At 46.4% G+C, this 109492-nt stretch overlaps 1 protein-coding gene across 1 annotated transcript; it reads right to left on the minus strand.

Moving 5' to 3' along the window:
* Positions 1-12806: 12806 nt before the first annotated feature.
* DENND2A (DENN domain containing 2A) lies at positions 12807-102393 on the minus strand. The gene is made up of 20 exons (XM_065883592.1): positions 102320-102393; positions 88746-88847; positions 84381-85544; positions 67920-68047; positions 66160-66281; positions 54494-54694; positions 48462-48555; positions 47947-47997; positions 46557-46744; positions 41626-41735; positions 40607-40676; positions 39429-39506; positions 35656-35796; positions 34133-34281; positions 21345-21522; positions 19688-19729; positions 16095-16212; positions 15453-15698; positions 13739-13825; positions 12807-12838 (listed from the first exon to the last, which is right to left on the minus strand). Exons 1-20 carry the CDS (start codon positions 102391-102393, stop codon positions 12807-12809), a joined length of 3375 nt encoding a protein of 1124 aa, XP_065739664.1.
* Between the last annotated feature and the right edge of the window lie 7099 nt (positions 102394-109492).

Below are 109492 nucleotides of genomic sequence, written 5' to 3' on the forward strand. Positions count from 1 at the left end.
GTGAGGGAGTGGGACTTCCTGGTGGTGTAGTGGTTAAGGCTCTGCCCTCCCGATGCAGGGGGCCCTGGCCAGGGAACTAGATCCCACATGCATGCCGCAACTAAGGAGCCTGCCAGTTGTAACTAAGACTTGGTGCAACCAAATGAATTAAAAAAAAAAACAACAACGAGGGTGACGACTTTTCTTTCTGGTGTGTGTGTGTGTGCGCGCGCACGCACATGCATGCAAACAGAAGAGTGTGTAAAAACAACGTGCATAGTTCGAACTGAAGGAGAACAGTCTATGCTACCCCAAAATGTGCCATTCTGGAATGAAGATTATTTTGAGCTGAAGGCAATTGAGAATCAACAGATGCAGGAAGGGTTCTCTGTCCTTCTGCCCCTTTTCCACCTAAAAGCAGGACATATATTTCCCTTGTGAAGGTACCAGAAAGAGGATTGCAACTCTTATTACAGAGGTGGAGGCGCCAGCATTGGGGTGAGTCTGCACAACCAAATCTTACTAACATAACCCTTATCTGTCATTAGCTTCCCCCATATATTTCCTAGTCCCTTCTCCACAGTTTATCGTCCTTTGAAACCCAAACCATGTTTCCTTTGTTAAAATGGTATATGAGCCCCTGAGTCCAACCATTTCTTTGATTTTCACTTATTTTCTGTCAACTCCCATGCACATAAATATTGATAAAAACTGTGTACATTTTATCCTGACTGTCTTTTGTTAGTCTAATTCACAGACCCTAAGAGCTCAGAGGAAGTTTTCCTCCAACAAAACACACCCAGGCACCTATCACCCATATCACGAAGTAGAATATTATCATATCCTAGAAGTCCTGCCCTGTGAGCCTCTTCTTCCTTTTTTATTTTTATTTTTATTGGAGTATAGTTGATTTACACTGTTGTGTTAGTTTCTGCTGTACAGCAAAGTGAATCAGTTTTACATACACATATACCCACTCTTGTTTAGATTCCTTTCCCATGTAGGTCATTACAGAGTATTGAGTAGAGTTCCCTGGGCTATACAGCAGCTTCTTATTAGCTACCTGTTTTATATATAGTAGCGTGTATATGTCAATGCCAATCTCCCAATTTATCCCTCCCCCCTTCCCCGCCATGTGCCTCTTCGGTAGCACATCCTGGTCCCAAGTAAGCCATTGTCCTACACTTTGAGTCTTTCCTTTGGTTTTCTAAACAGCACATTATTAGGTTTGCGTGCTTTAAAATTCGATTTAAGTGCAATCTTACTCATATCCTCTGTTTCTTGCTGCTTTAGCTTACGTTTGTGAGATTAACCTATATTGGTGCATATGACGTAGGTTATAGATTTTTCACTGTTGCATAGTGTTCCACTGTATGGTTATCCCACACCTGATTTACACATTTTACTGTTGATGAATATTCCATTACCTCCAGTTTCTGGCTATTACAAATGATGCTGCTCTGAATACTCCTGTACGTGTCTTTTGATTCACACAGGCATGCATTTTGTTGGGTGTATGCTTAGGAGTGGGATTACTGGGTCATTGGTAATCAATTGCTTTACTTGGTAATGTCGGTTTTCCAGCGGCTATACCATTTACTTGTCATATCCTGTTGCTCCCGATTCCTACATTTTTTTTTTTTTTTTCACCAGTACACGGACCTCTCACTGCTGTGGCCTCTCCCGTTGCGGAGCACAGGCTCCAGACGCACAGGCTCAGCGGCCATGGCTCACGGGCCCAGCCACTCCGCAGCATGTGGGATCTTCCCGGAACGGGGCACGAACCCGTGTCCCCTGCATCGGCAGACGGACTCTCAACCACTGCGCCACCAGGGAAGCCCCCCGATTCCTATATTTTAAACTGTACACCCAGCAGGACCTGAACGTTCCCAAGCCCCTGCTCTTCCAACTGCAGGCCGAGGCCAACGCCGCTGCCCACAGCAGTTTGAAAAAGATGTAATCTTTCTCAAGTGATGAAAGTGTTCTGCAGTTAAACAGTGGTTATAGTTGCACAACTTTGTGACTGTGCTAAAAGCCACCAAACTCTGCACGTGAAAAGGGTAAATGTTACGGTATGTGAAGTGTTATATTTCAATTTAAAAAATTGTCTGACTTTAATTTTTGATCATGTGGGAGGTTTGAAATGGTAACACGTAGTGGTTTCAATGTGCATTTTTCTATCAATATTGTATTTGAAGATACTTTCGTCTGTTTATAGATCATTTGTACTTCCTCTTCTATGAAATTACTATACTCTAAATAAAGTATAATTGATCTTTTCTTTTTGTTTATTTGACTGCATTGGGTCTTCGTTGCTGTGCACAGGCTTTCTCTAGTTGTGCCGAGCAGGAGCTACTCTTCGTTGCGATGCGCGGGCTTCTCACTGCGGTGGCTTCTCTTGTTGTGGAGCACGGGTTCTAGGTGCGTGGGCTTCAGTAGTTGCAGCATGCGGGCCCTAGAGTGCCCAGGCTTCAGTAATTGCAGCCCTTGGGCTCAGCAGTTGTGACTCACGGACTCTAGAGTGCAGGCTCAGTAGTTGTGGCGCACGGGCTTAGTTGCTCCGCAGCATGTGGGATCTTCCTGTATCAGGTATCAAACCCTCGTCCCCTGCATTGGCAGGCGGATTCTTAACCACTGTTCCACCAGGGAAGTCCCACTATACATTTCTTTTGCCTATTTATCTGTTGGATTGTCTTTTCTTGTTGTCTTTTCTTATTGTTATAAGCCCCCTTATAGCCTAGGGGCTATTTACATATATTTAGGTCCTAATCCTTTGTTGGTTCTATATGTTACAAATATCTTCCCACAGGTGTGGCTTATCTTTTTACTCTACAAAATGGTATCCTTTGATGAAGTAGAGATTTTTTTCCACCGTGCTTCTTTTTTTAAATTGCATTTAAAAAACTGAAATAAATTTACAGACAGTAACATGCACAAGGACTTCCCTGGTGGCGCAGTGGTTAAGAATCTGCCTGCCAATGCAGGGGACATGGGTTCAAGCCCTGGTCTGGGAAGATCCCACATACCGCGGAGCAACTAAGCCCGTACACCACGACTACTGAGCCTGCGCTCTAGAGCCCGTGTGCCACATCTACTGAAGCCCATGTGCCTAGAGCCCGTGCTCTGCAACAAGAGAAGCCACCACAATGAGAAGCACGCATACTGCAACGAAGAGTAGCCCCTGCTCTCCGCAACTAGAGAAAGCCCGCGCGCAGCAATGAAGGCCCAACACAGCCAAAAATAAATAAATTTATATAAAAAATAACATACACAGAATAAAATAAATTTATATAAAAAAATAACATGCACAGAACTTAATTGTTGTTCAGTGAATTTTGACAATTGTGTACACCCATGTGATCACCACCCAAATCAAGATATAGAAGATTCCCACCACCCTGGATTGTCCGTTGTTCTTTCTCCCTTTTAGTCAATTCTCTCATCCCAGCACCACAATCACTTTCTGAATTTTATTATCACAGATGAGTTTTGCCTTTTTTCGGATTTTTATATGAAGAGAATAATGCCGTGTGCATTATTCTCTTTCTGGCTTCTTTTACTCCACACACTGGGAGGTTCATTGTCTGGGTCAACAGTCTATGTCTCCTCCTTGATAAGCAGTGTTCCATTGTATGAATACACCATGATTTATCCATCTTTCTCCCTCTATGATGTTATTTTTACTATATTAAAGCTTTTCAGTCTTTTGCTTTATAATTTGCACTTTTTATGTCTTGTCAAAACAATTCTTCCTCGCCCTGAGGTCAGATAGGCATTTTCCCATATTGTCGGTTTTTTTTTTTTTGGCTGCACCACGCAGCACATGGGATGTTAGTTCCTCTGACCAGGGATAGAACCTGCTCCCCCTGCACTGGAAGGCGGAGTCTTAACCTCTGGACCGCAGGGGAAGTCCCCCATATTGTCTTCTAAAAGTGTTGGAAGACACTCGTTCCCCTTGTCCCCCAATGGCTGGTCTTGTCTTTTATTTTTATTTTTGGCCATGCAGCATGTGGGATGTTAGTTCCTCTGACCAGGGATAGAACCTGCTCCCCCTGCACTGGAAGGCGGAGTCTTAACCTCTGGACCGCAGGGGAAGTCCCCCATATTGTCTTCTAAAAGTGTTGGAAGACACTCGTTCCCCTTGTCCCCCAATAGCTGGTCTTGTCTTTTATTTTTATTTTTGGCCATGCAGCATGTGGGATGTTAGTTCCTCTGACCAGGGATAGAACCTGCTCCCCCTGCACTGGAAGGCGGAGTCTTAACCTCTGGACCGCAGGGGAAGTCCCCCATATTGTCTTCTAAAAGTGTTGGAAGACACTCGTTCCCCTTGTCCCCCAATGGCTGGTCTTGTCTTTTATTTTTATTTTTGGCCATGCAGCATGTGGGATGTTAGTTCCTCTGACCAGGGATAGAACCTGCTCCCCCTGCACTGGAAGGCGGAGTCTTAACCTCTGGACCGCAGGGGAAGTCCCCCATATTGTCTTCTAAAAGTGTTGGAAGACACTCGTTCCCCTTGTCCCCCAATGGCTGGTCTTGTCTTTTATTTTTATTTTTGGCCATGCAGCATGTGGGATGTTAGTTCCCTGACCAGGGATCAAACCCACAGCCCCTGCAGTGGAAATGTGGAGTCACAACCACTGGACGGCGAGGGAAGCCCCCTTGTCTTTTTAAAGGAGCATTTATTTATTTATTTTTGGCTGCATTGGGTCTTCGTTGCGGTGCGCAGGCTTCTCACTGCGGTGGCTTCTCTTGTTGCAGTGCACGGGCTCTAGCCTCATGGGCTCTAGAGCACAGGCTCAGTAGTTGTGGTGCATGGGCTTAGTTGCTCCGCGGCATGTGGGATCTTCCCAGACCAGGGCTCGAACCCATGCCCCCTACACTGGCAGGCGGATTCTTAACCACTGCGCCACCAGGGAAGTCCCCTTCCCACCCCCGTCTTTTATTTTATCTTTTTAAAAAAATTATTTACTTAGCTGTGCCAGGTCTTAGTTGCGGTATGCGGGATCTTTAGTTGTGGTATGTGAACTCTTAGTGGTGGCATGTGGGATCTAGTCCCCTGACCAGGGATTGAACCTGGGCCCCTGCTTTGGGAGCGTGGAGTCTTAGCCACTGGACCACCAGGGAAGTCTCTTGTCTTTTATATTTTTAAATTATTTTTATTATTTTTTTGGCGGTACGCGGGCCTCTCACTGTTGTGGCCTCTCTCCTTGCGGAGCACAGGCTCCAGACACGCAGGCTCAGCGGCCATGGCTCACGGGCCCAGCCGCTCCGCGGCATGTGGGATCTTCCCTGACTGGGGCACAAACCCGTGTCCCCTGCATCGGCAGGTGGACCCTCAACCACTGCGCCACCAGGGAAGCACTCTTGTCTTTTACTTTAATTGAAATATAATTCACATACTACAAAAGTTCACCCTTTTAAAGTGTGCAATCTGGTGGGTTTTAGTATAGTCGAAAAGTTGTCGTGTAACCATCACCACTAATTCCAGAACATTCTCATCACTTCAAAAAGATCTCGCCTCTTTTCAGCTGCTGTGGGCAGCAGCTTGGGCGATGTTGCAGTGGAGGAGCAGGGTTTCAGGAGGGCTCAGATCCCTTCCCACACTTGGCTGAGAGCGAGGAGGTTTCAGTGCTCCCCTGAAGGTCATCAGTGTCTGTAGGGGGCACCCAGGCAAGTCGTGCTGCCTCAGACGTGGGCGGGCTTGGGTGCTAGGGAAGCTGCTTGGCCGGGCAGGCACAATGGAGACAGGGGCGGGACGGCAAGTCCAGGGGGAACATTCAGGACAGGCCCCACCCAAATGATATCTCCCCTAAGCGCCAGTCTTAGCGCTGCAATCCACACTTTTGGGGCTACAGCTCAAGAGTCAGCAGTTGAACCGGAAATGCCTTGCAGGGGTGACTCCCTAAACGGTTATCACCACAGCCTTTCTCTGAGGGAGCTTATCTCAGAGGCCGGAGGGAACACTGAGCTCTGGGGCTGAGAAAGGAAGGAGGAGGGGCTGACTTAGAGAAAGGAGAGGCAAGTGGGAAGACCAAGTTTTAGCAAAATTCTGTCAGGCCAACCACAATGCACATTGCTTTGTCCTAAGGCTCCGTTTGTCATCCCCAAGCCTCTGAGGAAGGCATTAAGGAGCTCCTTCACAGTTCCCTGGACCAGTCCTGCAATAGTAAGAGCCCAAAGTATTAAGAGGAATATATATAACTTTACCAAGTGGACTTAGTAGGAAGTGCTCTTAGGATAAATGCCTGTGGAATGGAAGAAAACAATGGCACAGAGGAAGAAGTTGGCATTTATCCTGTAGAAATACATGTGTGAATGATATATGCCCAAGGCTGACGTAATTGCACAGAATATAAATGCACTGCAACATTACTCCTATGGTTGTTGTTTGTGTTTGTGGCCTTAGGCACGTGACATAACATTTGCCAATTTGACCATTACGTTTACAGTTCAGTGGCACTAAGTACATTCACATTGTTGTGCAACCATCACCTGCTTTTTTTTAAAGAGCAATATTTTGACGTGGCTGGAAAGTGCAGGACAGTGACTGTCCCCCTCAGTGTAGCAGGGCCCTTGCCCTACATATCTCCTAGAGGGCAAATGCCCCCATCTCGAGATGGGGGGCAGCTTTCGGCATCTCTCTGCTTCCACAGCCCCATCTCCGCATAGAGCAGGGCTTTACTAGCCTCGAGGGGCCATCTGGCTGGTGGGAACCAAGGGCGTGGAGCCAGTGGACCCCATGCCTCTGGGAAGGCACTGACCCCCTCGCCCTGTGAATCACCCTAGCACAGCTGATCCTGGCTTGGCCTTGGCAGGGCTGCTGTGCCACCTCAGTTTCTGCCCAGAGCTTCCCAGATCCACCAGGCCAGGGATAAACCAGGGCGGGGAGGGGAGAAAAGCGGCCTCGGCCCCGGGACCCGAGCGGAATGCAGCGGGGCTCCGGTCTGCTAGGCTCGTTGCCGGCCAGCCAGGCCCTCCGCTCTGCTGGACTCTTGGCCTGCCGCCTCCCAGCTTGTCAGGTCCGGCTGCCACCCACAGTCTCGTTGGATAAGCCCTTTCACACCTGTCCAGGGGCCTGGCAAGAGTTAAGGGTGGGTCCACATGAATCTGCCAGAAAAAACAACTCAGCCCGCATTCCGCCTGGGGGGATAAGGGATGAGCTCTGTCGTAGGGAGGACAACCTGTGGTGAGGTTCAGTAGCGGGGCTTAACCCGGGCTCTTAGGATTAGGGTTGGGAGGGGGAGGGGTGAAGGCTGTAGGCAGGAGAGTAAGAGGGGCAGGTAGGGAGCCCTGATCAAAGGTGAGACGCTCCCTGGCCCATTGTCAGGGAAACTGGCTCCAGGCCTCTGTTAATTGTAGCCCGAAGGAAGTTGCAGGCTGGCAGCTGAACCCCATGCAGGAGCTGGGTAGGGGCGAGGTGTGGTCACTGGACAAGCCAGGGAGTGAAGTTAATTGGCCTTAACAGGTGCCAGCAGCTAAGTGGCCCCTCTCACCTGCCTTTTGCTTTTCTTACTAACCTTTGCTCAGCCAGGAATCTCCCCTTCCTCCTCTACCTGTTTCAGCCCCTCCCAAACACCCAAGTCAGGCTCTGAACTCAGCTCACATCAAGCCCCCCTGAAGTCTGAGCGGAGCCTCCAGCTCCGGCCCGCCTTGCCCTCCTCTGAGTTCACGCCCACAGCGATCTCTCCTCAGGATTTTGGGGAGCCTAGCCTGTACTGCCTTGGGCTGGCTTTTAAGCCAACTTTTTAAAAAGTCTTTTTAAAAAAAACATACAAACAAACCTGAATTCACCAAGTCTGTGGGCTCTTGCAAGCTTTCATCAATGCTTTTATTCTCTAAAGCACTTTAGAAGCTCTTATGTAATGCTGAACTCAGGCCATGCGTGCAAAAGTCTTACCTCCAAAACTTGGCGCTAAGATTACTCTCTGTCAGTGAAACTCAAGGGAGAATTTGTATATAAGGGAGGAGATGGGTCACCTGAAGAAGTGAGACACCTAAGACAGAGACCTGTACATATTTGAAGATACTTGGGGGACTCCCAACCAATCAAGGGTTCTAGGGCCTTAGCCCCAGGTAAGTCAAGGTGGATCCCCGGCATCTGCATTTTAAACTAGTACCCCAGGCAGATTTGATGCAGGTGGTGTCAATCACCCCTGAGAAACTTTGAGAGGTATGGCTGGAAGGTGAAGGATATAACTAAGAAAGCCGGAATCTCTCTGAAGAAAGGAAGGGAGCATAGGAAAGGGGGCACCCCTCACACATTGTGGGCAGGAGTATAAAATGGTGCAGCCTCTGTGGAAAACAGTTTGATGGCTCCTCAAAAATGTAAATGTGGTAATTACCATATGACTCAGCAATCCTCGCCTAGGTATATACCCAAAGAAATTGAAAACAGGTACTTAAATACATGCATACACATATTTGTTGCAGCGCTATTCACAATAGCCAAAAGGTGGAAACAACCCCGGTGTCCATCGATGGATGAATGGACTTTTATGTTATGTGAATTTCCCCCCAATAAAATAAAGAGGAAAAAAAAAAAGAAATGTAGGGCAGGGGGCGGGGGCAGGGGAAGTGCCAAGGATCAAGGAGTCAGCAGGGCAGGGCAGATGGAGCACTGCCCAGGGAAACAGACCCTCGGTGAGATGGGAAGGTCTGTTGGGCTCCCCTCCCCTCCTGGGGAGACGTCCCTCCAGACTCTCCAACACCCTTTGCTCTGACTTCCTACTCACCAAGCAACCTCCTGATTATTAATGTGGTCTCCTAGGGGCTTGGTGCTTGTGCTGCAAACAAGCTATCTGAGACGCCAGGAATGGCTGTTACGGTCAGCAGCAGGCTGCCTCCCCTTGATGAAGTACTCCTTTGGCTTTGTGGGGTATGCATCCATCTCTACTGAACTTGCTGCCTGCGATAGAGACAGTATAGTACCAGTTTTATTTTTTATATTTTTAAATTTTTTATCCGTATATTTTATTTTTTATATCTTTATTGGAGTATAATTGCTTTACAATGTTGTGTTAGTTTCTGCTGTAAAACAAAATGAGTCAGCTATACGTATACATATACACCCATATCCCCTCCCTCTTGCATCTCCCTCCCACCCTCCCTATCCCACCCCTCTAGGTGGTCACAAAGCACAGAGCTGATCTCCCTGTGCTATGCGGCTGCTTCCCACTATCTATTTTACATTTGGTAGTGTACAGATGTCCATGCCACTCTCTCACTTCGTCCCAGCTTACCCTTCCCCTCCCCGTGTCCTCAAGTCCATTCTCTAACGTCTGTGTCTTTGTTCCTGCCCTGCCACTAGGTTCATCAGTACCATTTTTTTAGATTCCATATATGTGCGTTAGCATCCGAGTACCACTTTTAGTACTGTTGTGGGAATTGTTTCTTTGGTCAGCAAACATTTACTGAGAGACGAGTCTGTGCCAGGCGCTGGTTTTAGGCTCTGGGAATTCAGCAGTGAACGGGATGGACATAGTCCCTGCCCTCATGGAGCTTACATTCTTGTGATCAAATAACACATGTGATTAATTCAGCATAGTAATGGGCAAAAAGAAGTGCTCAATAGAGGGCAGATCTTATCACTATTCTTGGTCTGAGTGAGAAGAGGTTTGTGTGGTAATTCCTAAGAATTCCTTCTCCCTCGTCTCAGCAGTGGTGACAGCTGCATTCTCGCTCAGATTTGCTCTCTCCGGCCTCTTCCTGAGACATGCCAGCTGCACCTGCTCCCACTCACCCCTTCCCTTGCCCACCAGTGTCTCTGATATTCCATAGCAATAAAATCCACCCAACAAGCCTGCTCCAACTGTTTTTCGTGGCCAGGTAACTGACCATGAATTGAAACACAATAATGGAATGCTTCTAAACACATATTCTTTATGGAAACTGTATGAGTTTTACTGGAATTAGAGGACTTGGTTCTTGGACAGATGGTTGGTGTGAGGCAAGAACCAAAGGTTAAGTGGTTGTGATCTGGGCTAACACACCCATGCTTTATGGCCATGCTTTGTTTCTAAACCCAAATAGCGTGATCCATCCAGATCTACACTAGACTGAGCAGAGATCACAAACCTACTTTTCCCTTTTGTCTCTGATCCTCCCCAGCCCAATTTACCACTTTGCAAAATGTAGACAACTTGTTGATTTAGTTTCAACTTAGAGTAGGATGGGAGGGATGTTGGGAAGCTGAACCGTGTACAATGATGTTCTGCTTCTTGATATGGGTGCTGGTTACACAGATGTGATCATTTGTGAAAGTTTGTCAGGCTGTGTATATTTCATAATCTGTGCACTTTTCTGTATGTATATTTTACTTCAAGCAAAAATGAAAATGAAAATAGGGCCAATGGACTAAGATACTATTTCTTTTGGCTGCGCCGCGTGGCTTGTAGGATCTTAGTTCCACGACCAGGGATTGAACCCATGCCCCCTGCGGTGGAAGCACAGAGTCCTAACCATTGGACTGCCAGGGAAGTCCCTGTACTAAGATACTTTTACGAAGATGCTTTTCTCAGTGCTCCTTATGATATTAAAAATTGGAAATACACTGCATGCATGAGAGGATTGGTAAAATAACTTTTAGTATATCTATAAAATAGAATATTATGTGACCATTAGAGGTGTTGAAAAGATGTATATTCACTTGGAGGTTGTAAACAATATAATATGAAAAAGTTAGAAAAGAAGGTAGATTATAAAATATTAAAAGGGATCATCTCTGGGCAGAATATTGGTATTAATAGAGTTAACTAATCTGAGGAGCTTGTTAGTTACAAATTCCTGAGTCCAAACACTCAGAGAGTCTCTTTCAGTCTTCCCCCAACCCCCAACCACACATATCTACCCAGGTTAATTGTTATGCATAGTCTCATTCTTACCCTTATGGGGGGCCTTGGACCCCTTTGAGAATCTGATGTAAACTATGGATCCTCTCTTCTCAAAAACGAATGGACACACCAAATCTCGGATACAATTTGGGGGGTCCATGACTTTAGTTAAGAACCCCTAATGTAGAATGAGAGGTCAACCTCTCCTTATTTTCCTCTTGTTCTCATTTTTCCTCATAAGACCCCTTGCTCCCAACTCCCTAAAGGTCAAGAACCTCTGCCAGGGGGAAGCTTCCCTGGTGGCGCAGTGGTTAAGAATCCGCCTGCCAATGCAGGGGACATGGGTTTGATCTCTGGTCCGGGAAGATCCCACATGCCACAGAGCAACTAAGCCCGCGAGCCACAACTACTGAGCCTGCACTCTAGAGCCCGTGAGCCACAACTACTGAGCCTGTGTGCCACAACTACTGAAGCCCGCGTGCCTAGAGCCCGTGCTCCGCAACAAGAGAAGCCACCGCAATGAGAAGTCTGCACACTGCAACAAAGAGTAGCTCCCGCTCACCGCAGCTAGAGAAAGCCCGCATGCAGCAACGAAGACCCAACGCAGCCAAAAAATTAAAAACAAACAAACAAAACCTCTGCCAGGCAGCACAGGCCCCTGGGCCATTGCCAAGGTCAGAGCACATCCCTTTCGTGTGTTCTTGCAGGGTTCCTGGGAACCCAGAGGGAATCCACCAGTGGGATGTGCAGGCAGTGGGTTGGCCGGGGGGTGGCCCGGAGGCCTGCTTTGAGAACGTGCCTGTGCTGCCGACTGTTCTCTTCCTGCCGCCCTGCCTCAGGCCTTGCAGGAAGGCGCCCCCCCGGAATGCAGCCTTCTCCTGCACCCCCGCTTCCTCCCCTCTGGCCGCACAAGTCTGAGGAAGCTGTCCCCAAAGTTTTGATGCGCCTTGATAACATCAACAACAGAAGTCCCTGCATTCATCCTGAACATGTACTAGTTCATGTACGCTGCTCTGGGTCCCGATACTGAGACGTGAAAATTTCATATAGTATAAATAGGAATGGGCTCAAAGCAGTGGCTCACATGTTTTAAGATGGGCTCTAGGCAGCATCATAAACTTTAGGACCCTAAGAATATTTTATTAACAGATCTTACGAGGAGATTTCCTCTTTTTGTGTGTACCTCTAAAAGTCATGGGCTGCTTGGGCAGGGGACGGCTCTATGGCTTCTAAGAGGAAAGAGGCCGTCCAGAAAAGTCAGGTTCATTTGGGACCAGAGGAATCAGTGGCATGACAGCAAGTGGCCTCGGCCACCAGGTGGCATCACCAGCCAGCCTGAGAGCGCAGCTCATCCCAGGAACCCAAATCCTTTTACGGTTGTTCTCTTTCTTCCTTTTCAGCACAGATTTGACTCCACTCCACTACCTGCCAGTCCTTTCCCCAAGAGGACTCCCGTCCCGACACCTGTGGTGTGGTGTCTGTAGTGTCTGTAGGCGTCGCCACAGTGCTCCCCTCTTCACCCCGCACTTGTCCCCAGTTCTGCCCAGAGGAGCACCTGGGGGCTGCCCCTTCCCATCTCCTCCTCTTGGCTCCAGAGCACAACTGCCAAGCAGGATGAACCAGGGAGAGGTGACACAGGGCAGGACAGTTGTCTTAGCCTTGGCATAATAAAAGGAAAACCCAAACACTTTTCTTTTTTTTTTTAATATCTAAGATTAAAAAAATTAAAAAAACCCAAAACCAACAACCAAAGCAATCCGTTTGAATGTGCCTGGTCTCAGGTCCCATTTCCAGTGCTGTTCTAAAGAAGCGGCACCTTCCGGTGGCTCGGGGGGTCCCGGGTCCTGGGGAGAGCCCAGTGGTGGCCGGAAATCATCCCGGCCTTTATCCCAGCCCCTGGGACAACCAAGGACCCAACATTTCAGAAAGACCACCAGGACTGTTTTTAAGACACGCGGTTGCCCTAGGAAAAGTTCTCCCTGGAGGCTGGACTGAGGGCTATTTCTTGTGGAGAAACTTCATTTTATTGCCTAAAAAAAGAAAGTGAGAACATTTCACCAGGCAGACAAAGGGGCTGAGTTAAATCCTGCCCTTTTCACCCCAGAGGCAGTGCAGACAAGTGTGGCCTCCCCCCCCCCCGCCCAGAGCTTCACCCCAGAGCTCAGGAGAAGTTGGGGGACTTCGCCCTGCCTGGCTGCCCTCCTCGTGCCTCCCCGTGAAAAGGGGTCTTCCTCAGACTTGGGGAGTTTTGAAAGGAAGCATGTCAGAGCTGTAGATGTTGCTTCTGAAACGGTGATACAGGAAGCACTGACTGTAACACATCCCTGAGAGCCAAGTGAGGAGAAAACTCCCAGCAGCACGGGAGGTAGGCGGTCCCTTCCCAGGCAGCTGGCCATCCTGGCCGAGGCACCGGCACGGCCCCTGCAAGTCCTCCGTGGGGTCCTCCTCACTGCAGTTCTTCCTTACTGGGGCCTGCTTCCTCCTTCATCTTTTTCTCTTTCTTCTCCTCCTCTCTTTCCTAGTAAGGGCCTTTATCCTGATTAAACTGCAGTCCTTATTAAAATTCTTACATTTCCACTTTTTGGGGGCATCATCTGGAGGCTGGTCCAGGTCTTTACTGCCAGACACCTTTCTCTGGTTCCATTCATCATGCTTCTAAGCCCAATACCCCAGAAGGTTTAAGAGTGTGGGAGATAATAGTGAAAGAACAGCAAGGCAGCCAGGGGCCCAGGAAAGCAGGGAGGGGGCCATTTGTGTCCTTTGCTTACGATCTGGGGACAGATTAGAACAGGTGGGTAAAATGCTGACTTGGCCCACTCGGTGCAGGCCTCAGAGCTCTGTATTATTAGGCCCCGGCTCTAGGGGAGGGAACTGGCCAAGACCCCATGGCTCGGAGGCTGTTGATAGGAACCGAGACCCCTAGGCCTCACCTAGTCCCTTCAGGAACTTGTTGACACCACTGTGTTCTCCACTGGGGAGTGTTTCCAGGTACTCTTGGGCTCGGACCTCAAAAAGACCTGTTGATAAGAGAAATCCCAGCCATTTTAGTTCCTTCTCTTCGTGCTTCTAGACATATCCATTTCCTTACTGCCACAGGAAAGAGAAACCTTGCTTCTGAGATGAAGTTGCTCCTATAAACATGCTCTGAATCATGAGATTTATAAGGGCTTGTACTGCCCTTATGATTGTCCAACCTGTGCAATAAGTGTCTTTGGAAAGCTGTAAAGCTAGCTCGTATGTGAAATCCTATCTTTACTGGACAAACGCCTTGCAAGCATGTACACTGTGCCAGGCCCGCGGTTTCAAAGATGAACCAGACGGCCTTGGCTCGGGAGCTCCTGAGGGCTCCCTTTTCCTCGCATTCTCCCATAAGAGGGCCCCTGGCCAAGTGGTTTGGCCTCCTGGGAACCCGGCTGCCATCTGCAGACTCAGGAGGGCGGACAGGCCACCTCTGAGGGCCCTTCAGTTCTCACCCGGGACTGGAGCCTCAGGCATGCTGTCTTCATCTCTTACTGATCTTCCACAGACGGGGCTCCTTCTGTGCTACTTTTAAGCCTTATGTCTCGCTCTCTCTATCAAATAGTGATCTGTGTACCCAGCAGGTCTTCTATTAAAAGGAATCCTTTCATCAGGAGTTGTGGGACTCATACTCGCTAATCCATTTTCTTTTGTCTCTTCAGATAGCACTCATCAGAACACCTGAAGTGTGACAGACTCCCTTTCTGCCTTGCGAAGAGCTCTGGGAATTTAGAGCTTTGGTTCCTCAGATCAGTCTCTGCAATCGCAGCCCCAGAGGACACCAAGGCCTGGGCCAGCTGCTTCCCTGGCCCCCACCCCTGGCCACTGTGAGGCATCTCCTCAGTGTTGAGCATCTTTCCCCTTCTCGGGTCTAGCTCCCATCTGGGATAGCCTTTACTGACACTTCTAATTTTTAGATTCCCACAAGGACTTAAAATGATGTAAGAAAGAGATGGGAACGGTTTCATCCTCCTGGTGCACACTCCCTGCTCCTCCATCACTAGAAGCGTGATGGAGTCCAGCAACAGGGACAGGGAGGCTAGGAGAGACAGGGGAACCTCACAGAGCGAGGGCTGGGGCGGGGCTGGGCGGTCTCGTGGAGCGATGACCCACAAACCCCGCAGGTTGGGGCAGTCTCTGCCGTCCTGCCTCCCCCATGGCCAGCCCGCTGGGCTCAGTGGCACCACGTACAGCGGAGGGCGTGGGGCTGTCCTCCCCTCCTCTATCCGATCCCCAGGTCCCGGAGGAGAGGCTGAGGAAGCAGGGCAGAGGGAACCAGAGGAGGCCTGAGGAAAAGGAGAAGAGGCGCCACAGAGAGGGGAAGGGAAGGATGTCCTTGAGACTTTCGCTGAGCTGGGGAGAATAGAACAGGAGGGAACTTGCCACCAGAACCTGCAGTGTGGTTCTGGGAATGGGAAGCAGAGGAGAAGCGACGCCTGAGGAGACGGCAGGACACAGGGGCAGTTTCCCCAGCTCAGAGGTGGTGAGAATGAACGTCCTCCAGAGAAGGCTGCATGCTGTTCCCATCCGTGCCCTGGCCCATGACCTTCCGCCCTGCTCAACACCCACCCGGGGTCTGGGCATCTCTGGCTGCCTCAGCCCCCCACAGGGAACATGCCTCCTGACCTTTGGCATCCTGCCGGCGCCGCTCCCGCTCCTGGATGAAGCCCCGGAACGTCTGGGTCTCCATGAAGACCTCCAGGAACCGGCGGAGGCTCTTGGAGGAGACGGCTTTGCGGAAGGCCTCTCGCTGCAGGGTCCTCTCCTCTCGCTCGCCTGCCGTCAGGAACAACGAGTAGTGGCCCACGATCTCCACGAAGAAGCGGACAAAGGCTTCGGATACCACTTCGTTCAAGGGGCTGGACTCGGGGCCTGAGCAAAATGGGGAAGGACCAGGACCGCTGAGGGCGGAGGGCTGAGGCAGAGCCTTTGGGACAAGCCAGGCACTAAGACAAGGATGCTAGCTCCCTGGATGGCAAACTGCAATGATCCACAAAAAGATTACCCACAGTGAGCATTCATTTCTTCCCCACCTTTAAACAGATATTTTAGGGCCAAAATGGGGTGGGAAAAGTCTTCCCCACAGCTTATTGTTAGAAAGAGGTCCTGATAAAGGGGACGAGCGCCCAGCCTCTCTCCCTGTATACCTCTCTTGCCTATTTTCCTGCTTAACCCAGTGCCAAGTGGGACAGATGCCCATAGTCCATTTGCTCCCTGACTCCAATGATGGAAGAGGGGGTGAGGTCTGGGAGGTGGATGAGCATTTACCACGCTTGCAGTCTGGGGACCTGTCATCCTGGTCACTAGCCAGGTCATTCCTCTGTTCCAGAATGTGTTCCAGGGCTACCTGAAGCTTCCGGGGCAGAATGGAATCCTCGTCATCCATCTGTAAAGCAGAAAAAACAGGTGGGCCATCGCCCCAGTGCTTCTGGGGATGGTGGCTGCATCCTGGCCAGCAGGACACATTGGACACTGCAGGGCAGGCCTGGCAGGGTTCCTGGTTTAGTGGAAAGAACACAACTTAGAACTAGAGGTCTGAGGTTTGAATCTTGATTCCACTTTTTACAAGCTATGTGAGCCTCAGTTTCCCCACCTGTAAAATGGGCTACCAATCAGCATCTACCTCACCGTGAAGATTAAATGCACCATATAAGACGGTGATGAAAGAAACTGAAGAAGATATAAATTAATGGAAAGATATTCTGTGCCCATGGATTGAACGAATAAACACTGTTAAAATGTCCATACTACTTAAAGCCATCTATAGATTCAATGCAATCCTTATGAAAATTCCAATGACATTTTTCACAGAAATAGAAAAAACAATCGTAAAATTTGTATGGAACCACAAAAGACCTTGAATAGCCAAAACAATCTTGGGGAAGAAGAACAAAGCTGGAGGCATCATAATTCCTGATTTCAAACTTTATCACAAAGCTACCGTAATCAAGATAGTATGGTACTGGCAAAAAAACAGACATATAGACGAACAGAACAAAATTGAGAGCCCAGAAATAAACCCGTACATATATGGTCAGCTAATATTTGACAAGGGAGCTGAATATTTAATGGGGAAAGGATGGTTTCTTTCTTTTTTTAAAAAAAAATAAATTTATTTATTTATTTATCTTTGGCTGCACTGGGTCTTCATTGCTGTGTGTGGGCTTTCTCTAGTTGCGGCGAGTGGGGGCTACTCTTCCTTGCGGTGTGCAGGCTTCTCATTGCGGTGGCTTCTCTTGTTGCAGAGCACGGGCTCTAGGTGCATGGGCTTCAGTAATTGTGACATGGGGGCTCAGTAGCTGTGGCTCATGGGCTCTAGAGCACAGGCTCAGTAGTTGTGGTACATGGGCTTAGTTGCTCCGCGGCACGTGGGATCTTCCCGGACCAGGGATCGAACCCATGTCCCCTGCACTGGCAGGCGGATTCTTAATCACTGTGCCACCAGGGAAGTCTGAAAGGATGGTTTCTTAAATAAATGGTGTTGGGAAAACTGGACATCCACATACGAAGGAATGAAATTGGACCCCTGTCTTATACGAATGAAATTGGACCCCATCTTATATGACTCACAAAAATTATGTGGATTAAAAAGAATTGGATTAAAGAGTTAAATGTAAGAACAGAAACTGTAAAACTACTAGAAGAAAATATAGGTGAAAAGCTCCTTGATATCGATCTTAGCAACAGTTTTTTGGGATCTGATACCAAAAGCACAAGTAACAAAAGCAAAAGTAAACAAGTGAGAGTACATCACACTAAAAAGCTTCTGCACAATAAAACAAACAATCAGCAAAATGAAAAGGCAACTACAGAATGGGAGAATATATTTGTAAAGCATATGTCTGATAAGGGGTTACTATCCAAAATACATAAGGCACTCATACAACTCAATAGAAAAAAAGATGTGCAAAGGACATGAATAGACGTTTTTATAGATGTGTATGTACGTGTATATACATGTGTATGTGTATATATACACATAGATACACATACGCACAATGGAATATTATTCAGCCATAAAAAAGAAAGAAATACTGGGCTTCCCTGGTGGCGCAGTGTTTGAGAGTCTGCCTGCCGATGCAGGGGACACGGGTTCATGTCCGGGTCCGGGAAGATCCCACAGGCCGCGGAGCGGCTGGGCCCGTGAGCCATAGCCACTGAGCCTGCGCGTCCGGAGCCTGTGCTCCGCAACAGGAGAGGCCACAACAGTGAGAGGCCCGCGTACCGCAAAAAAAAAAAAGAAATACTGACTTTTGTGATAACATGGATAGACTAATACTAAGTGAAGTAGATAAGACAGCAAAAGGTAATACTGTATGTTCTCACTTATACGTGGAATCTAAAAAAACTGAACTCTGGGTATTTGCTGCTCGTCCAGTGGTCAGGACTCAGTGCTCTCACTGCCAGGGTCCCGGGTTCAATCCCTGGTCAGGGAACTAAGATCCTGCAAGCCCCGTAGTGCAGCCAAAAAAAAAAAAAGTTATATATATATATATGAACTGAACTCATAAAAATAAGAGAGTAGAATGGTGGCTACTAGGGGCTGAAGGGTGAGGGAAATGGGGAAATGTTGGTCAAAGGGTACAAACTTCCCGCTATAAAATGAATAAATTCTGGGGAATCTAATGTACAGTTTGGTGACCATAGTTAACATATACTTGAAAGTTGTTAAGAGAGTAGATCTTAAATGTTATCACTACACAAAAAAGGTAATTATGTGAGGCAATGGGGGGTTAACAAACCATATTGTGGTTATAATTTCTCAGCGTGTATGTACATCAAATCATCATGTTGTACATTTTAAACTTACATATGATATGTGTCAATAATATCTCAATAAAGCTGGGGGGGAGATTAAATGCAACACAATTAATTTGTGAAAGTGCTTGGCACCTATTGGCTCCTCAATCAATGTTTCCCACTGTCCCCTACCTCCCACCCCATGGGGTGGCTAGTTCTAATCCGGGGACTCGGGTCAGGGCAGATGACCAGTATTTTTTAAAGCTGGCTTTATGATCTGGGTCTCAAAGCAGGAAGGCCTTGGGATGGGCCTACCCAGAGGGGCTCTGGGAAGTGAAAGTAGACGGAACTAATGATAAAAAAAAGGCATTAACACATATAACTTTTCAGTGGCCATTCCAAGTGTAAAAGCAGTCCTTCAGAATGCCCAGAAAGCCTTTATATAATGATTCTTTGCAAGATCTGATAGGAGTCAGGCCTTTCTGGCAAGTGATAACAAGAAACTAACTGTGTATTACTTTCTCTGATAATGAAAGTAGTTTATAATCATTATAGAAAATATATGAAAGTATCAAAACAATTAAAAATCACTCATAATCTGTCTCCTTTTCAGTCTCCCATCCCAAGACAACCAGAATTAATGTTTTGGTGAGTTTTCCTTCCAATCTTTTTTAGAGTTTTATATATATATATATATTTTTTCTTTCTTGTTTCTATTCTTTTTTAAAAAAACAAGGTCAGCAAAATAGTGCATACAATTTTGCATCCTGATTTTTCCACTTCATATTATATCATGAAATTTGTTATCAAATATTATTGAAAAGCATGTTGAAAAAAGACAAGTGTCCATAGTTATAACCTACACAAAGATTCTAATTGTCAGTAAACCGTTTTATGACAGAACACGTGGGAATCAATCCTTTGTCCAAAGCCCTCCTCTTTGGCCCCGTCTTCTGTCCTATCTTCAGTCAAGCCCTGGCCAGGGACTGCCCAAGCCCCTTGACCTGTTGTGCAATTTCAGGCACACAAGGGAGCCTTTCCGCAGCTGGAAAGCTGAGCTCCAAATAACAAAGAGCTGAAAACAGAGCAAGCAGTGGGTTGAAGCTGCACTTCTTACTCACCTGTCTGAGGAACCGATTGTTGACAAGGTCGACCACAAGGACCTATGAGATAAGGAAAAGGGACTATTATTGTTACCAGGGCTTCTGGGATACAGAGATGGACTCTTAGCCTTCTTCCTTCTTGGCACCCAGAGTGGCAGCAGGGCTGGGGGTGGAGGGGGCCATTTGTGGTTTCCTGACATTGCCACTGTAGCCACAAACGATGAAGAGGGGAGGTGGGGCAAAGGGCTTTCCAGAAACACACACTTTCAACACTGTAACTGCAGGCTGGGACATGTGTGGGCCACAGGCTGGACTCCCTGCCCTGTTCTCAGACTGGCTGAGGCAAAGCTGCTGTTTTTTAGCGTGTGGGTCACTGAGGAGGCGCCAGAGGCCACAGCCCCCCATCGTTCCCATTCCACTCGGTTCTGCCACCTCCCCACCCCCCAGGCCTCCCTCCTCCTACCTCCCAGTGACACACTTAGCCCTGTCATTTGTTTTAATGGGGTAGGAGGGGAGAGACCCAGAGGACTGGACCCAATGGGAGAGTAAGTCAAGCTACAGGTGCTGGGCTTCCATGAGTCAAGGCTTTCAGGCTAAAGCACCTCCCTCCTCCCTTCTCAGAGTGAGGCTGAGACCCAGAGCCACAACTAGGGTGAAGCAAGTGAAGGGCCTAGGGCACGAAACTTAAGGAGGCGCTCACTCATAGGATCAGGCAAGTGGCCGAGCCCCAGGCCTCAGCGTGGGCCACTGGCTCTGATGGAGGATGAGCAGGGGGCCTGGATGGCCACCATGATTGCACCAGCAGCGGGAATCATGGGCTCTGACACATGGCCCAGGAGTTAAGGGAGCGCTCTCCTTCCTTCTCACACCTTCTCCTGGGGTAGAACTGAGCCATTTGCGGGATTGAGGGTACCCAGGCAAACTCTTTGCAGTTCACAAACCCACACTCAAAGACCTGAGTCTGATGGTTAATATTTAACGGGACTTGGACTCTCTGGGCAATTAGAGGAGCTGCATCTGGGGACACGGGGAGGATTTCAGGCCCAGGGGTCCCCTGGGGGTTCAGGACTGCGCAGCGTCATTCAGTCCCCACGGTTCTGCTCTGACTGCTGGAGTTCTCAGTACACGGGGACAGACTATTTAGAGGAAGGGGCTGGGACTAAATAATCACAGAAATGCCAAGGGCTTTCCTCACTTGGATGCTAACTTGAAAATCCAGAACTCGATCATTAAAAACATTTTGGTTGTGGTCTTTTTAATTGATATGGAAAAGGACCTCCTTGTAGGAGCACAGTCTTTGTCAAGACTTCGTTATTAGCCCAAAGATAGTTTCCAGTTATTGTTAGCTCTTTGTGTGCTGTCTTCCCCCGGTGCTGCAGGGTGGAGAAGGGAAGGATAGGGCGGATGGCTATTTACGGATTAGGTGTATTAAAATCTGGGTAACTTGTTGATTGCTGCCCTTCTCAATGGGTATACATGGCAGTAGGCTCATTTAGAGGGGAAACCGAGTCTGCAGTCACTGAGGGTCTACTGAAGCCGACTTGGGACGGCTAACTCCCAGACAAAGCTGTGGGGTCCCCCTGCTCCCTGACCCTGCCTGCTGGCAGAGCGACAGCCAGCACCTCCCCTCTGCCCCGCCCCACAGGCAGGGCACAGGGGACCTCCCTGAGCTCACCTCTTCCAGCGGCAGCTCCCTGAGCAGTGGCAGTGAGCTGGTGAGCAGCCCAATGAGGAAGGGGGTTGGCGAGCACACGATGTCGATCATGGCAGGTGGCAGCACGGGAATGTAGGTGTGCTGCCAGGTGAAGGGGTAGATGACTGCCACCATCGCGTGGCAGCACGTGGACAGGGTGCTGCAGTGGGGAGAGAGGGGAGAAAGGGCCGATTTAGGGGAGGTGGGCAGCCTCCACGGGGAAGCCAGAGAGAGCTGTTCACACTCCAGCTCCCATTCATTCCCTCTCCCTCCCAAAACACACCCAAACAACAAAAGCCTCTTTTCTCATGGGTACTCCTTCTCTTATTGAAGATGCTTTGTATGCAAACACACAGTCTCTCCGCCAAGCATGAAAGCCTAGGTGTGATCAAGGGAAAACAGGGTAAGTCCTTCAGTATTCATGGGCAGCCGTCCGCTCCAAATGGCTCGGTTTGTGTAAAAGCGAAACTCACATACAGTTGCTTCTTGCCCAGAATCCAAAACACAGAAAAATAACAACATTCAGAGAAATAGTCTCTCTTAAAGCAGAATGATCATAATGTAGCCTTTTAAATATATATATATATATTTATTTATTTAGGCTGTGCTGGGTCTTAGTTGTGGCACATGGGATCTTTAGTTGCAGCATGCATGTGGGATCTAGTTCCCTGACCAGGGATCGATCCCAGGCCCCCTGCATTGGGAGCGTGGAGTGTTACCCACTGGACCACCAGGGAAGTCCCATAATGTAGCCTTTTATTGGCAAACGCTGGGCCTTATGAATCGTGCGTGATCCACAGCGCTTTGCTCAGTGCCTGGATTCAAACTCAGTTTGTTGAATGAAGGGTGGATTATTTGGGATTATCACTTTGCTATCAGTTCTGCGGAGCGGAGCCGCGGCGCAGTCATGACTGGCGGCCTTCCGAGATGAGTGAGAGCAGACTTTCTCTTCTTCCTTGCAGTCGTTTCTTATCGCTACTGAGCCTGCTCACAGCAGCTCCCCTCTCCTCTCATTCTAATATGCTGTTTCTAAAATGCTATGGGATTGGAAACTTCAGAAGCTTGTTAGAAATGTCTAAGGTAAGAATAAAACAAAAGTGAGGGCCCAGTGGATTCGTCTGTGAGTATACCAAGTCATCTTCAGGGCCATGTAACCAGCATTTCATTTGTTAGGACATCTTTTGAACATTTGCCCTGGTTCTCAGCTGTGCTCTGTTTACGTAACGTTGCAGGGAAGCTGAGTTCTAGATAAATGAATTCTCCTTTACTAGGTTCCCATGATGTCAGGCACCTATAATCTCATTGTCATAAAACTTTCCTGAGGCCGTTTAAAAAAATCACTTAGCTCTGGTTTACTTAAGGAAAAAGGAGGTAGATTAAAAGATATTGGCTAAGGACTTCCCTGGTGGTCCAGTGGTAAAGAATCCGCCTTACAATACAGGGGATGTGGGTTTGGTCCCTGGTCGGGGAACTAACATCCACATGCTGCGGGGCAACTAAGACCATGCGCCACAACTACTGAGCTCCCACACCTCAACTAGAGAGCCCGTGTGCCATAAAGTAGAGAGCGCAAGCGCCACAACTAGAGCGAAGTCCACGCCCCCCCAACAAAGAGCCTGCAATGCCTCAAAGAAGATCCTGCGTCTTAGCCACAGCTAAGACCAACACAGCCTAAAAAATAAATAAATAAAATAAATATTTTTAAAAAATGAATTAAGCCAGGCAGAAAGAGACAAATATTGTTTGATTCCACTTATATGAGGGACTTAGGATAGGCAAATCCATAGAGACAGAGTAGAATAGAGGTTAGCAGGGGCTGGCGGAAGGGAGAGTGTTGCATTGTTGCTTAAAGGGTACAGAGTCATAGCTGAGATGATGAAAAAGCTCTGGAAAGGGATAGTAGTGATGGTTGCAAACACCGTGAATGTACTTAATGCCACTGAATCGTACACTTAAAAATGATTTAAATGGTAAATTTTATGGTTATGTATATTTTACTGCAATAAAAAAAGCAGGGCTTCCCTGGTGGCACATTGGTTAAGAATCTGCTTGCCACTGCAGGGGACACGAGTTCCAGTCCTGGTCCGAGAAGATCCCACATGCCAAATCGAACCCGCGTCCCCTGCATTGGAAGGCGGATTCTCTACCACTGGACCACCAGGGAAGCCCCTAAAATGTATTTCTTATTGGGGACTACAGTAAAAAGGCTTGGAAGCCAATGATTTGGACGAGAGAACTGGTGGGGGCGGGGGGTGGAGACAGGTAGACAGTGATGGTTGAGTTGGAATTTTGACATTTACGTGTTTTACTAGGATGTTGGTTTTCATTTCCAAGTGACTAGAGGGAGTCCCTTAAAAGAGACCCTAAGAAGGAATTCCCTGAAGGAAGCCTTGTGCATGAAATCCACCTCTTTTTATAGCACATTTGTTGTTAAGTTCCTAAATATTACTTGGAGAAAGAGTGGATCATGCGATGGTCCAGTCCACAGACGCTGTCATCCATGGTCTCTTCAGCAAGTCTTTGAAACTCTCACTTTAGTCAATTCACTAAAGGAGAATAAAAATGCAGCACTCATGTTTAACAGTCCGTTTACAGGGGACTTCCCTGGTGGTCCAGTGGTTGAGAGTCTGCCTTCCAATGCAGGGGACGTGGGTCCGATCCCTGTCGGGGAACTAAGATCCCACATGCTGTGGGGCAACTAAGCCCATGTGCCGCAACTACGGAGCCCACACCACAACTAGAGAGCCTGCACCTAACTGGAGAGAAGCCCATGAGCTGCAACGAAAGATCTTGCATGCCGCAACTAAGACTCGATGCAGCCAAAAATAAATAAATACGTAAATACATAAATAAATATTAAAAAAAGAGTCCGTTTACATTTCAGAGGTGTGATTTAAGCATTTTTGACTCCAGGGAAGTTATAGAATCACAAAATTTTAGTCCTGGAAGTGATTTTAGAGATGGAGTGCATCGTCTTTTGAATTTTATACTAACAAGCCCGAGGCTAAAAGAGGTTAAAGTAGGGACTTCCCTGGCAGCGCAGTGGTTAAGAATCCACCTGCCAATGCAGGGGACACGAGTTCCAGCCCTGGTCCGGGAAGATCCCACATGCCACGGAGCAACTAAGCCCATGCACCACAACTACTGAGCCTGCGCTCTAGAGCCCGCGAGCCACAACTACTGGAGCCTGTGCACCTAGAGCCCGTGCTCCACAACAGGAGAAGCCACTGCAATGAGAAGCCCATGCATCACAACGAGGAGTAGCCCCCGCTCGCCACAACTAGAGAAAGCCCGTGCACAGCAACGAAGACCCAACGCAGCCAATAAACAAATAAACAAATAAATAAAATTAAAATAATAATAAATAAATTAAATAAAAGAGGTTAAAGTAACCTCTGCATTCAGGATGCGGGGAGGGTGGGGACAGAGGAGTCCTGCAGACTTGGGGTGGTAAAGAGATACACACTGAGGAATGGAGGTACGAAGAGGCACGGCCAGAAGCCTCTGGGTTTTTCTCAGTCGCTGCAATAGAAAAATACAACTGTTTTTTTCCCAACTCAAAGAAAAGGCCTCCCGCCCTTCTGCTTTCTTTTGGCCTCATCCCTAGAAGGAGTAAGTCTAATGGGTTCTCCCTTCTCTGTGCTGCTGCAGCGCTTTGTGTCTCCTGGCTGAAGCCCTGCAGGGCCGGGGTTGGGGGACAGGGTGTGCCTGGCTTAGGTGCAGTGAGCGTGAACCAGCTGGACTGGGAAGGTGTTGGAACAAGTTGAGAAGATAATGATGAGCAACGCCGGAGCTAGATACATCGGGCCGGTGAATAAATGTCACGAAAAGAAAGAAGAAAGTCATTCATTTAACTGGAACGCAGGGAGCTAAAGGACAACTGTGCTCAGTTTGATGACAACTCACTGCAATGGCCTGTTGGCCATGTAGCCAGGTGCTGCCACTGTTTGTGATTTCTCCTAACAAGTGGTTTCTGTTTGTTTGTTTTTTGAATAGCCTGATTCGCTGCTGCAGCTGGGTCCCAATGTTCCACACCTGGTTCCCACTGCCACCTCGTTAGCTGGCACCTGTGGAACCCAGAGTGTCAGGAGCCACATGGCAGGTGGGCAGTGCTGGCAGCGTCACATCCCTCTTGCTTTCCAGCTCCACCAATATTCTAAACAAAAGTTCTGCCTCTTGAAATACTATAAGGAAAGGTCAGATTCTGTAAATAATACAGCTAGTGGCAGCTCTTCCCCCAAAATAAATGGTGGAAGAGCAAAGAAGGGGTTATTCTGAGTGTAGCCTGTCGAAATTTTATTCCCTGACTCATGAAGGCAGGAGGAGCCTTCCATGGGGGTGGGTCCTGCTGGGATTGGTGGTTTCTTAGGAACATGCAGAGAACAGTCTATGGTTCTGGGGATGCTAAGGATGACTCTTCAAGTTCGCTTGCCCCTTAATGTGTAGCCTTACTGAGCATCTGCTGGTTGGAGGACAGGCAGTGTTTCTGAAGGACGTCCTAGGAAGAGGGCCCTGGAAGCTGGCTTGCATTACAGTGGGGGTGGAGGATGGGAACATCAGGGCCTGCAGCTGTGATCAATTCCTACAAAAGCGAGGCGGGGGAGGAGATGCCCCAGTGGGAGGTTGCCTGGGCCACAAGGTTAAAAGATGGGCACAGGGGAGAAGGGTCAGGTCTCAGAATGCTTTGCCATTCTGTGGTGTTTCCTGAGGGTCAAAGCATCAGTCCAGAGACATCAGGATACACTTGTGACTGCTTAAGCTCTCCTGGAGAAGACACTATGGTTCCGGTTGCTACAAAGCCCTTGTGCCCTACTTGGGGTTACTGTGCTGGGCAGCCTCCCAACTCTCCTAGCAACCAGTAAGAATCAAGCACAGAGCTTTCTCTAAGATGCTACCAGAAAAGTAAATGATGAGTTTCCAGAGTTGGACAGACCCCAGGAATTTGAAGGATGAGCCCATCAGCATCCCTTAGCATATTCCAAGCGAAGCGTTTCTCCTACTGTGCATCGATCCCAGGGACGTGAGTGAAAGGTAACTCGGATCTAGTCTGGGGCCTGGCGAGACCCCGGGAGGAGGTGGCTGCCGTACTTCCATTACTATACTTTCAAACCCTGGAGTAATGTGTCAGAGTTAAAAAGAACACAGCCTGGGCCTCAAGAAAACTGGGTCTGCTACTCTCTGTGTGATCTCAGGTAAAGCCCTTCTCCAGGCTTAGCTTCCTCATCTTTGACATGAGGAAAGTGGACGTTCCAGCTTTAACATCTACAAACTATGAACTATAAGAGAGAGAGAGGGCTTCCCTGGTGGTGCAGTGGTTAGGAATCCACCTACCAATGCAGGCGACACAGGTTCGAGCCCTGGTCTGGGAGGATCCCATATGCCGCAGAGCAACTAAGCCCGTGCGCCACAACTACTGAGCCTGTGCTCTAGACCCCGCAAGCCACAACTACTGAGCCCATGTGCCACCACTACTGAAGCCCGCACGCCTAGAGCCTGTGCTCCACAACAAGAGAAGCCACCGCAATGAGAAACTCGTGCACCGCAATGAAGAGTAGCCCCCGCTCACCGCAACTAGAGAAAGCCCGCGTGCAGCAATGAAGACCTAACACAGCCAAAAAATGAAAGGAAGGAAGGAAGGAAGGAAGAAAAGAAAAAGGAAAGAAAGAGAAAGGAAGGAAGGAAGGAAGGAAAGAAAGAAAGGGAAGGAAGGAAGGAAGGGAGAAAGGGAGGGAGGGAGGGAAGGAGGGAGGGAGGGAAGGAGGGAGGGAGGGAGGGAGGGAAGGAGGGAGGGAGGGAGGGAGGGAGGGAGGGAGGGAGGAAGGGAGGAAGGAAGGAAGGAGAGAAAGCCAGGAAGTGGAAATAGGAGCCAGGAGCTGGAAATAGCGACATTGAAAAGAACCAAGGCCTGTCATCGGAGGGTAATTCTATAGCTCATTAGCAGAGACAGGACAGACGAGCAATGGCAACACCTCACTCTGAGCAACTAATGGATACAAGTGTTGGAGAGTTTTTAAACTGCTGCAGTAAGGCCCCAAAAGACTACACACAAAACCAGCACAGCCTGGGAGGGATCTGAATCCGAGGGAAGAACTGGAGTACGCTTCCAGCCCGAGAATCTGTCAGTGATGGGTTTGGAGTAGAAGACAATTTGTGGCTATGCTACTGTCTAAATGTTGCTTCAAATGCTATCTTCTTGGTGTTTGTAGGCAAAAATAGGTAGTTAATATATAGTCAGTCTGATGGCATTGTGCTATTAAAGTTGCATTTTTCATAGCACTCTGCTGAATTAAATGTAGGTATCTCCCTGTCAGCCACTCTGAGGACCTCTGAAATAGTATTCTGGGTGCCAGACCACCAAGATGGCAGCTACTCACACTTTTGGGTAGGCCTTGGCAAGCTCACCTGCCTGGAGGGGGCAGGCCACAAACCCAACCTTTTTCTGAGATGGCAAACATTGCTGGTGCAACTGATTCCAGACAAGATAGGGGACCCCATTTAAGCTTACAGAAACTGATTAAAAATGAACCAAAAGGAACACACAACAAGATGAAGGTGCACAGCTACACATGGACTTACTTGCTTAGTTATCCCATGTCAAGGCCAAGGTTCAAACTCTAAATTTGTCAAGATTCGACCACCTAATCCTACTTATCATTAGCTAGAAGTCTGTCATTTGGCTTCTGGTCTTAATGCACTACAGAAAGATAAGAAGTAAATTTCTTGAATATTAAAAACTTCATCCTGGGACTTCTCTGGTGGCGCAGTGGTTGAGAATCGCCTGCCAATGCAGGGGACATGGGTCTGAGCCCTGGTCCGGGAAGTTCCCACATGCTGCGGAGCAACTAAGCCCGTGCGCCACAACTACTGAGCCTGTGCTCTAGAGCCCATGAACCACAACTACTGAGCCTGTGTGCTGCAACTATTGAAGCCCGCATGTCTAGAACCTGTGCTCCGCAACAAAGAGAAGTCACCGCAACGAGAAGCCCGCGCACCACAATGAAGACCCAATGCAGCCAGAAAATAAATAAATAAATAAATAAATAAATAAATAAATAAATAAAAACTTCAACCTGTCTACAGCTTTTGTACAAATTGTTTATGTGCAGCTCTGACTTTATTATTCAGCCCAGTTGTAGATTTGGCCAAAACTTTGGGAACTGAAATTAATAAACTAAAAAACAAAATGTTTATCATCAGAGAAATGAAGAAAGGGGTATAGGGAAATATTTATTTGGGTTGTTATGACAACAGAACAAGCCATCACAACAACATTCTTTCCTTTTCATCTGCTAAACTTTGGCTTGACAGAGCCTTAAGAAACACTCAGTGTCCACCCTAGAGATGAAACGGAGCAGAAATGTTATTCTAAATTCGATAGATTTTTGGCTCAACTTAAAACCCTTCTGTAACTCACACGGTGTTTGCCACGGCTCCCAGCTCTTCCCTCTTGCAGTGGGCAGCCGCAGCCGCGGTGCTGAGCAGATGAGTCGTGCGATGCGGAGGGTGCTGGTGGCAGTGACTACAGGCCTCAAGCAGGCTAACGTCCGCCCCGCGATGTCACGGGGCCACTCTCTGAGTTTGCAGCATGCCCTGTTCTCATGCCCTGCTCTGTGGTCTTAAGAAGACTGGGGCTACGGATGGCATTCGGGAGAGGCCTGCTTCTCGCTAAGCAGGGCTGGAACTCAGTGCATGTGCAGCCTGTAGAGAGTGGTGCCAGCTGATGAGGATGAAAGTACCGGCGGAACTCAGGCTGAAGGCTTTCTTCATAGACTTTCCCAGGTCAGACAGCTTGCGGCCAGCTACTTGTTTGTCATGGCCTGGCTGAAAAACACTTCAATCCCCTCTAGCTATTTTCCCATAAATCAGAACTAGACTGAGGTTGAGGCCTCCCAGAGGAGTACCCTTAGGCGGAGCGGAGGAGAGAAGGAGGGTTCTGGCTTTCTCCCTCAGTGACGTCACACCCACCATGCTTTTTGGTGGCGTTTCTGTGCTTCAATCATTAGCTAGGTCTCTGCCTCCCAGGTGAGGCAGACTTCTGTGCGCGCTCCCTGTTAGGGGAGGGGGCGCATCTGCGGGTCAGAGAGGCCCAAAAAGAGAAGGCCGTGCTGAGGCCCCCTCAGAAGAGGGCAGTTAAAGCTGCAAGAGGAGGTGCAGAGGGTACCCCCAGCTGCTGAACACAGGCTAGAGCAGAGGCCTGGGAATCCCATGAGAGCAGATCCACAACATGGTGTATATTTATCTTTAACTCACATAAGGTGAGGAGGGCCATTAGCGGAGCAATCACAGTGAGTTACCTCAGCATCTCACCGCCCTGAAGTGCCCACAATCAGAATCCCTCTAAGGGAAATGCTATTTAGATGGTTTCTACTGAACCAGATCCCTGGGGAGAGAAGTGGGCCTCCGTGAGGGTGGGGAGGGGCAGATGTCTGGTTATAGGGCTGACTTTCCCTCAGTAGCGCCTTCATAGAATCCCAGAGCATTTGAGCTAGAGGGGTCCCACTGGAATTACACAGTCTACTCCCCCACTTCACAGCTGGGCAGATGAGGTGGTTGTCCCCTGGGGCACTTTTTTAAAAAAAATTTATTTTATTTATTAATTTTTGGCTGCATTGGGTCTTCATTGCTGCACGCGGGCTTTCTCTAGTTGTGGAGAGCAGGGGCTACTCTTCATTGTGGTGCACGGGCTTCTCATTGTGGTGGCTTCTCTTGTGGCGGAGCACAGGCTCTCAGCGCACAGGCTTCAGTAGTTGTGGAGCTCAGGCTCAGTAGTTGTGGCTCGCGGGCTCTAGAGCGCAGGTTCAGTAGCTGTGGCGCATGGGCTTAGCTGCTCTGTGGCATGTGGGATCTTCCCGGACCAGGGATCGAACCCGTGCCCCCTGCACTGGCAGGCAGATTCTTAACCACTGCGCCACCAGAGAAGCCCTTTTTTTTTTGGTTTTTAAAAATATTTATTTATTTGGCTGCGCAGGGTCTTAGTTGCGGCATGTGGGCTCTTAGTTGCGGCACGTGGGATCTTTAGTTGCAGCAATGTGAGCTGTAAGTTGCAGCATGCATGTGGGATGTAGTGCCCTGACTACGGATCAAACACGGGCCCCCTGCCTTGGGAGCGCAGAGTCTTAACCACTGGACCACCAGGGAAGTCCCCCCTGGGGCGCTTTGGAAATCACAGGATGCCTGAGGGGGGATGAGTTCTGGGTCAGGAATTGAGGTGGGGGGACCTTAGTAAGTCCTGGAGTAAGATCGCTGGGAGGGCAGACACCAAGGAGCACAGTGCCAGGAGGCCTGGGGCACCCTGGTCCACAAAGTCAGAGAATATCATAGCTGGGAGAGACTTTGGAGGTCACCCAGTCCACCTGCCTCACTGGGGTCCCGGCTGGAAGGCTGAAGGCTGTAAGGGAGGGTGGGCCCTGGGGAGAAAAGCACAGATGTCTTAGCATCTTCAGGAGACAATTCTGGCCTGACTGCCAAGCACCAAGGGGGTCCTAATGGCATGTTTTTAAAAAGACTGTAGACGGACAGTCTCACAGACACTACCTCCCCGCCCCCCCACCCCAGACCACTGAGGCCTGCTCCACTTCCTCCTTTGCCCTGGAGCCAGCAGACCTTGTCTGAATCCCGGCCCTCCCACTGACCCCTCCCTCCCTTGAGCAAAGTGACTTAACCTCTGTGTGCTTTTTAGCTTCCTACTAATAGAACCTAACTGACTGAGTTGTCAAGAGCCTGAGAGAATACAGGCCCAACCCTTAGAGGAAGGAGCCTGGCCCAGGGCAGCTTCCAGCGTTCCCTGCTCTCATGGTTGCGCTGTTGTTATTCTCATCAGGTTCACTCACGCTGTGTTTCATTCTCTTCCTGCCTCAGAGCTCTCAAGGCCTTTCTTTCTTTATTTCCCCACCTCTTCAGGTCCACATGGAACTAGTGTTGGGTGGAAAGATAATTTATTGGGCAAGAGAGAGAACACTGAGCCATTTGTAACAGGACAATCATGGGCTGCTTCTGCGGACCATGAGACGACACTGAAGTCCCAGCAAGTCAGCGCTCCGAGGCGCTGGTCCCAGGCAAACCCTTGTTTCCTAAATGAGGAGACCTGGGGCCAACAGCTGAGGATGTTCAGGCCTCCTCCCGATCCGGGAAGACCCCTCTTGTGTGATGAGAGATGGACGTGCAAGCCTGAATGTTGTAAAGGGTCTAAACATGTAACTCAGGTGTTTTGTACGCACATGCATGCACGGGCACACACTGATTAGTGCACCATGGCCTGGCTCCGGACCCAAAGAAGGCGCCAGAATTATCCATGTCCCTGCCCCCGCCTCCTCCCCTACAAAAACCCCGTCTCCTCAGTGCCCCACGCCTGGCAGCTGCCGCAGAAGGAAACAGCCAGTGGGCAGTAAGGGTCTATGGCGAGAACGGCGCGCAGCAGCTACAGCTGGTATTTCACGCTCTCGTGGGTGTCTGCTGCTTGAAGAGACTAAATCTCTCAGGGCAGAGTGCCAGGCACCATAGCAGGTGGGGTGATGAGAGAAACAACCAAGTCCCTGTAATCAGAACACCGCGGTGACTTGTCTCCTGCCAGAGCAGGAGGGGAGGGGGCTGGGAGGACCGACCAAGACCCAGGGCAGGGCAGGCTCCATTCTCAGGGATGGGGTCCCTTCACCGTCCATTGTCTCTCACTACAGCAGCTCCGTGTGAGGGGATGCCCAGAGTTCAACCTGTCAACCCAGAAATCTGTCCAGGGACAAGGTAGAGGTGGCCAAGTCCCTTCCCAGACATCTCTGTCCTAAGTACTTCCCGGTGTCTTGGTGCCCTGAGCCTCTGACACATGCCCTCTGTTGCCCTGCAGGGATGCACTGGTCCTTGATGAGGCTCCCCTCCCTTTCTGTTCCCAGCTTCTCTTTCATTGTACCTTCATGAGAAAGACAGGTGATACTTTCTGTTCTCCTTCCCCCTGAAGAAAGCCTGGATTAGGGCCGGGGCCACAGGCCCTGGTGGCCACTCCTCTAGAGGCACGCCCACCTTCTCAGACATTTTCTCAGGCTGGACCCTTCCCGAGCCTAACATCTTTAAACCAGAAGCAAGCGCCTCAAGGGACTGTTTGCCCCATCTCCACTCCTGGTAATAAGCCTTCTACTCCTTGCCTAGGTCTTTCTGAGATCCATCATTTTCCCCTCCCCCAAAGGAAAGCCTGAGAATTCTACAACTAAAGACCGTGGGGGAGTGGGGGATGGTAGGGCTTCCAGAGAATATAGACAGTTACTCGAGTGCTGGTGAAATCCCATCCTGGTCACGGAAGGGTTATTTCTCAGCCTTAGCTTCCAGAGCCCTAACCCAGAGAACTCTCTGGTCCGAATTCCCCAGTGCCCAGGGAGCTTGGAGAGCTGCCTGGCGCCCAGCACCAGCTGCAGGCTATAGGCAGGGCCTGCTTCCTGAGCTGACAAAAGTACACAGGGAGTACAATAACTATGACATTAAAAGTGAATAGCTAGCTCAAAGGCAGGGTGGGAGCAGCCTGGGAGCAGCCAAGTGGCTGCCGTCCAAAGGGTAGCATCATCAAGATGACCAGATGGGCTGCGGCGGAGAGAGGGCTGGATTCCATTTCCCACCACGCCTCCTGAGGGACCCCACATTCATACACCTTGTCCTTTCCATTCTTCTTTCCCTTTTCGTCTTCCTCCCTTTTGTTTTCTAGAGTGGAGAGTCATATTTCCTCTCCAAACCACAGTTCTCCAAGTTTTGTGTTTTGGTATTTCTTCTTTCCAGATGGACTCTCAGCTGGCCTCCCTGCCTCTCCTGGTCGGTTGGCCCACCTCTAGCTGGGCCCCATATCTCAGCCCTTCCTGGAATTGCAGCCACCACTTGTGCAACTATGTCCTCAGTTCCAAAGCGAGGAAGGCTCTGATTCAGTATTTTGAAATGATGAAAATGCCAGGAATTTTTCTTTTTTAAAGTTCAGAATTAACCCAAATCCCTACTTGCATCTCCTTCAGGATCTTCTTTGATTTGTGGCCTGGGCTTTGCAAATCACTTATGTGACCACGAGGATGTGGGCGCATCCTACTGGGCAGTGAGTGTGTGTGTGTGATTTACGTTAGTACTGAGAGGAAGGGATGCCTTCGGCTGTGTCTTTGCTCTCCATCACGGTCCTGCAGCCCTCCAAGAACCAGGCCTTGCCCATCTCTGCCAGTTCCTGGCTTTCCTCTGGGCTTTCCTCTCTGCTCAGCTACACTGAGCTGCTTTGCAAGTTCCTGAAGGCGATGCTCTTGGCCTCCCGTCTCCCTGCCTTTGTTCAGAGAGCTCCTTTTGCCCGGAATGTGCTTTCTACTTGCTCTTCATCTTAGGACACAGGGAGCTCGCCTCCACTGGGAATGAGCACCCTCCTCGGTCTCCGGAACGCTCTGCCTCTAGTCAGCCTTTACAACATGCTGCTGGGTGGTCTGTTTACCTCTCCATCCCCCGCCTTGGACTGAGGCCTCTTTGAGGACAGCTCTGTGTCTTTAATGCCTCTTTCCTTAGCACATGGAAGGGTGCCCAGCACAAAGCAGAATGAGTGAAAAGTAGACCAAGTACCAGAAGAGTAGTGCACAGAAGTGTGGGCTCACCTCACTTTACACAACTGGTGTGCCTCACAAACCTCCGGCCTTAGTTGTCCACTGACTCACTCCCCTTCTTCAGAGGAGCTGCCTCTGCAATCCCAGGCAGTCCCTACCCCACAGATTCCAGACAGTGTGAGACGCCCGCCGCTCAAACACCTTAGCAGGAGTAGCCACGGGTGGTACCTGAGTTTGTCTGCGATGAAGATGACCCTCCTTTCCAGAAGCAGGGAGGCAAAAACACAGAGCAGGTGTCGGACGCTGAGACAGGAAAAGAGAGACTCAAAGTCCACGTGTTCGAGCCGGGAGTCCAGAGGGCGGCACAGTTCAATCACCTGCCAGGAAACAGGAGCAGCATGAGGGGGGCTGGGCCTCTCACACGCAGTGCAGACCTGGGGCTCTGCGATCTGCAGCAGGGGTGGCCCACTGCCAGTGGAAAAGGGAAAGAGAAAAAAAAGGAAAACAAAAGGGACTGGGAAAAGAAAGATCGCAGGAGATTGGGGAAGGAGGTGTGTTTGGTAGGGACTCAGTCTCACAGCTGCGTGTGAGGACAGTTTGGACGCAGGTGGGAAGAGAGGACTGCAGAACAAGAGGCCCTCGGCCCAGGATGGTTGGAGACCCTCCTTGTCGATAACATATCTGGAGCCCACACAGGGAGTTCTATGACTGTTGAGGTCCTGTCCCTTGCAGTCCCACAGCAAAGTGTCTCCATCTCACATGGGAATCACAGGCTCACGCAGAAGGACCAGCAGATCCAAGCGCCTCTTTCAAGACTCACCTCCTCTAGAAGGTGACTCGTAATGAACTCAACCCCATCCCGGCCCCTTCCCAGTGATGGCTCTTCCAGCTTGTATGCTTAGTGTGCGTACCTTCTCACTCCGTACTTGCTGAAATGTTCCTGAGTCCAAGTCATTACTCACGTGCTGGATTTTCTTTTTAAATAGCTGACTCCTTGGTGAGCAGAGACTGGCTTCTACTCTCAGCACGGCACCTGCCTGGTGCTGCCCAGACAGTGGGGCTCACTAAGGTTGACACCCCCATGGCCAAGCCACCTGCGTCTGTAGGGGTAGTCTAGGATTCTCCAGCAACAGGGGGAATGCTCCTCTCTGTGCTGGGAAGTTGGGTTGTTCCAGAATATCCCAGACACATCCTCATCCTTCCCCTGTCCCCAGAGGTGACCTGCTCTTCCGAGGGCCTTTAGAACTGGAGACTCAAGGCTGAATGGGATCTGCTCTCTGATATCCACAGAGTCACACACAGGGAATGGGAAGGATGAAAACAAGCTCTGGCGTCAAATCCCAGCCCAGCCAAGGAAAGGGACGTGCTTCAAAGTCTAGGATGAATAAAAAGTAGTACCTGAGCTTATCTTCCCTGAAAAGAATCTGCTTTACACTATAAAGTGGTAGAGGTGATGCAGACCAAAAACCTGAATAGGTTTAAATACGATTTATGAAGGCAGTAGCCTAATAAGAGAAGCTAAAGATGTTCACTGCCCTGGCACAGTTCTGAGCCAGAATCCTGGGCTGGATGGACTGGACTTAGGGTGGAATTTATGATACTCTTAGAAATGGGTGATCTGGGGCAGCCTGAGGAGCAAGAGGACATCGCTGAATATGACAGCCCACTGGAAGCCAGCCCCTGGGATCACTGGGACTTGGCCACAGTCTGGGCTACTCCCCCCAGGACAGGAAAGGACTCTGATGGCTTACCTCAGTTCCTGATCCTGGCAAGAAGTTCTTGACAACAATGGTTTTGCCCAGGGCTGGGAAAGGGGCTTCCATGACGCTCCTCATGAGAGGCTGGACCAGGGCGGGAGAGATGCCTCGTCGTTTTTCCACCTCATCCAAGATCTGCAAGGGGCAGAAAAGCAGCTCAGCTATCCTGAAGTCAGGTCATCAAGGTGTAGCTCTGTTCCAGATGAAGTGGGCCTGCCACAGAGGCTGAGGAATTGTGGGGAAGCCCGTTGTCCTCATCAGGCCAAATAAAGTCTCTTTCACCTTGTGTGTTAGGGCCCCAATTCTCTCCTCTATGCAGCCCCTCTTTTTCCATGTGACTCTGTAATTTCTCCCACTAAAGGGGTGAAGTATAGTTTCTTGCCCCCTTGACTTTGAAAACTGTCCTGTTTGTCACACAGGTATGGCCATGTGACTTACTGGATTGATATATGCATTCTCAATGGGAAGAATAGCACCCCCAAAGAGGTAAAAATTGGTTTGGGGGTTGGTGGTGAAAAACTTAGATATTGTGAGGGTTTATAGCCTTCTAAGGTGCCATAGTACATAAACAGATATGCGATATATCTATGGAATTAAAATTTCTCTGGGGGGGGCACTTCCCTGGTGGCACAGTGGTTTAAGAATCTGCCTGCCAATGCAGGGGACACGAGTTTGAGCCCTGCTCCAGGAAGATCCCACATGTCACGGAGCAACTAAGCCCATGCGCCACAACTACTGAGCCTGTGCTCTAGAGCTCACAAGCCACAACTACTGAGCCCATGTGCCACAACTACTGAAGCCCGTGCGCCTAGAGCCCGTGCTCCATAACAAGAGAAGCCACCGCAATGAGAAGCCCGCGCACTGCAACAAAGAGTAGCCCCCGTTCGCCACAACTAGAAAAAGCCCGCGCACAGCAACAAAGACCCAATGCAGCCAAATAAATAAATAAATAAAATAAATTAAAAAAAAAGTTTCCCTGGGGGGTAGCCATTTGGGCAACACAAACCAAAACCAATGAGATACCACTTCATACCCATTAAGATGGCTGAAATAAAACACAGGTAACAGGTATTGGTGAGGAAGTGCAGAAATTGGGACCCTCATACACTACTGGTGGGAATGTAAACTAGTGAAGTTTTTCTTTTGAAAACAGTCTGGCAGCTCCTCAGAAAGTTAAACATAGAGTTACTATATGACCCAGCAATTCCACTCCTAGGAATTTAACAAAGAGAAATGAGGACATGTTCACATGAAAACTTGTACACGAATGTTCATAGGGCATTATTCATAGTAGTCAAAAAATGGAAATAACCTGAATGTCCATCAACTGATGAATGACAAACGAAATGAGATATTCATATAGTGGGATATCATTCAGCCTTAAGCAGGAATAAAATACTGGTACGTGCTACAACATGGATGAACCTTGAAAACACTGTGCTAAGTGAGATAAGCCAGACACAAAGGGACAAATAGTGTATAATTCCACTTACATGAGATCCTAGAGTCGAATTCATAAAAGAGACAGAAAGTAGAGTAGAGTGGTGGTTGCCAGGGGCTGGGGGAGGAGGGAACAGAGAGTTAGTGTTTAATGGGTACTGAGTTTTAGTTTGAGGAGATGAAAAAGTTCTCGAGAGGATGGTGGTGACAGCTGCACAGCAATGCGAATAAACAAAATGTCAATCAATTGTGCACTTAACAATGGCTAAAATGGTACATTTTATGTTATGTATATTTTAGCACAATAAAAAGACAAAAAATTAAAAATAATTCCATGGGGAGGGGAGGCAATTGAGAAAAAAATATCTAAAAAGGCTGCTTAGGGGATCAATAATGAGAAAAAGGTTGAGGACGACTGTGCCAGCAGAATGACGCAGAAGTGACAGTGGGCCAGTTCTAAGCCCAGGCCTTAGGAGGCCTGCCTTATGTGTTTCTGCTCGCCCTCTCATGCCCCTGCCACAGCTGCGAGAAGAGCACGCATGGGACAGCTTACTGTCTAAGGGAGGTGACAGATGTGTGAGCCAGACCCGCACCCAGACTTGCAGCCTTAAGCACAGCCCAGCCAGCCTAGATCAGCCAACCCCCAGCCTACTAGCAGCACATGAGTGAGCCCATGGAGACCGGCAGAGCCAAACCCCAGCTGCCTGCCCCTCTGTGAGAGTAAATGATGGCTGCTTTATACCATGGTCGTTTGTTACATAGCATTATTGTAGCAATACTTCTGCCTTTCTTCAGAGATTCTGAGAGCTGTTCTTATCCATGATTCCTCTTTCTGTACTAAAGGACAATTTGCCATTTTAGTTATCCTTGTCCCTCACCTAGAAATAGCTTGAGATTTTGGAATCATTTAGCCAAAGCTCTGTCTATGGTTCTATGCTGAATATCTGCTGTGTGATCTTTGGCAAGTCTTCATACTACAGTCTTAAAACATATGCTGTCACAAAACTGACATGAAAATGCAGGACTGTGCACCACACGAGTATGTGAGGATGTCTACTTGCTCTGCACCCCCTGCCCATGACATAGCAATGCAGCTTATGTGAACCCCAAAGCTGCCCCTGGGTGCTGGGCTACCTCACATCAGCTGTTTGCTCCTAGATTCATAAGCATTCTTGCAACAACAAGGGCTATGACCTACAGCCTTATTTCCATGTTTAAACAAACCCATGTTGAAGACTGGCATGAGCAGCAATGCATATCTGTGCTGCAGCTGGTAAATGACTGACTTTAATGTACAATGATTACCACTTCACGTGGAGTGGAGGTAAGACCATGACTCAGATTACACTGATAACATTAACTACCTCAGACTTGCATACAAGTTCTACCGTGGCAAGAGGTCACGCTACATCAGTATAATTCAGGCTTCCTCTGAGTTCAGGAGGAGGGTGGGCAGGAGGGAAACTTTTGTTTCGGAATGCTTTTAGGGAGTGTTGCTTACATCCGTGGAGAGCAGATGTGGGACTTCAATTCTCTAAAAGAAAGCTCAGACTGAAATACGTGCTCAAGAAGGATTTTAAAAAAATTTATGGAGGGACTTCCCTGGCGGTCCAGTGGTTAAGACTCCAGGCTTCCACTGCAAGGGGCATGGGATCGATCCCTGGTTGGGGAACTAAGATCTGCATGCTGTGTGGTGTGGCCAAAAAAAAAAATTTATGGATTATATATTTAGGTCTGGTTAACACAGGAAAAACGTTGAATTATACCTAACTTTTGAGATTGGCATCATATAGCATAGTAATTATCTCCTACACACCATTCCGGAATACTTGGGTGGGTAAGCCAATTCACCACGGCAATCCCTATGTCTTGATATATTGGCTCATTTTCCAAAAAGAAGGACCAAATTATACTAAGATTTTGATAGAGCACTCTTGCGATAACAAATCTTGCACACACACAACAGATATACACACACGACACATATACACAACACACAATGTGACAAAAGATAATGCTTAAGAGAAGGAAATTAAAACGTATGGAATATTCTGGGGAGATCCTCTGCCCCTCCCATCCTCAACTGCAATGACTTTGACCTTCTCCCCTCCCCCACTTTCTGGGCCACAACCTTCATCAACTCATTTCCTGTCCTAAAGTTTAGAGAATAGATGAGGCTCAAGGAAGGGAGGAGGAAGAAGTGGGAAGGAAAACAGGTGGGGGAATAAGAGGATAAAAGTCACACGAGTTAGGGTGTCTCCTGTGTCCTCCTGGGCCCTGCCCTGCATTCCCTCCCTCCCTTCCTTCTCTGAGGCCCAAGTCCTCACCTTCGAAAAGAGGCTGAAGCATCCCAGGCGGCTCACGATGCAGTAAACTTCAGGGAGACGCTTTCCTTTGCCACCAGGCTTTTTGGAGTGAAACACAAGGAAATCATGAGTGTTACCAATCTCAGGGGAGGAAAGACCCCAAATGTTTTTAACATGGTGCCTATTGTTTCCATACACCATAGCTTTTAAAAATCAGTGAGGTAAGCAGTTACCAATACCCCGTCTTATAGGTGAAAGCACTTCTGGTTACGCAGACATATTTTTTAATTCTCCCAAAGGGACCAAATCAAGAGTGTTGTGCACATAGCAGGTGCTCAATATGGCCTATAGCACCATAAAATAAGGAATCTTAACTTGTTTACCCATACCATTGTAATTCCTCCCAAGGAAATTATTTATTCTTTATCATTATTATAATAAGTCAGAATGAGAAATCATTTCTGAAAATCCTTTTTGGAAACTGACTTTTAATTTTCAAAACAAAAAAGGCAAACAATCTCAACACTTAAACTCTAAAGTAATTATATCAACAAAATTTATTATCCCACTTAACTTTTTCGATTATTATCCATACTTTTTATTCACTAACTACTAAACAGCCACTATGTGCCATGCATTATTCTTGACTATATTAGCCTATTTATAAAAAGACTAAAATATACTCTCGGTGGAAAATGATTTGCCACTACAGAAGATCGCCCCCAAAATGGGCCTCAAAAAGACCAGTTCTTAAATGTTTTGGCAAAATCATTTCATTGAAATAAGTTTCTGACTTTTATAGGTTAATGTTCTGAAGGAGACACTTAAATTATTTGCGTCATAAACAACAAAGCCATCCTTCTTCTGCCCTAACAACTATTATGAACGTTCTCTGTAAGCTCTCAAAGTCTGTTTAGCACACTTTATTAGAAAGGACATTTGGTTTGAGGACAGAAAGGTCATTTATTTGGCAGGGAAAACAATGGAGAGAGTATTTTCTTTCCAAAGGAGACAGACAATGTTCCCTCTACCAGTAAGACTCACGTGGACCCCCAAATATTCCTTCCTGTTTTTAACTGCCCCGGTAAACTTGCTACACCTCCTGTCCCTTCTCGTGTGGCACGTGGTGAGTGAGACCTCAGGAAGCCAGCGCCGGCTCTGCACAGAGCTCTTGCTGACTGAGAGCAGGACGTACTGACCAGCAGTCTTCGGCAGTAACCGAACCTCCTGCTCCCATCTTCTCCAGTTAAGACAAACGAGAATGTTTCACTGTGGTTGGGAAAACGAAAGCGCGTTACAAAGCAAAACAAAACTAAAGTCACATCGCGTTGAGCAACCAGGGGACATTCTGGAGGAGGCTGTCAAAAAGGGCTGCTCGCTGTCTGGCTTGTCCATCTCTGGGCTGGGGCTCCGGTCACCTACAGCTTTGGAGTCTGTGTCAGGGACAGGGAGATCTAAAGTGTCGCTGCGTCCTGAGAGGAAGTGAGGAATTTTCTTTTCACCCTGAGCCCTCATATAATCCTATCACCTGGGCCATCCCATTGCATGCACACAGCAGTCATTATCTGAGCCCGGGAGTGAGGTGGCATCTGCTGATCTAGGGATGTGCCTCAGCGAGGGAGCAGTGGAAGAGTGGGACACTTCTGTGCCCCTCTCGGAACTGCCCCTTGCGTGGCTCTCCTAGGCACTGTCTGTGCAGGCCAGCGCGAGGCCTGGACCGTCCCTAAAGACTGCTGGGCCAACTTCAAGGAACTCAGTATCCCTCAAACACTTAGGATTTGGAGTCTCCTGAGTTTGGTCAGTTACTGAAACATCTGATTAAAAAATATCGGTATCCAACAACATGGGTTAAAGCAGAAATGTAAACTTACCACAATCCGAGTAACAGCTGGATGGGCTACTGAAGAAGTATTTCCAGAGCACTGGACAAGTATTAGTGACGGGCAATGTTTTCCTAGGCTATGAATTACCTTATTGCCCATCACGTCAGCTTATGAAACACACTCCCAGGTGGAGCGGGAGATCTGGGAATCTGCATACTTAGCAAGGTGGTTCTTGTCTCCAGGCAAGTTTTAAAAACACCTGTGGAGGAAACTGCTACACTCGGGCCCACCAGGATCACTTAACAGTAGGACCGACTTATGGGGTCTACCATCTATGACCCCCTCTAGTTCTTGCTTCAGTCTTTGCAGGAGGGGAGGGGGATGCCAGCACATACCTGGTAAACTGCTGGACAGGAGTCCAGTCCTTGGCGTCAGGGAAACAGAATTGGGGGATAGCCTTCAGCTGGTCCTCAGCTTCTCTCATGAACTTGAAAGACCTTTCCAACTGCAGGCAGAAGGGCGAGAGAAGATTGGAGAATAAACCCCAGCACCGGAGAGTAAGGCAGATGCTTGGCAAGAGCTCATCTCCCACCTTCCTGAAGTTATGACTGCCACCTTAATCTCCACTTTGAGGAGGGTTTGCAGCTCAGTCTGCTTGGGGCTTTTTGTCCCCAGGGCAGTTCCAACTATAATCTTATGGGGGAAATGAGGAGAAAATAAGTGTGCTTTAGAGAAATGTTCTCTATGCAGAACATTCTGGAATGTAAGTATTTTAATCAATAAAGAAACGCTGTCACAGCAATCCCTTCCAAACCGGAGACTCATGAATCTGCAAGGCAGAACCTCAAATCCAGTTTTCTGACCTCTGGGCCCAGGCAAATGCGCCCCTCCTTGATCTAGGCAAAGACGTTTTACAACACTTTTTAGTGACTACATCCAGCTAAATTACATTATATGGTGAAATTTAACTCATTTCAGGAAGTCTTTGAATGTCAGAACTAAAGGAAAACTAGGTATCATCCAGCCTGACCTTCTTATTTTAGAGATAAGAAAATAAGCCCCGGGAAGTTAAGTGATTTGTCCATGATCACACAGCTAGTATGGAATCTAGTAGAGAATCAAAATGATCTTAATCTCTAGCCTGTCTGTCTTTCTCTCTCTCTCTGATTTATCTGACATATCACAGACTGGATGAACATCATCTCATTTCAAAATGGAATGAATCAATAAAGTCTGATTTAGAGATGATATTTAAAGCCACGAGTCTGCTTGTTCTGTGTCTGAACAGGTTACCTGCGCTAAAAAAAAGCATCCCATTCTGTTGGACAGCAATGCAGATGCAGTTAACCATACTGTACTTCACACATGGAGATGTTGGGACGGTGCATTTCATGTTATGTGTGTTTTTTTTGTCTCAGTTGAAAAACAAAGGCACTCTAGGTATAAGTTTGGGATACAAAAAGGAATAGTTTATAATTAGCACAGTTAGCTTATACATTGGTACTTCTAATGTGTTGGGAAGAATTGTTGGCTTTTGTTGTGTTGTTGATGATAGGTTTACACTTGTTAAATTTCCTTTATAAACAGTTAAAGAAAATAAATTATGCTAAAATTATCTTCAGTCATTTGAAATATCAGATATTTGAAGTGAGTGGAGTATGAATTTCTAAAGTTACGAAATTGTAATGTCTAACCTAAATTCTTACTAGAATATTTTCCATAATTTCTTATTTTGTTTCTCATAGTTTGCCATTGGCCTCCACCTTAAACCAGGCTGGCAGAGAGTTTCTGACATCTGCAGGCCAACAGTACCTTTGACTCCTTCACAGAGGATCTACAAGCCTTCCCAAGGCCATGAAACGTCAGAGAACAGAGGTCTCTGGAGAGCATCCAAAAGAATAGAACACTGGGCTGATGGCTTTCAATTTGAAAACCTACTTCTAGTATGATTCCCCTTAGGCTAGATCAAATTTAACTACAGCTGCTACTACTGTTAATGGCTGAGACAACTATCCATGAGTGAAACACAGCCACCATATGTAGACTGAAAGCCAGTCATTAACGGTCCTTTAGTTTTTCTTCTTCAGCATAAATAGTCACTCTTTCTTTTCTGTATAATTGTTCTCTCTTCTATCCATGACTCAGAGGCTTCCAAATGGTCCTGGAACAGTCTTTGAGTTGATAATTCACTAGCTCAGACTGTTGCCAAAGCAATAATTTTTGATTACCCTTGGACAGTCTTGCAGAGAAGCAAATACCAGCTGGGTGTAGTTGTTGGAAGGGGTCATTAATCATCACAGAGTGAAGGACCCCAAACTATAAATAATACAAAAGGAAGGAACAATGACATTTCTCCACAGTGGAAACAGCATTAGAGAACTGAAGCATAGGCCTTGTAGAGAAATGAGTTCTAGTGCTTTTCAACGTGGCCCAGTCACCATTTGGATGAACCCACCCTCAGACCACATGCACGATACTCAAAAATATGTGTATATACACATGTGCTTACACACACTGTCATCAATGTATGAGTTATCAACCCGTATGTGCACATACATGCTCTTACAGGCACAGGAGCACATTTATAGGAAGTGGCCCGCAGAGATCTCTCTTACAAATAGAACCAATCACAGATGGCTGGAAAACAGCCTGACCTCCATGAGTTGTCATAAAGATAACTGCAAGATATCAAGCATTTTAAGGGAATACAGCAGGCATGATCTCTAGTGTGCAAATATGGAGTGTAAACCTTGATTAAAGTGGCTATAGGGGTGGAGGATAAAACTCATGAAAAAGAGTTAAAAGTGAGGAGGCAGAAGGAGAAAAGGGGCCTTCTGACAGAGGGAGCAAGTGAAGGGAAGGAGATATAAAGTAGCCTGGCATGCAAAAATGCATATAAAGGATGATCAGCGTAACATTAAAAATACATATCTAAAGAAATACCGGCAGCAAGATACATTTCCAACAGAAAGAGAGTGGTTAAATAGATTAGAGTAGGGGATTCCCTGGTGGCACAGTGGTTAAGAATCCGCCTGCCAATGCAGGGAACACGGGTTCGAGCCCTGGTCCGGGAAGATCCCACATGCCGCGGAGCAACTAAGCCCGTGCGCCACAACTACTGAGCCTGCACTCTAGAGCCCGTGAACCACAACTACTGAGCCTGCGCTCTAGAGCCCGTGAGCCACAACTACTAAGCCCGCGCACCTAGAGCCCGTGCTCCACAACGAGAAGCCACTGCAACGAGAAGCCCGCGCACCGCAACTAGAGAAAGCCCGTGTGCAGCAACGAAGACCCAATGCAACCAAAAATAAATAAATAAATAAATTTTATTAAAAAAAAAAAAGATTAGGGTATACCCACATAATGCAGCATTATGTAATTTCAAAAATGATGTTTTAGGGGCTTCCCTGGTGGCGCAGTGGTTGAGAATCTGCCTGCCAGTGCAGGGGACACGGGTTCGAGCCCTGGTCTGGGAAGATCCCGCATGCCACAGAGCAACTGGGCCCGTGAGCCACAATTACTGAGCCTGCGCGTCTGGAGCCTGTGCTCCGCAGCAACAGAGGCCGCGATAGTGAGAGGCCCGCGCACCGCGATGAAGGGTGGCCCCCGCTTGCCACAACTAGAGAAAGCCCATGCACAGAAACGAAGACCCAACACAGCCATAAATAAATAAATAAATACATTTAAAAGTAACAGAACATACGATAATTTAAAAAAAAAAAAAAAAATGATGTTTTAGAGTTTGTATTAAATATGTTTATAAACAATGACAGGTTTATAAAACGACACGGAAATTACACAATGTATGATCTTAGTTTTGGAAGAAAATTATACTATGAGAAAAGACTGGAAGAAAACACAATAAAATGCTAACAGTGATGATCTCTGTGGGATTAGAGATGGCTTTTTTCTTTATACATTTCTGGATTAGTCCCCCTTTCAACAGTGACTATGCAACTTTCCACTCTTTAAAAAAAGTTTTAATGTGATGTCTAAGAGTCTGGAGATTCCATGTTGGAAACTCAAGCATTCAATAGTTAGGTTGATTCATTAATTCATTCACAAATTAATGCTTTTATTCCTGGAACACTGGTTAAGTATTGCTATATGTATAACATTGTGCTATGCCCCAAAGGAAATAAATAAAATAATAGGACAGTCCTTCATGCGTTGGTGCAAGTGTGGTTCTCAACTAAATATGGGCACACCCAGAGCACTGGGGTTTTCAGAGCATCAACCCTGAAGCTCAGATAGAGAAAGTGGAATAAGTGCCGGTGTGGAGGGCTGGTGCCTGTGGTTTATTTCAGTTATACATATTTCCATCCTAAACTCCAAGCAGAGGACTTGATTGCTGTGCTGGAACCCAGTGTGCAGGACAGAAGGAAGGCTGGTTTGAGAAAGGAGAGGGGCAGCTGGAACCTAGGTCTTGGAAGATGCTGGGATCATGCTTGGGTGGTGGCAGCAAAGGGAGGCCCTGATGGGACTAGGACATGAGCGCCCTCCCCTGTCCTGTCTCTGCGCACCTGCATTGTATGCACTGTACAGAGACTGTCACATTGACCTCGTGAGTCTTTGTAGGCTTATCTCATGCCCTCCTATCAGAGTGTAAGCTCCTTGAGGACAGGAAACACATTTTGCTCATCTCTGTAATGCCCTGGGGCCAAGCAGAAAACAGCTTGAAAGTAAAAGGGTCTCAGTAAATTCTGGCTGAACTCAATTAGAATGTGGTGGAAGCTCTTTATTACTGATGTCAAAGGCTAAGAATAATTTATATATTCTAGGCCACGTCATTTTCAGCTTTACTGAGCGCCGTTTCATTTTAGGAGCCATAATTTAATATATGGTAAAGCCACATCCACACAGCCATGACCCATGTGAGCACAGAACAGGATTCTCGTGCATACACACATACAGAGGCACACAGGGCACGTAGGGTGTGTAGCATGGACACAAACACGACACTCCTTAGGGAGAGTTGTGCGGCTGATGGAAAGAAGCTTCTAGGGCAGGTTGGGAAGAGATGTGGCTGGATAAGGAGACGGGGAGGATGAAGAGGGTAGTACAGTCAGCACAGTGACCACAGGAAGGGGCTAAGTATTTCTGCCCCTGCTTTGAGTCTTGACTCTCACACCTCCTCGGACCTCGCAAATTCTCCAGCAGCGGTTTTATTCATTTGATATACCTTAAATTAGGACCCATTTTTGAAATTCTAAGCACTGAATGTTCCTTGGGCTCCTGTACCTCCCTGAAACCGTGAGTACCAATAAGATTTTGTCAAGAATGCTGCAGTCCCTGGCAGGCTGCAGACGCCTGGCCCACCCTGTACCTTCAGAGGGAACTGCTGGGTGAGCTCGGGCACATACGCAGCGCCGGCCTGCTTCTTGTGCAAAGACACGACCACAAAGTACTCGAAGAGCTGCCTCTCCTGGTACTCGATGAGCTCCCGGTCCAGTGATGGGTATCTTGGAGCCTGCTTCAGGCGTGACTTCACATTGACCAGGCGCTGGCTGTGGGCTAGAGAGGGAGTAGAGGGGAGAGAGAGAGAGAGAGAGAGAGAGAGAGAGAGAGAGAGAGAGAGAGAGAGAGAGAGGAGGGAGGGAGGGAGGGAGAGAGAGATAGGGAGGGAGGGAGGGAGGGAGGGAGGGAGAGAACGCCTGAAAATGACTCACCCCCAATGTGGAATTGCACAGAGCTGCAACACATTGTGTAATTCCTAGCTCAAAGAACTTTTTCTAATCCTAAAAGAGTGTTCCCACATTTAACAAATTAGTACAAAGCTCTTTATTTGGGATTCTTGCCAGAGTTCTAGTTGGAGCAACACCTGCCGGGCCACCAGGCTAATCGGGGTGCAGGAGCCTGGAATGTGGGATCTGCTGTCTGGACTTAGGGCAGCGGCTTGCGTGATCCTTGGGTTCCTCTGTCAGATGGGGTGGGGATTCCTCCCTTCACTCACTTTCTTCAGCTTTCAGTTTGGGGGATGTGACAAAATCCAGACCCTAGAGCTTTTGGAGCTGGGAGCTTTGAAAATATTCCATGTGGCTCAACTGGCAGAGACCTGACTAACTCAGGAACCCCCATCTGCCTTCTCTCCTGCCACCATTCTGTGCAATGGAAGTGACTGGCTTCGTTCCAGAGGTGGGAGCAGGTGGGTGCTGGAGGCAAATGAGGCAAGGCCACTGAGCAGATGGGTCCCCATCACCTCACTGAGCAGCCCTGGACTATGGCTTTCTTTGGCTTCCCCCCTAGGGTCTGAAAAGTTGTGGAAAATTCACTAAAGCCTAGACTGAGATCACCAAATTTAGATCCACAGGGATCAATAATTTCAGCGACTTCATTTGACAGATGAGGAACTAGAGGCCCTGGATCTCAAGTGATTTCTTCCAGATCACAGAGCCAGGAGTAGGGCAAGAGCCCCAGGTCTCTGGAGTCCCAGGCCAGCACACTGTACCTTACACAGGTGTGAGAAACACCTATGACATAACGGAAAGGCACAGGAACGGGGTGTCACTGCAGTGGTAGCCACCCTGGATCTCTAGAACTGAGCTATAGGCTCAGGGACCGAACAGGCCCACTCTGGCCAGGCTCAGACTTTCACGACTTGTCCAACAAGCTCGTGCAAGGCCACTGTGTCCCGTCCCTCACACTGAACAGGAAGTGCTACCTTCGCAGCTTCCCAGTCACCTGCACGCGCCCTGCACAGCAACTGCTCTTCTCACCTTTCAGCTTCTCCTCGGTGTCACTGTCAGACTCACTGTTCTCATCTGTCACTAGACAAAAAAACACAACAACAAAAGGAAGAAAGTTGCAAGTGTGGGTTTTTCTAATGCAGGAAACTTTTTATATGTGGTAGCACAAATCCAAGACTTCTAGTTCAGAGGGGCTGTTTTCTTTTTGTCTATTCAAATGTAATGAACAAACTATGTCTTTGTCCAACTACATGTGTTTCCAAATTAATTTGGCTTTAGTTCAGATGGTACCTATATAAATACAGCAAAAGATACTGGCTCCTTTAATGTATACTAAGCAAAGAAGGTTGCTCCCATGGTGGTCAGAGCATGCAGCCCTAGGCTGACCTGAAGGATACACAGGGAGACAGGATGGTGGGGGACATTTCCAAAGCCCCCAACTTGTTCTCCTCCTTGCTGAGTCAACCCCAAACAACAGGAAGCCACTTCTAGGAAGATTCTGTTTTCAGATTCTTGGGGGAGAAGGGATGGTGGCGGGGCCCTACCTTTTCCTGAGTTGCTCTCCGTGGACTGGGACAGCCTCTTCACCCGTTTCTTTCCTCTCCGGGCCTCATAAATGGCATTGATTCGCAACACCAGCTGCCAGACACGGGGAGAAGAAAAGCCAGTGTGAGCAGTCTCCTCCCTGCGGCAGCTGGGATTCCCTCGCTGCCCATTCTCTTTTAGGAGGGTGGCGGGCCAGGGAAAGGGGGTGGGGGGAGACATTTCCCACTGGCCCGCCGGCGTCTTTCAGTCATTCCTCTGGGCCAGATAGCATGACTGTCAAGAACACTGAAGGACGCTGCCAGCCTCACTGATGTATGGGCAGGTGTCGTCTGAATATGCTAACGCACCCAGCTGAGACACAGAGGGAGACGATTTCATTGGCTAAATGGTGTGATGGCTGTTCCCCGCCGCTCAGCCCCCCCCACCCCCCGGCCCTGATAGTGAAATGTAACTGTGGTTTGGGAAGGAGCTTTTGCCCCCAAAGCAAAACAAGGAAAGAAAGAGACAGAAAAAAAAATGTTCCCAGGCAGGGCCCCTTTCATAGGCACCATGCCAAAGAGTGTCTGAGCAGCAGGAAGGGACCAGGGACTGCGGTGGCTCTTGAGTCCGAGCTCAGGACTGCAGGGAGGAGTGCCGTGTACCGGGCACACCGTCCTTCCTGCAGAGGACACACTGGCCGCAGACTTGCTGAGGCCTTTCATGACCTCTCTGGCGCTCAGAAGCCGAGCTGCTCAGCAGACACCTTAGTAAGCAGCACATCCTCCAGACTGACTATAGCAGAACCGTCTGGTGACTGAGGCCCAGGGTCACTTCCCCTCAGGCTTTACGGCACCACCTGCAACTTTCAAGAGAAGAAGCTTCCTGGACTTCCCTGGTGGCACACTGGTTAAGAATCCGCCTGCCAATGCAGGGAACACGGGTTCGAGCCCTGGTCTGGGAAGATCCCACATGCAGTGGAGCAACTAAGCCCGTGCGCCACAACTGCTGAGCCTGTGCTCTAGAGCCCACGAGCCACAACTACTGAGCCCATGAGCCACAGCTACTGAAGCCCGTGCGCCTAGAGCCCGTGCTCCGCAACAAGAGAAGCCACCACAATGAGAAGCCCGCGCGCTGCAATGAAGGGTAGCCCCCGCTCAATGCAACTAGAGAAAGCCTGCGAGCAGCAACGAAGATCCAACACAGCCAAAAATAAATTAAAAAAAAAAGAGTATAAGCTTCCTGGGTTCCACCTGGTTGGGAGAAAGGGAAGTCTACCCATGCATAATCGACACAAACCAACTAGTGACTTTAAAGGGGAGCTGTCTGTAAGTTGCTGCCTTGAAAGGTTGAAAATTCTTTCATACATTGGGAAGAACAGGAGCAGGTGTGCTATGGTAAACTGGGTGATGCGTACCCGTCAGGGACAGTTGCTAATACCCACCTCTGCCCCCTACTCCTCGATCCCCTCCCTAAAGAAGTTCACCAGCTCCTCTCTACAAGCACTGGCCCACCAGAGAGAGGAGGGTGGCTTATTCTCAAGGCCTCCTTGTGGCCGGCCTGGGTTCCGTCCCCCCCCAGCTCTGCAGACTCTCACTGACACGGCCCTGCCATAGCCTCGGTCATCTGCGCCCTCTGGCTCCTGACGGGAAGGCCAGCCCTGGCCTTGCCAGCTCTCGGTGTGAACTCCTCTTCCCTAACCGTGAACCTGACCCGACTGAGGCCTCTGCCTTCACCCCCAAATCCCTGCCATGTGGAAGCTCTTTATATTTGCTCTCACAAACCAGCCATCTCCTTGAGAGCTCACACCCCTGAACTGGCCTTCTTTTCTTTTCCCGCATGTTCTAACTAGTGGGATGTAACACTAACCCCATTTCCCATGCAAGAAGACACCGTATCAACAGTATTGTTCACAAGGACCAAGAAGTGAAAACAACCCAAATGTCAACTGATGGATGAATGGATAAACACAATGTAGCACGTACATACAATGGAATATTATTCAGCCTTAAAAAGGAAGGAGATTCTGACACATGCTTCAACATGAATGAACCCTGAGGATTTCATGCTAAGTGAAATAAGTCACAAAAGGACAAATATTTTATGACACCACTTATACGAGGTACCTAGAGTAGTCGAATTCATAGAGACAGAAAGTAGCATGGTGGTTGCCAGGGGCTGGGGGGAGGGGGGGAATGGGGAGTTAAGTGTTTAATAGGTGCAGCGTGACGGTTGCAGAACAATGTGAATGTACTTAATGCCACTGAACTATACATTAAAAAATGGTTAAAACGGTAAGTTTTATGTTATGTATATTTTATCACGATTTTAAAAATACAGGCAGGGCTTCCCTGGTGGCGCAGTGGTTGAGAGTCTGCCTGCCGATGCAGGGGACACAGGTTCGTGCCCCGGTCCGGAAAGATCCCACATGCCGTGGAGCGGCTGGGCCCGTGAGCCATGGTCGCTGAGCCTGCACGTCCGGAGCCTGTGCTCCGCAACGGGAGAGGCCACAACGGTGAGAGGCCCGCGTACCGCAAAAAAAAAAATACAGGTAAATAAACAAATGAGTTGCTAGGTCAAATTGTTTTTGGAGAGAAGGAAATTTTTAAACCTTTTCAAAATCTCCCCCCAAAATATCCAAAAATTAACTAGAAAGAAGACATTTACAATATAGTTAATATCCTTCCATTTGTTTAAATAAAATGAACACTAGACTGTAAGCTCCATGCAGGCAGGAATTTTTGTCACTTTTATTTACTGCTGTCACAGTACCTGTATGGGATGGAGCAGGGCCTGGCACACAGTAGGTACTCAATAAATATTTGCTAATTATTAATTTGTTGAATGAATACTGAGCATCTCCTATGTGCAAGGGAGTTTGCTAGGAGCTGTGAGGGATAAAAGGATATATGGGACATGGCACACATTCTCAGGGAGTTTACAAGCTAACAGGAAGGACGAAGGTGCATTCATAACTATAAGACAATTCATGAGTGTTATGTAAGTAGTATAAATAATATGACAGAGAAGATTTTTCTCATTTTAAATCAGGTCATGGAGTAAGTGGAAGCCATATATATACTTCAGTTAATAAATCTTTGTTCCTTTTTATTTAAAAAAAATTTCCCCAGGGAGAAAAACTTAAACGAGCTTTCACATAATTGAACTTTAACAGGAGATAAGTTTTGTTGTTTAAAAGTGTTCTGAAAAAGAAACAAAAGTGTTCTGTACTAGAAGTATTGGCCTTTTTAGAAACTTTTTAAAAGTTGAAAACAAACATTTTTAACTATAAGCTCATTTGGAAGACAGTCTGTTTCAGACAGAGTCATCTGGGACCTAATTCTGCCTATGATGGCTGCCTAAGAAACAAAGGATTCCACATAAACCTGCTACAGTGCTGAGGGGGAGTTCACTTCTCATTATAAAGGACAGCACAATGTTTCATGAAACCTGGGGACATCACACCACTGTGTAATTAACTGCTCCGTTTTAGCTGCCACGTTAATGAAGGTACAGGGTTGCTAGGAGAATATAGGGAAGGGCTGCCTCTTTCTCTCTCCCCTCCTCCACTGGGACCTTCATTCCTCTTAGGGCTGAGGCGGGAGAAATCAAGGGAAGCATCCATACTTCCAGAAAGGACTCGTGTTACACGTTACAGCAGAGGCAGCTGAAGGAACACGAACCAACCCATTAACTGATGAGTTGTGAGTAGACCATTAAGTCCTTCTTGCTAGATAAAAACACAAAAGCAAGGGTTTTGGATAGCAAACGCTTTAAGGTTCCAAAACCTGGAAGTCACGAATGTGCCTGAAAAAGAAACTTTGACTTCAAGTAAAGGATTCAAAGCATTTGGAAAGGACAAGCCTAGGTTAAGATTAAGTAGCAAGTGATAGAACTGAGGATTCATGAGACTTCTAATAGACTGTAATGAGTCATTTTTAAAGAAATATTTGTTTGTTTATTTGGTTGTGCCGGGTCTTAGTTGCAGCAGGCGGGCTCCTTAGTTGTGTCATGCAAACTCTTAGTTGCAGCATGCATGTGTGATCTAGTTCCCTGACCAGGGAATCAACCCTGGGCCCCCTGCCTTGGGAGCACGGAGTCTCACCCACTGCGCCACCAGCGAAGTCCCTGTAATTAGTCATTTGTTTTCTTTTTAAACATTCCTTTGAAGAATTGTGTACTTCACCTTTATGACTAAAATTTTAATAAGATTTTGTTGTTGTTGTTGTTGCTGATTTTTCTCCAGATTTGATTACACCTGCCAAACCCTACTTGAGTAACTGCCTGGGCACTATGTAAGTGGGGAAACTCACTTCAATTTCAGGCAATAAAGAAGGAACAAACTGCTGCTTGCAAGTTAAACTCATATGAAGTGGCAGAAATAGTTCTACCTTTATCTCCGCCTCTCTATTTTTATATAAAATATGCACACATATTCTCTTCCCCTCAATCTCAAAAAATCTTTTTTAAATATTAAAATAGTATAAATGGGGAAGTGATGGGTAAAAGCGCAGGGGTAGAAGATAGAGGTTAAATGCTTATTAAGAGATACATAGTCAAACTTAGAGTTGTATCAAAACTCTTTTAAACTTAGCTGATTCATTTGACTGTTCCTGTTTAATTTGCTAAAATAACAGTGAGGCTGTACAGATGTTAATAGCCACTTGTAATTATTTCACTATTGCGGGTTTTTGACATTACAGATATGTGTGAGTCATGCCAGAACGAGAAGAGGAGAGTTAAGACAGTGACTGAAAGACAGCCAAAGGGAGACAGAAAGCGATTCCACCAGGGGCGAGGGAGACTGGTATCCATGTACTAGTGGGAGTTCATTCAGCCAGCATCCAATGATCAATATGCAACCTGCACTGTGCCCCAGGTGGCGCGAGGCAACCAGGAGAACAGGAAGGGGAACGAGGCCTGACTCCTGCCCTCCATCAACAACACAAGGCAAGACATCTTCTCCCCTGTTCCACCTGCAACCCCACTGCTGGGCTGCAGGTGACAGGTCTTCTCTTGCCCACCTGAGCCTAACCGCCCTCACCCTTCAGAATGCACTTTTTTTTTGGCTGTGCTGTGCAGCTTGGGGAATCTTAGTTCCTCGAGCAGGGATCGAACCCGTGCCCCCTGCAGTGGAAGCGCGGAGTCTTAGCTACTGGACCTCCGGGGAAGCCCCCAGAATGCCCTCTTGATTGTCCAGGTGACTTAATTTCACTTGAATAAGAATGTGGGGGACAGGGGTGATATTATGGCTCAAAGCACTGATTAACCAAACTGGGTCAGGAGGGACTGGCTTGTGAAAATGTCCCTGGACTTTCAGGTCAATGGGTCACTTTGAGAAATCTGATGAAACCTACAGACAACCCACCCCCTCTTCCTTTTATCCTCCCAAACTCATCCATACAGTTTTACATGATTTTGTGGGTTTCACGATCCCCTAAAGTCCATCCACGTACTCTGAAATGAAGAATTCCTGCTCTAAAAGTTCCTGAGGGAAGTTGGTATCAAAGTGGCCAAAGAAGAATGACAGGCACTGCAGGGGTTGGACTGAGCAAAGGAAATGTAACAGCAACAGCGGCCACATGAGATGCACATCCAAGCCCTTAGGCACGTTTTGCCTTTGGGGCTGAAAAGAGCCAGAAAAGATGTATTTTTGACAAGTGCTCCCTTGGAGCACAGCCTCCATGTGGTGCCACCTCTGCAGTGGGAGGTGACGGAGTCTGAGTCAGAGCACGAGGGATGGAGCTCTGCTTTTTGAGGCCATGAAGAAGGGAGATGCGGCCCTTTGAGGCTGGGTCCTGGAAGCACAGGTTGGTATCCTAAGAGTGATCAAGGTAGGGAGAGGGATGGCTGAGAGGAAGGCTACAGGACCACCACAATTACTCTGACAAAGGGCCAGATATCTCAGCCTGCTGGCTTCACCGTGTCTACCCGGCCTGTGGTGAAGCAGGAAGAAGGGTACAGTGATTTGATCTCTGCCCAGACTCCTCTGCAGCCTTCCTTCGCAGGGAAGGCGGAGTGCACATCTGAACACGAAGCTTGTTGTAAGCCTTACCTTGGGTATCTTTCTCTTCTTCCTGCCGTTCTGTGGGTCTCCGAGGTTAAAGAAAGTGTCATCAGGGCTGCTGGGGGTGGAGGGAGGGCTGATTTTAGAAGGGGACCCAGTGCCATCCCGACTCAGCTTCCTAGTGTCCAGCAGTTTGAAGTTCCTCCTTTCTGAATTTTGCCGGAAAAAAGCAGGTTTGGACAAGGACTGCTGTGAGGGGAGAGGAAGAAAGAAGAGTAAGGAAATACAAAGGGACTAAATGAGAGGTAACTGGTGGTGGCAGTGACGGAGACCAAGAAGATCAAGAAGGGAAGCTGGTCTATGTTGCCAAGGGTATGTTGAGTCTGCCTATGCTATTCTTAAGTGCTCAATAAACACTTATCATTCAATTATGGAAAATGAGCATGATAAAGGATGCAAGTCTAATCCAGTCTCTTTTTAGACAAGTGGGAACTCACCTGGCTCAATCCCTTACTTTGCAAATGAGGCTTTCTGATACAATGTACTGGGAGTTCCAAGACCTAAGCATAGCTTTGTCCCTGCCACTGGTAAGCTGAGCGCCTTCTATACAAGGAATTTCACTTCTCTGGGCCTCAGTGTCTTATTTCTAAAAATGAGCTGCTTTAAGGTCAAAAGGCAAACAAAAAACCAATTAAAAAAATTTGCGACTTATAGAATCATTTTTCTAATACATACTACATATTAATGAGAAGAAGACTAACAACTCAAGAAAAACAGGCAAAAGATGAGAATTGAAAGTTTACAGGAAAGGAAATATAACAACTTTTACATATATAAAAGATTCTTAGCTCCACTCAATCAGAAAAAAAAAACATTAAAACTCCACTGAAGAAACATTAAAAAAAATTTTTATTGGAGTATAGTTGATTTATACTGTTGTGTTAGCTTCTGCTGTACAGCAAAGTGAATCAGTTATACATGTACATGTATCCACTCTTTTTTAGATTATTCTCCCGTACAGGTCTCATTATACAGTATTGAGAAGAGGCCCCTGTGCTATACAGTAGGTCCTTATTAGTTATCTATTTTATATATACTAGTGTGTATACGTTAATCCCAATCTCCCAATGTATCCCTAACCCCCAACCCCCCTGGTAACCATAAGATTGTTTTCTACATCTGTGACTCTATTTCTGTTTTGTAAATAAGTTCATTTGTACCTTTTTTTTTAGATTCCACATATAAGCAATATTATATTTGTCTTTCTCTGTCTGACTTACTTCACTCAGTATGACAATCTCTAGGTCCATCCATGTTGCTGCAAATGGCATTATTTCCTTCTTCTTTATGGCTAAGTAAAATTCCATTGTATATATGTACCACATCTTCTTTTTTTAAATTAATTAATTAATTTATTTTTGGCTGCGTTGGGTCTTCGTTGCAGTGCATGGTCTTCTCACTGTGGTGGCTTCTCTTGTTGCAGAGCATGGGCTCTAGGCACGCAGGCTTCAGTAGTTGTGGCACGCAGGCTCAGTAGTTGTGGCACACGGGCTTAGTTGCTCCGTGGCATGTGGGATCTTCCTGGACCAGGGCTCGAATCCGTGTCCCTGCATTGGCAGGCGGATTCTTAACCACTGAGGCACCAGGCAAGTCCCCCACATCTTTATCCATTCGTCTGTCGATGGGCATTTATTTAAGTTGCTTCCATGTCTTGGCTATTATAAAGAGTGCTGCAGTGAACATTAGGGTGCATGTATCTTTTTAAATTATGGTTTTCTCCGGGTATATTCCCGGGAGTAGGATAGCTGGATCATAAGACAGCTCTATTTTTAGTCTTTTAAGGAACATCTATACTGTTCTCCATAGTGGCTGTACCAATTTACATTCCCACAAAACAGTGTAGGAGGGTTCCCTTTTCTCCATACCCTCTCCAGCATTTACTGTTTGTAGATTTTAAAAGATTTATTTATTTGTTTATTTATTTATTTATGGCTGTATTGGGTCATCGTTGCTGTGCACGGGCTTTCTCTTGTTGTGGACAGTGAGGGCTACTCTTCGTTGCGGTGTGCGGGCTTCGCATTGCGGTGGCTTCTCTTGTTGCGGAGCACGGGCTCTAGGCGTGTGGGCTTCAGTAGCTGTGGCGGGTGTGCTCAGTAGTTGTGGCTCACAGGCTCTAGGGCGCAGGCTCAGTAGTTGTGGTGCATGGGCTTAGTTGATCCGCGGCATGTGGGATCTTCCCGAACCAGGGATCGAACCCGTGTCCCCGGCATTGGCAGGCGGATTCTTAACCGCTGCGCCACCAGGGAAGTGTCTGTTTGTAGTTTTTTGATGATGGACATTCTGACTGATGTGAGGTGATACCTCATTCTAGTTTTGATTTGCATTTCTCTAATAATTAGTGATGTTGAGCATCTTTTCATGTACTGAAGAAACATTTTTCACTCAAAGATTAAAAAATTTGATAACTCATTGTACTGATGAAAGTGATGGAATAAAATCACTTTCACACTTTCATACACTGTTGGTGGGAATGGAAATTGGTACACCTCTACGGAGGGCAATCTAGCAGTGTCAACAAAAGTACAAATACATATATGCTTTGACCCAGTAATTCCACCTGTAGGAATTTGTCCTACTGATACGCTCATACTTATGCAACGTTATATTGTACAAGGAAAGTCATATTATGCAAAGTATACCGTACACTGTGCCATGGTTTGTAAACACAAGATACTGGAAACAACCTACAGGTTCATCAATGGAAGCTGGTCAAATTATGGTACATCCATAAAGTAGAATAAAATGCAGGTATAAAAAAACTTAATGGACTGGTATGGAAGGTTCTCTCATTCATATATTGTTAAGCATAAAAGGTAAGGTGTAGAATAGCTGGTATAGTATGCTGGTGTGTGTGTGTTGGGGAGCTATTCTGCTGGTATAGGCATAGGACAGTTCTGGAAGGATACACAAAAAACTAACAGTGGTTGCTCTGGGGAGAGAGATAGGGGTGAGATAAAGACTTTTCATTGATACTTTTCATACTAAAATTTTGAATGATATGAATGTAATAACTACTCAATAAAATAAGGAAAATTAATAAAGATTTTAAACAGCTTTGACCACATGTTCTCTAAAGGTACTTCCAGATGCATGTTTTATGATACCATAATTATAGCTGCAATGTCTCTTTTGAAAACTTACCTAATGAATTAGATGAGATAAAGGTATCTAGCAGAGTACCTGATACACAATAGGCATTCAGTATAAGTTTTTCTTTCTTACGACATCGACATTTTTTCATACTTTAATGTTCTAACTGCATTTTTCTTTATTATATTGTTTATGTTCTTTTCCTGTTTATTCTTTGGGATCCTAGTGTTTTTATTATTATTTTGGATGAGTTCCCTATATAGAACAGATATGAACTAGTTGTTAGTTTTGCTGCAAGTCTGTTTTTCCCGTGTGATTTGTTTGTATTTTTATTTTGGTTATGTGGAATTTTTCACATAGCATTTTTTTTTTTTTTTGGCCTCACTGCTTGCAGGATCTTAGTTCTGCGACCAGCGATCAAACCCAGGCCCACAGCACTGAAAGGTTGGAGTCCTACCCACTAGACTGCCAGAGAATTCCCCACATAGCATTTCTATGTATGAAAATCTGATCATCTTTTCCTTTGTGATTACTCTCTTCTTTCTTTCCCTAGAAAAACAATACCTTCTTAAGGGTTTAATATATATTTAATTCCATTTTCTTTTGGATTTTCTTAGTTTATTTCGAATATATTTTATTCATTATTCCATTTGTAATTTATTTTATTGTACGTTAGTCTAAACTGATTTTTTCCTTCAAGCTAACTTATCCCTATTCCATTTAATAAATAAGCCTTTCTTTCTCTATCAATTTATAAGACCACATTTATCATATCTTAAACTCTCATAGAATAGTTTTATTTTGTTCCTTTGGTTTCTCCATTCTTATTTAGTTCCAAACAGTATGTATCAATAACTCCAGAAGATTTTTTTTTTTTTTTTTTTTTTTTTTGCGGTACGCGGGCCTCTCACTGCTGCGGCCTCTCCCGCTGCGGAGCACAGGCTCCGGACGCACAGGCCCAGCGGCCATGGCTCACGGGCCCAGCCGCTCCACGGCATGTGGGATCTTCCCGGACTGGGGCACGAACCCGTGTCCCCTGCATCGGCAGGCGGACTCTCAACCACTGCGCCACGAGGGAAGCCCTCCAGAACCTTTTTAAAGATTTCCAGGAATAAAGACTCCCAGCCTTCCCAGGTGGCCTCCTCCTGTGTCATCATGGGTCTATAGGGAGCAATCAATTGCATAGCACCGCAAGCCCTGAGTAGAAGAGGCTGGCCTGACTTGCTCTCTATGGGCTTCTTAATAATTAAAGCAGCACAGAAGAAGGAATAATGACAAGTCTTCCTCAAGACCAAACTCCATCTGCAATGAAATCCAAGGAAATGGCCCCAGTTCTTTCACTGCATTGGAATCTCATACCAAATTGTTGGCAAAAAGCAGGTATCTGTTTTTATTAGAGATTTAGATTGTGATAGAGTTTGTTCAAAGAAGTTTTGACCTATGAAAAGGGCTGAGAATAAAGAAAATGGAAAGGAAGGAAAACACGGCACATGACTTTCTAAAGGGTGTGAAGAGACCTGGTGGAGGCTGTGTAGGGGTTGCATCTTCCAGGGGTCATGCTGCTGGAGAGGGGGCCTGGTGTGTCCCAGAGCACCCAAAGGAAGCCACCAAATGTCCAGGGAGTTTTCATGAGGGGGTGGAATTTCATTAGCTTCTTCTTCTTTTTTTAAAATATTTATTTATTTAATTTATTTTTGGCTGCGTTGGATCTTCGCTGCTGCACACGAGCTTTCTCTAGTTGCGGCGAGGGGGGGTTCCTCTTCGTTGTGGTGTGCGGGCTTCTCATTGCGGTGGCTTCTCTTGTTGCGGAGCACGGGCTCTAGGTGCACAGGCTTCAGTAGTTGTGGCACGTGGGTTCCGTAGTTGTGGCATATGGCCTCTAGAGCACAGGCTAGTAGTTGTGGCGCACGGGCTTAGTTGCTCCGCGGCATGTGGGATCTTCCTGGACCAGGGCTCAAACCCGTGTCCCCTGCATTGGCAGGCGACCACTGCGCCACCAGGGAAGCCCTCATTAGCTTCTTAACTGATAAAAAGGCTTAATGGGCTGTCGGGGAGAGCATTATCATGTATAACAAGCACAATCTGAGAACAGGAATAGAGTCGAGGAAGAGCAAATAAAACCAAGAGTATCTTCGGGGTTTACAGCCAGTGCAGTGAAACAGATGGAAAGATGGTCAACAATGAAGACAGAATTGCCTGTAGAAGGCCTTTGAAAGTGAGGATATGAAGCCAGCAGGAATCAGCAAGCTGTTTCTAAAAGGCCAGACAGTAAATATATTAGGCTTTGTGGCCTATACTGTCTCTGTCACAACTACTCAACGCTGCCACCGTAGTGCAAAAACAGCCACAGACAATACGTAAACAAATGAGCTTGGCTGTGTTCCAATAAAACTTTATTTACAAAATCAGGCAACCATCAGCAGTTTGCCAAACTTGAACTATAGTATAAAAGGAAAGTCACTACAGGACCCTAGGAATGATTGTGTCAGACTATGGTCCAGAGAAGATCCCAGCTTTTGATCAGAGCACCTCAGACCGACAAGCCCTGATGATAACACACCCGTCCTATGGTTTCTCTATGGAGTAATCTCTATGGAGGAGCCTAGCTCTGCTGCAGCAGTCTCCCTAACCTTAGAAACATCTGATTTGCAATGGACTCAACCAAAGGTCTGTAGTGTCCAAAAGGGAAAAGCAGACAAGAACCCTCTGTTGAAACCTCTTATTTCAGGAGACAGTATGATGGGCCCTGGCCAGGGAGCATCCACTGGGAGGAGGGGGTGACAAGGAAGCTACGTGCCTTGTGCCTCGAGAAGGAAGCTGACCTGGACTCAGCCAGAGTTCATTCACCCTTCTTGTCTGTGAATGGTGGCTAATGGCTTAACTCCTTCCAGTCCTCGAATGTCCCTGTCCTACTGCCTCAGGAGACTGACCGCAGGAGACCGAAAGGGTCCTTGATATAAAATATCCCATCTCCTCTTTTACCTATCTCAACCTGACTCCTACTCTCTTCTACAGAGGCCTCCCCCAGGAAGTAGTCAGATGCCATTCACACACACGTACACATTTGTTCACATATGCCCACAGGTACACATATTCACGTGAATACATAGAAGCTCCCTTAACTATACATACATACAGATACACAGGAAAGCATACACACACGTTCCAACAATTGGGACATTACACTAATGTAAAGTAATGGCATTACATTAAATGATGGCATACCATGCAGGCAATACAAATTGTTTTTAAAAATAAAGTAATGACATGGGGAAACACTCATGATAAATGCAAAAGAGCGGCAAAAATGTATATACAACATCATCCCAAATCTTCTTTTTATGTACACACACACAAACACACACACACACACACATATGCACAGTGTGACATGGTCTGGAAGGAAGTAAACCAAAGTGTTAACAGTGGTTTTCTCTGGGTGTTGGGATTACATGCAATTTATAAAAATACTTTAAAAACACACACACACACACATAACAACAATCTATTATAGAAAAAAATATAGGTGAGTACAAAGAAAAAATAAAAATTCCCAATTACAGATGAGTTTTTTTAAGATTACACATTTTGGTATTTAAAAAGAATTTTATAATGAGAATGTTCTGCTTTTAGAAAATGAGTTTATTTTATAAAGAACTCATATTGAGGGACTTCCCTGGTGGTGCAGTGGATAAGAGTCCACACTCCCAATGCAGGGGGCCTGGGTTTGATCCCTGGTCAGGAAACTAGATCCCACATGCATGCTGCAACTAAGAGTTCACATGCCACAACTAAGGAGCTGGCGAGCCACAACTAAGGAGCCCGGGAGCCACAACTAAGGAGCCCACGTGTTGCAACTAAGACCTGGTGCAACCAAATTAAAAAAAACACACACATTGGGCTTCCCTGGTGGCGCAGTGGTTGGGAGTCTGCCTGCCAATGCAGGGGACACGGGTTCATGTCCCGGTCCGGGAGGATTCCACGTGCCGCGGAGCGGCTGGGCCCGTGAGCCATGGCCGCTGAGCCTGCGCGTCCAGGGTCTGTGTTCCACAACGGGAGAGGCCACAACAGTGAGAGGCCCGAGTACAGAAAAAAAAAAAAAAAAAACACACATATTGAAAAGCATAATTCTTTTTCTTTAAATAAAAAAAGTTTTTTTAATTTATTTACTTATTTATTTGGCCGCTCCAGGTCTCAGTTGTAGTATATGGGCTCTTAGTTGCAGTATGTGGGATCTAGTTCCCTGGCCAGGGATCGAACCCGTACCCCTTGCATTCGGAGCGCAGAGTCTTAGCCACTGGACCACCAGGGAAGTCCCTGAAAAGCATAATTCTATCTATTTAGCAAACACACATAAATAGTAGTTATGATGCAGGCACTAATCTAAGTGGTTTACAATAATTAATTTGATTAATCTTCATAAGACCCCCTAAGAGGAGTGTACAATTATCATTCCGTATTTTTACCAATGACATACAGATGTATAGAGATAAGATTATTTGCCCAAAGTCACAGAACTAGCAAGTGGTCTAGGTAAGTTTTGAATGGAGGCAGTCAGGCTCCAGAACCTGCACACCTGACCAGATACTGTCTCTACGTAGCCGCAGCTAAGTAACAGATGATTTGTTGGTGGCAGATGGTGTAGGTAAGCTACCCAGGCAACCAGAGAATGCCAGTTAGTGACTTTTCCCACTTAGGTGTCAATACATAAGAAAGAGTATCTCATATTAGCCTAGATTTCCTTTATTACAAAAAATAGCTCCTACCATATTCACTGTGCTATTCTACGTGTGGGAATGGTGGGTGACACATAGCAAGAAAAGAAAACGGCCCCTTCTCAGAAGCTTGCATTGTGTGTTTGTAAGTGTCAACATCTGCCCCCAGCTGCACGTCTCTCCTTGTTGAGGAAAATCTGTCCACTTGACCCTTACTTCTCTACTGGGACTAGGCACAATCTAATTAAATAAAAATCCTCAAATATGTTTTAGGACTTTTCTGTGGCTGGTAGAGGAGGTTGTCACGGAAAGACTGCTTCAGTAAGTTCTCAGTCCCAGATGCAGCCCAGATGTGGCAGATGCTCCATGAATATTGATGAGCTAAATGGAGGAGGTGGAGAAGTCTGCAGCTGTCCCCCAGAACGGGGACACAAACCAGACACCCAGATGTAGGAAGGCAGAGAACTGAGCATGACACAGAGTCTTGCTAATGACTTGCAAGTATCTGTGGCAATCAGACATGTGCATTGGGCAACTGGATTCTCTTTCTGCAGGATAGCTGCCTCTGGACTTCAAGTTCTCACTGACATGATTACCTACTGTGCTTTACTGTTTTGGGGACAGGGGACCTAGGTTTTCTCTAGCCTGGCAGGAAGGGGAAGAAAAGGGCTGCTAAGCCTTTATTTTCTGGTACGAGGGAGGAGCACCCAGTTCTGCAGGCAGAGCTGCTTTGGGCAGATGTTTTCCATTGTTCCTAAGAGGCCATGCAGTTCACTCCCTGCATGAAGTGGGGTAGAACTGAGTAAGACACGAAGGGGGCAGACTGGGTATGATAGCCTTCTTCTTCTTTTTTTAAACTTTTATTGGAGTATAGTTGATTTACACTGTTGTGTTAAGTTTCTGCTGTACAGCAAAGTGAATCAGTTATACATATACACATATCCACTCTTTTTTAGATTCTTCTCCCGTATGGGTCATTACAAAGTACTGGGTAGAATTCCCTGTGCTATATACAGTAGGTCCTTATTAGTTATCTATTTTATATATACTAGTGTGTATATGTCAATCCTAACCTCCCAATTTATCCCTACCCCGCCACCTTTCCCCCTGGTAACCATAAAATTATTTTCTACATCCGTGACTCTATTTGTTTTGTAAATAAGTTCATTTGTTCCATTTTTTTTAGATTCCACATAAAAGTGATATCATATGATATTTGTCTTTCTCTGACTTATTTCCCTCAGTACGACAATCTCTAGGTGCACCCATGTCGCTGCAAATGGCATTATTTTGTTCTTTTTTATGGCTGAGTAAATTCCATTGTATATATGTGCCACATCTTCCTTATCCATTCTTCTGTCGATGGACATTTAGGTTGCTCCCATGTCCTGGCTACTGTAAATACTGCTGCCATGCGTAGTGGGGTGCATGCATCTTTTCAAATTATGGTTTTCTCCAGGTATATTCCCAGGAGTGGGGTTGCTGGATCATATGATAGCTCTATTTTTAGTTTTTTAAGGAACCACCGTACTGTTTTCCACAATGGTTGTAACAATTTACATTCCCACCAACAGTGTATAGGAGGGTTCCCTTTTCTCCATACCCTCTTCAGCATTTATTGTTTGTAGACAGTTCTCCAAAGAAGACCTACAGATGGCCAAGCGGCACATGAAAAGATGCTCAACGTCACTAATTATTAGAGAAATGCAAATCAAAACTACAATGAGGTATCACCTCACGCCGGTCAGAATGGACATCATCGAAAAGTCTACAGACAGCCTTCTTCTTCTAAGCCAGACTTATCCACTGTGGGAAATGAAGGATTCCCTAAATGTTGAAGACATCCACATTCCAATGCAAATATAAACAACACATTTCAAAGGCAAGTAGAAACTATTTGCTAATTATTGGTTGTCATGGATTATTCATGATGACATTCTTTTCCATAGGAGGAGAAAGCAGCAGTTAATTGGTTTTGGCACGTATTGCAGCAATCGACTTGCGTGGGTAAGATCCACCCTTCATGAAAGGTTCTACCTTCCACCCTCTTGAAGAAGATTCCCTTTGTGACTATCATGTCTCATGTGTATACCCCCCGCCCGCCAGCAAATCCTGACCTTGAGTGGAGCCCAGAGAGGAAGATGGCTTCTTTTCTTAGGCTGGAAACAGATCCTTTCAATGGGATTTAAACGGACACTTGCCGCCTGGATTTGGTCTTCCTTTATTTAATTTCTTCAACAACTAAACCACTGTATAACAACCACTTATGGAAGACACAAAGAAACCAAATATATACTTCCTGACCTTGAAGAATTTACAATCTAGTTGGGGAGATGTTTTAAAGATATTTTACGTGACCTAAATCAGAATTCAAATCATCAAAGTAAGAGATATCGTAAGACAGTTTATACAGTTTGGTGTGAAATGAATGCTTAGCCCACTGAGTGTTACAGGCAAGCACAGGGGGAACAAGTCCCAGGGACTGGGATGACCTGGAACCTTCCTGAAGGAGGCATGATTGAACTGGGCCTTAAAGGATGGGAAGGGAGAGGTCCAGGCAAGAGCCAAGGGCAGAGGTAGAAATGACCTAGCACAGGGGTGGGCAAATTACAGCCTATGGGCCACATCTGGCCCGCCACCTGTTTTTGTACAGGCCATGAACCAAGAATATTTTCACTTTTAAATGGCTAAAAAATATATATATATTTCATGACACATGAAAATTATATAAAATCTAACTTCAGTGTCCATAAATAAAACACAGCTTCACTTACTGGTTTGCATACAGTCTGTGGCTGCTCTGCACCGCAATGGCAGCGCTGAGTAGTTACAACAGAGATCATATATCATCATATATAACCAGATCTCTGGTTCTTTAGAGAAAAAGTTTGCTGATCCTGGGGCTACAATATCAGAGGGGCAGTTCGTAGGCTTTGGCTGGAGAGAAGATTTTGTACATAGAAACTGCGGGAAATGGTAACCAGGGATCAATTATGAAGGAAGTTGAATGCTATGCTAAAGAATATGAATTCATACTAATCTGTTCTCTGTTCCTACAATTTTGTCCTTTCAAAAATATTATATAAACAGAATCATGTAGCACGTAACTCTATGGGAGTGGCTTTTTTCACTTGCCATCGTTCTCTGGAGATTTATCCAGGTTGTTGTATACGTCAATAGCTTATTCCTTTTTATTGATGAATAGTATTCCATCATATGAATGTACTATACTATATGGAACTGTTCACCCACTGAAGGATATTGGGGTTGTTTCCAGTTGGGACCATTATAAATAAAACTACATATGCAAAAAAAAAGAATATGAACTCAGTTCTGTAGGCAATGTGTTGAAGATAACATGTATGTGAATATGGTAATATTATCTGTATGCACATAGTACAAAACTGCAAAAGGTTCAAAAAGATATTCTGTGAAAATGTCAGTCTTCTTTCCTGACCTCCAGATACTCAGACAACTCCACAGAGGTACCCACTTACTCATTCTTAGGGACCCTTACAGAGATATTCTTGTACATTCACAAACATATATGAGTTTGTTTTATGTCAGGACATTCTTCTTTATAGCTGTATAACATGGATGTACCATCTTATTTACTCAGCTGGGGAGAATTCTGACCTAGAAGCTAAAATGACACTTTCGAAAGCCTTGTTGAGCGGAGGGGTTCCAAGAGAACTAGAGGCAGGAAGAGGAGGCAGGGTGCTGCTGTGTAAATCCAGGAGCCTGGCAGTAAGGGTGGCCTGGCATTCCAGTGTAACCCAGAACTCCAGCCTGCTCAAGGCCGTGGTGCTGGGGACCCCTCTCCCCCACTGCTCCTCTGGGGGCTCATACCTTGGTGGGTGTGTCAGGGATGGAAGAGGTGGGAGAACCTGGAAAATTCAAGACACACTTCTTCCCGAGGCATCGACCATGTAACTCAACGTCCTCATAAGGATTTTCCTTCATTGGTGGATCTGCAGTCAAAGGCAACGGATTAGAAACTGGGAACACTAAGGAAGTTCTCCTTATCAGATCGCGACCCAACACCTTATCAGGTCTCTCCTTGTGGGGATGTCTGTTGTCTTGCTATCCATTTAGCCTTCCTCTTGGTAACAGACCTTGGTTTTCACTGGGATAACTCCCTGACTCCCCATTCTTAGAAATGTGAGATTAACTCCACTCCCAGTTTCAGGGTTTAAGCCAATCTGAGTATCCCGAATCCCTGCCTCAGTGACCAGCTCTGGGCAGGGCTCATATTCCAAGCCTAAGCCAATTGCTGCATGGCATTCCTGGGCTCTGAAGGTGAACAAGGGACCTAAATCAGTCTCATCAGAGTGAACCTCAGGATGTTTGCTGCGACTTGCAGGACACAGGCTTTCCTTTCTCGCTGCAAGGCACAGATTCTGGGGAGCCAACGGCAGCCATCATGGGGATCGTGGGAAACCTGCTGAGAATGGAGCTAACATGAGAGATAAGAAATGAGGAAGAAAAAGCCAGTTCTGGTCACATGAGCCAACAAACTCCCTTTGTTGTTTCAGCTGGGTTTTCTGTTCCTTGTAACTGAAAGCTTCTCTGTCAGGTACACACTGCTAAGAGAAGTCTAGATCTCATACCCACTTTGGATTTGGGAAGCCTACTGCTTTGGCAGGAACCCATCTCTGGCAGCTTGGACACAGCAATTCAAATAGCTCGGCTTAGTGTACGCCCTTCCTTAAGTCTCATGTTTCCTCCTACCATGGAGTTTCTTTTAGTGTTGATGACTGCATGCATGTATGTACATGTATATGTGCCTGCTCTGCCCCTTGCATAGGGACACAGAAGGGTTTCTTCCTCAGCTCATTTCTTCCCCACTGCCGCCCTCAACGTATGCAGACACGGTCTGGGTTTACACCTTACTGAAACTGTGATCCTCCCTGGAGATTATTTAACTCACCAAACCTAAATGCACAAAAGCTCTGTGAATCTGAGTCCCATTTTGGAATCACAGAATTCTTTAGAGCAAGGCCAAAGTTACTTTTTAAATAGAAGACATTCATTTCAGTCTGAATTGTGATGCTGTTACTGCCACATTCCTACAGTTTTGGAAAGAGTACAGTGGTCTTTGGTTTTCTTTCATTCAGTAATCCCTCCAATTCACTGAGAGTCTGTTATAAACCAGGTATTTTACATACCATTTTCTTCAGCCCTCAAACAACCCTGTAAGGTAGCTGTCATCCTCCCTGGTACAGAGATGAGAGAATTGAAGTTCAGAGATGTTAAATCACCAGCTTAATGTCACACAGCTAACAAGTAGCAGAGCCAAGATTCAGTCATTGATATTGAGGCTCCAGGTCTCGTGTGCTTCCCGCTGTATCACGCTGCCTCCTTGGCCGTTCATCGCCACCCCTTCCTCCCCACTCCAGCCCATTTTTCTCTCACGTATTTCACCATGGGTCACTCTTCCACCCACCTACCTAATCTCTCATTCATCTGAGTACAGGTTTGTCTTTGAGTGTGACTCTGTGTGTGTGTGTGTGTCTGTGTGTGTGTGTGTGTGTATTTCAAGCAGCCAGCCCCATTTCCGCCCTCTTCCTTCTCATAGACAGACTCACTCAAACATTTTGGCCTCTTACCTAGAATGTCCTCATAGACGTTCTCCTCCGATAAAGTGCGTGTGAGCCCCAGCTTAGTCTGTGCGTACCAGTCCACCCTGCTGTTCTCAGAGGAAGACTGCAGTAAGTCTTCAAACTCATAGGACTTTCTGGGTTGTACAAGGTGGGAAGAAAAAAAACCGAGAACTCAAATCAAATTAGGCTGGTTCAGAGAAATTCATGCCAAAATGTTTTTTTTTTTTTCTTGCAAAGATTTCCAATACTGAAATCAACTCTGTTTTTTATAAGAAAGTGTGAAAATCCTCAACTATGAGATGTGGTTTTTACTTGTGAGAATGTTTATGCTACTTTGCCAGCTAAAGATAGTAAAGTATACAATCCAATCCCAACTTTGTACGCAAACACATACACAGAAGATAAAAAGAAGAGAAGTGAAACATAGCTGCTATCTCAGGACGGAGGGATGACTGGTGTCTTCTCTTCACTTTTACTTTTCTGGATTTTTCAAATGTTCTAGTGTTTACAGAGCACACACGAATAAACACAAAGGAGTAGTAATGGCCAATTCAGAGCAGACAAGAAGCCTGAGCACCTCCCCCTTCTCTCACCCAAGTGGTTATCAGAAACCCAAGGGCCAGTTGAGGCACCCCACCCCACCCTGAGATCTGTGCAAATGTGCCTGGGGCTCTGTCTGGGGCCTGGCTCACCGCCACCCTCCCCCCCCATCTTACATCCACATGGGCTGTCCCTGTTCTGCTGGTATTGACTCTACTGTGAAATCTAGCCCCTTCTCCAGCTCACACACACACACACACACACACACACACACACGGCCAGTCACCTTGAGTTTCTATGATCTTTTGTAACTCTATGGAACACTTGGGAGATCATGAGGTGGGTCATATTATGAAACATACAAAACATCACCCATCTCGCAGGTTCACTCCACCTCCCCCTTTTTTCTTCTCTCTCTCTCTCTCCTTCTCCAAAGTAACCCACAACTTCTCCCTGTTGGAGCAGAACAGTCCTGCCCACTCAGGCTCCGGAGGCTCACCTTCTTCTGGCCCCAAGCAGATTTATCAGGAATTTCTGCTGAACGCACCTGGGCCTTCCGTGAATGGAATTTAGTGAATATGCAGTCCACCCATGTTAAACAGGGCACATCCCTGAGCTGACGTGGTCCTGGCCCCTCACTCCTTCTGATACAGGGTCCAGATGCTCACAACCCTCCTCTGGCTCAGGAATCACCGCTCTTCTCTCTCACTGTGTTCACATGTGTCTAGTACAGTGTTCTGCGCATGCCAGATGGCACATTGCAGCTAACTGCTGTGAAATGCAGAGCGTCCTTGTTTCCTCACCCACACTTCCAGCCCCTGGAGAAAGTGCCCCTCTGGTGGGTCTAGGATTAAACAAATCTGGACACAGATCCCGAATCCCTCATTCACAAGTCTTTTCAACTTGGATAAACTACCTGAGCTCAAACTCAGTGTCCTGATTTGTAAAAATAGTAATTATCTCATAGGACTGTCCATAGAACAGAGGACGTTTGTAAAGTCCTTGGCACCTAATAAGCCCTCAACAAATGTTAGCTATTATTATCTGTCATGGTGCTATTAGTTATTTATGCAGCCAGGGCTTTATATGAACATTTACTGTGTGGGAGGCACTGTGCTCAGGGTTTGAAAAATAAGGACTAAAACAGCCAGAGTCCCTGCCTCAAAGAGCTTACATTCTAGGGAGGAAGACAATGTTCAACCAGCTCACACACAGATAAACAGAATTATAAACTGGGTTAACTTCAGTGATGGAAAAGCACAGGGTGTGAGGATATCGAGGAAGGCTCAATGTAGGTTGTGGGATGCATCAAGGGAGGCCTCTATGAGAAAGTCACTCATTGAACCTGAGCCTTGAAGGATAAAAAGAATCTAGTCGGGGGAAGAACATTCCAAAAAGAGGGAAAAGCATGTGGGAAAGTCCTGAGTCTACAGAGAGAGCTCGGTGCATTTCAGGAAATGGCAGACAGACGGACAGCGTGGCTGGGCTGCAGGGAACAGGGTGGAGAGTGCCAGGCAATGAGACAGCAGAACCAGGCAGAGGCCATCTGCCCGCTTTCCAAGCTTTGGGGATTTCTTGCATTTGAAATCTTTCCCTCTCCACTAGCTTCTTTCTCTCCTTCTTTAACATGCACAGGTTTCCTCTATCTTAAAAAGCTTTCATTTGGAGCAATGACCTTTGTGGTTCTGCTATTTCTCACCTTCCTTCCCCCCAAAATTTTTTTTTTTTTTTTTTTTTTTGCAGTACGTGGGCCTCTCACTGCCGCGGCCTCTCCCGTTGCAGAGCACAGGCTCCGGACGCGCAGGCTCAGCGGCCATGGCTCACGGGCCTAGCCGCTCCGCGGCATGTGGGATCTTCCCGGACCGGGGCACGAACCTGTGCCCCCTGCAACAGCAGGCGGACTCCCAACCACTGCGCCACCAAGGAAGCCCTTGCCACCATTTTTAACTAAGGGGAGGGGAGGAGGAGCAGAGATTATTCTCTTAGTTTACCACAGTTCACTCGTTTTCCTTTCCCTTACCCTCTCAACCTGTCCGTGTGCATCCCTTTCCTGAAATTCCTCTCTTAGTTTACCACAGTTCACTAGTTTTTCTTTCCCTTACCCTCTCAACCTGTCCGTGTGCATCCCTTTCCTGAAATTCCTCCTAAAGGTCACTAGTGAGTTCCTGGTAGAACCTAACAACTTTCTCGGTCCTTTCATTACGTGACACCACTTGGTTTCTACAGCATAAGGTAGCAGTGCTCAAAGTGCAATCTGTGGGCCAAAGCTGGGTTGCCAACTGTTTCCGGTCCTTGACAAGATAAGTACAGAAATTGAGAGAAAGCGTTTAGGAACTTTTCAAACAATTTGACAGAATGAACTTAAAAAAAAAAACACAAAAAAACTGAGGTTTGTATACTGACGTCTTTTTTCATTACATTCCTCTGGTAATTCTTTTTTTTATTATATTTTACAGAAGTATCTTTTGGCAAAGGGTTGGAAACACCTGCAAACCGGCCCCCCTGATGGTTTGAGGAGGCGGGTGCAGAGCTGCCCTAACTCTACCTGCCCTGTCAGACCACTCTTCCTGGGCTTGCACTGGCAGCTCTCTACCTCTTCCTCTTTCTGGGCTATAGGAATTTCCCAAAGCTTCTCCTCTTTAGGCTTCATACTTTTTTTTTGGCTGCACTGCACAGCTTGCGGGATCTTAGTTCCCCGACCCGGGATTGAACCTGGGCCCACAGCAGTGAATGTGCCGAGTCCTAACCACTGGACAACTGGGGAATTCATTAGGTTCTATACTTTAATATCTACACAACTGAGTTCATCACCCCTTATCTCCACCCCACCCTCATTCTTTTATAAACTTGAACGTGGCACTTAGGACAGGAGCACAAAGATGGGCTTCTAGGCTGGAGCTCTATGGCCTTAAGTCAGGTCACAAGGCTGAAACCGTCACCAGTGCCCCAGGGTTCTGACTTATGAAAAGAAGTTTGTGCCCAAAAAAATGGATACTAATCCATGAGCCCCTTCTTTCTCCCCTTGAGGTGTCCAGCGGGGAGAGGAAGGACTGAGCTTCAGAGCTCTCGCAGATGGGGCCTGGGGGAAAGCAGGTCTGAGCCGTTTTCTCTAAGATGGGAATGGGTTGTGCTGTGACCCCACTCTGAACATTTCCTAGTCCAATTTCCATTAGCCCAGGCTGGCATCAGCCAGGCAGCTGATTGGGGCTGGAGGTGTGGCCCAGAACTCCTGGGTTTCCTCTGCTGAGCAAACCAAGTTACGTTAGCTAGTCCTCAGCATGTACGCTCCGTGGTAGGGAAAGTGCAAATTGTTCAGAGACCACAGAATCATTCATTCAGTACTTACTGTGTACTGACCAAGTGCTTGTCTTGGATCAGCACATTCAAACTTTACAACAACCTTGTGAAAGATTACTATTATTTTTTTTTATTTTTTATTTTTTAGATTACTATTATTATACACATGTTATGCATGAGAAAACAGGTATAGAGACATAAGGTAAATTGCTCAAAGTCACTTTGGGAGAACCCAGGAAATCTGGTTGGAGATTGGTGCTCTTAAAAAGACAGGCACTGGACTTCCCTGGTGGCACAGTGGTGAAGAATCCGCCTGCCAATGCAGGGGACACAGGTTCAAGCCTTGGGCGGGGAAGATCCCACACGCTGCGGAGCAACTAAGCCCGTGCTCCACAACTACTGAGCCTGTGCTCTAGAACCCACGAGCCACAACTACTGAGCTTGCGAGCCACAACTACTGAAGCCCGTGTGCCTAGAGCCCGTGCTCTGCAACAAGAGAAGCCACCGCAATGAGAAGCCCGTGCACTGCAACTAGAGAAAGCCCATGCTCAGCAAGGAAGACCCAACACAGCCAAAAATACATAAATTAAAAAAAAGAAAAAAGACATGCATTATGCAGAGCACGCAAGTAAGGCAAGGCAGGAGGAAAGCTGCAGTCACAGTCACCAGATTAAATCAGGTCAAGTTTCCAAAGTTTATTGTTAGGAACTTGAACTATTTTTTTGTTTTTTATTTGGCTGTGCAGCTTGTGGGATCTTAGTTCCCCAACCAGGGACTGAACCAGGGGCCCTCGGCAGTGAGAGCACGGAGTCCTAACCACTGGACCACCAGGGAATTCCCAAACTAATTTCCTCTATAAAACCATATTACACATTACTGAGCATTGCCCAGGCAAGCCCTCTATTTCCCATAATGTAACTAAACTATACGATGAAGAGAGGCTATGAACCCTCACAGGGAAAAGAGAGGACAGGTGGGGAGTCACTTCACTGGGAGCTGAGCAGTTTCTGCCACAATAGCAGGAAGCTCCACTCCCAGCAGCAGAGGGAGAGGGTGGTGGCCACTGCCTACAGCTAAAGCCTTGACTGCCTGGGATTCCAGCATGACATTGGCTAAGGTGGGCCTTTTCTTTGATTGCCGAAAGGGGCTGCAGCTGTGCCTTGCTTTGACACGGAGAGAGTTCTATCGTTATTTATTTATTATAAATTTATTTATTTATTTTTGGCTGCATTGGGTCTTCATTGCTGAGCGCATGCTTTTTCTAGTTGTGGTGAGCGGGGGCTACTCTTCACTGCAGTACATGAGCTTCTCATTGCGGTGGCTTCTCTTGCTGTGGAGCACGGGCTCTAGGCACGCGGGCTTCAGTAGTTGTGGCTTGCGGGCTATAGAGAGCAGTCTCAGTAGTTGTGGTGCACAGGCTCAGTTGCTCCACCGCATGTGGGATCTTCCCAGACCAGGGATTGAAACCGTGTCCGCTGCATTGGCAGGCGGATTCTTAACCACTGTGCCAGCAGGGAAGCCCTATCATTTTTTATTTTTTATTTATTTATTTTTGGCTGTGTTGGGTCTTTGTTGCTGCACGCGGGCTTTCTCTAGTTGCGGCGAGCGGTGGCTACTCTTCGTTGTGGTGCACGGGCTTCTCATTGCAGTGGTTTCCCTCATTGTGGAGCACGGGCTCTAGGCGCACGGGCTTCAGTAGTTGTGGCACGCAGGCTCAGTAGTTGTGGCACACGAGCTTAGTTCCTCTGTGGCATGTGGGATCTTCCCGGGCCAGGGCTCGAACCCGTGTCCCCTGCATTGGCAGGCGGATTCTCAATCATTGCGCCACCGGGGAAGCTCCATTATTTATTTTATTTATTTATTTATTTACTTATTTATTTATTTATTTTTTGTGTGTGGTACGCGGGCCTCTCACTGCCGTGGCCCCTCCCGCTGCAGAGCACAGGCCCCGGACACGCAGGCCCAGCGGCCATGGCTCACGGGCCCAGCCCCTCCACGGCATGCGGGATCCTCCCGGACCGGGGCGCGAACCCGTGTCCCCTGCATCGGCAGGCGGACCCCCAACCACTGCGCCACCGGGGAAGCCCCATTATTTATTTTTAAAAATATCATTTGAGGGCTTCCCCAGTGGCACAGTGGTTAAGAATCCGCCTGCCAATGCAGGAGACACGGGTTCGATCCCTGGTCCGGAAGATCCCACATGCCGCGGAGCAACTAAGCCCGTGTGCCACAACTACTGAGCCTGTGCCCTAGAGCCTTCGAACCACAGCTACTGAAGCCCGCGCGCCTAGAGCCTGTGCTCCGCAATAACAGAAGCCACCGCAATGAGAACCCGCGCACAGCAACGAAGACCCAACACAGCCATAAATAAATTAATTAATTAAAAAATATATATATCATTTGAGGTACCAGTGAAGCAATATTTTTATAGGTCAAATTTTAAAATAATAAAATTATTATAAAATATTTATGAAATAATATCTGAATAGTTCAAATGTTTTAATAATAAATGACCTGGGAGATGCAAGAGGGAAGAGATATGGGAACATATGTATATGTGTAACTGATTCACTTTGTTATAAAGCAGAAACTAACACACCACTGTAAAGTAATTATACCCCAATAAAGATGTTAAAAAAAAAAATAATAAATGCCCTAACAATAAAGATGTTTGTATGCTAAAGGCTCTCCAAGTCCCAGCGGATGGCTCGCTTATTTAGAGCATATGTGGCACAATCAAGAATCTGGATCACCTCTTGGGGTTTGTTAGGATGGGATTAGCTTGTAATCCAAATGGCTGCTGTCAGATACCCTGGGATTTCAAGCTATAGTTTGAATTTTTTTTACGATCCTTCCATATTTCTGAGAACAAGATGCTAAAACAAGATATCAGCCATATTTTGCATTTGATTCCCAACACATAAAAGGTACCACCAATCTAAACAGTATTAGAAAAGCCCACTTTTAAAATGTTACAAACTTCCATTAATTAAAAAAAAAAGCTGATTAGAGGATGGTTATTCACAGTGCAAAACTCTTATTTAATTTGCAAAAGAATTCATCACAGGATTTCTTAAATAGTAGTTCTATTTCTGTATTAAAATGTTGGGTTTTAGCTGGTTAATTCTTATACAGGAAGCCTGAAAGACAAACTTTAAATCAACATGAAGCTACTGTCCATCCAAGATCAAGAAGAAACCAGAAATCCTTACATGCCCAGCTTCTAGAGGCAGTGGGAAAACAAAATTCCAATCACGAAGTTTGATTTCCCATTGTCCTGTGTTGGTGACATGTTTGCAAGCATTAGCTTTATTAAGTGGTTGGTTCCTCCTCAGCACTATTTCTATAATCTGCATAAATGCCTCCAAGGACTGCAGTCCTTTGGTTCTGAGGTTCAAGTAGGTGATTAGGGTCCCAAAGAGGAGAAATATGATTAAACTAATCATCCAATCATTTAGCTAAGTCTTTTCCATGAAAATATTATTTACTTGAAAAAAAGGTTTTAATACTGTTATTTACACATTAACTTTGAAAGGAAATTTTGAAAGGCTAATGATAACCACATCTAAATTGGCTTCTCTCTCGTTTAAACATTTCCATGTTTGTTCCACATCCAGCTGCATGTTTAATAAGCACCTCTTAAAGGGTGGAATTGAGCTCACAGCTGGTGATGCACAGTAAGAAGTCCCTGGGAATGTATTTCCTCGAGGTCCAGTGACTGGGACTCTGCGCTTCCACTGTAGGGGGCACAGGTTGGATCCCTGGTTGGGGAACTAAGATCCGGCAAACTGTGTGGTGTCCCCCAGCAAAATAGCATAATTTCAAGTAGCATTTTGAATGTTTTTGTTTTTGTTTTTGTTCGCGGTACACGGGCCTCTCACTGTTGTGGCCTCTCCCGTTGCAGAGCACAGGCTCCAGACACGCAGGCTCAATGGCCATGGCTCACGGGCCCAGCCGCTCCACGGCATGTGGGATCTTCCCGGACCAGAGCACGAACCTGTGTCCCCTGCATCAGCAGGCGGACTCTCAACCACTGCGCCACCAGGGAAGCCCGCATTTTGAATGTTATTTGTGACTTTTCCATATTTTTGTAAACGAAGTACTAACGTAAGAGCTCATCCCACATCTCTGTTTAGATGATGCAAGAGAAGCTCAAAATGAACAAATCCAAAGTTGAACTCATACCACCATTCCCCACTCCCTCATGAGGACCAGCTCCCTCTCCAGTGCTTCCATCTCGGCAAAGGCCATCACCATCCATCCAAGTGTTTACGCCTTAACCCTGGAAGTCCTGTGTAACCTTCCCTCTCCATCACTGCCCACATCTAACCAACTAACGAGTTCTACCTGCAAAGTATCCCTGGGATCCACTCACTTCTCTCAATCCCCACTGCAGTTATACCACAGGGTAACCCCAAAACCTCCTTGATCTCCCTCCCAACCGCCCCAACTACCCACCCTGTCCACTGGTGCCCCTTCCAGTCTCGCCACAGCTGTGGGGTGGGGCAACCTCTTAGGAACGCAAATCGGATTGTGTCTCTCCCCTTCTTAGACACTTCCGGATGCTTCCCATTCCTCTTCTGTAACAGGCCAACACCCTCGCCTGGGCTCCAAGGCTCTTCCAGAGCTGACTCCAGAGGGCTTCTGGGCCTCAGCTCACACTCTTCCTACCCCTCTGGCCCACCCCCTGCCTTTCAGTCCTCCAGCGTGCTAAATTCTTTCTTGCCCCAGGGCCTCTGCTTGTTTGTCCACTCAAACTGCACACACACACACACACACACACACACACACACACACACACACCCATTTCCCAGCCCACCCCCTTGCCTGGGAACCTCAGGCCTTGTATGAGTGTCACTTCCTCTCTGAGCTGGCCAGGTTTCCATGACAGGCTAGCTACCCCTGCTGAACATTCCCACAGCACCACAGGCTTCCTCACTGCCCCGAGAGTGCTTAGTTACATAACCAGTTGTATAGTTCTGACTATTACTAGTACGTAAGTTTCATGAGGGCAGGGTCTGAGTCTGTCTTATTCATTGCTCTAGCATACTACTACATAGGTAGAGTAAAATGTTGGCTGAGTAAGTGAGTGAATATTTTAAAAGCTGGTTTTAATGGCCATCTTTACTGCTTATAATTTATCCCTATTTTGGGGTAAAGATATATTTTATCTGTATTCTGAGAGCTAATTTTTAGTCAATTGTTTGAACATATTTCCCCCAGAATTATTTTCAGCTGTATTTAAATTTGCTTGGACAGCCTGAGACCCAGCACCCACCTAAAACACCATTCAGATGATCTAGAAACCAGGGATGCCTTGCTCTGAGTCCCTCATCCACCTCCAGCTGCCACAGACTCTCTTCTTTCCTCCATCCCCGGTGATCAGGGGCAGCTCTTCTCCTTGGGAAGGGCATTCATAACCACTGTTACTGATCAGGGTTCTTGGCCTCCTTAATCAATAGAAATTGATCAGAGGCCAGAAAAGAGATTCAGGCAAGACTTTATTGGGGCCCCTGCGGCAGCAGTGGGGAGTGAGAACGAACAACAGGTTCCCTTGCTTGCTCATCTGCTCAAGGGGCTGCGAGCTGGTTCCTTAAACAGGGTGAGGGTAAGGGTGTGTCCAGGGGTCGGGCCAGAGGGATGGTTTAGGTGCGTTTCCCACCCCTTAGGTGGCGTTGTATGCAGCGGACATGCGCAGTACCCTACTTTTTCTCCCGCTCTTCAAAAGTGGCAGTTGGGTTTTTTTGGCCTCTTTGTATCTTTTGTCCAGAATTTGTCCCAACTGCACATGCACACAGTTATTTTTAGTCCCTTATAGTTTCTTTGTATTTTGCTGCTCAAGGAGATGTTTGTCCAGGTGCAAGCATTGCAGCACTGTAGCAAAGAGTCCCAGGTTCCAGCCTGTCTCACCACCTGGTGATCAGAGCAGGGGGCTAAATGAATGCTTACGTCAGCTCTTAGCTCTCACTCTGCTACTGGGTATCTCCTCTGTCGAGGGCTATGACTACGCATGTTGGGTTTCCACTTATCTCTATCCTGGATGCAAAAATAGAAATGTCAGAAGAAAAACTATCCTTAGCCACCACTGTACCTAAAATCCAACCATTTCCACCTTCTCATGAGAAATGACATGACAATCACTATTGTAATGTAGAATGACAACCACCCTCTCTACTCTCATCTCTTTGTCTTCCTATGCAAACTACCATCGAAATAAATGAATTTACAAAGTCAAGCTTCTCAGCTGCTTTCAAAGTTACTTTTGCTCTAAATCTCAAATTAATCAAACAATTTGCCCCTTTGAAAATTTTAAACATTCAGTTTTTAGACATGGTAGTTAGAGTTGCCTCATGGATGACATGGTGACTGAGACAGATAGTGACAGAGACAGACCACAGTGTGGCTGGTACGTTAACTTTAACGACTAAACCCATGATAGCTGAGGGCTGCTGCCCAGCCAGACTTCTGTGGGGATCCCTATCAGTCCTAGAGTAGATGGAAATTATGGAATCAATAACAGTACCGTATGATTTGGCAGCCATATAATGACTGAGGTTTCATGTCCTCAGAAAGTTCTGAAAGTCTTACACTAAAGCCCCAAGGAAAGGCTGAATCTCTGTGATGCCAAAATAATCAGTTGAAAAGTTGAAATTTTGGTCAACATAGTTATTTGGTTTCATAAAGATCTAAAAGCTCTGTCATGTGATCATATTAAACTAAAATAAAACAATCTGAATTCAAATGAAAACGTTTTGGACACACAGACCCATGTGAATTCAGGACGCTGCTTACACTTAAAAAATAATCACTTTTCTTGTTAAATGTCAGCCTTAAGGCATTCCTGCCAAAGTTTTTAAACGTATGCCATAAAATATACATAACCAAGTTAATGCTGCTGTAGGAAGCTTATCTTTGGAATTTCCTGACATTTGAGGGTTTCTCATTTTCCATTTTAGGATTGAAGGCATAAGTCCTTGCAGTTAATTTCCTGGGGCTTTAGAGAAATGAAGAAAGAAGAGAGAAGAGACAGAAGGAAGGAGGAAGAGAAGAAAAAAGAGGAAAAAAGAAAATAGAGCAGGGAAAAACAGAAAGAGAAGAAAAAGAAAAAGACATTTTCTCAAACCGAGAATCTGAATCCATTGGTTTGGCTCTTGCTGAGGTGGACTAACGGCCTATGAAAATAAGCTGAATACGTTCTCGGGAGCGCGCAGCCTGGCCGTGTAATTCTAAACCCTCATAACCTCAAAATCCTTAATCATTTCTTTCTTCAACCTTGGCTTGGCTTTCCTGCCTCAGAGAGGACAGGAAGCCTGCCAAATTCAGAGTTGGGTCTTTTCTTTTTTTTTTTCCTTAAGCGATAGGACCACAATAAAGAGCATACTTTGTTTTTTAAGAGTAGAAAGCGAACATCTTGCCCTAATCACCTCCGTTGTACAATTTTAAACAAAACGAAAAATCCAAAGCCAAAATTCTTAAAACACAGTTGATGCAACCATATTCAAACTGGCCAAGAAAAATTACATCTTTGGACTGAAACTAAGTAACTTTAGCTGGTTTTAAAGAAAATGCTGGAAGACTGAAAAGAGCAGATGGTAGCTAAGAGAGAAGAGATAATGGGAATAACTGTTCACCAGGTTGATCTGTCTGCCCAGTGATGACACAGCTGAAAGATACCAATTTCCCAGAACAAAGCTGCCCCTGGGAGAGTGGGCCTCTTTGGAGGAATAGCCCGGAAAGGGCACGGAAGGGCTACTCTGGGTAAGCACTGGGGACAGGAGCAGAAAAGTCACGAGGGCACTTAGGGCCCTGAGGTTGGCACTGGTTTGGGAAAGGATTTAGAATTGGAGGTGGATTCAAACCTTCTCAGCGCATAAAGAAGGAAGCCTGTAAATTCTTCTATAGATATCACATAATGCTGATACCAAAGCCTGGTAAAGTTAGTATAATAAAATCCAAATATAGACCAGTCCCATTTATAGAATACTGGTACAAAAATCTTAAATAGGGGGCTTCCCTGGTGGTCCAGTGGTAAAGAATCACCTTCCAATGCAGGGGATGCAGGTTTGATCCCTGGTGAGGGAACTGGGATCCCACATGCCGCAGGGCAACCAGGCCTGCACGCCACAACTACTGAGCTCATGCACCTCAACTACAGCCCACATGCCGTAAACTAGAGCCCACGCACCCCGGAGCCCACACGCCACAACTAGTGAGAGAAAATCTGCACACCACAACTAGAAAGAAGCCTGCGCGCCACAACAAAAGACCCCATGTGCCGCAACTAAGACCCGATACAGCCAAAAATAAATTAAATAAATAAAATATAATAAATCTTAAAAAAATCTTAAATAGAATATTAGCAAATAGAATGCAGTTGTGCATTAAAAGGATAATGAACCAGAACAAAGTGGGAGTTCATCCACCAAATAGTATGATATAAATTCACTATTAATAGGTCAAAGGAGAAGAAACACACAATCATAAAATGTTTCTGAAAAGTAATTTGACAAAACCCAATCCTAATTTTTTAAACTCTTAGTAAGAAAAGGATTACCAATGAACACTACCTTGATAGCATGAAAACATAACTCCAACAAGAGTGCTTGAGAGTAACACCAGAAGCATTACCACTGAAGTTAGGGGTGAGATAAAGCTGCCCAGTGCTATCAGCACTATTATTTCACACTGTTATGAAAATATTAGTCAGTGCACTTTAGTAAGAGAAAGAATTTGGAGATGTAAATCAAAATGAAAAACATAAAATGATAATTCTTTGCAGACAATATGATTATATATGCAGAAAGTCCAAGAGAAACAACTGACAAACGATTAGAAATAAGAAATTTCTTTAAGGAGTCTTTTAAATGAATAATATACAAAAATAAATATTTTCTTAAATACAAAGACCATACAATGAGAAAAAAGATTACATTAACAATGGCAACAAAAGAATAAAATATTTAGGAATAAACTTAGCAAACGTATAGAATCCCAATTAAAAGCTGACATATTTCGTGTGTGTGTGAAATTTGATAGTGATAATATAGACCATTTAGGAAAAGACATCAGAATATTCAAGACATTTTTTGAATAAGGAGAATAATTAGGAAATAAATAAGAGGTTTATAATTATTAAAAAGGAGACCAAATGATCATTTGTGTGTGTATTACATGATACTATATGTAGAATGTCCAAAAGAATCCACTAATTATTAGCAACAATAAGAAATTTCTGTAAGCTCTACTAGATATTAAAACAGATTATGAGGGGACTTCCTGGTGGCACAGTGGTTAAGAATCTGCCTGCCAATGCAGGCACACGTCTTCGAGCCCTGGTCCGGGAAGACCCCACATGCCACGGAGCAACTAAGCCCGTGTGCCACAACTACTGAGCCCGTGCTCTAGAGCCCATAAGCCACAACTACTGAGTCCACGTGCCACAACTACTGAAGGCCCTAACTCCTCACATACAAGGGATCTTCAATAAGATTATTTGATTTCTAATAGAAACTATGGAGGCCAGAAGGTATTGGGATCACATATTCAAAAGGCTGAAAGAAAAATATTGTCAATTAAGAATTCTATACCCAAACAGGGACTTCCCTGGTGGCACAGTGGTTAAGAAGCCACCTGCCAATGCAGGGGACACGGGTTCGATCCCTAGTCTGGGAAGATCTCCCATGCCGCAGAGCAACTAAGCCCATGTGCCACAACTACTGAGCCTGCGCTCTAGAGCCCACACACCACAGCTACTGAAGTCCGTGCGCCTAAAGCCCGTGCTCTGGAACGAGAAGCCACTGCAATGAGAAGCCCGCGCACTGCAACAAAGAGTAGCCCCTGCTCGCTGCAACTAGAGAAAGCCTGCGTGCAGCAATGAAGACCCAATGCAGCCAAAAATTTAAAAATTAAATAATTAATTAATTAAAATAAATAAATAAAACAGATTATGAGGTTAAAATAATTAAAACAGTTTGGTCCTAGAAAAGAAATAGGTACCCTGGGCTTCCCTGGTGGCGCAGTGGTTGAGAATCTGCCTGTTAATGCAGAGGACACGGGTTCGAGCCCTGGTCTGGGAGGATCCCATATGCCGCGGAGCAACTAGGCCTGTGAGCCACAACTACTGAGCCTGCGCGTCTGGAGCCTGTGCTCCGCAACAAGAGAGGCCGCAATAGTCAGAGGCCCACACACCGCAATGAAGAGTGGTCCCCACTTGCCAACTAGAGAAAGACCTCGCACAGAAACGAAGACCCAACACAGCAAAAATAAATAAATAAATTACTAAACTCCTACCCCCAACATCCTAAAAAAAAAAAAAAAAAAAGCTAACATTTATTGATCATTTACTATATGCCAGGCTCTGTTTTTTTTTTTTTTTTTGCGGTACGCGGGCCTCTTACTGCTGTGGTCTCTCCAGACGCACAGGCTCAGCAGCCATGGCTCACGTGCCCAGCTGCTCCGCGGCATGTGGGATCTTCCCGGACCGGGGCACGAACCCATGTCCCCTGCATTAGCAGGCAGACTCTCAATCACTGCGCCACCAGGGAAGCCCCAGGCTCTGTTTTAACTTATGTTTACAAATATTTACTCATCCAATCTTCACAACAAAGCTATGAAGTGGTCACATGGAGATAATTATACATCTCCATTTTACAAATCAGTAAAATGAGGCTCAGACAAATTTAGGAGCTTGTCCAATGTCACACAACAACGCTGTGTTCATCACAGCATTATTTGTAAACTGGAAACAACCTAGGTGTAAATTCCTAGGGGAATGGCTAAATAAAATATGGTTTAGCCAGGTGCTGTAAAGATGGCAGTTAAAAAAGGGAGGTGAAAAAAAAAAAGGAAAGTGGAACCACTGAAATATCTCAATGAGATCCTAAGTAAAAAACAGTCGATATGGAGCATGATTTCATTTTTTAAAGAATATTATATGTGTGTGCGTTTCTAGAAATTCTAGAATACCCAAACTTTTTTTCCCCTGTAAGAGAACATAAGACATTACATTTCTGGCACCCAAAGAATCCTACCTGACAGACCATGTTGAGTAGGGGACTGACATGATCAAATCTGTATTTCTAGAAGACTCCTCTGGCTGCTGAGGAGAAGAACACTGGGGGTGGATACAAAATGACTAAGGTGGTGGCAGTGGAGGAGATGTAGTCAGCTTTAAGAAAATGTTTAAAACTAGAACCGAAGGACTTGCTGATGAATTAGATTGGGGGTATGTGAAAAAGAGAGAAATCACAAATGACTCTTAGGTTTTTGGCATAAGCAAAATACAGGGTGATACCACTAATAAGATAGCATCTATTTTGGGAGGAGACTGTTAGTAACGGCCTGGATTGAGAATTTAGGTTTAGACGTGTTAAGTCCAAGCTATTAGATAACCAAATGGAGACCCAAGCATGAGAGGACTATACAAACCTGAGGCTGGGGGAGAGTCAGGGCTGGAGATATATATCTGGGAATCATAAGCATGTAACTGACACTTAAAACCATGGGACTGGGTGAGATCATTTAAGGGAGTGAGTGTAAATGGAGGAGAGGTGACATGATCCCGGGATGGCGTGTAGATGGGTTGGGGGGTGTTATTCCGACATGTAGAGGGAGAGGAAAATGGAGCTGAGGAGGAGCAGCCAGTGAAGTAGGGCTATCAGGAAAGCTGGTGGCCTAGAAGCCTAGTGAACATAGTATTTCAAGGTGGTGCGAGTCAAGTTGATTCTCAAATGCTAAGAGAGGTCAATCAAGAAAAGAACAGAGAACTGGCAACTGTATTTAGCAAGATGGAGGTGGTAGGTGACTCGGCCTAGAGCAGTTCCAGCATAAGTGGCAAAAGCCCAACTGCAGTGAGTCAAGATAAACACAGGAGGGGAAGAAGTGGTGACAGCAGGTACAGGCAACTGTTCTGAGGAGTTTTTCTCAGTAGCTAGATTTCTCAGTAGTAGATTAGCAGGTATCAAACCAATTAGCACATTACAGAAATAGACAAGAAATTAGGTTTCAAAACAGAAAAGAAATTGTTTCCAAAGCACAGATTTTACCTTCAAGCATTCACATGTTTTATTATCTAAGGTGTTATTTTAATATTATAAAATATTTACCGTGTGTGCATCTATATGCATAAATGAGAAAACTGAGGCCTCGAGAGGTTAAGTAACTTGTTCAAAGTCACTTAGACAGACCATGATAGGGCCAGGGTAGGCCAGGCAGTGTGTTTCTAGAGCCCAAACCAAGAAAAAACATGAAAGCAAGAGCCGGGAAAGACTCCCAGCACCACACACCAGGTGGGATGGTACTAGCAGAATGAACATCAATTAGCACCAATTAGTAGATGGCCAGTGTCAATACAAGTTTTCATTTAACTCTTGGTTACTGTCTGAATTACAAGCACTCATCACATCCAAAGGGTGATCTTTCAAGGCCAATATTTTTTGAAGACAAGGAACTAACACAAAACAGCTGTAACAGTTACCACGTTTTCAGGTTTAATCAGTGAACCATCTTAAGCTATGAACAGTCTCAACTAACTACAAGATCCAACAGTTTAATAAAATAAATAATTAGGCTGAGAACAGACAGTTGCAGTGTGGCTTAAAGGGCTCCAGCTGACAGCCACCAGTCACCTACCTGTGGTCAGCACTGGCCTTCGGTCTCCCGCTCCACAGTCTCCTGTTCACAGAGGAAGGCGGGGGAGAGGAGGGCAGGGGCGGGGCCGGTAGAGAGGGCAGAGGAGGCAGGTTCCTTTTATCTTTCCGGAAGCTGATGCCTGGGTTCCCATCCTTGTCCCCTTCGCCATCATGTTTGAAAGTTCTCCGGGGTTTGGGCGGGGGGCTGATGAAGGGTCTTGCGGGGGAGTCCTCTGAGCCCCTGTACACACTCTCCAGCCTCTGGTCACAGGGCCTCCCGCACAAGCCCTTCCTTTCCTCTGTGGCCTCAGGGGCGGGCTCCCTGCCTTCCAGGTCCAAGCGGTGGGCCCTGAATTCTGAGACACTCCCGCCCCCACGGTTCTCAGGAAGGGTGGGCCCCTCCTCGGCCTTGTCCGGCAGGCAGTGTGGGGAATAACAGGTGCCAGGTAGCTGGGGATCCAACCCTGCAGACCCATCCTTCAGAGCCTGCTCAAGTTTCTCCACCTGCTTCAGCACAGACAGGCTATCATTCTGAAAGCGCTGTTTGCCAAGCCTGGGCTCCCGGCCTCTTCCCAAGCTAGGAGCCAGCTCCCGGGCTGGCTGGCTCAGGTCTTGCCTCTGCTCTGCATCCTGTGCCCCAACTTTCACTACCCCTTTATTCCTCTCATCCTCTCTACTCTCTGCGTCCAGCCTTGTTCCGTTCTGAGCCTCTGTGACCCGAGTCCTCGAACCATCGCTGCTTCTCCCCTCCATCACACATGACGTCAGGTAATCCTCTTGCCCATCTGCTTTCCTGCCAGGGGCAGGAGTGGGCAACTCCTTTTTCCCTTCCCATTCTGATATCTTGTCCTTTATGCTGAGGGACTTGTGCCAGGCCCCGCCTCGGGTGGGAGGGCAGAGGTTCTGAACACTGCTTAGCTGCCTCTTGCCGGCCCTGCTGGCTCCTTTAGTGCCGAGATCTGAAGCTGGGTCGCTGATGATCATATTTGAGCTGAACATGTTCTGCTGAAAACAGTCCACTCTTGGCTCTAGCATCAGGTTATAGAGGCTCTCCAGTGGGCTTCTTCGGAAGGGTGAGTCCTGATCAGTCTCTAGGAAAGGAATGGAGGACCTAAACGGCTGCCTTTGAGGGTCTTCCCCAGCCTTTGGACCTTCCACCTTGACCCTGAACAAGAAAGACAAACACTGAGTGCAGGAATTCTTGGTTATTGTTAACTAGTCATGCAGATTTGCTAGAACTTAGATATAAATGTTACATACTAGTTGCAAGCCACACACATTGAAACCACCATTAAAAAAGTCACTTTATCGGGCTTCCCTGGTGGCGCAGTGGTTGAGAGTCCGCCTGCCGATGCAGGGGACACGGGTTCGTACCCCGGTCTGGGAAGATCCCACATGCCGCGGAGCGGCTGGGCCCGTGAGCCATGGCCGCTGAGCCTGCGCGTCCGGAGCCTGTGCTCCGCAACGGGAGAGGCCACAACAGTGAGAGGCCCGCGTAACGCATAAAAAAAAAAAAAGTCACTTTATGTTTTTCTTGGGGAGACAGCACGGTGAAATGAAAGGAGCTATTGGATTGTGGAGTCCAACAGACTTGGGTTTAAATCCTAATTCAACCACCGACCAGCTGTCTGACCTTGGGTAAGTTGCTTAACTTCTCTAAACCTCAGTTTCCTCATATGTGAAATGGGAATAATAAACATATCTAACAGGGTGGCTGTAAACATTTAATAAGCTAGCTCATATAAAGCATCTAGTATGGTGTGAGTGTACAGTAAATGGTAGTTGTCATTAGCTTTTTTTAGCATTTTATTTATTTAGTTATGTATGTATTTATTTATTTGGCTGCACCGGGTCTTAGTTGCCACGTGCGGGATCTTCACTGCAGCATGTGGGCTCTTAGTTGCGGCATGTGGGATCTAGTTCCCGGACCAGGGATCGAACCTGGGACCCTGCATTGGGAGCGTGGAGCCTTAACCACTGGACCACTAGAGAAGTCCCGTATTTGCTTTTTCCCCTGATGAAAATAGGAGAAGTTTCATGAGATAGAAGATTATACCAACAGATGATCTTTTGGAATGACTAAAACAATGCCACAAGTCATGAAGTTTTTCCTAATACTAGGTTTGATAAATTGTCCTGATCTGAGTGGGTAAAGCCACAATGATTGGCTGCATTTGAATGGAACCTCCTCTAGAATGTTGGCTGCATTTGAATGGAACCTCCTCTAGAATATGAGCCCTACTAGACTGCTCTCTCCGTGAGGACAGGGATTGTTTTGTTTTGTTTTGAACTGTGGCCTGTTTTGGCTACTGCTACATCCCTAGCACCCAGAACAACATCCGGCAGAGTAGGTGGTCAATAAATATTTGTTGAGTGAATAAGTAGATTCAGATTTCTCGCATAGCCTGGAACTGCACTGTCCGATATAGTAGCCACTAGCTACATGTGGCTATTTGAACTAAAATCAAATTAAATTAAAGCTCCTCTTCCTCAGCTGCAGCAGCCATATGTCAAGTACTCAGTAGCCATGTGTGTCTAACGGTCACTGTATTGGATGCAGAAGAACATTTCCATCATTGCAGAAAGTTCTGGCCTAGCACATACGTGTGGGGATATAGGCCTCCATACGTGACTTTAGGAGATGAGTTAGTGCCACAAAGATGTTAAAAATTATTTTGAAAGAAAAACAGAACATTTGAAGCTATTCTAATGAGAATGGGAGTATCTGTGTTTTGAAATGCAAAGCATTCGTCCACCAGCAAAGGTCATGACGGAGCACAGGGACCTTAAATGTGCCAAGATTAGCAAACATGCATGGACCGACTTCATGGTGCATGTTTTCTGAATATATAGATCTGACTATATGGAAACTCCAGTGAAGGATGAATAATTAGCAATTTCATGCATACTGTTACTAGCTAGCTTTCTATTCCAGAGACTAACGGTTGTTTATGTAAAGACTTCTCCCAGGATTGGGACATTAACATGTAAATTATGTCGTTGTTCTTGGTTGCTCAGCCTAAACCAGAAGCTTGTGAAATTGCAAACAAATTTTCATATGTTAAATATGGCTATCAAAGCAGAATTCCTTATTTAAATAATCAGTTAGCATTCATAACAGAGCGCTTACAAAAAAGAAACTCTTTTGTAATGGTCCTGTCACCATTGAGGATATTAGCATGAATTCAAATTTTAGTCAGAATCAGTCTGTTATTTTACTGAGAGTTCAAAAGACAGAAATTTAAGTCCTTGCTCTCATTGTGCTAGAGGCAAGATGAAGAAACAGGACACATAAAAACACAATTCAGGCTAGTTCACACTTAGTGAGAATTGATGATATAATATATAATCATAAATATCCTATGTACTGTTAAAAAATATTGACAGTAGATAAATATATGGCTTTAGAGTTAGAGGGACCTGGGTGTGGACCTTGGCTTCATTTTTTTTCACTTTAAAATGAGAACACTGGATTTTATTGGTGCAGAGGCCAAATTTATCTTGTTTGCTGTGACCAGTACATAGTAGGTAGTCAATGAATGAATGGTTGCATTAAGATATGTAATGTGCCCAGAGCACAGCACACATTATAATTCTTGACGGCAATAAATGGTAACTAGTGTTATTATAATGATTGTAGTTATTGTCTAAGATCCCAGACATCTGGAGCAGCTTCACAATCACTGAGGCCCCATCTAAAAGCTGAAGAGGAGAAAGGCTAGCTTGCTAGAAAACCACGCTGGAATTACAAAGCTCAAGCAAGAGCGGCAAGGATGATGAAACCAGGGGCAGAGTGCCTTCTCCACATGGTTGCTGTACCCAAGAAGTTCTCGAGTTCCTGTTTCCAGGATTCTGTGGACCCAGAAGGGGCTCTGGACTGGGATGCATAGTTGTGAACAGCTCAGTGATCTGTGAACAGCTCAGCAATTGCTAATTCCATCGCAGAATGTGAGACAGGGTATCAGAGGAAAGGGCTCCATCTGGGGAGAAAACAACCCCGCTAATATAAAGCAGGCTACGTGGACAGATGCAGCTGCAAAGCTTTAGGGCTCAACGATAATTAAAATACCTGCACATCCTAGTAGTTAGAAAAATAAACCCTGGACTGGAAGGCATACATGGGGATAGGGCCTGAAGTGGAACACTGGGCACCAGGAAGACCTTTCCTTGACCACTCTGGTCTTGGGTTGCTGACTGAATGCAGTGCATGGAGATGATTTACAGGAGGCTCACCACCAAGACTTGGAAAAGAATGCCTCCTTAGTTCAGGAAGGCAGGGTTAGTGAGGAGGGAAAGGCAGCAGAAAAAGGAAGGAGACTGAGAATCCGAGCCAACTTCTGCGTTCCTGGGGGAGAAAAGTTCTTACTTGTCAGCCAATTTGTGGCCCAGGTTTTCAGTCTGGCTGTGGCTGCCCTTGGCTGGCCTGCACACTGTCATCATGTCAGCACCAAGAGGAGCTCCAAGTCGCCTGGGGGAACAGGGATGCACACTCAGTGAGCCATGGCAGCAACTCTAGGGCCCACACCCCAAACTATTTATCTCTGGTGGATTCCACCCAGGAGTAGAGGGTGACAGAGATGCACCATACAGAACCTTGACCCAGGAAGGGGTTGGGTCAAAGGCACAGAATCCTGAGGTCCACCCAGATTCAGACCCCATGCCAGCACTTCTCGTGTGTGTGTGTGTGTGTGTGTGTGTGTGTGTGTGTGTGTGTCTTTTAGATAATGTAACCAAAATTTTTAAGAAAACTTATAATCTTAGAAACTAAAACATAAATACCAGCACAACTTGACACTTTTTCAAGGCTCTGTAAGAACATGTGATGAGCTAACAGCCCCTAAAGAAGAGAAGAACTATTACTTTACTTGAAACAAGAAATAAACCACCTGCTAAAGTGGAAATACCTACCCAGAGCTACTCGACTCTTCTGCTGCCCCCGTGCTGGGTGTAAACCCACACTGTCTTTGGAGCCCTGTACATAGATTCACGTCTTTTTCACTGAACCTCCCAGGAATCCCTCTCCACCTCCTCCTCAAGCTTCCAGGATTCCTATCCCCTCGCTCAGGAAGGTTTACCTGACTAGTAGTTTTCTAACTACTAGGATGTGCAGGTATTTTAATGATCGTTTCTTGGCCTAGGCAACCCCTCCCCACAAGAAATCAAAGGGCTAGGCTTTAAGACATGCATGTACCTCTTGGGGACAAGGAGAGGGAGGCTAGAGGGAGAAAGAAAAAGAGAAGAGTGAACATGGGCAACAAATTAAAGAAGAGGGAGGTTAGGAAACGGCGAGCTGAAAAAACCTCTAGAGAAACTGTGGGAGAAGGACGGAGCTTGGGCCTGCCCACGGAACCCAGCTGTCCCCCTTTCCAGTGAGCGGCACCCTGCATTTTGGGGTATGTCAGTGTTGAAAGCAAGCCCAGTTCTTCAAAGAAGCCAGGCCCCAGGTCTCTCCCCTCCATTAGGGAAAAGAGCCCTGAGAGGCCTTTCAGGGACAGGAAGGAGAACTCACTGCCCCTCTCCTAAGCTCAGCAAAGCTTCTGGAGCCTTCTATGTGGCTGGGCTGACAGACACTGCTCTTCTGTCCTGCATCTGGCAGAGGCCCCATGGGACTCAAGGGTAGCAGCCACTCCCCGCTGCTCTCCGCACGTCTGACTCTGCCTCCACACAGACCAAGCCCACAGAGATGCAGCCTTGCTCCGCGTGAGCAGCAACTCTCCCCACTCACCCTCTTCTTTCGAGCTGGCATCCTCTTTCACTGGCTCTGTGAATAGGTGCCAGGCCCTGTGCAGAATGCTCTGGGCACTCAAGGATGAGTAAGACATGGTGTCTGCCCCCAGGGAGAGCACCGGGACTGTGCTTGGGTCACGATCAGCCCCATAACCCCCTCTCTCCTCAAGGGAACGGTTTCCTTATACTTCCTAGGAAGCCATAGCTTTTTCAAAAAGCACAAAGCGCACTGTGTCTAATGCACAGAGAACCATGGATGAACTCTGAGGTTAAAGATCCCGAGAAGCACTTAAACAACATGGTACTTAAGTGAACTTGATTCCCATCAGGCAGTAATAACTTCCAGTCCGAAAACCACAGTCTCTAGAGAAACAGCTGATACCAGAGTCTGAGAAGCAAGTTCAAGTGGGCTTAAGGGGCTGGAACTGAGGGGGCACAGAACCCAAGGCACACTCAGCAATCAGCTCACCAACATTTCTAAATTCACAGAAGAATGGAAAATGCTGCTCCCACAAAACTTTGACACTTCCCTTTTGTCTCTGATGTTTAAAGGTCATTAATTAGGTGACAAGCCTAGCCTAATTTGCTAGGTGGAAGAACTCTGTGACTTAAATTACCAAGATAAACTCCTCTATCACTTTATAGGTCTGGGAATACAAGATGGAGCTGTTTCCCAAAGTGTGGTCCATGAAAGTTCATATGTTTTTTGAATATTCGAACATTCCTGTAAGTTTTTTAAACTGTCTTACAAATTGAAGATATTTTTTAAATGCCAATATCTATAGCTGATTATGTTTATCAGTCTAGCCCATAATCAAGTTTTGTTTTTCTTCTTGCTAAAGTGAATACTGTAAAATCTGTTCTTAACTCAAAGGTTCTCTTTGGGCATCGATGTCAAGTTGATTGGAGGGATCAGGTGAAGTTAAGAAGTGGTGGGAGGGGCTTCCCTGGTGGCGCAGTGGTTGGGAGGACACGGGTTCATGCCCCGGTCCGGGAAGATATCTAATTAAAAAAAAAAAAAAACTGGTGGGAGAGTCTTTTCAGCTTTTAATGTTAGGAACTCCCTTCTAACATCTCAACATGTTACTCCTAATTACTTCTCTGAATTACCTTTTTACTTTTTCAAGAGAGAGATTATAGTGAGATACTTCTGGCCAGTCTTAAATGCCCACAGAAAATTTAATTGCTCCAGACTGACACTACTAGATCAAAATGCTATATTATTTTGTGACTCCTTCAAGTTTACCCACTAAGGCTTGAAATTCCAGCCTGATTTCTGAAAACACTATTTTTTTAAAGGGGCTTGGGGTACTAAATGTGAGATCATTAATTTAAAAACAAGTATTTCCCCCCAAAAGGGTCAAGATTTTAAAACAGATATAAAGTGTTTCTCCACAAGTAGGAAGGAGGCAGTTGACATATCAGATCTTTTCCCGAGAGCAGTTCTTACAGGAGAGCCTGAGGGTGCCTGAAGGAGGGAGGGGAGCAGCCCTGTGTGGAGAGAAGCGAGGAGTGCCAGCGGGGAGATGGTAACTCCTTTAGAATATGGCCCATGCCTGCCTACTCTCCTCCCTCCATTGCCATTTGAGGAACCAGCAAAGGCAGGCAGGAAACACCACCTGGTGAAGCTAGCAGTCTTAAATACCAGGAGCCCGGTAAGACAGCTACTCATGGTCTGAGGCTTGGCCTCTTAGAGTGCTTCTACTTATAATAAAGCATTGTTCATATTTTGTTCTGGGCATTAATTATCCATTTATGATATTTAAAAAAAAGTATATAGGATGCCATGGATTGTTGATATCACCAACAGTAATAACCTTCTTCCTATTAGCTCTGGTGGGGTTTTTATGTTGGGAACAGGGAGGTGATACATGGTCTACAGAAATTTTGCAATCAAGGTCACTTACAAGAAGAAGTTTGGATAGTACTGGTTTAGGGACTGCTATAAAAAAACCCTGGGGCTTCCCTGGTGGCGTAGTGGTTGAGAGTCCGCCTGCCGATGCAGGGGACACTGGTTCGTGCCCCGGTCTGGGAAGATCCCGCGTGCTGCGGAGCGGCTGGGCCCGTGAGCCATGGCCGCTGGGCCTGCGCGTCTGGAGCCTGTGCTCCACAACGGGAGAGGCCACAACAGTGAGAGGCCCGCGTTCCGCAAAAAAAAAAAAAAAACCCTGGACATGTTTAAGCCACAGGACATGGTGGGGGTGGGAGCAGGAAGAAGTGATTTCCCCCAAATCATAAAACAAAAACAGTGATTTAAATAAAAAATGAAATCTGGAAATGTCGATCAATGGATGAATGGATAAACAAACAAAATGTGGTCTAGCCATATAGTATAATGTTATTCAGCTCCATCTTAAAAAGGAACAAAGGACCATTACATGCTACAGCATGGCTGAACCGTGAAAACACACTACGTGAAAAAAGCCAGATACAAAAGGAATATTGTATGATTGTATTTATATGAAATGTCCGGAATAGGTAAATCCATAGAGGGAGGTGGAATTGGGATGATTACTAACAGGTAAAGGTTTCTTTTGGGGATGACAGAAATGTTCTGGAATTAGATAGTGATGATAGCTGCACAACACGGTGAATACATTACAAGTCCCTAAATTGTGCACTTTTTTTTGGGGTGGGGGCTGCGTTGGGTCTTCGTTGCTGCACGCGGAATTTTCTCTAGTTGCGGCGAGCGGGGGCTACTCTTCGTTGCGGTGCGCGGGCTTCTCATTGCGGTGGCTTCTCTTGTTCTGGAGCACCGGCTCTAGGTGCTAGGGCTTCAGTAGTTGTGGCACACGGGCTTAGTTGTTCTGCGTCATGTGGGATCTTCCTGGACCAGGGCTTGAACCCGTGTCCCCTGCATTGGCAGGTGGATTCTTAACCACTGTGCCACCCAGGAAGCCCGATTGTGCACTTTTAAATGGTGAATTTTATGTGAATTATATCTCAAATGAAAATACAGTATAAGTATATTCAATGAAATTTGGGCAGGGGAGGAGGTGGAGTGAGGAATACATAACTATAATTTTCCAGTGCCCTTTAGTGTTCTAAGGCTAGTATGTTAGTTCTGAAATATAGGTAAATGTATATGATACATAACTTGATTCATAAAATGGTCAGACTTGAAATATTGAATGAAAAATACAGTTTAGTTCATAAATGATTACATACTAATAAAATTAAACTTTGAGTGGTTTTTATTTGTGTTGCAAATAAAACTACAAGGGCTTCTCTGGTGGCGCAGTGGTTAAGAATCCACCTGCCAATGCAGGGGACACAGGTTTGAGCCCTGGTCAGGGAAGATCCCACGTGCTACAGAGCAACTGGCCCATGCGCCACAACTACTGAGCCTGCGCTCTAGAGCCTGTGAGCCACAACTACTGAGCCTGCGCTCTAGAGCCCGTGAGCCACAACTACTGAGACCATGTGCCACAACTACTGAGCCCATGTGCCACAACTACTGAAGCCCACACACTTAGAGGCCGTGCTCCACAACGAGAAGCCACTGCAATGAGAAGCCCGTGCACTGCAACGAAGAGTAGCCCCTGCTCACCGCAACTAGAGAAAGCCTGCATGCAGCAACGAAGACCCAACACAGTCAAAAATGATAAATTTTTATTTATTTTTAAAAATAAATAAATTTTTAAAAAAACAAAAAAACCTACAAGCTTTTCAGCTTTAATGATGCTAATAACTTAGTTTTATCAGCTTGTAAAGAGCAGGCAACAAAACTGAGAAGAAACTATAACAATTACAGTAGAACAAAAATAGTTATTTTCTCAACTGAGCTTTTTTTTTTTGGCTGCACAGCTTGCAGGACCTCAGTTCCCTGACCAGGGATTGAACCTGGGCCACAGCAGTGAAAGCCCAGAATCCTAACCACTAGGCCACCAGGGAATTCCCTGAGCATTCTTCTTATTAGCAAGCACACCCAGAAGGTGTTTGTTTTCAGAAAATATGTTGAGAAGGAAAAAAACAAAACAAAACAGTGCACAATCACATAACACAACTCCTGCTGCGTCTAACTGCTTAGTGAAGCTCTTTCCTGAGCCTCTTGATGCTTCATTTTCATTATCTTCAAACAAACAAAAATAATTTTAAAAATTAAAACAGGCCACTCTAGTTCTTTACATAACAGCTTTTGGGGTGGACTATTTTCACAAAAACAGCAATATTTTCACATTTGAAAGAAGATGGGGGATCCTGAAGCAGGTGAGTAACAACGGAAGCCAAAGGCTACGTGCTGCCTCAGAACCACACCCGGGGGCCATATTTGGCAAAATCACAGCCTGCACTTTCGGACCAAATGTTTAAACAGTGCCTGCACACCACGACCAGACTCCAGGTCCTCAGTACACACGCCAGGTAAAGCCTGTGGCAGAGCCAAGTTAATGGCTTTTCTGGTAACGACCAATGTCTTTCTATTTCTAGGAGTTCTGTTTTAAGCCCAGAAGATTCCCCCTTCAAATAAGCGTGTTCAAGAAATGTTTGTTGGGGCTTCCCTGGTGGCGCAGTGGTTGAGAGTCCGCCTGCCGATGCAGGGGACACGGGTTCGTGCCCCGGTCCGGGAAGATCCCACATGCCGCGGAGCGGCTGGGTCCGTGAGCCATAGCCGCTGAGCCTGTGCGTCCGGAGCCTGTGCTCCGCAACGGGAAGAGACCACAACAGTGAGAGGCCCGCGTACCACAAAAAACAAACAAAAAAAAAGAATCCGCCTTCCAATGCAGGGGACACGGGTTCAAGCCCTGGTCCGGGAAGATCCCACATGCCGCAGAGCAACTAAGCCCGTGCTCCACAACTACTGAGTCTTCGCTCTAGAGCCTGCGAGGCACAACTACTGAGCCTGAGTGCCACAACTATTGAAGCCCAAGCACCTAGAGCCGGTGCTCCAGAAGAGAAGCCACTGCAATGAGAAGCCCGCGCACCGCAACGAAGAGTAGCCCCTGCTCGCCACCAACTAGAGAAAAGCCCACGCCAAAATTAAATTAAAAAATAAATATTTTTTAAAAAGAAAAGAGATGTTTGTTGAATGAGCGAACACATATGCCATTTTCTTATACTCAACAGATGACTGGATAAACAAAATGTGGTCTAGCCATACAAATGGAATATTATTCAGCCATTTAAAAAAAAAAAAAGGACTATTACATGCTACAACATGAACTGTAAAAAAATACTAAGTGGAAAAAAGCCCAGACACAAAAGAAATATAGCATGATTCCATCTACATGAAATGTGCAGAATAGATAAATCCATAGAGATGGAAAGTATTGATAGATTAGTGTTGCCAGGGGCTGTGTGACGGGGAGTGGGGAGTGACTGCTAATAGGTACGGATTTTCCAAGGGAGGAGAGTGATGAAAATGTTCTAAAATTAGTGGTGATAGTTGCACAAAATAGTTAATATGCTAAAAACACTTACAGTTAATATGCTAAAAACACTAAAAACTGTGTATTTTAAAGGGGTGAATTTTATGGTATGTGAAGTATATCTCAATAATGCTGTTATTTTTTAAATATTTATTTATTTAGCTGCTTGCGCCGGGTCTTAGTTGCGCAGGCGGGCTCCTTAGTTGTAGCATGTGAACTTTTAGTTGCGGCATGCATGTGGGATCTCGTTCCCTGACCAGGGATCGAACCCAGGTCCCCTGCCTTGGGAACATGGAGTCTTAACCACTTTGCCACCAGGGAAGTCCCCTGTTATTATTATTTTTTTTAACCAGCAGGGACAGCTGCTAAAATTGAGGAGTGCTGGCCCCACCCCAGACTGAGTGAATCAGACTGCTAGAAGAGGGCCTAGGAATCTGCATTTATAAGTTCCCCCAGGAATTCATAGGCTTAGAGTTGAACCCTAGAGTTTATCTTCCTGTCACTGGTATTGTCAGTCAGCAACAGATCTACTCTCCTTTGCCATCTTGCTTTGCAAGGCAGTCTTTTACTCCAGTGTGTCTCTGCTCCTACTTTTCAGAGCATCTCTGAAATCCGATGGAGGTGTTATCAGCACACAGTGAGTTGCTCCTGTCCCTCAAGCCCAGGTGTAAATGCTCCAAGATGCTGTTTCATAGATCGTCCCTACACAGGCAGGCTTCAACAGCAAGACTCATTTTCACACTAAGGAATGGCCTCCAGACGGAGAGCATAATCTGAGTCATTTTAAGACTTTCTGTGAGTATGAATACCCAGTTACTGACAATAACAGTTTCTTTGAACAACTTGATCAGTATTTTCTTGACCTACACCTGTCAGTTGTCTGACAAGTGAAGCCACTGGGAATCTGTGGCTTGAGCAGCCTGAGGCTGTAGACCGGACCACACTTTTTGATGCTCCTGAGGCCAGAGATAGCGAAAGATTTTTATTACTCTCACTTTTTGTAAACCCAGGAAGGATTTTTTCACACCTGCAGAACAATCCTACATAGAGAGATGTATTTGGCCACCTTCGTAGGATGGAAACACAGTTTTCATTTGACAATATTTGCAAATCATGTGTTTCCCCTCACTCACTTGCAGTGTGGAAATACTTCCATATGTTCCCTTTCGGTTCACCATTTTGTGGAAGATAAAAAGCAAGAAAGTACAATTAGGTGGCCATCTTGCATATGAACACTAAACTACTGTGTGTGTAAGGTTTTAGTGGTGGCAGCCCTCCCAAGTTAATGCTTAATAACTACCAGAGTCACCTCTCTGGAAAAAGTTCCTATGAGTTTGCCATAAATCATAAAAGTAGGAGTTATGGGAGTTATGAAATATGCTAATACTGCCAAAATATGGTCTAAAAATCTGAATTCAGGTAAATATTTCTTTTAAGTAAAAAAGTACACCTCCTTTTGTTTCTTTTAGGTATTACAGGTCACCAAACTTGGAGAAGTCAGGTTCTAACTTCTTTCAACTCTCAAACATTTAAACTTACTCTTCCTTCTCTCTGTTCTTGGCTAGGCCAGAAGCTACTTCTTATTTCTAACCTCTGCAGAAGTCAATGTCAATGCTCCTACCACTCTTCTGATGAGGAAATCAAACCAAGGGAAGTTAAGTCACTTGTCTAAGTACATATAACAACTCTTAAGTGGCAGAGCCAGGAATGAGTCTATGTTTTGAGCCCAAGCCTGGTGCTCATTATACGGTATCCCTGTGGCTTCATACTACATTTTCTAATCTAGACGAGAACTGGACTCTAGCTGATTATTTTTAGTGTTGTTCAGCTCTTCAAGATCAGCAACTGTTTTATTCTTTTACACCATGCTGAATTTCATAAACACTTGCTAATTGAGTGAGCTGGGAGGGAGACCGAAGGTTTTTTTGTGGGTCTCTCTTTTTATGGTTCTGTGATTAAACATTTCTCTACTTTGGGAGTCTATCCTAAAGAGTAATCCTAAATATGGAAAAATGTATGCATAAATGTTCACAGCTATATTATTTATAATACTGAAAACTACAAGTAACTCAAATGTCAAGCAATAAATGGTAATATAAACTATAATGCAGCTTTCAGTGAAATATTATATAGCAAATTAAATTACGTTTAAGACTACTACAATTCTATTGAGATAGAAAGCAGATTAGTGGCTGTCTAGGGTGGAAGCGGGTAGGTGGGGAAATGGGGAGTGACTGCTAACGAGTATGCAGTTTCTTTCTGGAGTGATGAAAATTTCTAAAATTGATGGTGGTGATGGTCGAACAACTCTGTGAATACACGAAAAACCACTGAACTGTACACTTTAAGTGGGTGAATTGTATTATATGTGAATTATATTTCAATAAAGCTGTTATTTTTAAAAAGTAAGTTAAAAAGTCAAGCTAAAAAAAGAGACGATCGGGACTTCCCTGGCGGTCCAGGGGTTAAGCCTGAGCTTCCACTGCAGGGGGCACGGGTTCGGTCCCTGGTTTGCATGCGTGCAACACAGCAGAAAAAAAAAAAAGACTATTACTAAATGGAAAAAATGCTCACGTTGTGATGTTAGCCAAAAGGAACAGGATCCAAAAGCCTGCATACTATATGAGTAAAACATGTTTTTAAAGGGGGCAGGGGGAAGGAATCTATGCCTACTCAAAATCTCACACATAAGAAAATGACTGGAAGGAAATGTAACAAAGGATTAACAGTAGCTGTCATCGAGTAAGAATCTTGGAATGATTTTTTTCTGTTCTACTTATCTATATTTTCAACAACAACAAAAAACAGATTTCCAATTTTTTTTGTAATAAGCATGCATTATTATTACTATCACAAATAACAGGGGAAAATGTAAACTCAGCTGTTACCTGCGGGAGTCAGGGTCTGCCCTGTGGCGCCCCCAACAGGCCACATGGTCGCTCTGCAGCTACAATGACAGCTGCAGGGTATCTGGTCAGCTGAGCCTGTCACTCCACTACTTGTTGGGCTTTGCCACAGTATCTCCTGAACGAAAGGGTAAGTGATACTTTATTCTCATTTCCTCCTTTCCCCTAGTGACTACCAAGGCTTGGATCCTGGTCTTCAGTAACCACTTCCCAGTACAGATGTTCCCATGGGTTCAAAGAGAGATTATACGGGGACCTATGGCTAACAGGGAAATAGTCATGTAATTCACTCTTCCAACTAATAATTGTGTCTACTGCACACAGGGAACTGAGTGAAGCTGGGAGAAATGTAAACGAAATCATTTACTTGCCCTCTGAGAGTTTTCATTCTCATACAGAAAGTAAGATGCGCACGACAGTACTGTATTATATACTTGGAAGTTGCTAAGAGAGTAGATCTTAAATGTTTTCACCACACAAACAAAAAAAAGTTAACTGTGTGAGGTGATGGGTGTGTTCACTAACGGTATATGGTAATCATGTCACAATATAAATGTATATCAAATCATCACGTGTACACCTTAAACTCACACAATGTTATATGTCAATTATAGCTCAATAAAGCTGAGGGATGCAAACAAATGTCTTTTATACAAAAGACATGTCTTTAATACAAAACACAATATGATACGCAAAACAGGTGACAGCAGATTCCTTTGCGGATCTGGGCTCAAAGGGTGGGCTGAATTTCCTTTGGGGTGTATGGGTGAAAGGCAAAGATGTTTGCATAATCTCAAAATGGCTAAATGCTTAAGGAAGGACAAACTCCTGAATGAAAAGCAGCACTGATTCTGCAAGGAATTACACCCAACTGATTTGCTGGATTTCCTTGCAGGAGTCAATCAAGATGTGAACTAAGACAGAATCTGAACACAACTTGTGTAGACTGCTGAAAGCTTTTACCAAGATGTTACCAGAAGCATGGAGACCTTAAATTTTTTAATTTCAAAATAATTTCAAGTTTACAGAACAGTTGCAAGAACAGTACAGAAAACTCATATACTCTAACTACATTCACCACGTTTTAATATTCTCTCTCAATTAAAGAGTATTCTAAAATGCTCTTTTGGAGCTTCCGGGAAAATGAGTGCTATCCAGCCACTAGAAGCCTTCAGTGCTCATGAATCTAAAAGAAAACAGAATCTTACAAAACCAGTTTAGTGAAGTAAGTAAGCACACCCAGGTCCAAAAGACAACTCAGCCCCAACCCACTCCTGACCCTCCACCAGGACCTCCCAGGAGGACACAGAACACTTTAAAACCAGATTACCAAACGTGTAAGAAGAGCTAAGAAAACACAGAAAAATAAAAAAAGCTGAGGGGCAGAGGTGACTGCCCCTATCAGATATTCAAGCATACTATAAAACCTCTATAATTAAAACAGTGTGGTACTGCCACAATAGATAAACAGACTGATAGAACAGAAAGTCTAGACATAGGCCTAAGTATTCATAGAACTTTATATATGATCAAGGTGGCGTCTTAAATCACTAGGGAAAAGATGGACTTTTTAACAAATGGTGCTGGAATAACTGAATAGCCCCAAGATGTTCAAGTAAGATCACATTGTGAATCCGATGTGCCTGCAGCCCTGGTGAACTGAGAATGACTTGGGTCTTTCTCAGAGCCAGAAAGCCAGCTGCAGGCAAGAACCAGCTCCACAGAGGGGCTGCAGCCCTGAGGGGTTGACAGTAGCCCCTGACCAGTATCTGTCATATCCCCTAAAGAGCTCCAAATGCCTTCTGAACCTGCTGTAATTTGAACGGAATTTCAAAATTCTGATTTTCTCCCCTATGGCAGCCCTAGATCTTATCACACATTTGTACAGCACCTGATTTCCACATCATACACACATTATAACGTACGTAAGCCCCCTGCCTCCTGCCAGTTTCCAGATGTAATTCTTGTTATGCTTATTTTTGAAGAGAAGATTAAGGTTCAGAGACTTGCCCAGGATCACAGTGTTTAAGTAGCAGAATAGAGAATCTTATGATTTGTATCTTTCTACTCCGAATTCTATATTTCGCCCCCAAACCTTGTTATCTGTTCTCTTAGTACCTTCAACCAGAACCATCCGATCGACACCTCTCACAAGCCTGATGCAAGAATCTGCTACTCAGTGATGCCAGTACCCCTGGGGACAGTAACCTGAAGGCCTGACCCCCTTTCTTCCAAGGGCAGCTAGCAGGAAATAGCTTTCATTCATAACCTTTGGAAAGGTCAGGGTAAGGAAATGAACACTGTTACATCCTATGACCTGTTAGGCATTGTATGAAGCACTTTACTAACATAATCTTAGAAATAACGCATCTCCCAAGAGAAATGAAGACATATCCACATATGTTCTTGTACACTAACATTCAGAGCACACTATTCTTGATGGTCATACAGTGGAAACAGTCCAAATGCCATCGACTGATGAATAAACAAAATGTGGTATACCCATATGATGAAATAATATTCAGCCATCAAAGGAATGATGACACATGTTACAACATACTAAGCCTTGAAGACATTATGCTAAATGAATAGAAGCCAGTCACAAAAGGCCACAAATTGTATAAGTCAATTTATATGAAATGTCTGGAACAGGGATATCTACAGGACAGAAAGTAGATTGATGATTGCTTAGTGCTGGAGGAGATGGAGTGGGCGCTGGGGGTGATGGCTAAGGGGTGTGGGTTTCTTTTGCCACGTGATGAAAATGTTCTAAAATTGGTGACGGTTGCACACTCTGTGGATATACTAAAAACCATTAAACTGTATGCTTTAAATGGAGGAATTTTTTTGGTATGTGAATTATACCTCAATAAAACTGTTACAAAAAAAGGAAGGGAGGAGGGAAGGAAGGAAGGAAGGAAGAGAGGGAGGGAGGAAGGAGGGAAGGAAGGAAGGGAGGGAGAGAAGGAAGAGAGGGAGGGAGGGAGGAAGGAGGGGAGGAAGGAAGGGAGGGAGGGAGGGAGGAGGGAAGGAAGGAAGGGAAGGGAGGAGGGAGGGAGGGAAGGGAGGGAGGAAGGGAGGAGGGAAGGAAGGAAGGGAGGGAAGGAAGGAGGAAAGGGAAGGGAGGAGGAAGGAGGAAAGGAAGGAAGGGAGGGAGGGAGGGGGGAGGGAAGGGAGGGAGGGAGGGAGGAGGGAAGGAAGGCAGGGAGGGAGGAAGGAGGGAAGGAAGGGAGGGAGAGAGGAAGGAGGGAAGGAAAGGAGGAAGGGAAGGAGAAGGGAAGGAAGGGAGGGAGGGAGGGTGGAGGGAAGAGGGAGGGAAGGAAGGAAGGAAGGGAGGGAGAGAGGGAGGAGAGAAGGAAGGAAGGCAGGGAGGGAGGAAGGAGGGAAGGAAGGGAGGGAGAAAGGAAGGGAGGGAGGGAGGAAGGAGGGAAGAAAGGAAGGAAGGGAGGGAGGAAGGAGGGAAGGAAGCAGCATGTACCAGGTACATATTTGTAAGTTATAATAGTATCCTTGGGTTGTTTTTTTTTTTTTTTTTTGCGGTACGCGGGCCTCTCACTGTCGTGGCCTCTCCCGCTGCGGAGCACAGGCTCCAGACGCGCAGGCTCAGCGGCCATGGCTCACGGGCCCAGCCGCTCCGCGGCACGTGGGATCTTCCCGGACCGGGGCACGGACCCGTGTCCCCTGCATCGGCAGGCGGACTCTCAACCACTGCTCCACCAGGGAAGCCCTATCCCTGGGATTTTAAGAGATGTGTGCAGCCCCAAAGCCCTCGCTCTAGTACGCCATTGCCTCCTTCACAAGCACTCTCTCTAGCAAAGTAGCGAGTGAATCTGAGGAACCGGAATTCTTATGAATGCAGTGGTTAAGACAAATGAACACATAACGGTTACAGAAACATAACAGGTAGTAGATCTGACAGGCACTATCCAGGTCTTGCCTACCTCACAAAAGGGTCCCTTTTCTGAAAACTGCCCTTTCCCTCCTCCACGGAGGCCTCAGAGACCCGGGCAGCCATGTCGGAATGATGATCCCACCCCCAGCCACAGCTGATTGGCTCTAGAGGAGGCCTAACTCAAGTCGGGCCAATCAAGTTCTGCTTCCAGGTAGTGTGGCTGGAACACGGAAACATGGCGCCGTGAGGCCGCCATTTCCAGCCTGTGGACGAAGGAGCAGAGGGAGCTGGGCTGTGGGGGAGAAGAGTGATGCCGGCGGAAGGAGGGCTCTGCACTCCCTCAATCCCATCCACTCTTAAGGCCAGGCTGCATTCCTGCCCGCGGGTTCCACGAGATATCTTTAGACCCTTGTTTGCTTAAGCAACCAAAAGAATCCCCACTAACACAGTGTCACGTTCAATCTATGTTCAACTACTTTCCCAAAACGAAAAAAGAAAGCTAGTGTGCGTGTGAGTTTTAAACATGAATCTGCACCCATATGGCTGAAGCTGAGCCAACTGCAGCTACTAAGGAAACCAAACCCCCATTAGGTTCGCCTCCAGCGTGGCACAGAAGGTTGCCTGTGATCGAATCATTCCTATTACCCTATTGAGAAGTCCCTTTCCCTCTCTGGGGAGATTCATCATGACACTGGAGGTGCTGGGAACATCTGAAGTCTTAGTAAAGCCGTGTCATGAGATCTAATCTTTCTAAGGACCTGAACAGCATATTATAAGCATTAGTACAGGAAGATCTGCTGAACTCTTGGATGAAGTTAAATAGGACATGGTATCAGAAGGTGTACAGTTTCTTTCCTTCCTTCCCAATAAAACCTCAGTGAAAAAACTCTGGCCTTACATTGGGCCTCTTACAATGAGAGGTTACTGTGGGTAAATGAGCAAAGAAAGGAATGTATGCCTTCTTCAGCTCTTATTTGGATCTACAATATACGAGAAAGCAGATCTCACATCTCTCCCACATACCCTAGCAGGGACACATTTGAATAAAAAAACATTTACAAGAGGTTGCATTGTCTGAACACCAGAAGAAGAGCTGAGTTGACAGTAGGAAAGGGATGGACGAATCCTTTTCCCATCCCTCTGTCTATTTATGGGAGTCATTTCCCTTCAGGAAATGCTGAGCCCCTTCTCCCAGGACCCTGTTGGGAATGACGCCTGCGCTGGCTGACCCAGCCTTCCACATCCTCCTCCTGGCCTCGGCAGCTCTCCCCTCGTGACCCCCGTCAGTCACTGGGAACCCAGCCTGTAAACGACAGTGCTTCTTAGAGTCCCCAGTCTATTGTGGAAATTCAAAGAGGAAAGGGGGGAAAAAAGGTACATAATGAAGCTAGAAAAGCCCCTGGCATGGAGAAGCTCCCAAATATAAACAGACAAAGGTAGCAGGGAGGAAGTGAGGGCTAGAAATGACCACATTGTGGTCCAGGAATTTGTGGCTCACCTAGCTTCGGTCACCTGTCTGGGGGGGTGGCAGAGGCAGGAGCAGGACCCAAGGTTCCTGTCACCCCATCTGTCGACCCAAGGCTCATTCACCTCCTCTACACTCATTTCCCCTCCCCAGAAATGTACAGACTGACGTTTCTATAGAGAAGTTATCCCAGGAGAACCTGGGTCCACTAATTACATATTCTTCTTTTCTTCCCTTTTCTTCTTTTCTGTCAGCTAGGAGCCCACCTTTTCAGAAACCCAGAGAGAATTCTGGGGTTAGCCCTGGCCACCCCAAACTGAAGTTCTTTCTCTCTCCTCTGAATTTCTCTGGATATTTTTAACTTATCTACATTTGGTAGTCCTACTAAATGTGCATAACCATGTGGTATCTCTTTCATGGTTGGCTTCGATTGTTATTTATATGTTATTTATTTAAGATTTCACAGTTATTTTTTTTAATTTTTAAAATTTGTTTATTTTTGGCTGTGTTGGGTCTTCGTTGCTGCGCGCAGGCTTTTCTCTAGTTGTGGTGAGCGGGGGCTACTCTTCATTGCGGCGCATGGGCTTCTCATTGCGGTGGCTTCTCTTGTTGTGAAGCACGGGCTCTAGGTGCGTGGGCTTCAGTAGTTGTGGCACATGGGCTCAGTAGTTGTGGCGCACGGGCTTAGTTGCTCCGCGGCATGTGGGATCTTCCCAGACCAGGGATTGAACCCATGTCCCCTGCACTGGCAGGTGGATTCTTAACCATTGCGCCACCAGGGAAGTCCCAAGATTTCACATAGTTATGTTTGACACCTCAAATTAAACTGCAACAATGAATGAATGATTAACATTTATCGAACACTTAATATTTTCTAGGCCAGATTCTACACAGATTGTGTCACTGAGTCCTCACACCAAGCCTACAATTGCCTCCCCTTTACAGATGTGGAAAGCAAGGCCTGGAGAGATGAACTTATCCCAAGGCCACACGGATGCTGAATGAATCCAGGTGGTCAGATTCAAGTCCAGGTGCCTAATGCCAAGTTGAGTGCCTTGGGGGCAAGGCAAGGGGCCTTCCCCTCCCGGGTACAGACTAGTTACTTGGGGAGTTCTTACAATTGGGTTTTATTCACCCCCTCCGTCCTCTCCAGGTACACCATGGCACCAGGGCACTACCTGGCCAGCCCTCCACTTCCAGAGGCAGCCCTTGGGCTGCCATTTGGGGGTTTATTTTTCCCTCTGCAGGGTTTCCTCATGTTCTTTTAACCTGGCCTCACTGACAGGTAGTACTGAGGAGGGGAAGAAGGGTCCCCTGTGGCATCTGTCCTGTGTCCTGGCCTCCGGACACCTGGAAGCTCAGAGCACACCAGAAGTAGCCACTTGCAGGGGATGCACCTGAACGCCGTGCTGTATTTGCTTCCCGGCAGCCCTCCCTGGCTCCAGCTGTGCCGACCCAAAGTCCTCACTCGCCACCTCCGCTCCCCTCGCCTTCCGGCCCTCCTCTTCCCTTCCTCCCCCTCGGACCCTTTCCCACCCTCTTTTGCTGGCTTCTGTTCTCTTTCTTTCCATGAGCAGAGAGTTTCCAGCCTGGCTCCCGGCCAGCACATTTGGACAAAAGGCAGCAGTCTTGGAGGGAGACGTCATCTCCCATCCCCTTTCCCGGGGCCAGCACCGTGGCTCCCCGAGCCCGGAGAGGGAGCAGGGGGCTGCGGCCGTTCCCGCCCTGCTCCCAGTTCTGGGAACGAGCTTGAGAGATGGCACATCGTGGGCGTTAAAAGCAAAGGGTTTGGAAGCAGACAGACCCGGATGCAAATTCCAGCTCTGAAGCCTGCGAGCCGTTTGACCTTGGGCAAGTTACTTTGCTAAGCCTTAGTTCTCGCCTCTGTAAAACGGTGACAGAAGCGAGAAAGGCTCCCTTTGAAAGGCTTATAGGAGATCGCAGCTGTAAAACTTCCCGGCACAGTGCGTGTCCTGTAAGAAGTGCTCAACACGGCTTCTGTTATTATGAACCGAACTTAACTCTGCCAAATAAAAATACAGGACTTCGTTATAATCATCTTCATCATCCACCTGCTCAACTCATCTGCAAGGCTGCTTACCCAGCTTCAACTGTTTGCAAGTGTGGTACAGCTGTAAGACCTCTCAAACGTATCATTACTGTTACAATGTAATCTGTAAAAGTTGGTTTTGAAATCGGATAAGGAGCTGACCCTCTTCCCTTTTCAGTAGAGTCAGTGCTCAGCCTTGATGCCAGACGTGAAAGGAAGGAGGGGCCCACACCAATCAGCAGGGCCTGCTCGCCCTGACTCCTCTTCCCTTCCACCCTGTTTTTTGGCTTCTTATAAGCTGAGGCCCTGTTTCTGTTTGTTTACTATCTGTGCTTGGTGTTTTATACTTAGAAGTTGCACAATGCCTGGGAATGTGCTCAGTTTTATTTAGCTGAGCTTTGAGATACGGGCAATGGTCTTTCCCCTATGATTTTATTTAGCTAATCTGAGCCAGCATGGATGGATTTGAAATTAATTAGTAAGATTCATCAAGGAGCTGAGCACAGTACTCTGTGTGAGGTGCTGCTGGGAAATTCACAAATACATGCAATGGTCCCTGCCCTAGAGCTAGGGATAAAAGGTGCAAACCTGATCAACCACCGGCAAGAAAAGATTACAACTGTTCAAGACAAAAAGACAAGCGCAGTCCAGGGAATGCCTGACAACACGTTTAACAAAAACCACAATGTAAAAGTGGCTTAGGGACTAAATTCAAACTACAGTGGTAAATGTTATGAAGTAAATATAACTGGAGGAATTTAGAGGCGGGCAATGAAAGTCAGGAGTCATGGACTGCTTCAGAGAAGAGGCAGAATCTGGTGGCCCTTTGATAGATTGGGTTCCGACAGTTGGGAGAGTGTTTAGGCGAGGCAAGGGCATGAGGAAAAGGGGACGGTGCACCCTGCCCCAGACAAGACTGATGGCGGGACAGCCACTCTGGGACGTGTGATGGGGAAACAAGGAGAGGAGGATGGAAGGGGCTGGCGGATGAGACTTGAAGACGTTCTGGAAACAGAAAGAGGAGGTAAGGTTTGCTCTCCGTGGAACATAAAGAGGAAACGTGATGAACATACGTGTTCTTTTTGTACATTCAAGAGGAAATGTGTAGGGACTTCCCTGGTGGTCCAGTGGGTAAGCCTCCACGCTCCTAATGCAGCGGGCCCGGGTTCGATCCCTGGTTGGGGAACTAGATCCCACATACGTGCCACAACTAAGGATCCTGCATGCCGCAACTAAGGAGCCCTCGAGCCGCAACTAAGACCCAGTGCAACCTAAATAAATAAACATTTTTTAAAAACTAATAAATAAAAATAATCTTTAAAATAGACCTTTTAAAAAAAAGAGGAAATGTGTAAAGCAGGCAGTCAGAGGTAGAGATCTAAGAGTCTGGCGAAAGCATAACTCTGGAGGTGTAAACTGGGGACACAGCTGAAGAACCAGTGAGCGTGAACGAGCTCTCTGAGGGAGAAAGTGAAGCAAAAGAAGAGAGTGAAGAATTGAGGTGTAGGGGTGACTCTCACTTTGCCCCTGTTACCCAGCTCTTGACTCAGTTCTTTTTAATGTTTCTTCATCTGGGCCTTCCAACCGAACAGGAAGGTCTGATGACAGAACACCTGCATTGGGCTTCTTTTTATTCCTCTGCAATGTCTAGATCAGATCTTGGTCTACCGTGGGTGTGGTATGAATGCTTCTTGAATGAGAAGAAGAAAAGGAAATCAGTGAAGATCTCCTTTTCCAAAGACAATTAGGACACCCCAGGTGGTGTGGTGTCTCAGGGGAGGAGCCATTCTTCAAATCACTTCACAAAAGTGGGGCTCGGACACCAGCCAATGGCAGTGGCCTTGACCCTTTCATGGCTGGATCTGGTCTAGGGGCTCCCAGGATTGTGGGACACTGGGAGTGACTATTAACCAACCAGTAGAGAAGCATTTCTGCATTTTAACAAGTGGCATAGATGTGTCACCATACCAGTTTTATATCGACTGTGACCCGGGTCAGGAGACTTGCATAGATTGAGAAGCTCAAAAACAATGAGAACAGGGCTTCCCTGGTGGCACAGTGATTGAGAGTCTGCCTGCCGATGCAGGGGACACAGGTTCCTGCCCCGGTCCGGGAAGATCCCACATGCCGTGGAGCGGCTGGGCCCATGAGCCATGGCCGCTGAGCCTGCGCGTCCGGAGCCTGTGCTCCGCAACGGGAGAGGCCACAGCAGCGAGAGGCCCGCGTACCGCAAAAAAAAACCCCAAAAAACAATGAGAACAGCAAACTTGCTATTCAATGACTGCATCATGAGAAACGGGATAAAGTCTCCACAGATGGTTAGGGATGGAGGCCAGACCTCAGGGATGTGAAGGGGAGCTTGTGGACCTGCCCCAGAAGCTCGTGAAGGTGCTCTGTCTCCCCGTCCTGAAAGTAGCAGTCTCCTTCTCTTGCCCTCCGGTCAACAGGCAGCCTGAACCTGGGCTGTGTGTGTGCCTGGAAGTAGCCGCTGACTCTTTTCCCTGTCGCTCTCCCCCCTGTCCTAGGCCAGGGGTCTTGACTGACCTGCCTTCAGGTGAAAGGAGAGCCTGAACAGGAGCCTCTCTTGACTCTGCAGTGCCGGAATCTCCAAGTCTTATCGTTTTGGGAGGCATCGAGGAGCCTCTCCTCTCTGATGTTTTTCTATCCCATTATATGCATCAGTTTGGCTGGTGGGTAAACAGAGCACTGGTCCCTTTTTGATGTCCTGGGAGCTTGTGTATGTTTGTTGATTGTCACAAACACAGATAATGAAATGGACCAGATGTAAAGGATGTCAGGCTGCCAGGGAGTTATACTTGGGGTTGGATGACCACGCACTTCATTTCACATCTGAACAACTCTCACCTCCAGCTCAGAGTATCAAATGGAGAAATCCCTCTGAGCCCCCAGTGACCTAGAGACGTTGCCCTGGCAGAAGCCCAGTGCACGGGCAAGCTGCTTTGGTGGGAAGCTCCACTGTGTCTTCCCAGCCACCCCCTGACCAAGTCTGTGGCTGAGAAACTGGTCCCACTCCAGCTGTAGGGGATGCAAGTTCTGTGTCTCATGCTGTCCCATTGCTCCTGCCCAGTGACCAAATTGGTGCTCTATGGCTTCTCCCCCAGCCAGCTAACCTCTCTCCTGACCACGCAAGGTCAGTTTTAATCCTGATTTGCGGTGTGATTCCATACAAATACCTCTGCTCGGTCATCCAGGGTGGTGGCACCTGTATTTCCCAGAGGCGTGAGAAGCACAAATAAAAGTATAGAAATGTCCTGCGTTAATGGTTCCAGTTTGCTGGGGAAAGGCAGCTGTTACTTTTTCCAAGGAGAGCTGCGGGGAGCAGGGAAGTGGGGCCTGTCTCCTCTGACTCGTTTAGTGGGAATGAGTTGACACACAGCACTGGGTTAGCCACCTGCCCCCCTCCTCCTTCCCTGCACTCAGACCTCTACTCTGGGGGGCTAAGAAAGGCTGGGGTCAGAGGGATGGCACAGAGCCATGTCCCTAGGTCAATGCAGCAGGGAGAATGGATGGGCATGTCCAATCCTTCACCGGGTGGCAGTTTGCAGGAACAGTCCCAGGAGAGGCCTGCTGTATATCAATCACCTTTAGTGCCCCCTTTTTACTTTACAAGTGTCGCACTTTGTATATATGGTTACCCTATCCATTATCCGCAGTGGATTTGCAGAGAACTTAGGGCTAAATCAAAT

This window comes from Phocoena phocoena, chromosome 9 (assembly GCF_963924675.1).
Source record: "Phocoena phocoena chromosome 9, mPhoPho1.1, whole genome shotgun sequence".
NCBI classification, from domain to species: Eukaryota; Metazoa; Chordata; class Mammalia; order Artiodactyla; family Phocoenidae; genus Phocoena; species Phocoena phocoena.

What these genes read in the sequence shown, in the direction of transcription:
- DENND2A (XM_065883592.1), bottom strand. Translation starts at nt 102,393, where the DNA reads ATGGCTGCCCGGGTCTCTGAGGCCTCCGTGGAGGAGGGAAAGGGCAGT. An exon ending in GCTTCAGCCTCTTTTCGAAG is followed by an intron (nt 35,797 to 39,428) that starts GTGAGGACTTGG and finishes TGCCCCTTGCAG; the next exon opens with ATCTTGGATGAGGTGGAAAA. An exon ending in GCGCCGGCAGGATGCCAAAG is followed by an intron (nt 13,826 to 15,452) that starts GTCAGGAGGCAT and finishes TCTTATCAACAG; the next exon opens with GTCTTTTTGAGGTCCGAGCC.